The following is a 120,812-nucleotide window of genomic DNA, read 5'->3' as shown; positions in this document are numbered from 1 at the left end:
TCTTTAAAATATTTTCATTCATTAGTTGCAAAAATATTGGGGATGGGAAAAGCCTGCTTGGCTGGAGGGGGGAGGTTGGAGACAGCAGGGCATGTGGTCAAACTTCCAAGAACACATCCTACCACAATTGGCAACCCTACTCATGCCGACAGCACACATTCAGACAATAGCTCTTTTAGTGTGGTCCACAGCATCCAATTCAATGTGTAATGAGAAACCTCAAATGTTACGCATTGGATCTCAAACTAACAATCACACTAACTGGCAGTAAAATCTGTGGAATGACATTTAAAAGATGAACCGTAAAAGCTGCTGGATTGGGATTAAAAACATGTCTGGTTGACTGATATCCTCAGGGAAGGGAGCCTTCCACCTAACCCTGCTTTAGGCCTACATATGATTCCAGTCTGGTTGACCTCGTAATGTCCTCTGAATGTGCAACAATCAGTATCCAAGGAAAAGGTTCATCATCACTGTCTCGAGGCAAAATTAGGGTTGGGCAATAAAACAGCACTGTGGGTGTATCCACACCACATGAGGTTCAAGAAGGTATATCACTATCACCTTCTCATGGACAATTAGGGATGGGCAATACATGCTGGCCTAGCCAGCAATGCTCACATCCTGGGAAAGAGTAAAAAAAAGTGACCTTGCTGGCATCACTCACATCCTGACAGCATGGTGGATATCTAACAATGCGGAACTCCCTCAGTACTGCACAGTGGATACCTAACAATGTGCAACTCCCTCAGTACTGCACAGTGGATATCTAACAATGTGGAACTCCCTCAGTACTGCACGGTGGATACCTAACAATGTGCAACTTCCTCAGTACTGCACGGTGGATATCTAACAATGTGGAACTCCCTCAGTATTGCACGGTGGATATCTAACAATGTGGAACTCCCTCAGTACTGCATGGTGGATACCTAACAATGTGCAACTCCCTCAGGACCACACGGTGGATATCTAACAATATGCAACTCTCTCAGTACTGCACGGTGGATACCTAACAATGTGGAACTCCCTCAGTACTGCACAGTGGATATCTAACAATGTGCAACTCCCTCAGTACCACACGGTGGATATCTAACAATATGCAACTCTCTCAGTACTGCACGGTGGATACCTAACAATGTGGAACTCCCTCAGTACCACACGGTGGATATCTAACAATATGCAACTCTCTCAGTACTGCACGGTGGATACCTAACAATGTGGAACTCCCTCAGTACTGCATGGTGGATACCTAACAATGTGCAACTCCCTCAGGACCACACGGTGGATATCTAACAATATGCAACTCTCTCAGTACTGCACGGTGGATACCTAACAATGTGGAACTCCCTCAGTACCACATGGTGGATATCTAACAATATGCAACTCCCTCAGTACTGCACGGTGGATATCTAACAATGTGGAACTCCCTCAGTACTGCACGGTGGATATCTAACAACGTGGAACTCCCTCAGTACTGCATGGTGGATATCTAACAACATGGAACTCCCTCAGTACTGCACGGTGGCATGAGCCCATACACTCACAGAAATCATATCATTTACAATGGAACAGGGAATGTTTTAAAGCATCGCAACTTCTGAACAAGTAACCACTTCCAATCTGCATTAATTACAGTTACAAATCTCATTCATCTGGGTCTTCACTAGTCAATTGAGAACCTTCAGTGTTGTGGCTGGAATCAGCAACTATAAGATACATAAACACAAACCTCTTTACTTAATGAGAAAAATATGATTGGTTCAACTCAGCATCTACACCTGGATAGGGAGAGGGGTGCTGGAAGCCCTGTAGATGGGGCACTAAACTCAACCCCCATCTGCCTGTTTCACAAATCATCCTAAACGGAGACTTTTCATCAGAAAAGATTGGACCTTTGCCAGGAGTTTTCCATTCATCCAAATAGTGTTTGGGTCCAAAGAGTAAGAGTCTATGCTAGAGCAAATTTGTACTGGCCTGTGAGGGTGTGAGTAATCATTAAGTGTGACTGGGCAATGAAAGGCTAATCATAATAGCTATTAGGACAGATCTGCCTGGATGACCTTGAGAATACATTGCTATGTACTTCTTTAAATTCAGGATATTTATTCCAAATTCTAAAAAACATTTTAATCTTTCATTTCTTCTTAACATCAAAAGGAGTTGATGGTCCTTAAAGGTTTGAAACTTTAGTTGAAGCCATATTTAGCAGCTACAACACAAACAGGAGCTCAGCTCCATCAGTTTTCTATTTGCAAATGTAGGTCAGTTACACGATAGTGCAGAAAGCTTTTAACCCAGTTGGATTCCACTGGTGTTGATTGAAGCTGACGAATACAGATCAATGGTTCTAATCCTCACTTGAGTCATTAGAGCAACAATGTCATAGAATGTCAATGCCTCAAGTTAACAATAGGCACTGCCCTGGACATCACCCTCAAACGCCCTGGCCAGGATTTATCCTATGGGCGATTGGGCTGGGCAGGAGTGGGCGCGGAGCTGATTGTCGCCTGCGATCGGCTCCATGCCGCTATTTGATGCGGGCGGGCCAGTTAGCATAAATCGCGTCGCCCGAGATCAGTGGGAAGGGGTGGGTGGCAGTGGGAGGCCAATGGCCGCCAGGTTCAATAGCGGCCCGGTGGCCTATTCAAAAATGGTGCAGGCAGCCGTCCAAAGGCTGCCACTGATATTGGTCGGGAGCCTGATGGATAACGTTTTCGCAGAGTAGGCCGGGCAGGAGGGCAGGTTGGCAGGGCAGTCAGCCCGAGGTTTTCGGACGAGTGCCTCACTGCCCTCCTAGAGGAGGTGGCAGCACATTGCAAGATCCTGGTGCCAAGGGACAAGAGGAGGAGGCCCCACCCCCCCTTCCCCAACCTAACAAAACGCGCCTGGGAGGAGGTGGCAAAACGGGTCAGCTCCCACAATGTGGTGAGACGCATCTGGGTGCAGTGACGCAAGCGGTTTAATGACCTCTTGCAATCAGGGAGGGCGAGTACTGTGTTAGCATGGGTCAGTTAGCACAGCAGGTAGGTTGGCCCCCCGCCAGTGACACCCCCCCCCGCCCCCCCAACCCTTCTCCAAACTCAGAACTTTGTCTTTGCATTTATTCATTCACAGGATGTGGCCTACGCTGAATGGGCTGCCATTTATTGCCCATCCCTAGTTGCCCCTGAGAGGGTGATTCTGAGCTGCCTTCTATATCCGCTGCATGTGGTGCAGGAACACCCACAGTGCTGTTTGGGGGCGAGTTCCAGGATTTTGACCTACTGACATTGGAGGAACAGCAAAACATTTCCAAGTCAGGATGCTGAGTGACTTGGAGGGGAACTTCCAGGTGGCGGTGTTCCCACCTATCTGCTGCCCTTGTCCTTCTAGGTCGTAGTGTTCATGGGTTTGGAAGGACTTAGAATGTGAGTGGCAAATGTGATGGTGGCAGCATCTAGGCAAGGGGGTGAGCCCTGGCTGCTTGGAATTAGTGTTTTGTGGCTCCAGAGTCACGAATCGGATGATCCTTGTGAGGTTTTCCTCAGGTGGGGGTGGCCAGGCTGCAATGGTAATGCAGGTACAGGGTGGACTAATCAATGTTCCTCTCTCCTTTCAGGAAAAGACAGCACACAATAATACTGAGAGGCTGCAGACTGGCGGAGGGCAGCCCCACCTTCTCATCATCACCAGATGCGAGCATGAGGCACTGGAGCTGGAGAGGCACCATGTAACCAGGTCAAGTGGCCACGGTGAGGTTGGGGTGCCATTGGAAGGTAAGAGTTCCGTGCACTGAGGTCACAATGTCTGTCAGTGCAAACATTCCACTGTTGACTGTATATTGATTTCAGCATCCAACTGGGATGCCCATTGATAATGGAAGGAGGAGCGCATCTTGATCTGGGTGCCAGGCAAGCACATTAACAGTCTAACGCCTTCAACTAATCAAGTGTCCTTGTTCTTCCTTTCTGCCTCACTAGAGCACACCAGGACTCAGGAGGCAGAGGGACCGCTGCTGACCCCTGAGGGCACAGAAGACATTAATGCACCAGCTTCACACCCTCACAGGCAGGCACCAGCGCAGATACCCACGTGGGAATAAGATCATCAGCTAGTATCTCGGTGCACAGTGGTGAGGGCACTTCACACTTGCTTGAAGTGCAGGCGGAGGCAGAGAGTGCCTAGGGCGCTGGCAGTCGGATGACTGCTGGGGACCAGGAACATGCTCAGTTGGTGGCTGATGATGTGCCTCTGGAGTTGTCCCTGAGGCAGCAGATGCTGGAAGTCCAGCAGTGTGTGTGGAAGGATCTGGCGGAGATACATGAAGAAATGCGTGCCATGGTCTCCATGATGGAGGAGTCCATGGAGAGCATGAACAATGCAATGACCCTCATGGCTGAGTGCACTGCCTCCTCCATGGAGAGAGTGGCGACCCTCATGGAGAGGCTCCTCCAGGAGAACAATCAGGGCTTACTGGGGATGCGCTTGGACCTGCAAGCCCTCACAGCAGCAATGACCTCAGGTGGTCAATGTCAGTGTGGGAGATGAATTGGGCACCCAGTATCCTAGCTAGGTGCCCAATCATCAGTGTTGAGCAGGGAAGTCCAAAGTGACCTCACGTTGGTGCACAAGCTGCCTGTCATCTTTGATGGCTCCTCTCAGGGTGCTCTGGATGACAGCAGAAGCTCCTCCACCTCTCTGCCAGTGACCGTGGAATCTGATGAGGCTGTGGTGACTGGGGAGATGCCAGCTGTGCTACTGGCCGCTCCCTCCCAGTCAGGGCCAGCACAGGCTCCACGAGCCTGAGGACGCCCACCAAGGTCATCAAGGTCAACAGGACAGCAGAGTGAGCAGGCTGTCCCCGATGTTGGTGCCAGCAAGGGGTGGGAACTTAGACATAGCACTCGCAAGTGTTAAGTGTAAATTGACAGGCACAACACAGCCTTAACACTAGTGGTTCTCTTTTGCCCCACTTTAAGTTGGTGTGCTGTTCAACATCTTTTAGTGTACTTTGATTTCTGTATGCCAAGTTGCCAAACATTAAATGTTTTGGTTCTCAACAAGCCTCTGGATGCTTCATTAGTTCCGCAGATGAAGAGGAACCCATGATGTTATGAATGACTTGTTTGTCACTGAGCTTTATTGAAGGCACATAGCTATTGTTACTAATCAGACAGATGTTGCTGTCAGGTATCGAGTATGGAGCCTGCAGCCCTGGCATGTGTTGGTGGTTCATCTTTGGTAGGCTAGCTGAAGGAGTGTTGGATCAAAGCCTCCCTGGAGGTTGCCTGGTTCAGCGTCTATCCCCTCAGCGTTCTCCTGACTGTGCTCATCCTTGGACTCACTACTGGACTCATTGTCTGCAGCCAGAGCATCTGTGTCAACATCTTCTTCCTCCACAGCGGCACCCCTTTCCAGTGCCTGATTGTGGACAGCACAGCATGCAACCACTATCAGTGACACATGACCGGGGGGGTATTGGAGTGCACCCCCTGAACAGTCCAGGCATCAGAAGCACATCTTGAGAAGACCGATGGTTCTCTCTACCATGGCCCTTGTAGAGGCATGGCTCCTATTGTACTGCTGCTTTGCCTCTGTTCTTGGATGGCCGAGAGGCGTCATGAGCCACCTTTGGAGGGGATAGCCCTTATCATCCAGCAGCCATCCATCCAACCGAATGAAGAGCCTCAGCACCTGGGAGTGTCTCAGGATGTAAGCGTCATGGGAGCTGCCTGGGTACCTTGCTCAGACTTGCAGAATCAGCATCCTGTGGTCACACACTATCTGCACGTTCATGGAGTGGAAGCCTTTCCTGTTGACGAAGGCACCGGGCTCACCTGCTGGCGCCTTGATGGCCACATGTGTACAGTCTATTGCAGCCTGGATGCTGGGGAAGCCAGCAATGCCCGCAAAGCCTCTGGCTCGCTCTGCTTGGCTGGCCTCATCCAAGTGGTACTGAATGAAAGTCAATGCACACATGAACAGAACATCTGTCACCAGCTTGACACAAGTGTGGGCAGCTGATTGGGAGACTCCACAGAGATTACCCAGCGAACCCTGGAAAGAACCGGAGGCATAGAAGTTGAGGGCAACCGTGACCTTCAGCGCCTCTGGCATGGGGTGTCCACCCACACAGTTGGAGCTGATCTCAGGGCCGATCATCTGACAGATGGAGGTCACTGTCCCCCTTGAGAGACATGGCCTCCTTCGGCACCGCACCTCAGACATATTGAGGTAGCCGCATTGCCGCATGTAAACCCTGACAGCAGGATAGTGGTGTCTTCTGTGGCCTCTTCCACCTTGGATTTCCTGTTGGCCCTGCGCCCCTTGTGCCTGTGCCTGTCCTCCCACAGGTAGCTCCCCTGGAGGCTGAATATGGGTTCCTGGCCTCCTCCCCCTTCTGGCTCTCGCTTCCTCCTCAGAGGAGGAGCCTCCTGTGGAGAGCACAATCCCCATTCTCAGGGTAGAGGAAGGCTGTCTGATACCTGGATGGCCCCAGGTGTAATGACTCCTCTGGAATCCTGAACTGAAGCTTCTTATTTCTGTCAAAGCAGCTCTGAAGCAAAATGAAGTTGTCCTGTTCACACAAGCAAGTAGCAGTAAGTAATAAATTAAATTTCTAACAACTCGCACTAGTGAGCCCACTCACCCCTCTTGCCCTGCCTGTGGATGAGATTTTTAAAAATGTGGCCTACCCGCCTGTCCGTTGTGCCCGTGCAATGCACTGAAGGTCGCACGGGCCGTGAAAAATTGTCAATTGCTGCCTCAAGGGCCTTAACTGGCCCGTTAATTAATGGTGGGGGCGCCTCGGAACTCATAGCGCCCGCCTTCCGAAATATCGCAATGGCGTGCGGTGACATCGGGACACACGCCCGACATTATCGTGCGTCATTTTACGTGCCGGCGTGTCAGTCCTGCCCCCACATGCCGACTGAAAAATTCTGCCCCCTGTGTGTTATAATAACAGCCGGTGTCAATTGCTGTGCTAACTAAATCCCAGGGGCAAACTTGGCTTATGGGCCATAACCCTTTTTTTTGTATTCTGAAACTGAGAAGAAGATGTACCAATCTCAGTAGTGAGAGGCCCAGTAACACTTTTAGGATTTAAAAAAAATTAAATGTAAAAGTTTATTTTAATAAAAATAAAAGAAAATTTAAGCACACAAGATTACAGTTACACATTTAAGGTTAGTCTTACAAAACATTCCATTTAAACTCTCTAATTGGTCAAAGCCACAAGTAACGACTTTCCAGGCAACACTCCCTTATAGATGAAATCCAGTAATATTACACAAGGCAAACTGCTGTAGCTTCAATGACCTTTACCTTCTTCCACTCTGCGGTGGAATCCGCTTCAGAATAAAACTGCTTGCTGCAGCCCAAGACTTTTCTGGCTTCACTGGATGGATGATCCAAACTGCATCCTGCTCCAGCCCAGCACTCCAGCTACCTCAACAGCTTAAGTAGCTCCCGCTTCAGCTTAACAGCTATCCACAGTAACTCTAATATACCTTTTTCCCTTTCATCTTCTTTCTATTATTCTCACACCCCTTTGAAACCCAAACCCTTCCAAATATAAGATCTTTCATGTTTCCATCTTGCATTTGCTTTTGGGGTAATAAGATATCATATCCCCACTACTTGTTTATCTATGAATTCCTGCAAGATGCAAACATTTTCTTGTAACCTGTGACTCTCTTTTGATATTCAAACAAGCTTTCAACTTACCTAAAAATGCAAATGCTAGATCTAACCTATTTACTTGTATCTCGACTTAACACCTCTATCCTTTTCATGTTTTAAAACCCCCAGACAGCCCGACTCCTATCAGCCTCTTGCCCAGCTTAATTCAATCACACTCACACAGACACAACACCCAGCCTTCTTTACAGATTAACATAATATTCCCCAAAATTTTTTAAAATAACATCCATTCTCACATGTGCCATGCCATACTAAGACATACAAGTCATTCAAAAAGTGAAATAGCTGGTGTTCGACATAATTATTCTTAATATTTCCTTCCAATTTTTATATTATAAATTCTATACCTAAATTTACAATAGAAACTTTCTATGTAAACCTGTCACACTTTACTTACACCCTCAGATAAGGTGCTGCAGTGCCACCGTTGGCAGGAGGATGAAACTAATATGACAAGTTTACATTGACTGCTGAACAGGAGAAGCATAGATTTGCATCAGATTTAAACAGTGACAAACTAGTTCTGGTTTTGAGTTGACTCTGTTCAATTGAAATTGGAGGGAACTATGAATTCTAATGACATATAAGGCTTGTGGTATATTTATTGAGCATTTCAGCTGAGTATACATGTAAAGCATAAGATGGTACAAGACCTATCAACACATAGGGCAGGATTTTCGGGTCGTCGGGTGGGTACAATGGGCGGGCCTGGAGGCCAGCCAGCTTGAAAGGCGCACTGAGAAACTCAGCGCTTCTGGGGCGGGGGCAGAATCAGGGCGAGCGCAGAAGTCCGTGCATGCACTGGGGAGTGCATACTGAAAGCTCCCTGAAGGCAGGGAGCTGCCTCAGAGAGCTGAAGTATTTTAAACCAATGAATAAAGTGTTTTAAAATCTTGAAAAAAATGTCCACACAGCACTCACTCACCTTAACGTGTGTATTTGAAAAATTCTGCCCCAAAATTTTTATTTTTTTAAGTTTAATTACAGAAAGCTCATCCTGCCCATGGATGAGGTTTCCTAAAATGTCCAAAGGCCGCCCGGCCGATTTGCCCTCCCACCAACTGTACTGTTGGGTGGGTGGTGGAAATGCAGGTTGATTAATTGATTAATGGCATTAATATGGTGCGCTGCTGACTCCCATGCGCGCCCACCGACTGAAATATCGCGTGAGTGTGTGATGACGTTGGGGTGCTCACCTGACATCATCGCTCGCTATTTCATGTTTGGGCGTGTCGGGCATGCGCCCGCATTTCAAGCGGAAATTCCTGCCCATAGATTATATTCATATGGGAGTCATTGCCAAGACCAGCATTTACTGCTCATCTCTAGTTGCTCTTGAGAAGATGGGGTTGGACCTTCATCTTGAATGGCTGCAATCCATGTAGTGAAGGTACTTCCACAGTTAGGGAGGGAGTTCAAGGATTTTGACCCGGCAACAATGAATAATTGGTGACGTATGCCCAACTCAGGAGAGTGTGATTGGGAAGAGAGTTTGGAGATAGTAATGTTATCATGGTCCTGCTACCCCTGTCCTTTCAGGGGGAAGAAATTGTGGGTTTGGAAGGTGCTGTCAAAGGAGCATTGGCAAGTTGCTGTAGTGCATCTTGCAGATGGTACACACTGCAGCCACTGTGCTTGGTGGTGGAGGGAATGGCTGTTTAAGGTGGAGTGTCAGTTAAGCGGGCTGCTTTGTCCTGGATGGTGCCAAGTTGCTTGAGGGTTGTTGCAGCTGCTCCCATCCAGGCAAGAGGAGATTGGAATTCTTATACATGAGCAGCCAAATGCGTATTCATATGCAGTATAATGTAAATCAGAATATTAAGTATGATAGCTGCCAATGCAAAGAAATGTGCTTAAATGTGGCTTGGGGGCCATGTAACTCTTTTTAATAGGGGAGGGGGGAGCTGAATTAAAGCAACTGCACACAGAACAGAGCTTTCAAATGAATAACCTGGAATCCAGTTGGCAAATCCACATTATTCAATTGCAAAACTCTCGTGTGAGAAATCAAACCAGAGACTTAAGCTGCTTGTTGAGGTGGAAGCAAACAATCCCATGGCGTTATCTGAGTTACAGAAGGGGAGTTATTTCTCAACAAACATGTCTAAAACAAATTAACCCACACACATATACACACGCACACACTTGTACACACTGTACACAGACACATACACACACGCACATGCACACATTAATGCTGTGTGCACACTAACACAAGTGCACAAAAAACATGCCCGCTGTGGTGCCTGATCTTACACTCAATGCAGAGATGATCTGCTTAGTGAGGTTCTTGACAAATTTTGCCTTAAAAGCTTGTTTTTGCTAATCTTCCCTTGCCCAAGTTTGAGTTTTGCTCATTTATGGATCACTTATCAGTCTGCGTGATCAGCCACCAAGCAGTTGATTCTTTTGAAATGCAGAATTTAACAAATGGTAAAAAGGAATATAAATTTCACAGCTCACTGACAGCTTCAAACTGCACAGGTAAATAAATTCCAGTGAAACATTCAGTGATTTACAATGCCCTTCCCCCACTCTGAGAAAGGGCCCCTGATGTAATAATGATTGCTTTCTTCAAAGTGAAGCAGGCCAATTACTGGTTCACTCAACAACCTGTTTTAACTAGTGATGTGGAGAAGGCCTTGGAAATGCACAGCGGGTCAGTCAGGATTGTAAAGAAACAGATGTATTGATTGTTGTTCTTTGTTAGGACATTGTTTTGGTTTATTGTTAAACCTCACCATGGCCTTGACCCTCCCTGTCTCTGTAAGCTCCTCCAGCCCTACAACCCTCCATCATGCTTGCACTCTTCCAATTCTGGCCTCTTGCTCATCCCTGATTATCATTGTTCCACCATTGGTTTCTGCGCCTTTAGCTACCAAGGTCCTATGATCTGGAATTCCCTCTCTAAACCTCTGCCTCACCCTCTCCTCTTTTAAGAAGCTCCTTAAAACTTACTTCTTAACCTAACTTTTGGTCACATACCTCAGGTAGAGTTGCCAATTCTCCAGGATTGACCTGGAGTCTCCAGAATTGGAAACCAATCCCCAGGACATTACTGAGTGCAACCTTGGAGAAAAATCATCAGGACAATAAAAGAGATTTTTTTTTTGTCATTTTCTTTAGCAGGTGTTGAAATATTGAAAATGGGGGAATAAAAGGCTGATTGGCTGACAGTCAAGCTTCATCCAGCTGGGTAATGAGGCTTTTTGCTTTCCAATTGACGTAGGAAGGCAGTACATCACAAGGATGGCTGACTAATGGCTGGAGCATGGCGACCTGAGATGAAACTTCCAGGAATACATTTAATCACAGTTGGCAACCATAGTCCCTGGTCTCCTTATTTATCTCATTATTTATCTCCTGTGTCTCAATGTCGAAATTTATCGGATCCTATGAAGCACTTTGGGATGTTTTAGTCCATGCACTGTGCTGCATCGGTCCTGACAGTTGTCTCCCAAAATATGTACAAACAAGGCTGGAATGTGGACTCTGGTGTTATTGGCATCACCCTGTGATTAAGAAGCACCTTATTCTATTCCACCTTATATTTCTGAATGACCCACTGTGTGTTTTCAGCATCTTTATTTATATTTTTTAGATTTCACAGTCACTTCCTAAAAACCCAATGTAAACCGTTAATGCTTAACGGGTAATACATCCAATTTCACATTCTAGGCAGGCTGCCTGCTGGATGAATGGGCACCATGGTGTTGTGGTCACGTCTCCAACATCTATTCAGACACAACTCTCCACCAACAGTATGCTTTTGGTGAATTTACCCTCAGGTCCTCCATTTGATCATTCCTGGTTGTTTTTCACCACGATCGAATATTTCACAAATAGTTTCACGTAATAATGGCTTTGATTTTTTGAAAAAAACAGAAGACTTCCATTTATATAGCACCTTTCATGACCACGGGGCCAAAGGGAAATAAGGAAATATCAAAAAATTTGACCAAGTATTTTGGATCTGCCTTCACAGTAGAAGACACAAAAAAATCCCAAGAATGGTGGAAAGTCAAGAGGCAAAATGGAGGGAGGAACCTAAAACAATCTCGAGCACTGGAGGAAAGAAAACTAATGGGACTAAAGGCTGATAAGTCCCCTGGACCTGATGGCCTGCATCCTAGAGTCTTAAAAGAAATGGTTGCAGAGATAGTGGATGCATTGGTTGTAATCTTCCAAAGTTCCTTACATTCTGGAAAGGTCCCAGCAGATTGGAAAATGGCAAATGTAACACCCATATTCAAGAAAGGAGGGATCCAGAAAGCAGGGAACTGTAGGCCAGTTAGCTTAATATCTGTAATCGGGAGAATACTAGAGTCCATTATTACGGAGGTAGTAGCAGGATGTTTAGAAATTCATTATACAATCAAGCAGAGTCAATATGTTTTTGTAAAGGCAAATTATGTTCCACACATTTATTGGAATTCTTTGAGGATATTAAAAGCAGAATGGATAAAGGGGAACCAGTAGAAGTAGTGTATTTGGATTTCCAAAAGGCATTTGATAAAGTACCTCCTAGAAGGTTACTCACAACATAAGAACACATGGACCAGGATTTTTAGGATAGTGGAGTTTCCCTTCCCACCACCTGAGGAGTCGGCAGTGAACACATCCTCACTGATACTGGCTGTCCTGCAGCTATTTAATGCTCCACAAGCATTATTTGACTGAGATGGGCCTCCTGCCTCTCACTTAGGAGGAAGTCCTGCTTCAGAGAACTGTCAGCCAATCTTATTGGCCAGCAGCTGTCTAGTCCACAGTGTCTAAACCCCGGGAATCCAGGACCAGATAAGTGTGGGGGTCTCAGGGCAGAAAGGGTGAGGTGAGGCAGAGGTCGTTGGGGAGGTTGGTGGAGAGGCCGGTGGTGAGGGAGCACCGGCAAGGGCAACACCTTTTGGGAGTGTGCCCAATGTTGAAGGAAGGCTGTAAGGAAGGCTCCCCGGCTTTCTTGCCCAAGGCCTAAGCAGTGTCGCGTTTTGGGCATCCCCCCTGCCCTTGAACTCCTCTCACCAGCCTGAAAATTGAAGCTGGGAGGATAACGGCCCTTGAGTGTCATTTATTGGCCACTGAAGGGCCTCAAATGGGGCAAGGACAGGTAGGCTGGTCTGGGCCTCGTCCGCCCCAGCATAAAATTGTGGAGAGCTGGGGGTGGACGGGAATCCTCTGGGAAGGCCATCTGAGGAATTTACAGGCTATCTCCCTCCAACCCCACCACCCCAGCTTTCAAAAGGCATGGGGACGTAAAATTCTGCCCATAGCATATATTAGCATGGAAAGAGGATTGGCTAATGAACAGGAAACAGAGAATCAGGATAATCAGGTTGCAAACTGTAACTAGTAGCTAGTGCCACTGGGATCAGTGCTGGGGCTTCAACTATTTATGATCTATATTAGTGACTTGGATAAAGGAACTGATAAAGCAAGTTGTGAAGGTGATACAAAGAGACAGATTTTCGCAGAGTCAGGAAGACTTTGTGGACCTTTGAAAATGGCTGGTGGGTCCCAGATGTGGAAGACCTGCTCCCATTTCTGACAGATTCAATTTTTGCCAGCAAGAGGAAGGGGGCAAGATGTGATTCAAACAGGCGGGAAACCCGAACTCAGCAAGGCTATTTGAACTTAGTGCTGAGTTCAAACAGACCCCATTTTGGCTGGGCCAAGGGCCTTAACCCACAGTGGGGCAGTCACAAATTGATGGAATAGATGGAAACGCTATTGAAGGGTGGGTGAGGTCTTTTTAAGTGTTATGATCTGAAGATTTTAAATACCCCACTCTTTAAACATGAAAAAAAAATATGGAAGCTGTCAGTGAGAGTTTAAAAAAGAAATCTCCCGGCCAGACTGCTTTGAGTTAGAGACCATCTGCTGTAGGTTTGAAAAAAAAAATTACCATCTGGCCATGCAGTTTCAACAGAGGTCTTTGTTGACATTTCCCCAAAGGTTATTATTATGTCAGCATAAATGCTTGACTGAGTTTCAAAAGCTACAATTATCTCAGCAAGAGGTTCTGAGTTCACAGTTTAACTGAGTTTAAAGAGGCCATTATAGTATTAGCTATTTATGATTTGGGGTCTGAATAGAAGTGTGCTTGTTTTTGTGAGCGATTAACTACTTAAGAGGATGTAAAAGATTTGAATAGGTTTCATGTTGGGAGTTACGTTCACAATCAAGCATGTATGAGTTGTGAGCTGTATAAGATCATTAGAAGTTCATTTTGTTTCATTTCCACATGGCTCCTGAGGTCTGTCCAGAGTGGCTACTAAGTGAGTGGCTATGGAGGTGGCATAGGGGTGTGAGGAGGCATGGGTGTGGGTGGGAGATGGATTGGCATGGAGGGGCCTGGAGGGTATGAGGGGGGTTGAAGGGTGGATGGGGGCATGAGTTGGCATAGAGTGGCCAGGAATGTTATGAGGGAGCATGGGCGTGGGTGGGGCATGAGTTGGCTTGGAGAGTACATGGGGGATGGGTGAGGTTGACAGGCCAGACTGTATCCCACCCGGTCCTCCCTGGAGTGAAAATTTGGTCTAATGGAGCCCTTTAAACTGAGGCGAGTTATACGAACATATGAGCAAGGAGCAGGAGTAGGCCATTCAGACCCTCGAGCCTGCTCCGCCATTTAATGAGATCATGACTGATCTGATAGTAACCTGACATCTGCATCCCACCTACCCTTGATAACCTATCACCCCCTTGCTTACCAAGAATCTATCCACCTCTACCTTAAAAATATTCAAAGACTCCACTTCCACCACCTTTTCAGGAAGAGAGTTCCAAAGACTCACAACACTGAGTGAAAAATTTCACCTCATCTCTGTTTTAAATAGGCGACCCCTTATTTTTAAACAGTGACCCTTAGTTCTAGATTTTTTCACAAGAGGAAACATCTTCTCCACATCCACCCTGTCAAGACCCCTCAGGATCTTATATGTTTCAATCCAAGTTGGGAAATTTCCTGACTTGAGCTACCTGCCCCAGTAGCGAAAATCCATCCCAGAGTGGGCAAAAACTTGGCAGATGAAGTATGATGAGGGAAAATTTGAAGCTGTCCACTTTTGGCAGGAAGAATAGTAAAGCAGAATATTATTTAAATGGCGAGAGACTGCAGAATGCTGCAGTGCAGAGGGATGTTCTTAACAAATCACAAAGGTTAGCATGCAGGCGTAGCAAGTTATTAGGAAGGCAACTGGAATGTCGGCCTTTATTGGAAGGGGAATGGAGTATAAAAGTCAGGAAGTCTTGCTACAACTATTCAGGGCATTGGTGAGACTGCATCTGGACCACTGTGAACAGTTTCGGTCTCCTCACTTAAGGTTGGATATACTTGCATTGGAAACAGTTCAAAGAATGTTTACTAGGCTGATTCCTGGGATGAAATGGTTATTTATGTGGAAAGGTTGAGCAGGTTGGGCCTGTATCCATTGAAGATTGGAAGAATGAGAGCTGATCCTAGTGAAACATATAAGATTCTGAGAAGGGTTGACAGGTTAGAGAATATTTCCACTTGTGGGGGGATCTAGAACAAGGGGAGCAGTTTAAAAATAAGGGGCCTCTCATTTAAGATGGAGATGAGGAGGAGTTTCTTCCCTCAGAGGGTCATTAACCTTTGGTATTTTCTTCCCCCAGCGAGCAGTGGAGGCTGGGTCATTGGATATATTCAAGGGTGAGCGAGGCAGATTTTTAAAAATGTATTTGTTCACGGGATGTGGGTGTCGCTGGCTAGGCCAGCATTGATTGCCCATCCCTAATTGCCCTTGAGGGGGTGGTGGTGAGCTGACTTCTTGAACTGTTGCAGTCCATGTGTACCTACACCCACAGTGCTGTTTGGGAGGGAGTTCTAGGATTTTTACCCAGCGACAGTGAAGGAATGGCAATATATTTCGAAGTCAGGATGGTGTGTGGCTTAAAGGGGAACTTGTAGGTGGTGGAGTTTCCATGTGTCTGCTGCCCTTGTCCTTTCAGGTGGTAGAGGTCACGGGTTTGCAAGGCTCTGTCAAAGGAGCTATAAGATAAAGCAAATAATTAAGAAGGCAAATTGTATGTTGGCCTTTATTGCAAGAGGATTTGAGTATAGGAGTAAAGATGTCTTACAGCAATTATGTAGAGCTTTGGAATGTTGTTGCAGTTTTGGTCTCCTTACATAAGGAAAGATATACTTGCCATAGAAGGAGTGCAACAAAATTAATTCCTGGGATAGAGGGACTGTCCTATGAGGAAAGATTAAATAGACTGGGCCTTTATTCTCTGAAGTTTAGAAGAATGAGAGGTGATCTCATTCAAACGTACAAAATTCTTATAGGGCTCGACGGGGTAGATGCAGGAAGGATGTTTCCCCTGGCTGGGGGTCTCTAGAGCCAGGGGCCACAGTCTCAGAATAAGGGGCAATTCATTTAGAACTGAGATGAGGAGGAATTTCTTCACTCAGAGGATGGTGAATCTTTGGAATTCTCTGCCCCAGAGAGCTGTGGAGGCTCAGTCATCGAGTATGTTCAAGACTGAGATCGATAGATTTCTACATATTCGATTGGCAGGGGAATGGAAACCTGAGGGCAAATTCAGATCAGGGAGTGGGAGACAGAAAATTAGTGGGTGACTCTGAAAGGTTAAAAGGTTTACAGCACAGGAATTTGGCAATGTTAAAAAGTATTTATTTAAATGCAAGGAGCACAGTAAACAAAGCTGATGAGCTGAGGGCACAGATAGACGTGGTGGCATGATATCATTGCAATAGTGGAAACTTGGCTTAAAGAGGCACAGAAATGGCAGTTCAATATCCTGAATATAGGGTTTTCAGGCAGGATAGAGAGAGAGATAAAAAAGGTGTGAGTATAGCATTATTGGTTAAAGAATCAATTACAGCTCTGAGGAGGGATTATATTCCAAATGAATCATCAAATGAGGCCATATGGGCTGAGCTCAGGAATAAAAAGGGGCAGCTACTATAGGAGTGTACTATAGACCCCCAAGTAGTGAGAGGGAGATAGAAGAGCAAATGTGTAGGTAAACTTCTGAGTGCAACAATAATAGGGCAGAAATCTTTGGGGACTTCAACCACCCTAATATCAACTGGGATACGAATAGTGTAATAGGCACAGAGAGCACAAAATTCTTGTACTGCATTCAAGAGAACTTTTTTAGCCAGTATGTAACAAGCCCAATGAGAGGGAGTGCAATTGTAGATTTAGTATTAGGAAATGAAGCTGGGCAAATGAGTGAAGTAATATTGGGTAACCATTTTGGAGATAGTGACCATAATACAGTTAGATTTAATATAATTATGGAAAAGGATAAAGATCGAATAGGAGTAAAAGTTCTAAATTGGGGAAAGACAAATTTTACGAAGCTGAGAGGTGATCTGGTGAAAGTGGACTGGGTGCAGCTACTTGAAGGGAAATCAGTGACAGACCAGTGAGAGACATTCAAAAGCGAGATTCCACAGGCATAGTGTACACATGTCCCCACAAAGATAAAGGGCGGTACTGCCAAATCTAGAGCCCCCTGGTAATCTAGGAGTATACAAGATAAGATAAAACAGAAAAAGAAAGCTTATGACAGTCACAAAAACTTAATGCTGTAGAAAGCCTAGAGGAGTATAGAAAGTACAAGGGTGAAGTAAAAAAGGGAATTAGGAAAGCAAAGAGAGGATATGAAAAAATATTGGCAGGTAAAATCAAAGAAAACCCAAAGATGTTTTACCGATACTTCAAGAGCAAGAGAATAACTAAGGAAAAGGTAGAGCCGATCAGAGATGTATGTGGTAACTTGTGCTGTGCTGCTGAAGATGTGGGCTGGGTTCTGAATAAGTATTTTGTCTTTGTCCTCTCTAAGGAGAGGGATGATGCAGATATTCTAGTTAAAGAGGAGGCGTGGGAAACATTAGATACAACAAGCATAATGAGAAAGGATGTACTGGAGGGACTGACATCCTTGAAGGTGGATAAATCACTAGGGCCGGATGGATTGTATCCCAGGCTGTTAAAGGAAGCCATGGAGGAAATAGCGAGTGCTCTGAGGATCATTTTCCAATCCTCACTCAATACAGGTGAGGTATGAGAGGATTGGAAGTCTACAAATGTTGTATCATTATTTTAAAAGGGTGTGAGGGATAGGCCAAATAATTATAGGCCGGTCAGTCTGACTTTGGTGGTTGGCAAATTATTAGAATCAATTCTGATAGATAGGATAAACTGGCACTTAGAAAGGAACGGATTAATCAAGCATAGTCAACATGGTTTTGTTAGGGGAAGACTGTGTCTTACTAATTTAATCAAAATTTTTGAGGAAGTAACAAGGATTGATGAGGGTAATGCAGTCGATGTTACCTACAAGAATTTTGGTAAGGCATTTGACGAGGTCCCACAAGGCAGACTGGTCAGAAAAGTAAAAGCCCATTGGTTACAGGGGAATGTGGCGAGTTGGAATCACAATTGGCTCAGCGACAGAAAACAAGGGGTATTGGGTTGATGGCTGTTTTTGCGAATGGAAAACAGTTTTCAGTGGTTTTCCAAAAGGCTCAGTGTTGGGTCTCTTGCTGTTGGTTGTATATATTAATTATATAAACTTAAATGTGGGTGGCATGATTGGGAAATTTGCAGATGACGCAAAAATTGGCTGTGTAGTTGATAGTGAAAATGATAGCTGTTGTCTCCATAATGATATCAGTGGTTTGGGTGAGTGGGCGGAAAATTAGTAGATGGAATTCAACCCAGAGAAGTGTGAGGTAATGCATTTGGGGAAGGCATACAAAGCTAGGGAATAAGTGCACAACAAATGGGACAATATTGGGAGGGATAGAGGAACTGAGGGACCTTGGTGTGCATGTTCACAGGTCCCTGAAATAGCATGACAAGGATAAGGTTGTAAAGAAAGCATGTGGAATGTTTTCTTTTACTGGACAAGGCATAGAATACAAAAGCAGGGATGTAATGATGGAACTGTATGAAATGCTGGTTAGGCCATACCTGGAATTTTGTGTACAGTTCTGGTTGCCATATTACAGGAAGGACATAATTGCTCAGGAGCGAGTACAGAGGAAATTTACAAGAATGTTGCCAGGGCTTGAAAATTGCAGCCATGAGTAAAGATTGGATAAGCTGGGGTTGTTTTCCTTGGAATGGAGGAGGCTGAGGGTTGACCTAATTGAGGTGTACAAGATCATGAAGGGCATAGATAGAATAGACAGGGATTACCTGTTTTGCCTAGCAGAGAGGTCAATTACCAGGGGGCACAGGTTTAAGACGATTGGTAGAAAGATTAGAGGGGACATGAGGAAAAACTTCACCCAGAGGATGGTGGGTGTCTGGAATTCGCTGCCTGGTTTGCTGGTGGAGGTAGAAACTCTTTACTCATTTAAAAGGCACCTGGATCGGCACCTAAAGTGCTGTAACCTGCAAGACTACAGACCAGGCACTGAAAGGCGGGATTAAAATGGGCAGCTAGTTTTAAAAAAATTTTTCTTTTTTGGCCGGCACAGACACGATGGGCTGAATGGGCTCTTTCTGTGCTGTAACTTTGCTATGGTTCTATTAAAAACATCAAGGGATACGGGGATAGTGCAGGAAAATGGGGTTGAAGTAGAAGGTCAGCCATGATCTCAATTGAATGGCGGAGCAGACTCGAAGGGCTGAATGGCCATTCCTGCTCCTGTTTCTGATGTTCTTATATACAGCAATGTGATAATGACTAAATCACCTGCTCTTTTAGTGATGTTGTTTGAGGGATAATTATTGGCAAGGACATCAGGAGAACTCCCCTGCTTTTCTTCAAAATGGCAACTTGGGATCATTAAAGTCCACTTGAGAGGTAAGATGGAATCTTCATTTAATGTCACATCCAAAAGACAGTACCTCCAACAGTACAGTATTCCCTCAGTGCTGCACCAGGAGAGCCAGCCTGGAATAAATGCTCAAGTCTCTGGACTGCATCTGGAACCCAGGACTCTCTCATAGCTTGTGGTGGAAGTCTTACATCTGGTGACCATATGGATTTGGGCTGCCTACAAAATAAGATATGGATCGAGCAATTACTCAGTCATGGGGGTAACTCCAAAAGGTGTTAGAATTATTGAGGCAGAGTGCATGGAGGATTCTGTGGTGCTGTGCACTGGCACCACAGTTGAGCAGTGTTACTGTGGAGCTAGGTGAAAAGACCCTGTGGCGCCATTTCCAACTGGGCTGCAATTTGACTGGACTCTCAACTTTTTCAGTCCGTGGTCTTGTGCTGAATTTGCATCTTAACATCACCAAAGCTGCTGATTGCAGACAAAAAAATCTCAATGACTTTATGGTGAAAGAGACATGCCTTGAGGAACCAGCAGGCGAACTGTTAATGCATTTGAGGTTTTTACTCTCAATACTTTTCCTAGGTTCTGCAACTCAGGTAGGATGACGGTGAGGGCTTCTGAGGGACAAGGGAGTGTCCCTGATTCCTGCCGTATGCCCTGTCTGAATCCCATGCTGCATGTCAGTCACTGACCATGTATCCGCATGACAGTGAAGTCCTTGGAAGAAGTGAGGATGGAATGGATTTAATTGTAAATTGCAACTTGCATGTGTGCTCTACTCCAAATGGGAATCTAAGAGATGTAAAGAAGGATGTGTATGGTGAAGTGTGGATTCGGCACAGGTTAGCAGTAAATGCGGAACTGATTGACAGGCAACATGTAGCATTATGTAGTCTTGGGCCATCTACTGTCAGACAGTCTAAGACAGGTATTCACAACCAATTATGTACTTTTTGTGGTCACTGTTGTTATACAGGCAAACATAGCAGGAACAAGGTTCTACAAGCAGCAAGGAGATAAATTACCAGGCCATCTGGTTTTACATGTTGAGGGATTGAGGGATAAATATACCAGGCTACCAAGAGAACGCAACAATTCTTCTTCATCTTCTTGAGCTTTTACATTTAGGTGAGAAGTCAGACGAGGCCTCAATCTCATCCAAAAGGCACCACTCCTGACAGTGCAGCACTGCCTCAGTACTGTACTGAATTGTCAGCCTGATTTTATGCTCAAGTTGCTGGAGTGGGACTGGAATTCACAATCATCTGACTCAGAGGCGAGTGTGCTACGAACTGAAACAAGGCAAATTATTACAGTTCAGAACCATCTTGAAGATGGGTAATGAACCAAACCCAAAGCTCATTTCAAAGATGGTCCAAGTCAATTTTCTAAAAATTTTCAAATAGTAAATTGAATCTACTCCTTCAAAAAGTTATTTGCACAAATAATTAAATTAACTAGTGACTCACAATAACCAGTCATAATTAAAAGCAGAATTAAACAAATATTTTTCAAAAAAGTACATCTTTTTTATATATTTATCAATATCATGGTATTACAACATTAACTGAAATACACCACACTGTAAAACTGATATACCTTACAGTTCTCACTGTAAAATCTGATATACCCCACACTCCTCACTGTAAAACTCTGATATACACCTCACCCCTCACTGTAACACACTGATTTATTGCACACACTTTGCTGTAACACTCTCTGATATACTGTGCAGACTTCACTGTAACACTCTGATATACCCCGCTCCCCTCACTGTCACACTCAGATATACCCTACTCCCCTTACTAGAACACTCTCATGTACCACAAACCTCTCACTATAAACACAAATATATCCCACACTCCTCACTGTAGCACTCTCTGATATATCCCATACACATCACTGTAAAGCTTGATGAACCCCACATCCATCATTGTTACACTCTCTGATACACCCTACACTTTTTTCTGTAACATTTTCTCATTTACCTCACACCCATTCATTGTAACACATTGATATACCCCACAGCTCTCAATGTAATACCTCACAACCCTCACTATAAGAGTCAGTTATTTCTTGTGATGTCTCCTTTATCTCTCACTGTTTGGATTAGATGCAGTACTCAATGTGGACCATGATTGTACAGCTTACACGCGTCCTGCAACAGATACTCTATTATCTAAATGATACAGTTCAACACTAGTTGTCTAGTTGTTTGCTGCTCTGAAATGATTGAAAACATCCAGAGACAAGACTTGTAACCCTCTTGATCTCTTTAAACTTTGCACTTACATATTTTAGCACAATTTGTGATGTCAATATGCCATCCATTTTTCTTCCTCAGTCAGCATCTCACTGCTCTGTCTATTGGTGTATTGTACCTAACTCATTCTCTGGTGTCTTTGTGTCAACTGCACACTTGGCATCACGTCTCTGAATCCAAGTGGCTGATGTAAATTAGAAACCAGAGGGGTCCCAACACTGATTCGTGGCATGTTCATCTCAGCTCCCATTCCCTAACAAATGCTCACTGCTTCCTAACCCTCTGTCAATTTATCTGCTAATTGTAGAACTCTGTGACAGATGATGCTTCCTACTATATTTATAATTAACATATGACACATATGTTTAAAGCAGGATGTTCATTTAAACGATTGAGATTTATTTGGAAAGGCTATTATCTGAGTTTGCACTATTGTTGGGCAGTCTAACCCATGGACACATATATATGAGTAAATTGTAAGTGCGTTGCCCATGATTTTCTGTCCATTGAGAGTTGACAGAATGCACTTGTGATTTCTCAGTACATTCAACTTCCTGTGGTAATACAATCTAGAAAGAGGCCCCTATAGTATCGCTTTATGCTTTTGACATTAAAATCTCTTTTAATATGATTATATTCTTTACTAGAGTAAGTGTTAAAGTTTCAGGTTTTAATTTCTTGTCACTTGCCTGAGATTTTAAGTGGATATACTACAATCAAGTTCGTAAATCTGCCTTTACAATCAAAGTGCCTCAGTCACTAAGTGCAGACAGGCTCAATCATGGTGGCTTATTTTCAATTAGTCCTCAAATTAACGAGAATGTGTTTATGTAATTTACATTAGTTCCTATTATTGAGCCATCAGTGGAATTAGCTGGAACAATTGACTGAACATAGCTCTAGGTGTAAAGTTGATAAATGAGCGTGAAGGAGAGTGGGGTGGTTAGAATTCCCCATCCTCCACAACCTACCAGTGCATGAGTTAGCGGGTCCTAGTCAAAGAAAGGCATACATTTATATAATGCCTTTCACAAGCTCACAGTGTCCTAGAGTGCTTCACAGTCAGGGCAGTACTTTCAATGTGTAGTCGCCATTGTTAGGTAGGAAACTGCAGCCAATTTGCACACGCAAGCTCCTGCAGCAATGAAATAATGACCAGATAGTTTGTTTTTTAACAAGATTGAGCGAAGGATAACTTATAGCCAGGACACAGTGGAGAATTTCCCTGCTGTTCTTTGTATTGTCGTGGGGTCATTTACCTGACAGGGCAGGTGGGCCCTCATTCGAACATACGAGTGAGGAGCAGGAGTCGGTCATTTGGCCCTTTGAGCCTGCTCTGTCTTCAGTGAGATCACGGCTGATTTGATTGTAAACCTCAACTCCACATTCCCGTCTACCCCCAATAACCTTTTACCCCCTTGTTTATCAAGAATCTAGCTACCTCTGTCTTTAAGATATGCAAAGACACTGCTTCCACTATCTTTTAAGGAAGAGACTTCCAAAGACTCACAACCCTCTGAGAGAAAAAAATTCTCCTAATTTCTGTCCCAAATGGGCAACCCCTTATTTTCAAACCATGGCCCCTAGTACCTGATTCTCCCACAAAAGGAAACATCCTCTTCCACATCAACCCTGTCAAGACCCCTCAGGATCTTGTGCATTTCAATCAAGTCACCTCTATCTCTTCTAAACTCCAGCAGATACAAACCTAGCCTATCCACCCTTTCCTCATAAGACAACCCACCCAATAGGTGTGAGTTTAGTAAGCCTTCCCTGAACTTCTTCCAATTCATTTACATCCTTCCTTAAATAAGGAGACCGATACTGTACACAGTACTCCAGATGTGGCCTCACCAATGCCCTGTATAACTAAAGCATAACCTCCCTACTTTTGTATTTAATTCTCCTCACATTAAATGATAACATTCTATTATATTTCCTAATTACTTGCTGTACCTGCATACAAGCCTTTTGTGATTCATGCAATAGGACTCCTAGATCCCCCTGAATCTCAGAGCTCTGCAATCTCTTGCTATTTAAATAATATATTTCTTTCTTATTTTTCCTGCCAAAATGGACAACTTCATACTTTCCCACATTATTCTCCAGATCCTGCCCACTCACTTAACCTATCTATCCCTTTGTAGCCTCCTATGTCCTCTTCACAACTTACTTTCCTACCTATCTTTGTGTCATCAGCAAATTTAGCAACCATACCTTCAGTCCCTTCATCCAAGTCATTTATATAAATCGTACAAAGTTGAGGCCCCAGCACTGATCCCTGTAGCACACCACTCGTTACATCTTGCCAACCAGAAAAAGACGCATTTATGCCAACACTCTGTTTATTGTTAGCCAGCCAAAATTCTATCCATGTCAATATGTTACCCCTTACACCATGAGCTTTTATTTCCACAATAACCTTTGATCTGTCATCTTATCAAATGCGCTCTGGAAATCTAAATACAGTACATCCACCAGTTCCCCTTTATCCATTCCATATGTTACTTCTTCAAAGAACTCCAGTAAATTGGTTAAACATGATTTCTCTTTCACAAAATCATGTTGACTCGGCTTGATTATCCTGAATTTTTCCAAGTGCCCTGCTATACCGCCTTTAATAATAGCTGCTAACATTTTCCCTATGGCAGATGTTAAGCTAGCTGGCCTTAAGTTTTCTGCTTTCTGTCTCTCTCTCCCTTTTTGAATAATGGAGTTACATTCACTATTTTCCAATCTGATGGAACCTTCCCCGAGTCTAGGGAATTTTGGAAAATTAAAACCAGTGTGTCAGCTATTTCATTAGCCCCTTCTTTTAAGATCCTAGGATGAAGTCTGTTAGGACCTGGTGACTTGTCAGCCCGCAACTCCAACAATTTTCTCAGTAGCACTTCCCTGGTGATTATAATTTTTCTCGGTTCCTCAATCCCTTCCATTTCCTGATTGAAAACTATTTCTGGGATGTTTCTTATATCCTCTACAGTGAAGACCAATGCAAAGTACCAGTTCAATTCATCTGCTATCTCCTTAATTTCCATTATTAATTCCCCAGACTTTCTATATGACCAACGCTCACTTTGTTAACAAGGGGAGGTGATGGTGTTGTGGTATTGTCACTGGACTAGCAATCCAGAGACCCAGGGTAATGCCATGGATGGTGGTGGAATTTGAATTCAATAAAAATCTGGAATTAAAATGTCTAATGATGACCACGATGAAAAACCCATCTGCTTCACTAATGTCCTTTAGGGAAGGAAATCTGCCATCCTTACCTGGTCTGGCTTACTTGTGACTTCAGACCCACAGAAATGTGGTTAACTCTTAAATGCCCTCTAGCAAGCCACTCAGTTGTATCAACCTACTGCAAAGTCTCAAAAAAGGAATGAAACCGGATGGACCATCCGACATCAACCTAGCACCAACGATGACAAACTCAGCCCTGTTGACCTTGCAAAGTCCTCCTTACTAACATCTGGTGGGGCTAGTGCCAAAATTGGGAGAGCTGTCTCACAGACTAGTCAACCAATAGCCTGACATGGTCATCGTCATGGAATCATACCTTACAGATAATGTCTGAGACACCACCATCAACATCCCTGGGTATTTTCTGTCCCACCAGCAGAGGGGGTGGCACAGTGTTATACAGTTGGGAGGGAGTTGCCCTGGGAGTCCTCAACATCGACTCCGGGTCCCATGAAGCTGATTACCACATACCGCCCTCCCTCAGCTGATGAATCCGTGCTCCTCCAAGTTGAACACCACTTGGAAGAAGGACTGAGGGTGGCAAGGGCACAGGATGAACCCTGGGTGGGGGACTTCAATGCCCATCAGCAATAGTGCACTACTAAAAGACATAGCTGCTAGGCTGATTATGTGGCAGTTGGTGAGGGAACCAACTAGAGGGAAAAACATACTTGACCTCATCCTTGCCATCCTGCCTGGCACAGATGCATCTGTTTATGACAGTATTGGTAGGAGTGACCAATGCACAGTTGTTGTGGAGATGAAGTCCTGTATTCACACTGAGGATGCCCTCCATTGTATTGTGCGGCACTGTGCTAAATGGGATAGATTTCGAACAGATCTAGAAACTCAAAACTGGGCACCCATGAGGTGCTGTGGGCCATCAGCAGCAGCAGAATTGTACTCAGCCACAATTTGTAATCTTGTGGCCCGGCATATCCCGCACTCTACCCTTCCCATCAAGCTAGGGAATCAACCCTGGTTCAATGAAGAGTGAAGTTGGACATGCCAGGAGCAGCACCAGATATATCTAAAAATGAGGTGTCAACCTGGTGAAGCTATAACACAGGACTACTTGCATGCCAAACAGCATAAACAACAAGTGATAGACAGAGCCAAACGATCCTGCCATATCCAGTTCTTAATGGTGGTGGATAATTAAACAAGTCACTGGAGGAGGAGGCTCCACAAGTATTCCCATTCTTAATGATGGGGGTGCCCAGCATATTAATGCAAAAGATAAGGCTGAAGCATTTGCTACAATCTTCTGCCAGATGTGCCGAGTAGATGATCCATCTCAGCCTCCTCCGGAGATCCCCAGCATGACAGATGCCCGTCTTCAGCCAATTCAATTCACCCCATGTGATATTAAGAAATGGCTGAAGGCACTGGATAATCAAAAGCTATGGGTCCTGAAAATATCCAATACAGCTACAACACTGGCATCTACCCAGCTATGTGGAAAATTGCCTAGGTATGTCCTGTACTCAAAAAGCAGGACAAATCAAACCCTGCCAATTACTGTGCCATTAGTCTACTCTCGATCATCAGTAAAGTAATGGAAGGGGCCATCAACAGTGCTATCAAGCGGAACTTGCTTAGCAATAACCTGCTCACTGATGCTCAGTTTGGGTTCTGACAGGGCCACACAGCTCCTGACCTCATTACAGCCTTGGTGCAAACATGTACAAAAGACCTGAACTCCCGAGGTGAGGTGAGAGCGGCTGCCCTTGACATCAAGGCAGCATTTGACCGAGTGTAGCATCAAGGAGCCCTAGCAAAACTGGAGTCAATGTCAGTCAGGAGGAAAACTCTCCATTGTTTGGAGTCATACCGAGCACAAAGATGGTTGTGGTTGTTGGAGGTCAGTCATCTCAGCTCCAGGACATCACTGCATGAGTTCCTCATGGTAGTGTCCTTGGCCCAACCATCTTCAGCTGCTTCATCAATGACATTCTTTCCATCATAAGGTCAGAAGGGTTAATGCTCGCTGATGATTGTACAATGTTCCACGCCATTCGTGACTCCTCAGATACTGAATCAGTCCATGTCCAAATGCAGCAAGACCTGGACAATATCCAGGCTTGGGCTGACAAGTGGCAAATAACATTCACAAGTGCCAGGTAATTGACCATCTCCAACAAGAGAGAATCTAACCATCGCTCCTTGATGTTCAATGGCATTACCAACACTGAATCCCCCACTATCAACATCCTGGGGTAGCTATTGACCAGAAGCTGAACTGGGCTAGCCATATAAATACTGTGGCTACAAGAGCAGGTCAAAGGCTAGGAATCGTGCAATGAATAACTCACCTCCTGACTCCCCAAATCCTGTCCACCATCTGAAAGGCACAAGTCAGACATGTGATGGAATACTCCCCACTTACCAGGATGAGTGCAGCTCCCACAACACTCAAGGAGCTTAATACCATCCAGGAGAAAGCAGCCTACTTGATTGGTACAGCATTCATAACCATTCACTCCTTACACCACTGATGCACAGAGCAGCAGTGTGTACCATCTATAATATGCACTGCAGGAACTCACCAAATCCCTTCAACAGCACCTTCCAAACCCACAACCACTACCATCTAGAAGGACAAGGGTAGCAAATAGAAGGGAACACCACCACTTGGAAGTTCCCCTCCAAGTCACTCACCACCCTGATTTGGAAATATATCGCCGTTCCTTCACTGCCGCTGGGTCAAAATCCTGGAACTCCCTTCCTAACAGCACCGTGGGTGTACCTACACCACATGGACTGCAGCAGTTCAAGAAGGCAGCTCACCACCTTCTCAAGGGAAATTAGGGATGGGCAATAAATGCTGACTCAGCCAGCGAAGTCCACATCCCCTTAATGAATAAAAAAACTTTTCTTTTAAAAATATTTGTAGAAACTCTTACTGTCTGTCTTTATATTTCTAGCTAGCTTTCTCTCGTACTTTAATTTTTCCTTCCTCATCAATTTTGTGGTCATTCTTTGCTGTTATTTATATTCTGTCCAATCTTCTGACCTGCCACCCATCTTTGCGCAATTATATGCTTTTTCTTTTAGTTTGATATTTCCTTTAAAATTTTTAGTTAACCATGGAGGGTGCATCCTCCCATTGGAATTTTTCTTTCTCGTTGGATTGTATCTATTCTGTGTATCCTGAAATATCCCCTTAAAGGTCTGACACTGCATCTATATGGACATATGCCTTAATTTGCCAGTTCACTTTAGCTAGCTGTACTTTCATGCCATCATAATTTCCCTTATTTAAGTTTAAAATATTGGACTTGGACCCACTCCTCTCCCTCAAACTGAATGTAAAATTCAATCATATTGTGGTCATTGCTACCTGGGGGCACTTTCACTATGAAGCCATTAGTTAATGCTATCTCATTGCACAATACCCGGTCTAGCAGAGCCTGCTCTCTAGTTGGTTCCAGAACTCCAGAATTTGCTGTTCTAAAAAACTATCCCGAAAACATTTGATGAATTCCTCCTCTAGGTTACCTTTGACCATCTGATTTTCCCAATTTATACACAGATTAAAATCGCCCATGATTATTGCCATAACTTTCTTACAAGCTCTTATTATTTCTCCCTTTATACCCCATCCCACTGTATGGTTACTGATGGGGGGGGGCCTGTATGACACTCCCACAAGTGATTTCTTGCCTTTATCATTTCTCATCCCTACTCAAACTGTTTCTACATCCTGGTTTCCTCAACTTAGGTCAGCCCTCTCCTATGTGCTAATAGCATCATTAATTAGCAAAGCCACCCCTCCACCTTTTCCTAGCTTCCTGTCCTATCCAAGTGTCTCATTCCCTTCAATAATCAGGTCCTAATCTATGTCATCCTGCAGCCATGTCCCTATAATGGCTATCAGATTGTACTTATTTATTTTCATTTGCACTCTCAGTTCATCTGTTTTGTTTCAAATGCTACATGCATTCAGATACAGAACCTTTAGTTTTGCCCTTTTATTATTTTTGTAACCTCTAGCCTTATCTGCTGAGTTACTCTTAGATTTGTACTCTCTGTCCCTTCCTGCCATGGTCTGTTTATCATTTCTCACATTGATACCTTTTTCTATTGCCTTTTCTCTACTCTTTGATTTATCACAACTTCCCAAATTTGATCCTTTTCCCCCACTATTTGGTTTAAAACCCTCTCTACTTCCCTAGTTATGTGGTTCGCTAGAACACTGGTCCCAGCACAGTTCAAGTGTCAAGCCCCCAATGGTACAGCCCCACAATCTGGAACCCATTTCTTCCACACCAGTCTTTAAGCCATATATTCATCTCCCTAATTTTATGTACACTATGCCAATTTGCATGTGGCTCAATTAATAATCCAGAGATTATTACTTTTGAGGTTCTGCTTTTTAATTTAGTGCCTAGCTCCTCATGCTCTTAATGCATTACCTCTTTCTGAGTTCTACCTAGGTCATTAGTACCTACACAGACCACGATAACTGGATCCTCCCCCTCCCACTGCAAGCTCCTCTCCAGCCCTGAACAGATGTCCCAAGCCCTGCCATGGGGCAGGCAACACAGCAGTCTGGACTCTCATTCTCTGCTGCAAAGAAAAGTGCCAATCCTTCTCACTATACCACTACATTCCTTTTTGCTTCCCTGCACTTGAATAGCTTCCTGTACCATGGCACCATGGTCAGTTTGCTCATCCCCCCTGCAGACCCCACTCTCATCCAAGCAAGCTGAGAGAACCTCAAACCTATTGGACAATTGCAAAGGCTGAGGCTCCTGCACTCCTGCACTCTGGGTCCCCTTACCTGCCTCACTTGCAGTCACGCCTTCCTGTCCCTGACCACCGACCAAACCAGAAGACCCTATTCTAAGTGGTGTGACAGCCTCCTGGTACAAAGCATTTAGTAACTTTCCCTCTCCCTGATGTGTTGCAGTGTGTGCAGCTTGGCCTCCAGTTCAATGACTCTGAGTTGAAGCTCTTTGAGCCGCAAACACTTACTTCAGAGGTGTTTGGCTTGGATCACACTTGGATCCAGGACCTTAACCACTTACTAGATACTCACCAAACAGCTAGCTCATTTCCCTGTAGTAGAGTAAGAAGCAATTCCTACAGGGTGAAAAATGTAGAAAAAGCAAAAGGAAAGGAACACCTCCTTCCCCTCCTGACCAAACTCCCTCACTCATCATACACTCAGTTCCAAAGTTGCCCTCGGTTACATCTCATTTGAAAGATGGCACTTGCTCAGTCTTGTATTGAAGTGCTAGTCTAGAATTTATGCTCAATTTTCAAATTTGAGATTTGAACTTACAGCCTTCTGACTCTGGCAATTAGTGTACGACTGAGTCATGGCAACATGAGTAATCCATGGTCTTTATTCTGAAACCTTTCAGCTGCTCAGCTCAATTGTTCTGATGTGCTTGACTGTGTACGGTTCACAGAAATAATGGCATCTTCCTCCATTGAGTCATTGAGCTCTATTTGCCATTAAAGGCCAATCACACTCTTACACACCTTTCAAATGCTTGCTGTTGTCCTAGTTTCACTGTGCCTGCAGCTGTGCCTTCAATCATCTATGCCTCAAAGCTTTGGTATTCCCTCCCTAAACCTTTGCATCTCTTCACTTCTCTCCCCTTCTTTAAGACCCACCTCTTTTAGTCACTTGGCTTAACGTCTTCTTCCTTGGCTCAGTGTCAATACTTGTCTGATTACGTTCCTGTGAAATGTCTTCCAACATTAATAGCATTATATAAATGCAAGTTACTGTTTCTGATTATTAAACAACCTTTACACCCAACGAGCTGACATTGGCTTAACCAAATGTTAAACAAAGGGCACACAGGTAATTATCAGAAAACACCCGTGCATGGGAAAACCTCACTCAACACCAACCATGTTGGAAAATCAAGAGCATGGCAAACTTGGAAAACAGTCTCCGATTGTATCAAGTAACAAGTTTGGAAAGATGATATTCCGACACATCCTTCTGTTAGGTGTTGGGAGTTCTCAGTTACAAGTTACTGCTCAAAATAATAAGGATCCCAGCAGCGAATATTGGCTGATCACAGATTTATTAAGCATACAGTAATAACCATTACTGACAATAATTAAACATACATTGTACAGCAGCACTTATGACAAAATCTTGCAAGTTTTTGTATGGGAAATTCAAAACACATTACAGTTCTTAGCTCAAAGTGTTTGGTGAAGCCTTTGAATTCCAAGGCATATGTCCCAATACCCTTTCTTTATACATTTATTCCCCAAGATGTGCTACGTGACAAACTATTCTCTGCATTTCCCAAAAACGTCCTCCTTTGTCCCTTCTCAATACTTTTAGTTCTAATGAGTTCTTTTTGTAGAACACCCTTGTTTGGTCACACTCCCTAACCCCTAACCTCTCAGAGCTTTCTCAGGCAGGTGTTTATCTTAAAGAACTCCAAACTAAGGGAGTTTTTCTGGTCTGCTCAGCATCTGTGCACTAACTATTACCAGCTAAAGTCCCCTGACTGTGATGTATTTTAATTAGCTTTACTGAGCACTGGATTTCACTGCTTCCATGATTAATAGAATATAACAAGCCTGCTTGATGATTAAACTTTCATTCTTCCAGCAGAGACTCGCTTAATAGGCAAAAGCTAAAAGTTAATATTACAAGTGATTATACCACCAAAGTATTTCATTGGCTATAAAGTGCTTTAGAATGTCCTGAGGTTGTGAAAGGTGTTATATATATTTATATGTATATGGAAGTCTTTATTTTTTACTATATAGAGAGACTTCAAGACAGTTGGGCATGGTTAATAGGAGAAATAGGAACATAGGAGCAGGAGTAGGCCATTCGGCTCATCAAGCCTACTCCGCCATTCAATTAGATTATGGCTGATCATCTACCTCAAAGTCACTTTCCCGCACTATCTCCATATCTTTTTATGTTATTAGTCTACAGAAATCTATTGATTTCTCTCTTGAACACGCTCAATGATTGGGCTTCCACAGCCTCTGGGATAAAGAATTCCAAAGATTCAGCACCCTCTGAGTGAAGAAAGTCCTCCTCATCTCAGTCTTAAATGGCCAACCCTTATTCTGAGATTATGTCCCCCTAGTTTTATACTTACCAGCCAGGGGAAACATCTTATCTACATCTATCCTGTCATGCCCTGTAAGAATAATTAATGATTAATGATTGAGCACTGAGTCCAGTGCTTTATTTGGATGCATTTTGTAGGATTTGTTTGGCCCGCTGGTGTTGGGATGGACAGGGCAGGAGATCTTTCCAAGTAGTGTCCACACCGCTGCATCTTTCTGCCTTCCCCACTGAACATTGTCCAAACCCTACCCCAAGGCCAGGACACCAGACCTGTGAAAAAGACAGGTCATTTTTTTTTAAAAAAAAGCTTTTAACTGAACCAACAAATTCTATTGTCTTACAAAGTGAGCCATCCACTTTCCTGAAGCCAGTGGTTACTCCCTATTGGGCTGATACCAGGGAGAGTGAAGGGGAGAGGAGGGCAGAGAAGTTGGGAAGGAAGAGATAGTGAAGAAGTGGGCAGGGAAGTGAGAGGAAAAGAGGGGAGAAAAGCAACAAGCTGAAGGGAGAGGTGAAGTGGAAAACTAGAGGGAGCGGAGAGAGTGGATGAAAGGGAATAGAAAGGACAGGAAGACAGGGTAAGGAAGAGGTAAAGAGAGTGCAAGTAAGAGAGAAAAGCATGAAAGGGGGAGAGAGAGAGGAGGTAAGAATTTTTCGGAATTCATTCTTGGGATATGAACATTACTGGTAAGGCCAACATTTATTGTCCATCGTGAGTTGCCCTTGAAAAGGTGGTAATTGGTTCTTGCTGAATTGCAACAATCCGTGGGGTTTAGGTACACCCACAGTGCTGTTAGATAGGGCTTTCCAGAATTTTGACCCAGGGGCACTTCTTCACAGGACTGGGTAAATAAGTCTAATTTGGGATGCTGTTCCCATCCATGTCTTTGTCCTTCTAGGTGATTTTGGGAGCAGCTCTGTTCCCTAGCCACCGAGTTCATCCCTCTTTCTGGCAACAGTCTGAGTCTAAACCACACTGTTGGCAACCTTGGTGTCATATTTGACCCTGCAATGAACTCCCGACCTCATATCCACACCAACACTGAGATTATATTGAACTCCAGAACATTGCCTGACTTCACCCTTGCCTCAGTTTAGCACTGATGAAACCCTCATTTATGACTCTGCTCTCTCCACACGTGACTATTCTAAACACTCCTGTCCGGCCACCCACATTCAAACCCCTGTATACCTGAGGTCATCCAAAACTTTGTAGCTTGTGTCCAAAATTGCATCAAAACCCATTCATCCATCACCTTTGTGCTTACTGCCCTACAGTGGGTCCTGTGAAGCAACGCCTTGGTTTTAAAATTCTCATCCTTGTTTTCAAATCCCTTCATGGCCTTGTTGCTCCCAATCTCTGTAATATCCTCTTGCCTCACTCTCTGACATGTCTACACTCTAATTCTGGCATCCTGAGCATCCCTGATTTTAATCACTTCACCACTGGTGGTCGTGTCTTCTGCTGCCAAGGCCTAAGCTCAGGAAAGCCCTCCCCCAAACCTCTCCACCTCTATTGGCCAAGCTTTTGGTCATCGGCCCTAATATCTCCTTATGTGGCTCAATGTCAAATTTTATTTATAACACTCCTGTGAAGCACATTGGGACATTTTACTACATTAAAGGCACTATATAAATCTGAGCTGTTGTCATTGAAGAAGCCTTGGTGAGTTGCTACAATGCATTCTGTAGAAGGTACACATTGAACCAATTGAACAGTCCATTAGTGGTGGAGGGAGGGGGTGTTTAAGCTGGTGGATGGGGTGTTTCTCCCTGGATGGTGTTGAACTTATTCAGTACTGTTTCAGCTGCGCTCATCTAGGCAAATGAAAGCCCTTGACCGAGTTCCCCATTATCAACATTGTGTGGCTCATCATTGACCAGAAGCTATGCTGGGCCAGCGATATTAATCACAACTGCTACAAGAGCAGGGTAGAGATTGAGTAACCTGCAGTGAGCCTCTTGCCTTAGAGCCTCCTCCACATCTAGAAGGGTGAAGTCAAGAGTGTGATGGAATACTTATCACTCATCTATATGGATGCAGCCTCAAAAATACTCAAGAAGCTCAATCCCATCCAGGACACAGTAATTTGCTTGGTCAATGCCCCAAAGTCAATATCCACACCCTCCATTGTCAATGCAATGTGGCAACAGTATGTACAATCTACAGTACTCAGATAAGTAACTCAACAAACTTACTTCAACAGCACCTCCCTCCTTTGCAACCTGTGTCATCAAGAAGGACAAAAGCAGGAATACTAGGGAAGCACCATCGCCTCCAAGTTCCCCACCAAGCCACACGCTATCCTGATTTGAACGTGTATCATTCCTTCATTGGTACTCTGGAATTCCATGCCCAAAGCCATTGGGGAAATGCCAACACCACAAAAGCTGCAGCAGTGAGAAGTTTCTCAAAACCATCTTCTCAGGACAGCTAGGGATGCTCAAGAATTGCAATTCTACTAACATTACCCACATGCCAAGAATTTTAAAAATATCATTAATGAACATGGAGCCATCAACTCAGCAATTGTACTTTCTGGGTTCACACTCTTTTGTGCTGCTCAAATACTATTGGATGGAACGTATTGTGACCTAAGTGTTATCTAAGCTCAATTGATGGGATGTGTGTCAGTGATACTGCTACCACTGGATACATATAAAGTCATTTTCTAAAAGCTTGGATCATGGTCTGTTGGCAACTTAGGCGCAACCAAAGATTGTCTTCCTCAACATACTGCCAAAATACAGTTCAAAAAACCCAAAAATGATCAGTCCTACATACAACATTACTACAAACATACAAATTAGGAGCTGGAGTATGCCATTCAACCCCTTGAGCCTGCTCCACCATTCAGTAAGATCACAGCTGATCTGATTATAACCTCAATTTCACATTCCACCTACCATCGATAACCTTTGAACATTTACAAAATTGCATTCAGTTAATCAACTGCAGATTGATTTGCAACTCCATCAACACTCAAGAAGCTCGACAGCATCCAGGACAAAGCAGCCTACTTGATTGAAACCCCATCCATCATGCCCTACATCCACTCCTTCTACTACCAATGCACACTGGCAGCAGTGTGTACCATCTACGAAATGCATTGCAGCAACTCACCAAGGCTCCTTTGACAGCACCTTCCAAACCTGCGACCCCTATCACCATGAAGGACAAGAGCAGCAGATGCATGAGAAAACCACCACCTGCAAGTTCCCCTCCAAGTCACACACCATTCTGACTTGAAACTATCTCGCCGTTCCTTCACTGTCGCTGGGTCAAAATCCCTCCAAAACAGCACTGTGGATGTTCCTAACCATATGGACTGCAGCAGTTCAAGAAGGCAGCTCACTACCACCTTCTCAAGGGCAATTAGGGATGGGCAATAAAAAATGCTGGCCTAGCCAGCAATGCTCACATCCAATGAAAGAATAAAAAAAAGATTGTGTAGTTTGTTAATGATTACATTCCAAGTGTCAATGAAGGAGCATTCAGGCTATCTGACACCCACATTGATGTAACTAAAATCCTCTTTGTGAATTCACTCAATACCCCAAGTTCGAACGTGGCAGCAGTAATGAATTCAGGGAATATTTAACTGGTACAATTTATTACACATAGATCCAATTTAGTCTTTAGCCCAAATACTGGCAGCCCAATGCTTGCAACAATATCCATTCTAATCGGTGCTTACCTGGAACTCTTCACGGTCGAAGTGCAGCATTTGAAAAGGATTCATGATCCCAACAGTTAGTGTGACTATTGGTTGACGCTCGCCGCACTAAGATGGGAGGTGATGGTTGGGTGGCTATCAAATAGCTTGGTGCATGTTTGGCAAATAGTACTTGGATGTTGAGCTAATATGGGTAGACATTGGGCTAGAATATTCAATGATTCTTGTATAAAATAGACCCAAAGGACATAGCACAAAAAGATAACCCGCTGACCTTGTGGACAAGTTAATGAGTGCAGATGGAATGAATGCTATAAACCCTGGCATGGAGAGCGGATATGGAATTAACCACTGATCCAAACTCATTGGATTTATTGGTGGTTGACGGCCTCCTTTCCATGAAGACCATCTGTAGTGCAATGGAATACAATGCCTTTGTGCTGTTCATTCTCTGCATAGGCATAAAATACTGAGTGAGGTTTAGTGCTGTTAAACAAGGGCGAGCAAAGGTTTGAAGATAAAGCTACAGATTAATGGGGGTGTAAGGGTTCTAACTCCCTCTAGCTGTTCTTCAGACGTCAGTTACAGACCCACATCTATGCCAAAATGCACAGCGCCAAATGAAACATCCCAGAGCCTTGCCTATACTGCTCATGAGCGCCGCCTGAGAAAAAAGGCACCCCCTGCGTTTAATGTCTCTTATGCTGCACAGCTGACATCTAGACCTCAGCAGAGCAGGGAAAATGAACCGCTCCATGGTCCCACTAATACAGCTCAAATGAATTGTAGCACCCTTGTGCAATCACCCCTAATAGGCATTTCACATTGGCGCATGACTCAATGAATTAAACATTGACACACAGAGTACAATACTTGTTTTTCAGCGGGGTTCGCTGTGCTTCAAAAAACTGCAGATCACTTGGCCTTTTTAATTTCTAAAGTGGGTTCGATATTTTAAAATGTCTGCCAGTGAATGAATCACTTGTTCAAGTATATTGCCAAACATTCAGCGTTTAAGATCTTCATCAAATATTGCATTAATAATATGTTGTTTACATGTTGGATGAATGATTCATCATGATCCTTTTCTAATTGGATCATGAGATTGGAGGATTGATCATTAGGGGTGGGTGGCTTGGGTGTTGTTACCATTGTCCGGTGTTCCCAATATGCCATTGAACTTCATAGCTCCCTCACAACATTTAAGAAATTAAATATTTAGATGCGCACTTGAAAAACCATAGCACACAGGGCTATGGACCAAGTGCTTGAAAATGAGATTAGAATAGATAAGCGCTTGATGGCCGGCATGGACACAATGGGCCGAAGGACCTGTTCCTGTGCTGTATGACTCTATGACTCAATAGACTCTATAAATAAGGCCTTCCTCCTACAATCTACAAAACCCAAACTTGGCGTCATCTTATCGTAACCTTCTCTTCTTCCCCTGATCGTGAACCTTGGTCATGTCCTTCACTCTGGCTCCTTCATCTGGTTCTCAAGTAAATCATAAATCTCCTGGTTCAGGACATTATAGCCACAATGGGCACCTCATTCTTTGTTAATACTTCAGGAGATAAACTGTTCAGCTTTAGGTTTTATGCAAAGAAAGATACACCATTCAATCAGTGGCGTGATTGTTGAAATGTCACTAATAGGCTCCAAGCTATACATTGAATGTCTAGTACACTGCACTACAGAGACTACCCTGATCTTATATGTTGCCAGATCTTTGTAAAGACTCCGGTTTATTAGCACTGCTAACTTGAACGGGGGTGACAGTTTTAATGGCAATTCCAGCAACTTTGCTATTACTGGTTTGAGAGAGAGGGTTGCTGGTTCCCATGTAGGCTTATTTCATACATGGGATTGAAACTGGCTTCTGAAGACTGGCTGCTGCCAGGGCTGCTGGTATGAGTAATTACGATGCTGGGGATCTGGGCTGCCTTCATCAATGCAACATCTACTTTCCTTGGTCCAACACCATCCAGATTTCCGGCCACCTGAATCAACAATGAGTCAAGCGAGAGAATTTGATCAATGTTTCATTGCAAGTCAGTTAATAATCCAAGTCAAACCTTAGACTATGTTCTGCTCTGAAGAACTTCTGTAAATTCTTCATTTGATCCCCATTCCTTACATGACTAGTTAGGATTAGAAGGTGCAATAGATGTTAGTTAAAGGGGCAATGTCATCTGATAGAAGGCCTTCTCAAACCAGTTAGGACAGCCTAAACATTTATTCCCCCCACTACTGGCATACCATGGATGCAGTGTATATTACCTAAAGGTTGCATTGCACAAATCCACCAAGACTTCTTCGGTAGACCCTCCACCATGCAACATAAGAATATAAGAAATAGGAGCAGGAGTTGACCATACAGTTCCTCAAGTCTGCTCCGCCATCCAATATGATCATGGCTGATCTTCTTCCCCAACAACACTTTCCTACCCACTCCTCATACCTCTTTGATTCCCTGAGAGGCCAAAGATCTGTCTATCTCAGCCTTAAATATACTTAGTGATGGAGCATCCACAACCCTCTGTGTTAGAGAATTTCAAAGATTCACAACCCTCTAAAGCGAAATTTTTTTCCCCACCTCAGCCTTAAATGATCGACCCCTTATCCTGAGAATGTGTCCCTGTGATCTAGATTTCCGAACCTTCCAGTATCTACCCAGTTGAGCCCGTCAGACCACCTGGAAGGACAAGGACAGCAGGTGTATGGGAACACCCTCACACAGAAGTCCCCTTCAAGTCACACACAATAATGACTCAGACATTTATTATTACTCCTTCATCACTGCGGGGTCGAAATGTTGGAACCCTCGTCTAAACAACATTGTTTCCCCATACAGACTTCAGTGATTCAAGAAGGTGTCCCATTATCACCTTCTCAACGGCAGGTAAGGATGGGCAATAAATGCCAATGATGCCCAGATCCCAAGACTGAAGTTTTAAAAAATGACATTTTTCAAATTGCAAGACCCACGCAACTATGGTGATGTTTTACTAATTATATTCAAAGTTAAATGTTTTATTTCCGTGCAACGTTTAACTGATATAGAAATCTCAAAGTGATCACCAATAATGCACATCAAATTGAACGTAGTTATCAAAGCAACTGACCCAAGCAATAAAGCTGCCTGTAATCTCCAAACTACCATTGTAATAGGTCTTGAATACAATATTTGGACAATGACATACACTAAATATATAAAAAAAAGCTACAAGCAGTCTGGTTCAGGTTAATGTTATTGCTGGGGATTTGCCAAATTACAGTGTATTTCACCCAATAGTTTGTGCATTGCAATATGCTCTGTACTGTAAGTCCTGCATCACTGATACAGAGGCCTCTACATCTCAACATGCGCTGATTGAGTGGTCCGTATAGATCCTGTAAATGGGTTAAGTCCTGTGTTAAAACAATGGACAGAGGACTGTCACCCAAATATGTTATGTATTTGTTTGTGAATATCCCTAACACTAGTTTCTGGACCACTGACTCACCATTAGTATACATTACACCTCACTGTTGGAAATAGTGTAGAATTATCGCCTATGGTTTTCTTATGAATAATCAATTAGTAAAGCTCCCACAAATTCCATGACACCAGCTATTGATGATTCAAAATACTATTTTAGCAACATCATCCCATGTTAATATGTTGCGATTTAAAAGTTCCAAGCTAATAGACATAAGAATAAAAAGCACAGTTGTAAAACGTTTTCACACAGAATCACAGTGCAGAAGAGGCCCTTCGGCCCATCGTATCTGTACCAACATGTGAGAAACACCAGACGTACCTACCTAATCCCATTTACCAGTGCTTGGCCCATAGCCTTGAATGGTATGACATGTCAATTGCTCATCCAGGTACTTTTTAAAGGATGTGAGGCAACCCGCCTCCACCTCCCTCCCAGGCAGTGCATTCCAGACTGTCACCACCCTCTGGGTAAAAAAGTTTTTCCTCACATCCCCCCTAAACCTCTTTCTCCTCACCTTGAACTTATGCCCCCTTGTGACTGACCCTTCAACTAAGGGGAACAGCTGCTCTCTATCCACCCTGTCCATGCTCCTCATAATTTTGTACACCTTGGTCAGGTCACTCCTCAGTCTTCTCTGCTCCAACGAAAACAACCCAAGTCTATCCAACCTCTCTTCATAACTTAAATGTTTCATCCCAGGCAACATTCTGGTTAATCTCCTCTGCACCCCCTCCAGTGCAATCACATCCTTCCTATAATGTGGCAACCAGAACTGCACACAGTACTCCAGCTGTGGCCTCACCAAGGTTCTATACAACTCCAACATGACCTCCCTACTTTTGTAATCTTAGATTCAACATCATCAATGTTATGTGTTAGAGGGATGTTGAAAGAAGCCAGACTGTGCAGAACAGTAATGTCAACTGAGCTACCATATTGAGGTGTTACAGGGTGTGTATCCATGATGTAGATTGCAACAGCAATGCTTTTCTCATTGTCTCTTGTCTTCCCCTCCATTGGAGACCTTCTCTTTTGTTCTCTTTCCTACCCTCACAGGGAGTAGAGCCCATGTAAAACCCCTCAGAGAGTATGCACCAGAGAACATCTGGCATGAAATGCAGATGTCAATTGTAAATTTAACCTGTAATTTTAAGTATAGTGAGGCACCCTCTGTACTGTACTGAAAGAAAGTGTATTGGACTTTATAAAATGACAGATTTGAAATGCACCTATACTGGTACATAAGTCAGGATGGTGAATGGCTTGGAGGGAACTTGCAGGTGATGATGTTCCCATGCATTTGCTGCCCTTACCCTTCTAGGCGGTAGAGGACGCAGGTCTGTAAGGTGCTGTTGAGGGAGCCTTGGTGAGTTGCTGCATTGCATATTGTAGATGGTACACACTGTTACTATTGTGCGTTGGTGGCGGAGGAAGTTAAGGATTGTGGACAGGGTGCCAATCAAGCAGGCTGTGTGTGTGCATGTGTGTGTGTCTGTGCATGTGTCTGTGTGTCTCTGTCTGTGCGTGTGTGTGTATCTGTGTGTCTATGTCTGTGTGTGTGTGTGTTCGTGACTGAGTCCCGACAATGCAGATGTGTTGATAATGTAATCTCACAATACAGGTGTGTCGGCTTTTTGGATGCAACAGTCAAAGATAATGATGCATAATTAAATCATTGAAGACTGTAGCTCGTTAAGACTTTTTGACCAATCTTGGACAAGGCAACCAAGATACCCATCTTCCAATTAAGCAGTTTACAGCCTTCCGGACTTAACATTGAGTTCAACAACTTCAGATCATGAACTCTCTCCTCCATCCTCAGCCCTTTTTTTCAAATATTTATTTTTAAATTTTTATATATACATTTTTTTCCCACCTATTTCTATTATTATTTTTAAAATTTATTTCCATCCATTGTTTTGTCCCCACCTTTTAGCTTATTTTGACCCTTGCTCCCATACCATCCCCTCCCCTACCACAACCCCACTAGGGCCATCTGTCATTGGCTCATCTTGCTTTCTACTCTTAATATCACGATTAGCACCTCCTTTAGCCAGTATCACCACCACTAACACCCCTTCGACCTTTTGTTTATGATGTCTTTTGCAATCTCTCCTTTTCCTCCACCTATCGCTGGCCTTCGATCCAGCTTCATCTGTCCCACCCACCTTATACAGTATATATTTCACTACGTTTCTACTTCTCTTTAGTTCTGAAGAAAAGTCAACTGGACTCGAAACGTTAACTCTTTCTCTCCACAGATGCTGTCAGATCTGCTGAGTTTTTCCAGCAATTTTTTTTTGTTTCAGATTTCCAGCATCCGTAGTATTTTGCTTTTAGCCAAGATACTGCAGTCTGATTGAGCAACAGGGTTCCCTCCCCTTCAAAACATTCTAGAACATGTTTGTTATTAACAATACATACAGACCTAGCTTCAGTCTTTACTTAATGGAATAGGTTGGTATATACCTTTGGAGAGACTCTCCCATCACCTGTTGGATTCACTTCAACCATTGAGATATTGGTCATATCAGATGATGTCTGAAACTAAAGAAATGCAGATTGCTGAAATTAGCAAATGCTGGGATCATGAACGTTAAGAGATTTCTGATCTTTCGAGGCTTTGTTGCAAATCATTCAATGATCCAAATGAAACCATAAAGCTTGTTTTCCTCCAAGAAACCTCTATAATTCCTTCTTCAGATGATATGCAGTACCTTTAAGTATAGTCAAGGTCCTACCTCATAAATTTAACTTACGTTAGCGATAGCTCATTCTGGGCTGTGTGATCCAGCCTAACCATCACTTTTGTTTTCCCTCTCGAGCTTCTAGTGGCACTGAGCAACTGAAAGGAGTGATCTGGCAATTTATTCTGAGATCTTTATTGCACATGTTCCAAAATAGCAGAACAAAAGCCTGATAGCAGTGAGCTGGGGTTTCGATTAAGGTGCAAAAGCTTTCCCCTTATACCTTTATTCCTTTTTTCCAGTAATTTGCATGGCAATAAAAGACTCTCCCACTTACTTCTCAGGATGGCTTTCCAGTTCTTCTTGAAGAGGTCGAATGGTGCATCATGGTCCCAGGAACTTCTCTGTACTTGTGAAACTCCAACGAATTCTACCTAAACAGTCTGGCATGACTGACTGACTGACTTCCTTACCATAACTCTGGCAACAAATGCCTTGGGAAACAGGAGGACTTAGGTTTTTAGCAGGGTCAGAGGGCTTTGATATGATCCTTTTAGATCAATGCCAGAGTTATGGTAAGGAACTGGCAGAACTCTTGAGAAATGTCAAAGTCTACACAGAGCTTTTGGCATAAAGCCAAAGGCCAAGTGTAATTTCCAGAATTGCAAGTTGTGATGGTCATCTGTTCTCATTTCAGGCAGTATTTACATTTCTTCGCTTTTCATTGAGCTACTGAATTTCCACAAGATGTCCCTTTGCAGGTCTCATTCTTTGGGTGTAATTTAGTCTTTGGGCAATAGCGTAAAATAGGCTTTATAGGATCACCCAATGTACACTGCCCCTGAACATTGAGACAGATGTAAATGTTGATGAGCTGATCTGATATTGCCTATTTTGCACGATTATCCAGAATTTCAATTGCCCACTTTATTATACAGCTCAGTGGGGGTGAAATTGGTCTCCGTACTCTGTGTAAAACCAGCTTGTAACCAATCAGCAGCTGGCTTTTCACTCTGCCAGCTTTTCTTTTATTCATTTATGAGATGTGGGCTTCGTTGGCTGGGCCAGCATTCATTATGCACCCCTAATTGCCTTTGAGATCACGGGGGTGAGCTGGCTTCTTGATCCGCTGTAGTCTATGTGGTGTAGGTACACCCACAGTTCTGTTAGGGAGGGAGTTCCAGGATTTTGACCCAGCGACAATGAAGGAATGGTGATATATTTCCAAGTCAGGATGGTGAGTGGCTTGAAGGGCAACTTACAGATGGTGGTGTTCCCATGCATTGGCAGCCCTTGTCCTTCTAAATGATAGTGGTCGTTTTGAAGGTTGCGTCGAAAGAGGCTTGCTGAGTTGCTGCAGTGCACCTTGTAGATGATACATACTGCTGCCATTGTGCGTTGGTGTTGGAGGGAGTCAATGTTTGTGAATGGAGTGCCAATAAAGTGGGCTTAGTGTGTGTGTGTGTGTCTGTGTATCTGTGTGGGTCTGTGTGCATCTGTATGTGTGTGTGTGTATGTTTGTGCATGTGTGTTTGTGTGTGCCTGTATGTGTGCATATGCATGCGTGTGTATGTGCATCTCTGTGTGTGCCTGTGTCTGTGTGTGCGTGTGTGTTTGCGACTGAGTCCCGACAGTGCATATGTGTTGATAATGTACAAATCTCAGGAAGTGTGTCGCCTTTTTGGTTGCAACAAAGATAATGATGTGTGATTAAATTATTAAAAGACTGCAGCTATTAAGACTTTATGTCCTATCTTGGACAAGACCACCCAAGATACTGCAGTCTGATTGAACAACAAGATTTTCTCCCCTTCAAAACATTCTAGAACATATTTGTTATTAACAATACATACAGACCTAGCTTCAGTCTTTACTTAATGGAATAGGTTGGTATATACCTTTGGAGAGACTCTCCCATTACCTCTTGGACTCACTTCAACCATTGAGATATTGGTCATGTCGGATGATGTCTGAAACTAAAGTAATGCAAATTGTTGAAATTAGCAAATGCTGGGATCATGAACATTAAGAGATTTCTGGTCTTTCGAGGCTTTGTTGCAAATCATTCAATGATCCAAATGAAATCAGAAGCTTGTTTTCCTCCAAGAAACCATCTTCAGAAGCTATGCAGTACCTTTCTTTAGGTATTGTCAAGGTCTTATCTCATAAATTTAACTTGGTTAGCGATAGCTCCTTCTGGGCTGTGTGACCCAGCCTAACCCTTACTTTTGTTTTCCCTTTCGAGCTTTTAGTGGCACTGAGCAACTGAAAGGAGTGATCTGACAATTTATTCTGAGATCTTTATTGCACATGTTCCAAAATAGCAGAATAAAAGCCTGATAGCAGTGAGTTGGGTTTCGTTTAAGGTGCAAAAGCTTTCCCCTTACACCTTTATTCCTTTTTTCCAGTAATTTGCATGGCAATAAAAGACTCTCCCACTTACTTCTCAGGATGGCTTTCCAGTTCTTCTTGAAGAGGTCGAATGGTGCATTATGGTCCTAGGAACTTCTCTGTACTTGCGAAGCTTCAACGAATTCTATCTAAACAGTCTGGCTTGACTGACTGACTGACTTCCTTACCATAACTCTGGCAACAGATGCCTTGGGAAACAGGAGGACTTAGGTTTTTAGCAGGGTCAGAGGGCTTTGACATGATCCTTTTAGATCCAAGCCGGAGTTATGGTAAGGAACTGGCAGAACTCTTGAGAAATGTCAAAGTCTACACAGAGCTTTTGGCATAAACCCAAAAGGCCAAGTGTAATTTCCAACATTGCAAGTTGTGATAGTCATCAGTTCTCACTTCAGGCAGTATTTAAGTTTCTTCCGCTATTCATTGAGCTACTGAGTTTCCACAAGATGTCCCTTTGCAGGTCTCATTCTTTGGGTGGAATTTAGTCTTCGGTCAATAGCGTAAAATAGGCTTTATAGGAGCAGCCTATTGTACACTGCTCCTGAACATTGTGACAGATGTAGATGTTGATGAGTTGATCTGATATTGCCTATTTTACATGATTTTTCAAAGTTTCAATTGCTCACTTTATTATGCAGCTCAGTGGGGGTGAAATTGGTCTCCGTCCTCTGTGCAAAACCAGCTTGTAGCCAATCAGCAGCTGGTTTTTCACTCTGCCAGCTTTTCTTTTATTCATTTATGGGATATGGGCTTCGCTGGCAGGGCCAGCGTTCATTACGCACCCCTAATTGCCCTTGAGAAGGTGGTGGTGAGCTGCCTTCTTGAACCTCTGCAGTCCATGTAGTGTAGGTACACCCACAATACTGTTAGGGAGGGAGTTCCAGGATTTTGACCCAGCGACAGTAAAGGAACGGTGATATATTTCCAAGTCAGGATGATGAGTGACTTGGAGGGGAACTTCCAAGTGGTAGTGTTCCCACGCATCTGCTGTTCTTGTCCATCTAAATGGTAGTGGTTGTGGGTTTTGAAGGTGCTGTCGAAAGAGGCTTGCTGAGTTACTGCAGGGCATCTTGTAGATGGTACACACTGCTGCCACTGTGCGTTGGTGGTGGAGGGAGCGGATGTTTGTGGATGGGTTGCCAATCAAGCGGGAGGTGTATGTGTGTGTGCGTGTGTGCATATCTGCGTCTGTGTGTATCTGTTAATGTGCCTGTATATGTGTGTGTGTGTTTGTGTGTGTCAGCGCCTGTGTGTGCATGTGTCTGTGTATGTGCCTGTAAATGTGTGCATGCATGCGTGTGTGTTTATGTGTGTGTGTGTCTCTGTCTGTGCGTGTGTGTGTGTGCGCACGCTTGCAACTGAGTCCCGACAGCGCACATGTATTGATAATGTAGAAAACCCATGATACAGGTTACACACAGGAAGTGCGTTGGCTTTTTGGATGCAACAGTCAAAGATAATGATTTGTGATTAAATTAATGAAGACTGTAGCTAGTAATACTTTTTGTCCAATCTCAGACAAGAAGACCCAAGATACTGCAGTCTGATTGAGCAACAGGATTCTCTCCCCTTCTGAACATTCTAGAACATGTTTGTTATTAACAATACATACAGACCTAGCTTCAGTCTTTACTTAATGGAATAGATTGGTATATACCTTTGGAGAGACTCTCCCATCACCTCTAGGACTCACTTCAACCATTGAGATATTGGTCATGTCGGATGATGTCTGAAACTAAAGTAATGCAGATTGTTGAAATTAGCAAATGCTGGGATCATGAACTTTAAGAGATATCTGTTCTTTCGAGGCTTTGTTACAAATCAATCAATGATCCAAATGAAATCATAAAGCTTGCTTTCCTCCAAGAAACCTCAATGATTCTGTCTTCAGAAGCTATGCAGTATCTTTCTTTAGGTATAGTCAAGGTCCTAGCTCATAAATTTAACTTATGTTAGCGATAGCCCCTTCTGTGACCCAGCCTAACCTTTAATTTTGTTTTCTCTATTGAGCTTCTAGTGGCACTGAGCAGCTGAAAGGAGTGATCTGGCAATTTATCCTGAGACTTTTATTGCACATGTTCCAAAATAGCAGACCAAAAGCCTGATAGCAGTGAGCTGGGGTCCGGCTTGACATAACTGACAACAGATGCTTTGGGAATCAGATCTTAGAGGTTTTTAGCAGGGTCAGAGGGCTTTGACATGGACCTCTCAGATCTCAGCCAGAGCTACGGTAAGGAACTGGCAGAACTCTTGAGAAATGTCAAAGTCTACACAGAGCTTTTGGCATAAACCCAAATGGCCAAGTGTAATTTCCAACATTGCAAGTTGTGATAGTAATCAGTTCTCACTTCAGGCAGTATTTAAGTTTCTTGCGCTATTCATTGAGCTACTGAATTTCCACAAGAGGTCCCTTTGCAGGTCTCATTCTTTGGGTGTAATTTAGTCTTTGGTCAATAGTGTAAAATTGGCTTTATAGGATCAGCCCATTGTACACTGCTCCTGAACATTGTGACAGATGTAGATGTTGATGAACTGATCTGATTTCACCTGTTTTACACGATTGTTCAAAGTTTTAATTGCTCACTTTATTATACAGCTCAGTGGGGGTGAAATTGGTCTCTGTACTCTGTGGAAAACCAGCTTGTAACCAATCAGCAGCTGGTTTTTCACTCTGCCAGCTTTTCTTTTATTCATTTATGGGATGTGGGTGTTGGTGGAGAGGCCAGCATTTATTGCCCATCCCTAATTGCCCTTGAGAACATGGTGGTGAGCTGCTTTCTTGAACCTCTGTAGTCCATGTCATGTAGTTACACCTACAGCACTGGCAGGGAGGGAGTTCCAGGATTTTGACCCAGTGACACTGAAGGAACGATGATATATTTCCCAGTCAGGATGGTGAGTGACTTGGAGGGGAACTTCCAGGTGGACCCCGTATCTGCTGCCCTTGTCCTTCTAGATGGTAGTGGTCATGGGTTTGGAAAGTGATGTCTAAGAAGCCTTAGTGAGTTGCTGCAATGCATGTTGGAGATGGTACACACTGCTGCTACTGTGCGTCGGTGGTGGAGTGAGTGAACGTTTGTAGATGGCGTGCCAATCAAGCGGGCTGCTTTGTCCTGGACGGTGTCAAGCTTCTTGAGTGTTGTTGGAGGTGAACTCATGCAGGCAAGTGGGGAGTATGCCATCACACTCCTGACTTATGCCTTGTAGATGGTGGACAGGCTTTGGGGAGTCAGGAGGTGAGTTACTCATGGCAGGATTCCTAGCCTCTTACCTGTTCTTGTATCCACACTATGCTTTGTTAGTGTTTTCTATGGGCTTGTAAAATATTTGCAAGATTTTTAATTCTAAACCAAGTATAATTGGCAGGAGGAAGGGGACGTGAGCCTTCAAAAAGAGTTTGAGTCATCATTGTCATTCTGTAAACTCGAGTGGAAAGCAGATCAGGCCTGCGGAAAAATCCACTGCTGATTTGCCATGAGACTGTCTCCTGTCACTGACGTAGATCAACTTTAACTGGTGAGTCAAATATTCCATGCAAGGCATTTCCCCAAAGACCCCATAGTTCATGTCATTATCCTTAGTTGTTGCCACTTATAATGAGTCCTTACCTTCTCGAAGATGCCCGGGTCATTACTTTTCAACTTTGGTTTCTCTTTGGTGTCACTTTGCTCGATTGTGTCTTTGCTGAACTCACAGGAAACTGCTCTGCTGACAGGTCTGGAGTTTATACTGGAAGTATCAACCTTGTTGTCAGTCCAGCCCTGGAACAGGAATGCAGTCAAAATATTGAAACAATAAGTATTCTCTTCACTGCCACTTAATGCTACAGGCTGCAAAACTGGCACTTTATTTATTGAATGTGGACATCACCAGCTTGGCTGACTGCCAAGCATCTCAATAAATGCTTGGCCAGCATCTATTACCCATCCCTAATTGCCCTTGTTCAGAGGGCATTTAAGAGTCAACCACATTGCTGTGGGTCTGGAGTCACATGTAGGCCAGACCAGGTAATAGCAGATTTCCTTCCCTAATAAGATGGGTTTTTATGACAATGGTTTCATGGTCATCATTAGACTATTTAATTATGCAGGTTTTTATTGGATCTAAATTTCACAATCTGCCGTAGGGGGATTTGAACCTGGGTCCCCAGAACATTACCCTGGTCTGCTACTAGTCCAGTGACAATAACACTATGCCACCACCTCCCTTGGAAGTCCTGAAGGGATAAAATGGTACAGTTTGCACTGCTGGTCACCTCTGATGCTGGGAAGGGTGAATGTGCCCTGATACACCAGTTGTGTCAGGGGTGGTCGGATGATGATGTTAATCAGCTGGCTGATTAATTTTAAGCATGCCTTTCAAACCCAGACTCCATTGGTCCGGTGAATACCTCTGCTAATCAATCAGAGCCAAACATGCCTCCCGCTGCACAAGGAATTCCCCACAAGTGTCATTTAAAGATCAGCTTTTACTTCTGCTGTGGGGAAGTCAATGGCTTGTTTTTGGAGGTCTGTTGGTGAGCAGAGAAGACAGATGATTTGATCACCTGAGTCTCTAAGATGCTGCTGTAACTGTTGTTAGGGTTTTCAAAGAGTACTCACACCTCCATTCACCCAGGAGCAAAGCCTCAGGTCACTCTGATTCAACCAAGCGGGCTGGTCACTGAACTGTATCATCCCCTAACAGGGCCTGGAGCTTCGCAACCAAGGCAAGGACAACACTATCAGTGCCCATAATGGTCACAGTCGCACTATGTGACCTAATCAAGGAGGGAGCAGGTGACATATCCAGCATTTCCCGGTGCACCATCCCTCGCTGCATTCCAGGAAGTGATGGCGATCAGGTATGTGAAGGGATGCGATCTCATCCTTTTCTTTCTCAGCAGAGAGGAGCAGGAACGTGACTTTGCCAGGATGGCAGGATTCCCAATGGAGCAGAAACCAATGACTGCATGCACATGGCTCTGCACATGCCCCCGCTCCCCCCCTCAACACCCATTCCCCCCACGTCCACAACCTTGTCAACAGGGTGAGGTACAGGAACCACAACGGCCACCACTCCATAATGTGCAGTTGGTTAGCAACCATGAACAGACCATAATGTCGGTGAATGCTCATTATCTTGGCAGCAGCCATTATGTCTCTTCATACTGAGGCGGGCAGCCGTTTCCACCACCTTGGAGTCTCTAAGTAGAACCAGAGGGCGGTGCTTGCAGATGAGGGATCGCCCTTCTACACCTAGTTGGCCAGCCACCTCTTTGCCATGCGAGGTCAATGGAACTTTATGAAGCAGGCCATCAGCATGCTAAGGCAATGCTTCTGATGCATGGACTGCTCGGGAGAAGAGCCCTCCTAGTACGTGCTGTGTGGTGTCCTCTGCAACATCATCATTATGGGGGTGCAAGAGGCACTTCAGGAGGGAGGGGAAGATGAGGAGAATGAGGAGGTATGGAGGATACATTGCTCTGGACAACTTATCTGACATTGATTGCTCAGGCTCTGCTTTCCATTGGAGAACACTCTTCCAGCACTCTGGCCACTCCCCAACGTGCCATCCATTTGGGACACCTCATCACAGCTTCTATTTGGCCAAGATTCTACAATAAAAACCACTAACAAGAAGCTTACCATAATATTTTTATCCAAGAGCGCAAACAAAAAATGTACTATTCACCTTTGTGCGTTCTCTGTGTGTCAGTCGTGTGGGTGCCTTCTCCTGTCCAAGCCATATTACTGCCTTATATGGCCCAGAGCTGCTCGAGGGTGCCCTGTAAAGCCATGTGCAACCTCCCACACTGAAAGTCAGCAGCTTCCCACTGGCAATTCTGCAGCCACTGGGAGGCAACAGCAAGGGCACTGGCAGAGTGGCAGTCATGGGAGCATAAATATAGGTTCCTGCTCCATGGAGTCACTGTCACTCCCGTGGTAGTGCATCTCAGTAATTCTAGTAATCTGGCGGAGGAAAGATTGCTGAATTGCTCCTTTGAACACTGCGATCTGCAGCCATGATGGCAACAGTCTGAGTGAGCATGGATCTCATGACCTCCCTCTGAGCTTCCACCATAGCTCTCAGACGTGATGGCTTCTGCCTGTGCTGCAACAGAAACTGCAACATCAGCCACCACACTGCATCGTGCCTGGGTTTAAAAATGTTCGCATGGTGTTGGCTACCGCTCCCACCCTAGAAAGAATGGACTCCAAGCTCTGTGAGGTGCCTTGAGCCACATTGTCAAAGAGCATGGAGGAGTCCAGCTTCAATTAAAGGAGACTGCGTGGCAGGCCAGCCATACATGTCAATCTGCATGTTCTTCAGCATTCTCCTATATGCCACCTCATCAAACCCTAGCCTGCATCCCCTATTGCAGAACTCACCTGTGACCTCTCCTCTGGGGAGCTAACACACAAGCCACCCTCTTCCCTCTGGCCTGGCTTCAACCCACTTGGCCCACTGACTCACCACCTGCTGATCCTGTCTCTATACCAGCCTCCTAAACTCAGGAAGTAGTGCCAGTATCTCAGCTGGTGGCGGCGGGCATCCGATCAAGTGACGAGGCTTCATCAGCGCTGCGATGCTTCTCTCTCTGTCTCTCTCTTCCTCCTGAGGCTGTGGCTGGGCAGGTGGTGGTTCTTGGGTATCTGAAATCAGAAGGGCAGGGTTAGAGTGAGGGAAGGGAATGGGGTGGAAAGAAAGTTGCCCATGGTCACACCACCTGCAGTCTGCACATTATGCCAAAGGGCAGAATAAGGGTGAGCTGGGAGTTGAGAAGGGGCATAAAGCAGGTACATACCATCATCCCCAATGCCCTCAGTGATGCTGGAGGCAAAGAGCTCTGTCGCAGTAGAACCCAGGAAACAGAGCACCACTTCCTCCACAGGGCTCAGGGGATACCTGTCCCCTGCTGCTTCTGCTCTGCTTCCTTCCATTTCAGCCACCTTCTCCTGCAAGAGACAGGGAAGAATGTCAATGATTGTATTGCACTGAGTTTGAGTGATGTGCCTGTCATGGAGGCAGGTGGAGTGTGGCAGTGAGAGATGGGTGCGAGGCTGGCAAGATTGGAAGGTGCGTGAGGGTGAGGTGGAGTATCAGGATGTTTGACATGAGTACTGAGTGCTAGGGACTGCTGATGGGTGAGTGATGGAGTTATAGTACATTGGGCAGCATGAGAGATTGGTGGTGTGATGGATAGCAGATGTCCTCGGAAAATTCATTCAGTGACCTTGTCCAATGAGGTCATTGAACTTTTTCCCGCACTGCAGCCAGGTTCTTGGTGCTAGAATCCTCCCTGGCCGTTTTCATCCATTCCCTTTGGAGGGTATCCCTTGATGGCTTCCTGGGCCAATTTGAAAACATGGCCTCTCTCCTTTTCTCCACTTCCATGACCAAGTTCTCCAGCTGTACATCTGTGAACCTGGCTGCCCTCTCTCTGCCCTGGAGGTGTACTTTGTTTGTTTCTAATTGCAGACAATTGTGGTACCAGCAGTCAGAAACAGCTTCTTTTCTATCAGTGCAGCTCCCCTTTAAGAGGGACAGGCTGCCTTTAAGAGTTGGAGGCTAGGCTGGAACATGTGCTTGCCTCATGCACCGTAAGCCCCTGTTGAGTACTCAGCGAGCCAGCAGCATGGACGCCACTTAGTTGCACATTATGATCAGGAAAATGAGGAGGCAGCACAAAGTTTGTGAGCTGTCTGCCTCAATGGGAACAGGTCACAAATTGCAAATACAGGCCCAGGTCACTTTTTAGCACTCAATGTTTTGGAAGTTACTTATTTAAGATGAGCAAACAGGAGCAAAAAAGACAATCATCACTGTGCTCAATTCTACTCATGTCATCGAGCGAAAACAGCCAGTGAAAGTTAGATGCTTTCCCAGAGGGCGAAAGAAGGATAAATCATTTACAACATCAACACTTTCCAATTGTGTAGCAACTCTAATGCAAAAAGAATCCCAAGGCACTTCACAGAATTAACGTAAGGACAACAGTTGCTGAGTTATTTGCGGAGATCAGGAGGAACGGCAAAACTTTTGGGCAAAGGCACAGATTTTGAAGAGGCTGTTTAAAGAAGAGGTACAGAGGTGAAGAAGTTTAAGCAGGGGATCGCAGAGGGTAAGATCAAGGGGGCTGATGGCCTTAATTTAAAGGTGATTGAAAGGAGACCACTCAGTAGGCCAGGGGTCAGGTGAGCAGAGCATTTGGCAGAGAGCAAGATTACAGCACTGAAGGAAATTACAGAGATAAGGTGAAGTGAGGCAAAAGCAGGATTTAACAATAAGGATGTTAAGCTTAGCATGTCGGAGAATGGAAGCTAATGTAATTCAGTGAGGCTAGGGGAGTGGGACAGAGTGCATGGAGCAGAGTTGGAGGCAGTAGAAAGTGGAGGTTAGATGGTCAGGAAAGAAAACATGGAATAGTCGAGTGGAGGTGATGAAGGGATGTGTGAAGGCTTCGGTAACACACAAGGTGAAACAGGGCAGTGGTGCGTGGAAATGGTCTCTGTGGTGGAGAGAATATGGCGTCTAAAAATCAGCTGCAGGGCAGACAGGATACCGAGATCATGAACAATGTGGTTCAGTTGGAAATGATGACTGGAGAAGATGGCATGGAATCAATGGCAAAGGAACAGAGTTTGCGCTTGGGATCAGAAACAATAGTTTTGCTCTTCCCAATGTTGAGATGGAAGAAGTTATGCCCTTATCCAGGTCAGGATAAAATGGTAAAATTGGTACTATGATAGATTTTTATTATTAGAGAATTTTCCCATTGGTGAGCGGGGGTGGGGACCGCTCGCCGACGTGTAAGATGATACGGAATGACGTCGGGTGGAACTCCCGATGTCATCCCACATCATTTGCATTTTCAGGTCGGTAGGGGCGCAGCTGAGCCAGCTGTGTGCCCGCCGACCTGTCAACGGCCTACTGAGGCCATTCAAAAAGCAATTAAAGCAATTACTGGACCTACCCATCCAACCTGAAGGTCAGCGGGCAGGTCGGGAGTGCTGGCAGCCACCTGAGAAAGCATGAAACCTCATCCATGGGCGGGATGAGGTTTCATGACTGAATGAAAAAATTAAGATTAACTTTTACTTAAAGTTATGTCTATGTCCCAACTCATATGACATTGTCACATGAGGGGACATGGATGGTAAATGAAATTTTTGAAAGAATAACTTTTTCACTTTGGGAACCGATCTCCCTGAGGTAGCACTTAGTCTGTTAGCTAGGAGCACACTTCCGTGTTTGCCATTCCTCCCTCCCCCGCCCGCACAGGGAGCGCACAGCGCTTCCGTGCGGACGTCATGCTGTGCGGGCCTTAATTGGCCCGCCCATGAAAATTGGCGGTATCGGATGGCCGCCCGCCCACGCCCGCTACCACATCTCCCCCAACGGGGAGAAAATTTTGCCCATAGTGAAACAATGGGAATTTGCATTCAAAGAGGAAAATATGTTTAAAGGAGAGAAGGTTGTGTGTAAGGGAAGGCATTCTAAGATCTAAGAAGTGTGAAAAGCCTCTAGCCTCTAAGCCTCAAACTGCTGTCTGTGAGAATTGAAGTGAAGAAAACTCACTTTGAATTCGACTGTTCAGGGTACCGTGTTACTTTGCCTGAGTTTAAAATATATGTGTTTTATTGTTGCCTTAATGGAGGTGTAACTGGGAGTTAGATTAACTAGGGGAGCTAGGAATTATTATGGTAGTAATTTGTAAACCTATCTGTGTGCTTAAAATCATTTTTACTACTTAATAAAAGTTTAATCTAGTTTTGTAAGAATCCTATAAGACTTATTGGTCTTATTACTACTGAATTTAAAGCCCACATTTCGAAATATATACAAATTGCAAAACGGTTGTGGCAGTTGTTTCAATCCTTTGGGATTTGAGTAGTTCAGTATTTACCATTGGCTGTGCCATAACAGACAGAGGGTCATAGGAGCGTAAATCCAATCTCTGCAATGTGTAGCTGTGCACTCAGAGTGCTGAAGATGAAAATCCCCTGTATATAAACCAACATTGTTGTGAATTATTTTTGAAAGATAACTTCTGCTGGCTGCATTCTTCAAAGCATTCCTTTGTGCAAGGAAGAAAGACAATGGGATGCTTTTACAATGTGTGTTGTAGTTTATAACTGTTGAAAACAAGCTGATTGTATAGATACATGTGATAGGCAACCAATGCGGGCCACTGACATTTAACATGTTGGCAAAGGATAGCTGTTGGTCATGCCCCACATGTGACACACACAGGCTTCAAATCATAAGAAATCCATTTAAGGAAACAACAGTTTTCTTGCAAGCCAAAGTAAGGAGTGTTTAACCTGGCTTGTAACTATTTCTTTCTGCTGCTGTCAAACATTCCCGACATGAATTTGCGCACATTGCTTGGCAAAGTGCTTTACTTGGATGCACTTTACTTTTACTTAAAAAGAGGCTATTTTCAAGGAGCTGCTTTGAGGCTGCATTAATGAACTGCACGTTGTATAACTCACTGGCTGTTTCCCCTTTGTCCTACAATTTCCGGATTACTGTGAATGTTCTGTATTGCAGCGACTGTGTTGTTGGGAAGGTTAACTGTCTCTGCAAATGCTATGAAAAGATGCTGGCTGTTCAAAATTCTCCCATACAACCTCACTAAACATCAAGTACTATATTTGATGAATTTTGCTTTACCATCTAACCCATATCTGACAGTCAATAACAATGGAAAGTTCTCTTATCAGGATCAGATTCTTTTTTTCCCCAGACTCTAATTCCTCCATTGAGGAACTCAGTATATTTCAGTGAATGCAGTTTATCTCCTTGCTGTTTCTAAGGAAGTGTAAAAACATTTTGGGTGGATTTTAATTTTACTCCATAGTGTAAAACAAGGGATAACCAATTGACAGCTCATTTTACACCTGGATTTTTATTTCTTTCATTTATTTAGTGACATACTTTCAAATTCCTTTTGCTTGCAAAGAGTGCATACGTTCAAGCCTTGCACCTTTTTTGAATTACCGGGGCTTGGGGAGCCTATTGTTTCCCATTACTTTCTCCATAGCAATGCCTCAGCCAATCAGAGTTGACTTGCCAACCAATCAGCATCCTATTCTCCTGTAGTATAAATTGTTGTGATAGTTTGAAATTTGGTATTCTTGCATTTTTCCTGATGAGTGCAAGATGAAAAGCTTTGGCAACATGTTTCTCTATTCAGCATATTCAAGTTCTGTATCACCAAGTGACTATTTTTATTTTTGTTGCTTTCATTCATAAAGTGTATTTTACAATCCCAATATTGTTGAGGGCATCGGGGAGCAACACCCTGCTCTTTTTCGAAATAGTGCCAAGGGATTTTTTGCATCCACCTAAGAGACCAAATAAGGCCTCAATTTATTGTGTCACCAGGAAGACAGTACATCCAGCAATGCAGCACTCATTCATTGAGGTGTCAGCCTAGATTACTGGCTCAACTGTCTCTAGTAGGACTTGAACTCATGACCTTTTGACTCAGAGCCTGATGAGTCCAATGCTATAAATTATCCAGATGCACAACACCCAGTACTAATTGCGTTGAAGAAGTTCAATTCACTTCTTTCTGTGGGGTAGGATATTAAAGGATATAGAGTTAAGGCAGGTAAATGAAGTTAAGGCACAGGTTAACCATGATCTACATGAATGGTGGAGGAGGCAGCCTGTTCCTATGACTCTCAAAAGCTGGTGTCAGTTAAGCAATGTTTGCTTACCGACTCACTATCTGAAACAGACATGCGACTCTTGGGCCGGCGATTATAACTTGAGTTCGAGATTTGGCTGGTCATGGTGGATTGCCTGGTGGAAAAGTAACTGCTCGCTAACTTGTAATCCTTATGAGACAGTCGAAGTAAACATCTGAGGAAAGGAATGTACTTCCCAATTGCTGCTCTGAAAGTAAAGAACAATAAGGTTAGCAAGCCTAATTGAATTGGAATTGAAAATTGAGAACTAACTTATTGAATCAAAACCTTCTGAACCATTTAATTTTGCTTGTATAATCCTAATTTCTTTTTGAAAATGCTCTGGAAAGACTAGCATTTAGTGCCCATCCTCATTGCCCAGACAATGGTGTAGGGATGCCTTCTTAAACTCCTACAGTCCTCCTGGTTATTCTTTGTAACGGCTTTGATGCAACTATGTGGTTTCCTAGGGGCACATCAGAGGGCGGTGAAGAGTCAATAACATTGGTGTGGTGGTTGGAGCTGTATATAGGCCAGGCCAGGTAAGGATCATGCATTTCCATACCTAAAGGACATTGGTGGACAAATTTTCCACTGAGTTTAGCCTATTTTCTTTAACCTGAATTTAACTTTTCAAACTTCCATGGTGGGATTTGAACTCACAGTTAACCAATTACCAGCTCAGGATTACTTTCCCAGGGACGTAACCAGTATACTACTATACCCATTGGGTCAGCACAATTATCCCTACCCAGATTACAAGACATAATTTGAAACAAAAACATATAAAAACAGAAAATGCTGGAAAAACTCAACAGGTCTGGCAGCATCTGTGGAGAGAGAAATAGAGGTCGGGATTTTCCAATCCTGCCTGTGTGAGACCAGAAATCCCCACCCGAAGTCAACAGGCCTTTGGCTGGTCCATCAAATTTTCCGTCCCCTGGCTTGAGTAATAGTTTTCAGTCCGTATGACTCTTCTTCAGGAATCAAAATGGTAACTGTTTCTCCATTTTTCTAGCATTTTCTGTTTTTTTAAATCAGATTTTCAGCCTCCGTGGTGTTTTGCTTGCATTTTAAAAAAAGTACCTGTACTTGGGATGAGTGATAGCGTAGACGATTGGATTGTAAATGGCCGAAGCCTTAGCAATCACAGCTGGAACAGAGTTCATGTAAGGTGTCAGGATATTAGCATACCTATAAAAACAGAGAGCAGTCAAGTGCCAGTTCGACATTGGCGGGGAGCTGAAATCGCTTCAGATGGATACTCAAGCTGGAGTGTAAATACATCCCCGGAGTTCCAGCAGCTAGCAGGAATAAAAAACAACAGTAAATGTACATACCCAGCAAAAGCAGTGAGGGCCACTGTGGAATATGGGGACCAGGAGATGATGTAAAGCAGGATGACTATCAAAGCAATTTTGGCCATTTTCCACTCATTCGATATCCTCTGAAATCGTCTCCGGGATTCCTTGTTGGTGTTTCCTCCAATTTTCTGTACATCCCTTTTCAAAATAAGGGTTTGTTTTGTTTGAGCCAAATTTCACAAAGATCCAAAAATGAGAACATTCATATAATTACAAGAGGGTAGATGTCATGCATCCGCAATGTACCAAACACTGGTTAGACCACACCTGGACTCCAATGAGCAGTTCCAACTGTACCTCAAGAAGGATGTACTGGCCATTAAGGGTGTGCAGCACAGATGAACTGGAATAACACCAGCACTCTAAGGATTACATGACCAGGACAGATTAAACAAACAGGGTTGTATTCCCTGGAACTTAGAGACGATTGGATCATAGTTTTCAAGATATTAAAGGGAAAGGTAAGGTAGATTGGGAGAAATGGGACAAATGTTAAGTGTGACCTGCATTAGGTTTAAAGGTCATGAACAAATACAGAAAATAATCAAAAAGGCTAGTGGAATGCTCAGATTTATATTTAGAAGACTAGAATACTAGGGATAGAAGTCATGCTTTGACTTAACTCCCACATAGCCATTGTGGGAGTGCAGCGCAGATTTACCAGACTGATACCTGGACTCCAAGGGTTGAAATGTGAGGAGGCATTACACAAACTCGGGATGTGTTCCCTGGAATTTAGATGGTTAAAGGGTGATTTGATCAAAGTTTTCAAGATATTAAGGGGAACAGATAGGGTGAACGGATAGAAACTACTTTTGTTGGCTGGGGAGTCTAGGACTATGTGGAATAGCCCAAAGATTTGAGTTGGACATTTCAGGAGTGAAATTAGGAAACACTTCTACACAATAAGGCAGTAGAGGTTTGGAATTCTCTTCCACAAATGACAATTGGTGCTAGGTAGATTGTTAATTTGAAATCTGAGATGGATAGATTTTTGTTACCAAATGTTGCTATGTAGAACTAGGTCACACATCAGCCACGATCTCATTGAATGATAGAACAGGTACGAGGGGCTAAATGGCTTACTCTTATTGCTATGAGGACTCATTCATGGGTTGAAGAAATGTGATATGTGAATCAGACCATTTCTGAAGTGCATATAGAAAGTCATTATGGACATTACAAGGTAAATTTTTCCAGGTTCTATACCATTAACCATCCAAAATCAGGAGCGCCATGACCTGGGCCTCTAATAAATGTTCTGCTAAGTGCTCCAGCAGCAGAGTCATATATGAAGACTAATGAAGAAGGAGATCATGAAATCTTTGCACCATATTTGCAGGCGATACCGATCTAGACTTCACACTGTCACACGAACCCCCAAGTGAGGTGGAAGTTCAGCACGATAACTTGAAGTAGAAATCAGTACAAATGAATGGTCTAGACAATCCACACTGAACATTACTGAATTCTTTCTAAAGAAAAGGAGCACAAAGATCTGGGCTTTGGAAATTGAGTAGCTAATGAGTCAGAAGTGAAGGTAATGAGGCTTACAGAGTATTGGAATTCAATTAATAAGGCAGAAGTGAATGCGAGGAGTTGTTAAAGATTGACAGAGCAGGAGAAAATTAGAGGTTAGACTTGTATTTGTTATGAATAAAATGATTGTGTTTTTTAGTCAATCAGAAATTAGAAGGAGTAGCACTCAACGATCTAAATATCGGATACCACCCAAGTCAATATCACAATGTCTGGTCCAACTCTCCCTGTAAACTTCCTGCTGCATTTAACTAAAATGATGATGGGATGGTGGTGGTGGGGTGGTGGTGGTGGGGGTGGGGTGGTGGTGGTGAGGGTGGGGTAGTGGCATTGTCAGTGGACTAGTGTCACAAAGACACCAAGGTAATGCTCTGGGAACCCAGACTTGAATCCCACCACAGCAGATGATGGAATTTGAGTTCAGAACAAATCTGGAATTAAATGTCTAATGATGACCATGAGCCAGCCATCCCTAGGGGGTGCAGGACCTGGGGCAAATCACATGGTGTGGACACTCCGTAACATTTTTAGACAAGTTTCCTCTGGCGGCTAGGCCCCTGAGCGTGTGTGTGGAAAGCAGCACCAACAGCACCCCAGCTACTGAGCACTTGGGTACAAGCGCGTATGGCACTATTGACTGTGATACCGTGTCACACGTAAAACTACACCTTGCTTCCAAGGCTGAACATAATTGTTGGCTCTCCTTTTGTTACGGAGAAATCCATGATCTCTCTGGGATTCCGTTAGAACATTTTTCCTAACACGCCCCGCATCCCAACTGGAGAAAACTTTAAGGCCAGAATTTTCCAGCCCCTCAAGCCGGCGGGATCTTCCACTGATGTGAACGCAGATTTCAATGGCTTGTTGGCCCTGCCTGGGGGAACCTACATATCCCCCATTCTACCATTACCATCAAGGCAGGTGATCAACCCTGGTCTAATAAAGAGTGCAGGAGGGAATGCCAGGGGCAACACCAGGCATACCTAAAAATCAGGTGTCAACCTGGTGAAGCTACAACACAGGATTGCTTGCATGCCAAACAGCACAAGCAGCAAGCGACAGTCAGGGCTACGAGATTTCACAACCAACGGATCAGATCCAAGTTCTTGCAGTCCTGCCACATCCAGTTGCGAATGGTGGTGAACAATTAAACAACTCACTGGAGGAGGAGGCTCCACAAATATCCCCATCCTCAATGGTGGAGGAGACCGGCACATCAGTGCAAAAGATAAGGCTGAAGCATTTGCAACAATCTTCAACCAGAAGAGCCGAGTGGGGATCCATCTCGGCCTCCTCCAGAGTTCCCCAGCATCACAGATGTCAGTCTTCAGCCAATTCGATTCACTCTACGTGATATCAAGAAATGGCTGAAGGCACTGGATGCTGCAAAGGCTCTGGGCCCTAACAATATTGCAGCAATAGTACTGAAGAGTTGTGCTCCAGAACCTGCCGTGCCCCTAGCCAAGCTGTTCCAGTACAGCAAGAAGACTGGCATCTACCCATCAATGTGGAAAATTACCTAGGTATATCCTGTACATAAAGTGTAGGACAAATCCAACATGGCCAATTATCACCCCATGGCCAGGATTTCCCGGTCAGCGTGAGGGGGGAGCGGGGCGGGTGCAGGGCCCACTCGCCGATGCGTATAATGAAGCAGGATGACATCGGGCGAAACTCCCGATGTCACCAAGCCCCATCTCAATTTTAAGGTCGGCAGGGGCTCAGCCGAATCAACTGTGCACCTGCCAACCTGTCAATGGCCTAAGGTTGGTGGGCAGGCCGGGAGCCATGGCGGGCATTGGAAAAAGTATGAAACCTCATCCACGGGCGGGGTGAGGTTCTATGTATGTTTATAAATTTTTAATAGAAGTGAAACTGAAAGTGATGGACACGTTCCAACTCATGTGACAGTCACATGAGGGGACATGTCAGGGAAATTTTTTTTTCTGTTTTCAATATTTTTTAATGAGTAGCCAATCTCCGAGGCAGCACTTAGCCTCAGGGTGATGAGAGTGCACTCTTGGCTCAGGGATTCCACCCCCCGCCCACACAGGGAGCGCATAGTGCTTTCTTGCAGACGTCACACTGGGTGGGCCTTAATTGGCCCGCCTACGTAAAATGGCTGCACGCCCCCGATCGGGTTTGCGCTGATCGGAGGTGCACCTCCATGCGTCCACTCTTGAACTCCCCCCCCCGATGGGGGGAAAGTCCTGCCCCATCAGTCTACTCTCGACAGTGCTATCAAGCGGCACTTGCTTAGCAATAACCTGCTCACTGACACTCAGTTTGGGTTCTGCCAGGATCATTCTGCTCCTGACCCCATTACAGCCTTGATTCAAACACAGGACAAAAAAGCTGAACTCCAGGGGTGAGGTGAGAGTGACTGCCCTTGACGTTGAGGCAGCATTTGACTGAGTGTGGCATCAAGGAGCCCTAGCAAAACTGGAGTCAACGGGAATCAGGGAGGAAAACTCTCTGCTGGTTAGAGTCATACCTAGCACAAAGGAAGATGGTTGTGATTGTTGGAGATCAATCACCTCAGTTTCAGGACATCACTGCAGGAGTTCCTCAGGGTAGTGTCCTAGGCCCAACCATCTTCAGTTGCTTCATCAATTACCTTCCTTCCATCATAAGTCAGAAGTGGGGATGTTCACTGATGACTGCACAATGTTCAGCACCATTTGTGACTCCTCTACTACTGAAGCAGTGCTTGTCCAAATGCAGCAAGACCTGGACAATATCCAAGCTTGGCCTGACAAGTGGCAAGTAACACTTGTGCTACACAAGTGCCAGGCAATGACCATCTCCAACAAGAGAGAATCCAACCATTGCCCCTTGACATTCAATGGCATTACCATCACTGAATCCCCCACTATCAACACCCTGGGGGGTTACTATTGACCAGAAACTGAAATGGACAAGCCATATAAATACTGTGGCTACAAGAGCAGGTCAGAGCGAGGAATCCTGTGGGAAGTAACTCATCTCTTGACTCCCCAAAGCCTATCCACCACCTACAAGGCATAAGTCAGGAGTGTAATGGAATACTCCCCGCTTGCCTGGATGAGTGAAGCTCTAACAACACTCAAGAAGCTTGACACTGTTCAGAACAAAGCAGCCCACTTGATTGGAACCCCATCCACAAACATTCACTCCCTCCACCACTGACACAGCAGTATCATCTACAAGATGCACTGCAAGAACTCACCAAGGCTCCTTAGACAACACCTTCCAATACCATCTAGAAGGACAAGGGCAGCAGATACACGGGAACACAACCATCTGCAAGTTCCCCTCCAAGCTACTCACTATCCTGACTTGGAAATATATCGCTGTTTCTTTACTGTCACTGGGCCAAAATCCTGGAACTCACTGCGTAACAGCACTGTGGGTGTAGCTACACCACATGGACTGCAGGCAATTGAAGAAGGCAGCTCACTACCACCTTCTCAAGGGCAATTAGTGATGGACAATAAATACTGGCCCAGCGAGAGACACCCACATCTCATGAATGAATTAAAAAAAATAAAAACTGACAATGACAGATAAAGAAGGAGGGCAGAACTACAAGGCACGCGGGGGGGGGGGGGGGGGGGGGGGGGGGGGGGCGGTGGAATGCTTTGCTTTATTCCTCGACACAGTTTTCTGTACCCCAACCCCACAACCTTATGGACTGCATTTTACTCTCCCCCACAGTGGGCATGAAGCCAGGAAGTGGGGTCTGGTAAAATCCAGTGGGTTGCCTTCCCGCTGCCCACTGAGCCCTCAACTGTCTGAAGTATTAGGAGATTTGCTCTTGGGCCTAATGAGGCTTTTAAGTGGTCAAATAATGGTCTCTTCCCATCCACTGAACATATTTTAGCCATGGGTGGGGAAGGCAGCTTTAGCTCACTTGGGATCCACCCTCACCTGTAGTCAACCCCGTGCCGAGGCCGCTGACCCCAGACTGACCAGTCAGTCCAGGCTCCCCCAATTTGGGGACAGCTTGTAGTCCCAGCAGTGGCTACGATTCTGCTTGAGCTCCTCGAGCACACATTGCCAGGACTTCCTCCAGAGAAAGGCATGGAAGTTTGTCCTTAACGCAATTAACGCTGCTCCTAATGTTAAGTTGCTGTGGGGCAGCCATTGGGACTTTGGTGGCCTCCCCCCTGCTTCAACATATTACCCCGGGGCAGGTAGGGACTACATCTCCCTGTAAAATTCAGCCCAATGTGTCTCATCTGTCCCTACCACAGGAGATAAGCTGATTTTTAAACATCACTCAAGAAGGCACTCTTCCCCTTATAACAACCAAGAATTTCCACTGGGTTGAGCTTTTTCTCAGTGTAACTTGCCCCAAATCAGCAAACCTGCACAAAAGATGGTGGAATTTTTAGCGCAAATTATGTGCAGCGCAAATCAAAGATTCCGCAATGATTTAAAAGTCACTGTGCTGGATGGTGGCCCCGCCCACAGCACTGGCCACACCCCCATATTGAATTAATGACCACGGGGAGTACCATTAAATGCGCCCATTTATTGTCCTTTGTGGAGGCGACAAAAGTGCAGCTTCTTTTTACCAAGAGAGACGCTAATAGGAATGTTTTAAATGCATTTGAATAAATACATATATTTCAAATTTACTCAGAAACTGACTGCCGTACACGAGTGTACTTAGTGAATGATTCTGTACAGTTTTGGTAAAGTCATTTACAGCTCCTTAAAATTGGATTACTCACAAGGTTGTAGACCAGACACTGACTTAGAGTGCTTATTTTCTTTGTTCTAAATGCATTTTCAGCTGCCTTCATAAAACTGCACCAAGTTGCCACTCTGAAATATATCAAGGTATTTTCAAAAAACATTTCTATTCTAAAGCATTGCCCGATTATGCTGGTTCCCAGCAGATTTTACGTTCGACGAGGTGTAAATGAGTTTCAGCGGAAACCCGTGAGAAGGAAGGTCTCTGAAAACTACAAGAATTTTAGGCAAAATTTGTACCTGGATCACTGATTGCGGCCAAAGTGGAAACTTCAGGGCAGGGTCTGCAGATCTCAGTCCTGTTTTCTAAAGGCCTTCCTCACTCCTTCTTAAATTTAAGTCTAGAGTCCTATTGTGGCAAAAATTATATTCTTTGTTTAGGTTTTGGTTTGGTGGCTGTCCCTTTAACTCCAGTCATTATGCATCTGAGCAAGTTCAGCATTTTGAACCGACAAATCTATCCCAAGACAATGTTGCAAGTTTCGTTTGTTATAGGCTTGGGGGAGATTACAACATGATTCGATGTTGAACAATGTTATGTGACTGGTTCAGTTTGACTGAACATCCCTCATTAAATTTGAGCAGTCAGATAGTCAAAAGCCAGAAGGTCCCGTAACACTTTAACAAAGAGACTGACTGTACTGTTTAAATTGGGATAGCATAGAGAAAGCACTCAAATGAGTTTGAGTCTGAAATTCAGAAAGTTAAGTTAACAGGTGAGTTACAGGTTGAGCTGCAATAAGTTTGAAAATTGCTTCAACGATTTGAAAGTCAATTTATCACAGGAGATGCTCAGTTACAAAAAGTTAGTGCAGTAATTATGGTTTTATTTAGTGTGTGATGTACCTCTATGAATAATATTTGTTAAGGAAGATTACATGATCTGAAGTAACCAGTGGGAGAATAGCACGGGCTTTCTCAGCAGTGTAGAGATGCTGCTGAGTACATTGTAAATAAATTTAATGTTTCCACCCAAGAAGTGTCTGCTGACCAACTCTATCATCAATAGTAGCAACTTAGCTACCCTTACAACAAACTGGCGACGAGGATAAAACAGAATTGAACAGAAGAAATCCAGTTAGAAAGAAATCGGCACTGTACCTCACCCAGTGATTGTAAGTAGCAAGCTCTATTAGAATTGAAGAAGTTATCCTCTCTCAAAATGTCACAATTTGGGAGAATTGATCCTTTTGAACCAGCCACAGATGATTGGTCGCATTTCATAGAACGTTTCACATTCTTTTTTCAAGCGAACGGGGGGAAGCGAAGAGGTGAGTGGTCCTCTTGTGGGAGCAAAAACTACAGTCTGATTTGAAGTTTGACGGCACCCAGTGCCCCAGATTCAAAGAATTTCAATGAATTGGTGGACCTCACGAAGGGTCATTTTCAACCCAAGTCCTCAGTGACAATGCAGAAGTTAATTGGTGAAATAGAGTCTCGGGTGAGACAATTGCATGCTACGTGGCAAATTTGAAGCAGCTAATGAAACACTGTGAGTTCAGTACGACTCTGAATGATGTGCTCAGAGATTGTTTAGTGTGTGGTGCAAAAGGAGACACTATTCGGAAAAGATTATCCAAAGTGAATCCAGATTTCATGGAGGCATTAGAGATACCGTTGGCCATGGAAAGCGCAGTAAGAGATTCAAAAGCCATACAGGGTGCGCAAAATGGTGCCATCCTTCAAATCGAGTGGAAAACCCCAGCTGAAAAGGGCGCAAAAATGCAAGACTCTGCTGAGAAGCAGGAAACAGCCCCTGCTAGCCGAAGGATAAAGAAAAATAACTTAGCAGCAAAATCAAAGATAATTTTAATAGCGGTGGAAACAAGCAATCTTTTTGCAATTGGCAAAAAATCGAATGCTATTATTTTCACAGAAGAGGATATATCGTGAGGCAGTGCAAGGAAATATTCAAGAAGCCCAATTAAATCTACAATGTAGAAGAGCCTGAAACAACAAATTCAGACATTTATTCATTGTTTAATCTTAAAGTTGGAAAGACAGAACCAAGATTTGTCACAGTGAATGTAAGTGGCAAACCTGTTAGAAAGCAAGTGGACATGTGTGCTTCCACTACAGTAATTGGGGAGCACATCTTCAGGTATTTGAATAATGGTGAACATCAATTAAGTTTAGAAGAAACAGCCGCCAAACTAAGAAACATATACGGGTGAAGACATTCAAGTAAAAGGTGTAAGCAGAGTAACTATCCATTATGGAAGCCAATCAGCAAAGCTACCAATGTTGGTATTGAAAGGCAGAAGACCAAGCCTTCTAGGGTAAAATTGGCTAAGGGAAATCAACCTTGATTGGCCACTGAGATTCCAAAAGGAAGGTGGAAGCGTTCCTGTTTTAAGAAAGGAGTGTGTAAGGACTCAAGCTGAAACAGCAGAAGGAACACAAAGAGACCCTGCTTGATGACAGAGCTCGAGGCGAGGTGAGCAACGTTCACAGGGAAAAAGAAAACCTGTCAAAAGACCTTCACACAATACAAGATTCCCTCAAGCCAGAGTTCGTACGTCTGGAAAAGTATGAAGAGAAACAGAAAGAATTCAGCACTTCACTGAACAAACTGAAGAATGAGTTGGCAGAGAAGACACAACAATGCTCAATTTTCCAGGAGGCAGCAAACAAATACAAAAAAGAGACAGAAGAGCTGAAGAGTCAGTTAAATGAAGCCAAAGAGGCTTTGGAAGCAAAAGTCACAAAATTTTCCAAGAAGCAGACAGATAATGAAATTTTGGGACACTCAGCCAATGAGCTCAGACAAGTTGAGCTTGCATCTGAGAGAAGTCCAGCCAATAGGTTACGGATCAAGAACACTCACCACAGCGGAAAAGGGATACTCGCAGATAGAAAAAGGCTTGTCCATTACTTTTGGTGTCAAGAAATTTCACAAGTGCATCCGTGGCTGCCATTTTACAATCATTTCAAAACACAAAGCATTGCTAGGATTGTTTAGTGAGGACAAGGCTATACCACCCATAGCCTCAACAAGAATATAATGATGGGCTTTAATTCGAATGCACTTTCGTACATAGACCTGGCAATCAAATTGCAAACACCGATGCCCTTAGTCGTTTGCCTTTACAAGAAAATGATTAGCATGTCCCAGTTCCATAGGAACTTGTTTTACTGTTAAATTTCTTAGATTCCTCGCCGGTATTTGCTCGACAGATCAGAGACTGGACAAGTCGGGACCCAGTCCTATCTCAAGTATGAGAACAAGTGCTACATGGTTGATCACGGGAGCCCGTATCTGATGAAATGAAACTGTACTTCAACAGAGGACATGAAATAACCAGCGAGGATGGTATCTTATTGTGGGGAGCATGAGTGATAGTTCCTCCAAAGGGAAGAGAACCACTTTTAATTGAACTACACAGTGCCCATCCAGGAATTTCCCGAATGAAGCCCATAGCACGCAGCTATCTATGGTGGCCTGGGATAGATAGCAAAATAGAGAGTTTATTAAAGCACTGTGTGCAATGTCAGCAACTGCAAAAGTTGCCAGTGACAGGTCTATTACACCCATTGGAGTCATCAGGTAGACTCTGGGTGCCGTTACACATTGACTACGTTGGACCTTTCCTGGAAAGAATGTCTCTGCTCATTGTCAATGCCCATTCGAAATGGTTGGATGTACATGAGGTGAAGTCACCAAAGTTGGCCACTACAGTTGAGAAGCTATGGCAGAGTTTTGCCATTCATGGACTACCAGAAGTAGTCATTTCCATAAATAAGTGCTGGGTTTCAATGATTTATCAGCCTCAACGTATCACTCATGTAAAAACTGCACCGTAGCACTCTTCCTCAAACATACTGAAGGAAATTAAAGAAATTAGCATAGAAAGGGAGGAGGTTCTAGGTGGTCTGACAGGCTTAGAGGTAGATAAATCTCCAGGCCCAGATGAAATGTATCCCAGGTTATTGAATGAGGCAAGGGTGGAGATAGCAGGGGTGCTGGCAATAATTTTCAATACCTCCCTGGCCACAGGAGAGATGCCAGAGGACTGGAGGACAGCCAATGTGGTACCGTTATTCAAGAAGGGAGGAAGGGATAAACCAGGGGACTACAGGCCAGTCAGTCTAACCTCAGTGGTGGGGAAACTATTGAAAGCAATTCTGAGGGACAGAATTAATCTACACTTGGAGAGACAGGGATTAATCAAGGACAGCCAGCATGGTTTTGTTAAGGGGAGGTCATGTCTGACCAATTTGGTTGAATTTTTCAAAGAGGTGACCAGGTTTGTAGATGAGGGCAATGCATTTGATGTAGTCTACTTGGACTTCAGCAAAGCTTTTCATAAGGTCCCGCATGGGAGACTGATAATGAAGGTAAGGGCCCATGGGATCCTAGGCAATTTGGCTAATTGGATCCAGAATTGGCTGAGTGGCAGGAAGTAGAGGGTGACGGTCGAGGGGTGTTTTTGTGACTGGATGCCTGTGTCCAGTGGGGTTCCACAGGGATCGGTGTTGGACCCTCTGCAGTTTGGGGTATATATAAACAATTTAGACTTGAATGTAGGAGAGTTAATCAGTAAGTTCGTGGATGACACGAAAATTGGTGGGGCGATAATAGTGAGGAGGATAGCCTTAGATTACAGGAGGATATTGACAAGCTGGTCAGATGAGCTGACCAGTGGCAAATGGAATTTAATCTAGATAAGTGTGAGTTGATGCACTGGGGCAGGAAAAACAAGGCATCGGAATACTGATGAATGATAGGATCCTGGAAAGTACCAAGGATTAGAGGGACCTTGGTGTGCATGTCCACCGGTCCCTTAAGGTAGCGGGACAGGTAGGTAAGGTGGTTAAGAAGGCATATGGGATACTTGCCTTTATTAGGCATAGAATATAAGAGCAGGGAGGTTATGCTGGAACTGTATAAAACCCTGGTTAGGCCACAGCTAGAGTAGTGCGTGCAGTTCTGGAATTCACATTATAGGAAGGATGTGATTGCACTAGAGAGAGTGCAGAAGAGATTTACCAGGATGTTGCCTGGGCTGGAGAATTTTAGTTATGAGGAGAGATTGGGTGGACTGGGGTTATCTTCCCTGGAGCAGAGGAGATTGAGGGGGACATGATTGAGGTGCATAATATTATGATGGGCATAGATAGGGTAACCAGGGAGGAACTTTTCCCCTCGGCGGAGGGATCAATAACTAGGGGCATAGATTTAAGATAAGGGGCAGGAGGTTTAGAGAAGATGTGAGGAAGAATTTTTTCACCCAGAGGGTGGTGGGAATCTGGAACTCACTGCCTGAAAGGGTGGCAGAGGCAGAAACCCTCATAACATTTAAGAAGTATTTGGATGTGCACTTGCAATGCCATGGTATACAAGGCTATGGGCCTAGTGCTGGAAAATGAGATTAGAATAGTTAGGTACTTGTTTGACTGGTGCAGACTCGATGGGCCGAAGGGCCTTTTTCTGTGCTGTAGACCTCTATGAATTTATGACTATGAGACTGGCCAAATGTGTGGTTAAAATGTTCAAGGTAGGCATGGAGAAGCTAAATGGTGATTCTTTCTTTCTCATTAGAGGACTACCCCTCACACAACAACAGGTGTCACACTTGCGGAGTTATTGTTGAAACGCTGTCTCAGGATGAGATTGAGCTTATTAATGCCGAATTTAGAGGGGAAGGTGGAAAGGGTCTGGGAAACCAGAAAACCAGACACGACAGGCATAGTCGCAAGAGGAAATTTACCGTGGGAGAGCCGATATACGTGAAAAACTTCGAGGAAGGACCAGAGTGGTTACCGGGTGAAATAAGTGACTAGACCTCTATCTTACAACGTGGAGGTGGAAGGCTGGATCATTCCTGTTGAGGATACTCAACCCAATTGACGTGTCTGATGTTCCTGTAAGAGTTGAGGATACAGAACTGCAAGTGCCCACCGAAGCACCTGATGTTCAGGCAACCTCCGGAAAAGGAGGCTCCTAATAAAGAATCTGAAGTTGTGGAGCTGTGACATTCCACACGTACCAGGAAACCACCTGAAAGACTGAACTTGTAAATTCCTTACCTGGTGTGAATATTATGTTGTCTTGATAAATTTGTACTTGTAAATATAATATGTATAGCTGAGTTAAAGGGGGAGGAATGTAGTAATTATGGTTTTATTTAGTGTGTAATGTACCTTTAAGAATAATACTTGTTAAGGAAGATCACATGATATGTAGTAACCAATAGGAGAGTAACACAGGCTACCTCAGCAGTCAGTATACAGATAGAGTTGGAGTTGAAAGCATGGGTGTAGTTGCTGCTGAGTACATTGTAAATAAACTTAATGGGCAGAATTTTACGACAGTGGGATTTTACATTCCCGCTGTCATCAATGGGGTTTACAATGGCTTGCCGCATTTTATGGCCCCGTCCCCGCCAAAATAGGGCCGTAAAATTCTGCCCAATGTTTCCACCCAAGAGGTGTCTGCCGATCAATTCTATCATCAATAGTAGCAACTAGGCCACCCTTACAACAGTTAGTTAATGTTGCTGGAAGCTTAAAGTTTCTGTTTAATCAAAGTTAGGGATGGAGGGATCTGGGTGTCCTTGTAAATGAAGCAGGAAAGTTAACATGCAGATACAGAAAGCAATTAGGAAGGCAAATAGAAACATGGGAACAGGAGTAGGCCATGTGGCCCATCGAGCCTGCTCTGCCATTCAGTTTGATCGTGGCTGATCAATTACCCCAATGTCACTTTCCTGCACTATCCTCAAAAGGAATGCTGCACTCTGCAAGGGGAATGGAGCATAAAAGTAGGGAAGTCTTGCTACAAGATATTGCTGAGGCCAAACCTAGAGTATGCCTACAGTTTTGGTCCCCTTATTTAAGGAGAGATATACTTGCATTGGAGGCATTTCAGAGAAGGTTCACTCGACTGATTCCTGGAATGAAGGGGTTTTCTTATGAAAAAAGGTTGAGCAGATTGGGCCTATACTTACTGAAGTTTAGAAGGATGAGAGGTGATCTTATTGAAACACAAGATTCTAAGGGGACTTGAAAGGGTAGATGCTGGGAGGATGTTCCCCCTCATGGGGCAATCTAGAACAAGTGGCATAATTTCAAAATCAGAGGTCTCCTATTTAGATCGAAGATGAGGGGGAATGTATTCTCTCTGAGGAGCATGGCTCGTTGGAATTCTCCATTCAACAAAGCAGTGGAGACTGGGTCACTGAATATATTCAAGGCTGAGTTCGACAGATCTTTGATTGACAAGGGAGTCAAGGGTTATGGGGTCAGACAGGAAAGTGGAGTTAAGGCCACAATTAGATCAGCCAGAATCATATTTGAATGGCGAAGCAGGCTTGAGAGGCCGAGTGGCCTACTTCTGCTCCTATTTCTTATATCCCACTTATGCTTTTAGACACAGTCACAAATTAGCCTGGCAAATCTTAAATCCAGCTGTGAATTGATCTAATGGAATTTGGAAGCATTGTTTGTAATGAGGACTGGAGGGTTATATTCCAGAGAGAACACAGAGAGTACAGATTCCCAAAAATAAATCCTGAAGCTGCTAAACAGTGAAATGAAAAAAATAGCACCTTGCATTACATTAAATACTCTCCCAACATGGATTCAAAATATATTAAGAAACTGGTCATTATGAGGCATGCAGGCCTGACCTGTTGGTGGACAGAATGGCCCGGAAGATGAAGACATAACAGTAGATGATGATTCCCAAAGGAATGAAGAAGACAAAGCAGAAGAGAAGCATGGTGTAAGCCCGGACAGATGAGGTGAATGTTGTGTAGTCCCAGGTACAGGAGGTCATCAATCCTTCAGGCACATAGGCACCTAGATACAGCAAGTAAAAACAACATTGTAGATGCTGTGAGTGATCTGATTTTCAGGCAATTTCCTTTATTCATTCTTGGCTTTGAATGTCACTGGCTGGGCCAGCATTTGTTGCCCATCCCTAACTGTCCTTGAGAAGGTGGTGGTGAGCTGTCGCTTGAACCGCTGCAGTTCATGTGGTGTAGGTACACCCACTGTGCTGTTAGGGGGGCAGTTCCAGGATTTTGACCCAACGACAGTGAAGGGACATCATTATCGTTACAAGTCAGGAAAGTGTGTCACTTGGAGGGGAACTCAGGTGGTGGTGTTCCCGTGTGTCTACTGCCCTTGTCCTTCTAAATGGAACTATTGAACTGATGGAGCTACCATCTTGAGGAATTAACTGACCATCATTTACTGCTGAGGATAACAGAGAAAGAATGCCTGCTTGAATAATGTAAAAGAGGACGCTTGGCAATACTACCCCAACAAAAGTGAGTTCCCTCAGGAGAAAGGATGATAATTGGAGTAAAATAACATGTATTTATATTAAAATTACATTTCAAATGTGTGGTGTAAATAGAACATTATTGAACAATGATAAGTAATATTGACAGTGATTCTTATATCCAGGCTAAATGGCAAAGCAGTTTTGCTTACTTGTGTTTGCTCATCTGTCTATCCTTCTGTCTGCCTGCCTGTCTGTCTATCTGTCTACCTAGACATCTGTCTGTCTGCCTGCCTGTCTTTCTGTCTGCCTATCAGTATGTCTGCCTGCCCATCTGCACGTCTGCTTGCCTGCCCGCCCGTCTGTCTACCGATCTATCTATAAAAATACCTCGACATTCTAGGTGTCACATGTCATCTTATGCAAATTTTTGTATTGCACTTAATGCTGGAATCACCCAACTAAAAAAGCCATGATTCTGTCCTGTAGCCAAACCACACTTTAACAGCAGACTAATATGTTATTTTGCATGGTACAATGTTTGTGTCCATTTAGCATGGGAGGCCAAGGTGGGGTGGATAGAAGAATTGACCCTCACACTGCAGGTTGGATCCTAATCCAAAGGAGAAGGGTTATTGCTCTAAGTTTCAAAATTTCACTCGTGTGAAGGCTGTGATACTCAGACCAGGTTCAGAATTTTTTGCTCTGGGTCCTACGTGTGTTTTCCTCCTTTATTACTGGTATAAATATCTGATATCAAACATTTCGATGCTTTGGTGTACAATATATCCAAAACTTTGAAATTGCTCCTACTCTCTGCTCCTCCCCCACATATATTTTTAATTGTATTAAACGGATTGACGAATATTTATGACTGAGGCTGTTACACCGACCTGTAGATATGCAATGTGGCTTTGTTTTTCCCTGTCTTCACACACTTTTGCTTTGGAAGGATAGTGTAGAGTACCGGAAAGATTCACATGCTGACTAACAACATAAACATGGCCATCGTCAAATGCTGAAGCACCAGTAGAACCCTGAGCCTGCGAGCTTAGAGTCAGGAGTGCTGCTAACTGAGCCGCAGGACCTTCGACAACATGAGTGATCCATTAAATGGTGTTATTACTGAAGGTCAGTTTAGCAGGTGATCTACCTGCACTTACAACCAGAATTGACCTCAATTAACAGTATCAAAATGCCCTCTGAATAAGATCGCAGTCATGTGATTCCAGCACAGGCATGATGGACTGAATAACCACCTTCTGTGTTGTATGGTCCTTTGTATTTATTGAAAAACACAATCCCACACGGTCTTTCTAAAAGAGGGTGACTGCCCTGCAGCTCGTCAATCAGTGACAAGGAACACTATGGCCAGGATTTAATGGCCCTGCCGCAGCATGTCTCCCCTCAGCGGATGCGGTGCGGCATTTAAATCTCCATTTAATTCAGTGGGGCCGTGATATCCCGCTGGGGGTGGGGGGGCGGGGCTGTAAAATCCTGGCCTTTATGCATTTTACACTTGGCTTGACCTTAAATGCTCAGCCGGATGTGCCATCAATGAATAATTGTCCATTCCGGGTTCACTGAGGCACAATCTATAATTATTCTCCAACAAAGTGTTCTGCCAAAACCATATGTCAGCTGACCGGTGGTGGCCTCACTTAGGTTTGATAAATACAGTGTTATTTTTCTTTCATTTTTACAGGAACTCTTTTTAGATGCCTGCATTTCATAATAATCACTGGGTAATTGTGCTTAGTTGAAGACCAAGGGCGAGACCAGGCTTGGATGCACTGACCTCCTAGGGGAGGTAATGCCATGGTGGTATTGTCACTGGGCTAGTATTCTAGCGACACAGGGGACCTGGGTTTGAAATTTGAATCCAATAAAAATCTGGAATTAAAAGCCTAATGATGACCATGAAACCATTGCCAATTGTAAAAACCCATCTGGCTCACTAATGTCTTTTAGGGGAGGAAATCTGGTGTCCTTGTCTGGCCTACATTGACCCTTAAATGCCCTCTGAGCAAGGGCAATTAGGGATGGGCAATAAATGCTGTATAAACCAGTGATGTCCACATCCCATGAACAAGTAAAAAAAAACTCTATGCCCTTGTTCATCCCTCTGTCCCACACCTTATGCTCTTGCACTGTTCCCTGACCTACACCCTACCCCATTTGGGGCTTGCAAGAACTGGTGACACTCTTTGTGGCTCCCCACTGTCATACAGGATATTTTCATAACTGATGTCATAAGGAATAGGAGCAAGAGTAGGTCATTTGGCCCGTTAAGCCTCCTCTGCCATTCAATAAGATCATGGCTGATCTGATCGTGGCCTTAGATCCACTTTCCTCCCTGCCCCCATAACCCCTAACTCCCTTGCTGATCAAAAATCTGTCTAACTCAGCCTTGAATATATTCAATGACCCAGCCTCCTCTACTGTCTGTGCAAGAGAATTCCAAAGACTAACAACCCACGGAGAGAAGAAATTCCTCTTCTCCTCCCTCATTTTTAAACTGTGCCCCTTAGTCCTAGATTCCCCCGTAAGGAGAAACATCCTCTTGGCTTCTACACTGTCAAAGTGCCTCAACCCCTGACCCCCCCACCCTGGAATTGTCTATGTTTCAATAGGGTCACCTCTCACTCTTCTAAACTCCAATGATTACAGGCACGACTTGCTCAATCTCTCCTCATAAAACATTTTTTCATCCCAGGAATCAACTAGAGACCGTTCTCTGAACTTCTTCCACTGTATGTATATCCATTTTAAGTAAGGACCAAAACTGTACATCAATTTCCCCTTATTAATTTATTGAGTAGCAGTCTGGGAGCAGCTATTTCAAATGGAGCTCCCCTTACATGGAGCTCAATTATCAGAGTCAGGAACCTGATGCTTGGATAATTTTCCAGGTCCCAATCCCATAACACAACTGCATTGTTCACGTTCCTCTATCTTGAACTGCATATGTCCTAATTGGGCCGGAGATGAGCTTTGCCCCCAGTTAGCAGCACTGGGTGTAACCAGGACGCGACAGCTGCCTGCAGGGTGTGAGCGGCAGAGGCAGATAGCAGCCATGATGGGGCCTGCCACTACCTCACAGAGGAGAAGAGGCAGTAACTCGGTGGGCCAGCAGCCTCAAAGAGCACAAAACTGGCCAAACAGAAGGTAAAGCACACGGTCCGGCACAAGATCCCCCAGCTCCTGAAATTTTTCAACCTAAAAAAACCTTTAACTTCAGCCCGCTTTGAATCTAACAGCTGTGCACAATCTACACTGTACAGGTTCAGTGGTATCAAATTTGTAAATTGTACCCTTGTCCTTCCCGTCTTACTAACCAGCTCCTCAAGTAGCTTAATGGGCCGCTAACTGAAGGCGAGAGGGATCCCCATTGCCCAAACTGCCCTCACTTTGAAAATTGCACCGTGTTCCGGAGACAGTAGGATCCATTGCCGCGCTCAGGGAATGCGATTTTCAAATCACGCCCCCACGCCTTCCTGGCCCCACCAGAAAATAAAAATCCCAGCCTTGTAGTCAAAAAGTTTCCTTGGGCCAGAAACTTACCTGTGTCAGGCAGGTCAGGGGGTGGGGGGGGGGGGGGGGGGGGGGGGGGGGGGGGCACGGAGCCAATCACCACCTGCGATCGGCTGCACGCCGCCATTTTATGTGGATGGGCCAAATAAGGCCCACCCAGTGTGACACATGGTTGGCGGTGCTACCTGTGTGGGCGAGGGGTCGGGGGGTGGGGGGGTGGGGGGGCGGGGTGGGGGGGGATGTTGGGGGGGTGTGGAAGAGGGAGAGTCGGGGCCTGCACTCTTTCGTGCCTGCATGTGAAAGAGTGCAGTAATCTCCCTGCTGCACAGAGCAGCCTCGGAGATTAATTTGCTAATGGAAATCTTCAATAAAGGATCTGAAAAATAATTTAAACATAAGCTGGGGCATGTTTGTACAGTTAGCAAAATTTATTTAATTATTTAATTAAACCTTCAGGAAACCTCATCCCGCCCGTGGATGAGGTTTCCTGAAAAACGCGAAGGCTGCTTGGGCTCTTCGCCTGCCCGTCAACCTTAAGGTTGGACGAGCAGCTTTGGTAACAACCTTAGTTGGCTTTTTAATGGCCTCAACAGGCCGTTGACAGCTTGGTGGGCGGGCAGCCGCCTCCAGCACATGCCCACTGAACGAAATATCGTATTGACATTGGGGCGCACGCCCGACGCCATCGCGCATTATTTTGCTCGTCAGCATGTTGGGCCCGCCCCCACATGCCAACAGCAGTATTCAGGCCTTGGAGTTGTCCCCTAACCTCTCATGACCCCTTCCCTGAACTGCCTTCGGTGAGGCAGCAACAGCACCGAGGATACTTCTGGCCACAATCTTCTCCAGTGACATCATGAAAAAGAAAAGGTGACCTCAACCACGGTATTCTGTTCAACTTGCCACAGGCGCGGAAGCTCTCTACTAACTGACGGCTCCTGTACAGCCTCTAACCAGCAATTATAAAATATAGGCGATCCAAAAAGATTCAAACACCAGCTCTTTGTATCATTTAGATCATGTGGCAATTCAGTAGAATATAACTACTGTTTAAAAAAGATCACGTCCTCTCCTCCTGTTTCACCCTTTCCTCTTCGTCTATCTCCACAGAGCAGAGGTTAAGAGGAGCTTTGAAGAACAATCCGGTTAGTCCCACACACCCAATCTTTCCCCAAATTTCTGCAATTTTTTTCTCCTTCCAACATTTATCCAATTCCCTTTGGAGAGGAGTTTTGAAATAAGCCTCTTTTGATCATGAAGGGTTTACAGAAAGTAAACGACGATAAGCTTTTTCCAATCTTTGAAGGATCAATTATGAGGGGGCTTGGATTTCAACTGTTTGGCAAAAGAAGCAAAAGCAACATGAGGAAAATGTTTTTTTATGCAATGAGTGGTTAGGATTTGGGACGCAGTGCCTGATAGGGTGCTGAAAACAGGTTGAATAGGAAATTGGATGAATACTGGGAGGAGAAATAATTGGGAAGATATGGGGAAAGAGCGAGGGAGTGCGACTGACTGGGTTACTCTTCAAAAGAGCTGGGGCAGCCTAAACAGCCTCTTTCAGTGCTGTACTCTTCTATGATTCAACGATTACTGCCAGAAATGCCCTCCACCAAAGGGTTGGCTCAGCTGAGCTACAGACTTTTCCAACAGGGCTGCTATTAAGTAAGAGGAGCAGCACTTCAGGTGGGAACAATCACTTGAACCTTTATTCCCTCCCTCCTTCCCTTAACCTATCAGTTCAGAACCTCACAATTCTCTGTAACTTGGAAACCGGCTCCATAAGTGACCAAATGCATCTTAGAGTAGGGTGAACTTCTGAGTTCAAACACAGGGGTCATTTGCATGTACAAAGTTGGGCAATGGGCCCCTCACATCAAACTACTTGAGCACAGCAGAGGAACTGGAGGCTGATGGGCTGTTCTTGTAAATAAAGAGTTCTATTTGAAGTGAGGCTAACCCATGATCAAAGGCACAGAGAGAGTTGAAACTCACCCAACGAGGCTGTAGGATTTGAATACTGCAGAAAGTGCATTTGAGGTTTTGCAATGGCTGGCTTGTCATTCACAGCTGTCAGGATTTCCAAAATAGGGACACTATAGGCAGCTCCTTATGCTCATTCCCTCATAACTAGTGATCTGCACATAATTGCACTTTATAGCAGGGTAACCAGATCTTTGGAGTCATTTGTTTGCAACCACCGACTTGAAGACGACTTAGGAACAGGGACTAAAGCCCATTCAGCCCTTCAAGCCTGATCTGTCATCTCAAATGGATCATTGGCCTCAACTCCATCTGCTCACCTTTGCTCCTCGATTCGCTTACCCAACAAAAATCTATCTCAGTCTTGAAAGCTCCGGTTACTCCAGCAGCTACAGCACTGTGGGGGAGAGAGTTTAAGTTTCCACCACCTCTCCTGATTTTGATTTTGAATGGCATGACTCTAATTTTAAGAGGATGCCCCTTTGCTCGCCATTCCCCCACCAGAGAAAATGGTGCCTCTGCAACTACTTGATCAAATCCTTTGAACATTTTAAACACATTGATCAGGTCACCCTCCACCCCCACAACCCCCCCCACCCCCCTCAATCTCCCATATTCCAGGGTAACGTGAGTCAAGTTCATATGACCTGTCTTTGTAATTTAACCCTCTAAGCCCTCATTGTAAGCTAGTGTCAGAAGTGGGACTTTCATGTCAGGATCACTGAATAAGGATCTATGGAGGGGCCCACAATCGAATTTTCTCCTCCCCAATTTCAGGGCCCCTGAGGCTAAGTGCAGCGTTTCCACAAACCTCCCAGTTGTGTTTATTTATAAGGCGTTCCTGCCTTTTGCCCCTTCTCAACTCTCAGCCCACCCTCATCCAGTTATCTGGCATGAGAGGTAGGCTGCTGATGGACCTCTTGCTTCCCATCCCATCCTCCCTTCCCTCACCCCAACCTTTTCCTTCTGATTTTTTGCTTTCAGAAAACCAAGGACTGCCACCTGCCCAGACACTGCCCCAGGATGAGGAGAGAAAGCAACGGCATAGCACTGATGAAGAGGTCTTGTCACTTGATCTAACACTCACGGTCACCAGCTCAGGTACTGGCACTGCGCATATGGGCTAGTGTAGAGTTGGGATCAGTGTGTGATCCAGCACATGTGGGCTACAGCCAGGCCAGACGGAAAGGATACTTTGTTCCCCAGCCCCTCGGAGGCTGAGGTCACAGGTGGGTTCTGCTGCCGAGGACTCAGATTAGGACCTGGGTCGGGCAGCAAGCAGGAGAGAGCTGATGAGGAGGCACACTGTGATGCTGGGTGCATTAGCCGGCCTGTCAGGCAACCTCCTGTCACTGTCAAGGAGCATGGAGGAGGCTGGCTCCAAGGTGGCAGAGGGCAATGCACAGAGTTGAACGGTGGGTTGGGGGCTGAGCAACGTTGTGTAGATACCACATCTTAAAGGCAGGCTGCCCCATCTTAAGGGGAAGTTGCACTGAATAACAATGGTGGAATTTATATGATGGAAAAGGCAACACCCAGGCCAGAGATGGGGCTCTGGGTGATAGATGCTGCGCTAGAATCATTAATGGTGGAGCTTGGCAGGAGGAGAGACTCCATAGCCCTTTTCACAGCCACTCCCCCACCTCAATGTCTTGTTGCAGACCCAGAGGCACCATTTTACTGTAAGAGGCTTTGTGGGGACAGGTCACCTATTCCTTTGCCACCCTGTGAGGGATGTCTCTGGCAAATCCAGGACACCTGGAAAAACACCTCCAAAAACACTCCACAGTACTTTCAGACACTTAACTATAGCAGAATTTCTTAAAAATGATCTTAGCTGCAAATTGGGTGCCTGGACACTTTAACGATCACTAGTGGGCCCATTTTGCCAAGCATTGCAACACAGCCAGCAGTGTCACCAGCCCCAGCTTTACTGCCTGTTATAATAATGTGTGTAATTTGCTTCCGTTCTGTGGTTTCTTTCTACATTTTAACATGGCCAAGTATCAAAACAACTTATACAGCTAATTGATTGGCTAAACAAAGTGCCAGCTTGGCTCAGTGGTGGTATTTCCATTGGCTTGTGTGAAAAACGATGGACAGCCTATCCCACACCACTTTTTACATCCCAAACATTCCCCTATCTCCATGTCGAAAAACCAGATAAGAACGCAGGCCAAGAAAAATCTTATAAATCCCTCTCCAAGCCCCTTGGGCCAGTCAAAATAACCGAGGAGAGCAATCTTCCCTAATCAATGTTACCTATTCCTTGTACGTATGGTCTCCCCTCCAGCCAGAAACAAATTCAGTGAATCAGCGTTCACTGCACAAGCCAACAGATCCACTACTTACTGCGAAAAGAATCATGTCTTTATATCTAACCTTACATAAGTTCAGGTTGTGACCTCTCGTTCCCCCAGGCTATTTATTAGAAACAAAGGGCAGGATTTAAGGTTTTGAGTTTGGACCTCGATGTTGGGGTCAAATGAGGGGTCACGACCCCACACTGTGTGGGGAACAGCCACCCGTCAGCGATTTTTTCTGAATTAATTAGTGGCCAGAGGGCGGACTCGCCATCCAATGAAGAGCGGTAGGCGGGCTCTCACAGCTGGAAGGCCAACAGGAAGCCCTCCAGCCCTGAAGGAACTTCAGCCTGCAGTTCAAGTAAGGGAGGGAGGGATGGAGGGTGTGCCTCCATTTTGAGGTGCTCTCCATGCAACTTTTAAAAGTTTTAAATTTAAGATTGGCATCAGCAGCCGGGCCACCATTGTGGAGGAGGAATCCCTCCACAGGGCGTTCAGTGGCCGCAGCAGTGGCCAGGCGGGTGGGGTAGGCCTCAAAGCCTGCCTGGAGCTCCGGGTGCAGCGGTCTGCTGCCTGGAGGCTGCCTCCGGGCAACTGGCTTAGTTCCTGACAGTCACTATTGTTGCATAGGCGAACTGGGGTTTTCCAGCTGACCCAATTCTCAAGGGGCCTGGAGACGGCAATTACAGCCTGTTGATAAATGAGGAGATTCCAAAGAAGGCACACAGAAAACATCACAGCTCGCAGCCTGGAGGAGGGGGAGAGGGGCAGAATCAGCCCCTCACAATTGGCCCTAATAGGCTATTAACTCCCCTAATTTGCCACCCATCACTTCTGAGGGGCAAAAATTCTATCTTAACTATCTACACAGCCACAACTAAGTCAGAACTTTGCTGGTTCAAGCCCAACTCCAGAGCTTAACCGTGTAATCTAGGCTGATATCTTAGTGCAGTGCTGAGGGAGTGCTACATTGTTAAAGGTATTGTCTTTAGATGAAATGTTAAACTGACAGCCTCTTTGCTTGTTCAGATATAAAAACCTATCCAAGAAAGATCTGGGAGCTCTTCTGTGCCCTGGTCAACATCTAGCTTTTAGCTATCACCATTTAACAGATTAATTAGTCATTTATCTTATACTGTGTTGCGAATGTCTAGTTCATGGTTCACGTGATTTGGAATACAACTTTTAGTTTTAGGAATTAAAGTTTTGACTGTGGAGAATGGGGGCATCTGGTTGGGAAACTGATGAGCAACTCCAGGTGAACGCAATCCGAACAAGCTTGAAGTTTATGACACTTAAGAAATTGGGGTCATGTTGACTTAAGAGGTTAGCAATTAGAAGGGTAAGATCATAAAGCAGAGGTGGGCTTACTTAACTAAAGAACTGAAGACATGATAAAAGCAAAATACTACAGATGCTGGAAACCCGAAATAAAAACTGAAAATGCCAGTAAAACTCAGCTGGTCTGGCAGCGTCTGTGGAGAGACAAACAGAGTTAACGCTTTGAGTCCATATGGCTTTTAGCTTTGAGGAAGTCATATGTACTCGAAACGTTAACTCTGTTTCTCTCTCCACAGACGCTGCCAGACTAGCTGAGTTTTACTGGCATTTTCAGTCTTTATTAATTGGAGACATGACGTCAGCAATCCTTGTATTTAGAGAAGTCCAGAGAGATGATTTTGTTTTATGAGATAGAGCTAAATTAGTTTTAAAGCATTCAGAAAACCTTAAGGGTTGTGAAATAAATTTCTTCCTTCAAATCAAAAAAAGAATTATAAATAACCTTAACCTAAAGGTCTGTTTGATGACATCCCAGAGCATGCCAGGATGTCATGGAGATGAGTGGAGTTTAGGGAGATTCTCTGATTTCAGTTTATTTGGGTGTTTGCTGAGAGAGTTTTTTACTTGTAGTTTGGATTTTGTGTGTTGTGAGCTCACTGAAAGAACATAGCCAAAGTAAATGACAGTTAGTTAGGCCTGCACTATAAGCAGAGAAAAAACTAACTTCATAATTTGCTGCGTGGAATGCAGGTAAGGCTTAATCTTGGTTTTGTGAAGGGAGAGAAGTTGGAAGATTGCCTAGTTTGAAGCTAGTGGAAAAATCAACAGTGGTCCTCACAGACTTTTGTGGCAAAAGAAAGCAATCAGCAGATTAGCGTGGAAGTATTGAGAAGCAACCAGGACAAGGGACTGAGGCATCCACAGTCAAGAGGTAGTAAATGAAAGTCTTACCTTTAAGAATAGCTGGAGCTGAGGAGAATTAAATGATGCATCCAGAGGAGTGTGGCATACTCTTGGGCAGTCCCAACAGAAATATATAACTCAAAGATATCATAAAGTATAAGGGAATTCTTGGGGGAACTACGAAGTAAAACGGAGTGCATGATATACATAGCTATAAGTTAATAGTGCTTGTTTTGTCTGAGTCTTTGATACACAAGATGTTTGTTTTTGTTTAAAAAAGTGAAATCTTGTGGCATAGTTCTAGTGGTTAAAATGGGGTGTGGGGTGGGAGACGTGGTGGTGGTGAGATGGTGGCATAGTATTGTCACTGGGCTGGTAACCCAGAGGCCCAGGATAATACTCAGGGGGTATAGGTTCAAATCCAATTATGGCAGCTGGTAGAATTTAAATCTAATTAATAATTCGAGATTTGAAAGCTAGTCTCAGTAATGGTGACCATGAAACTATCATTGATTGTCGTAAAAACCCACCTGGTTCACTAATGTCCTTTAGGGAAGGAAATCTGGCGTCCTTACCTGGTCTGGCCTACTTGTGACTCCAGACCCACAGCAATGAGATTGATTCTTAACTGCCCTCTGAAATGGCCTAACAAGTCACTCAGTTCAAGGGCAATTAGGGATGGACATCAAATGCTGGCCTTGCCAATGACACCCACATCCCATGGAAGATTTTTTTAAAAATGAGGCATTTGGATTGTAACACTGTTCATGGAACCTTGCTGTGCAGAAAATGGTTATTGTCCTCGCCTAGACGACAACTGTGACTATCTTTCAAAATGATTCATTTACCATGAAAAACTTTGGGATAACTGGGGAAATCACAGGTACTATGTAATGCAAGTTTTTCTCTTTAACCCTGCAACCTGCAGTGAAACTCTGACAGGGAGATGGTCAGTCCAACAGTGATCAAGATTACAAACCTGACCAAAGTTTATTTACACTCCACAATCTGATAAGTGCACTTGCCATTTGTATTGATGTGAATTGAGCTTCTGACAGATTAACCTGTTGACACACTGAGGGAACTTTTACAACAGCGCTCAGGGCGCATTACCAATACTCGCCTCAGGCTGAATCAGTACCTTCAGGAGAGGAAGACCGCACAATTTAGGAATTGGGTTGTACTGATGGTCAGGGAGATAGACAGGTGGAGAGCGAGAGTGAGAGAGAAAGGCATACAGACAGGCGTACCTACACGCAGGGAGAGGCAGAAAGAGAAACACAGAGAGACGGAGAGGTAGAGTAGGGAACTCTTTGGCACCGCTTACCCCAGGAACGGAGGCGGACAGAACGCAAAGATTACGAGGCTGGCTGGTGTGCAAGTTTCCCGATCCCGTTCCTAGCATGAGCCATTTAGGGGTGTTGTGTTTTCTAACTGTGGCCTGGCTGCTTTTTGTATTTTTTAATTGGTTCTTTACAAAGGTTGGTGAGAGGGTGCCTTCATGTTGAAGAGCCCCTTCAGTTACTGAGCCAATGCTTTGACTGGCTGCTTCTCTGAAACTAGGAGGCTTCTGATTGACCCTCCAGCTTCCAGGGCCCACCCAAAGCCCTGAATTGAACAGGGAAACTGTCTCCAGGTCAATTAAGAGAGCACCCTGGTTAAAATCCCAAAGGGTGATTGCTTCCCCCCATCCCCTGGGCGTGGGTTTGAGACCCAAAAACAGTTCCAGCTCCTGTTTCCTGCCCCCATGTGAAAATTCAGCTCAGAAAGTGGGATAATCTATCAGGTTCTGTTGGATTTAAGGAGGGTAATTTTCAACTGATCCCTGGAGTGGACAACTTGCATCGTGGGCCAGGTATCTTGTTATAGAAACTGCCCAACACTCCTGTCAGAGGGTTTCCATAATGGAAGTCTTCTCTCTAATGGTATACCCGGCACTCTGGTGCTTAGTTCAAAATGACGCCTAAGGTATCTGCCCAGTGAAGAAGCTTAACTTGCCAAATAACAAAGAGTGCATGAATGTCAGTGCATATCCTATAAAACATTCTGATATCAGCATGTCACAGAATCTCTCAGTGAGACTTACTCCACCCAAAGAAAGGAGGGAGGCTCCAGGTCAGCGAATACAGCCAGACTCCCAGCAAGATGAAGACAGCTCGCTTCTTAGACAGCATCCCGATGGAGGCCAGGGGCCGAGTGATCACAAAATATCTGTCGGCCGCAATTACAACCAGCGTGATCATCGAGGAGATTCCAAAGAGGGCACCACAGAAAGCATATAGCTCACAGGCTGCAAGGAGAGAGCAAAAGGGTAGCGTCAGCAACTGAAAAATTACCCTCTATTTAGGCATTAATGTCCATAGCGTCAGACCTGATTCACATTGGGTTAATTTAATGATGCCTATGAGTGCTTAGAATATTATAACTGTGACTGCCATCGAACATCAGTAAAGGTACCCTTAACCGAAACTCATACACAAAGTTTTTTGGGTTGGGGACGAGTGCAGGTTATGACTGACAATTACAACAGAAGCATGTGCTGGAAATGTGAGATAAAAACAGAAAACGCTGGAAACACTCAGCAGCATCTGTGGAGCGAGAACCAGCGCTAACGATTCAGGTCAATGATCTTTCATCAGTACTGGGAAAAGTAATAGGTTTTAAGCAAATGAAAGTGGGGAGGGTGGAACAAGGACAAAAGGGAAAGTGTGTGGCCAGGTGGAGGGCAGGGGAGATTAAATGACAAAACTGTTGGTGGTGCAGGGCCAAAGGGAGTGGGAAAAGGAACAAAAGATGTGCCTGGAGCAGGTGTGAATAGCGGAATGATGAACAGCTGCCATCTGAAAGCAAAAACAAGAGAAAAAGAAGAGTAAAACTAAAACATAGAAAAAAAATTGAAACAAAATGGGGCAGACTCTACAGTAAACTACTTGATTTTTGATGCAAAAAATTCTGGGGGAGTCCTAAATCAGTAATGAGATCCCCATCACCTCATAAATCAGGAGACAACAATCTAGAGATTTAGTGTAAAAATCATGAGTTGCAATTTTTTTAAACATAAGGCAAGATAGATTGACAGTTGGTTTATAAACTCATTAGAAAGAGTGAAAGGCTGGCATTTATGTAGTGTTTTTCACCACCACTGGATGTTTTGTAGTGTCTTATAGCCAATGAAATACTTCTAAACTTTTGAAATGTAGGGCAGAATTTTACATTCCCCCACCAGCAGGTTTCTAGGCAGAGATGAGGGTAAAATTTCTTGGATGGCCTTCCCACTGGATTCCCGCCTGCCCTGACCTTGCTGCAATTTTACGCTTTATTGACCACATAAGGGCTATTCCCTGCCCAGCCTCAATTTTCAGGCTGGTGGGAGGAGTTCCGGGGCAGTGGGGGGAAGCCTCAAATGTAACCAGGTTCAGGCTTTGGGCAGGAAGGGTTGGGCGAGTGGTGTAGGCAGCTCCATCAGTAACCTCCTTTTAACATCGGGCACATCCCCAAAAGGTCAGGACCCTGCAGGTCTTCCCTCCGTGCCCCCCCCCCCCCCCCCCCCCCCCCCCCCCCCCCCCCCCCCCCCCCCACCCACCCCCCCCCCACCCCCCTGCCCACAAGAAGTCTTTCCACCAGAACCCCAACTCCCCCCATCCACCCCCTTGGGTCTTACCTCCCCTACCCGCCCTGAGACCCCCAAAACTTACCTGGTCCTGGACTCCTGGGATTTGGGCTGGTGGGGGACTGCTTGCAGTCCCGATCCTGTCCACTGCAGCTTCAGGTGCTACAGGGACTAGAGAGCTGCTGGCCAGTCAGCTCTCTGAGGTGGGATTTCCTCCCGAGCGTAGAGTGAAAGTCCCAAATACAGCCAATTAACACACATTGGAATGTGAAATGGCTGCCTGGTTGGGGATGTGTTTGCCGTTGACTCCTGTGATGGCGGGGGGGGGGAGGTGGGGCTGTGGGAGAGGAGGGGAGGAGGAAAACTCTGCTAACCTAAAAATCCTGGCCATGGTCACTGTTGTAAAGAAGGCAATGCAGCAGCCAATTCATGCACAGCAAGCTCCCGCCAACAGCAATGTGATAATGACCAAATAATGTTTATTTGTAGTGTTGATTGAGGGATAAATATTGGCCAGGCCACCTGGGATAACTCCCCTGCTCTTCTTTGGAATAGTGCCACAGGATCTTTCATGTCCACCTGTGAGGGCAGACAGGACCTTGGTTTAATGTCTCATGACAGATTAGGAATTTGTTTAACTTGCAGCAGACCATATGAAGATTCACTTGGTCCTGCAGTTTGCCTCTGGTTAAAATAGCAAACCCACAGTGCAGCGCCCCAAGTAAATGATCCCTCCTCATCCTTCTCGACCTGCCTGTAGCCCTTGACAAGGCTGATCACTCCATCCTCCTCCAACGCCTCTCCACTGTCATCCAGCTGGGGTGAGACTGCTCTTGCCTGGTTTCATTCTTAGCTATCTAAAAGTATCACTTGCGTATTGCTGACAAAAGCGACGTTTTGTTGAAGCTTTTTGCCTTGCACTCATCAGGACAATGCAAGAATCGGTATGTCAGGGGAAGCAACGACTTTGCACTGTTCCCCTGACATTGGTAATCTTGTGATTGTCCTGATGAGTGTGAGCTGAAAAGTTTCAACAAAATGTCTCTTTTTGCAGTAAACTCAAGTTCTAGTACTGCCAAACGACTATTAGTATCACTTGCAGTGGTTGCTCTTCCAGCTTTTGCAAATGAGTCATTATAATCCTCTCTTACAGACCTTTTGTGATTCAGTTAGGCAGCAGGGTAAGTGGACAGCAATGCCTACATGCCTGGGAAAGGTGAATGGCATTGGACTCAGCATTAGGAGAGAAGGACAAAATAGCAGGCGAGAGATAGCACCTTAACTGAGAGAAAAAATGGGCAGCTTTCCTTTATTCATTCTCGGGATATGGGCCATGCCCATCCCAAGAAGGACTGAACAGATTGGGACTCTTCACTCTTTAAGAGAGAAGGCTTGAGGTATGACCTGATGGAGGTTTTTAAAATCATCGAGGGGCTTGATAGTTAGAAACTCACTCTTCAAAGAGCCAGCACATGCATGATGGGCTGAATGGCCTTCTTCTGTGCTGTAGGTTGCTTGGTCCCGCCTGTTGCAGGGCTGAAAATTCACACCCGAAGTCAATGGACCTTTTGCTGGTCTGTCAGATTTCCTGTCCTACTCATGACAATTCCCCTGGTGGACGGGACCAGAAAATCCCACCCTATGATTCTAAGATAATTGTAAAAGAGTCCAAAAGTCGAGGACATAGATATAAACAAGGGGAGAGATGGTGGTATAGTGGTAATGTCACTGGACCAGAGGCCCAGGCTAATGCTCTAGGGGCTGGGTTCAAATCCCATCATAGCAGCTGGTGGAATTAAAACTCAATTAATAAAATCTGGAATATAAAGCTAGTTTCAGTCATGGTGACCATGGCATCTATCATGAACTGTTGTTAAAAACCCATCTGGTTCACTAATACCATTTTGGGAGGGAAATCTGCCATCACTACCTGGTCTGGCCCATACGTGATCCCAGGCCCACAGCAATGTGATTGGCTCTGAAATGGTCGAGTAAGCCACTCGGTTCAAGGGCAATTAGGGATGGGCAACAAATGTTGGCCTGGCCATGAAAGAATCAATAAAAAAAATAAGGAGAAACTTCTTTAATCAGAGGGTGGTTAAAATGTGGAACTCATGACCACATTAGGTGGTTGCAGTGCATAACATAGATGCATTTAAGGAGAAGGTAGATAAGTACGTGAGAGAGAAAGGAAGTGAAGGATATGCTGCTGGGTTAGATGAAGCAAATGGCGGGGGTGGGGGAAGGGGAAGGGGGAGGAGGAGGAGGAGTTTGCTGTGCAAGCACCATGTGGGGCACAGACCAATTGAGCCAAATGACCTGCCTCTTGTGCTGTTAAAATTTTATACGACTCTATAGGCTGGGATTTTATAGCCGCAAATTCTCACCCCTGCCCCCTCCCAACCACTGTGCGACCATAAAATACAGTGCATGAAAGCAGGGTCCATAATACGGCATCATCATGCCAGTCCCAGACATGATGGAAGATGAGAGGGTACTGAAATCAGAAGCCATTTTTAAATCACCATTTTAACAAGCCTTTGAGTTTGCTGAAGTGTCGCTTCTACACCATTTTTCGTTGCACGCTGCATTTTATGGGCGCAGGCGGGGGAAGGCTCGGGAGTGCTTTACGGCCGGCATAACGCGGCAGCACAAGGATGGGAGAAAAGGCCTGCCACCCAGACCATGGTGGATTGAGGCAGCAGATTGTGCCGGTAAAGGTGGCATCGTCTGTATGATTTTTTTCACTTTTTAAAGCCATCAACAAAAAATAGAGACAGATTCAGAGAGCAGTGGGGGCGGGGGGCTTTAAATTTGTAGCCATGACCACCTTCCTGTTAACGGCATGGCCCCCTCTGCCAATGAAATCCCGGCGTAGACTCCCGATTGGGTGTGGAGCCCCCGCCCCCACCCCCCATAGGCCTCTAATCGGCCTCCTACCCGCCTGACAGCCGTTAACTGACCAACAGGCAGTTGATCGGACAATCTGAGATGGCCGGGGCAACAGCAAGTGGGACCACTCACTTTCTGTTTCGCCTACCTCACCCGGCTGAAAAACGCAAAGTCCTGCCCTGTGAGTGCTGTATTATCAAGAAAGCTTTTGCCTGAGATTTCTGCCCCTTTAAAATCGCTTCAAATCTCCGCTACTGGCATCACACTCAGGTTCTTCCCTCGGGGAACCAAAGAAATGATCCAAAACAAACCAAGTGTAAAATGTGTGGCCGTATCACTGGGAGCAGCAAGTGGTTGCTACCCCTGAAGTCAGAATGGCACGCAATCATATTCCAGCTCAGTGCCTGTCCCCTGCTGCTGCACTACCCAGGCATCTCAGCTCCAAGACCATGGTTGTGGTGAATCTATGGAATTCGTTGCCACAGAAGGCTGTGGAGGCCAGGTCATTGAGTGTATTTAAGACCGAGATAGATAGGTTCTTGATTGGTAAGGGGATCAAAGGTTACGGGGAGAAGGCAGGAGAATGGGGTTGAGAAACTTATCAGCCACGATTGAATGGCAGAGCAGATGAGATGGGCCAAATGGCCTAATTTCTGCTCACATGTCTTATGGTCTTATGGTGTGCAACCTCCTGGCTACCCGCTAAGGGTGTGCTGCACTGTCAGCAGTCCTGCTTCTCAGATGAGACATTAAACTCAGGCCCTGTCTGCTTATTCGGGTGGATGTAAAAAAAAAATCCCATGCTGCGATCTGTAGCAATATGTGAAGTTTTGTCAGTGCCCTGACCCCCAATTAAAACCATGGAAACAAACACAGATGAATCGGTCATTCAACTCATGCGCTGTTTGTGGAATCTTGCTGTGCACAACACCACATTTCGCAGCACAGCAATGCTTCAAAAGGAATTAATTAATTAGTTTTTCAGCTGTGAAGTGCTTTGGGAATAAGGCAAGGCACCAATGCAAATGTGATTGCTTTTGTTCGACAGGATTCCGACACAGCATCAGTTAATCCAGTGAAACAATCATTAAATCATCAAAACTCCCCGGCAGCGATTACATCCTCAAAATGAACCTGAGCTCACAGCCTGAGCCTTCACTGAGTGGGAAGGTACAATTTCGGGGATGCAGCCGAGACCTGGACAGGCACGAGAGCCACCACGACAATCTGAACAGCAAGACGAAAGAAGGAAAGATGAAATTCACCTTTCTCGCCAAAAATCCAGCGTTTGTGTAAACTTGTGGCAAAGAAGACTGGAGCCTGTGTAATCGACATGAGGAAATCACTGATGGCCAGATTTATAATGAAAGTATTGGACGGACTCCGCAGACTCTTACTTCTGTGGGAAGAGGTGGAAGGTGGGGTGGGGGTGGAGATGAGAGTTCAAGAAATATAAATGAACAGCATTTTTCAAACAAGTCTTTTTTACTTATTTTCAATTTAGCTGAAAACCGAGGAAAAGACGTCATCTTACAGCACTGAGTGCATGATTGAATTTCTTTCCACATATTTACAGCTCCAATGCTTTCTCTAATTATCACCGGCCACTTCACTCATTCTAAACTGGCCAGCCCTGCTGCCCAAAAAACTTAAGGTTTCATTTTTTTGTATTGGTACGACTGCTTTATATATCATCACAGTAGATCGGATATAAGGCACGGAAACAAGGCCATTCGGTCCATTCAGTCCATGCCAGTGTTTATGCTCCACTCGAGCCTATTCGAAGGAGAGGGAAGTTGTCCCTGGCATTCAGTAGTGGATGAGAAGACAGGAAAGTTTGTGAAAAGGAGAACAACAGGTTGTTGGGTAAGGATTTTGGCTTTAGTGTGAGCCTTTGGAAGAACCTTCTCAGATATAAAAGCAGTGCGCACCTCTGAGACAGAGGGTGTGGATTCAAGCCCCATAATCCATGCTGACACTTCCCAGCGCAGAACTGAGGAAGTAACAGACTAGAGGAGGTAGCGTCTGTCAGGTGGAATATTAAATTGAAAATTTAAAATTCAAAATCCTGGAACTCCCTCCCTAACAGCACTGTGGGTGTACCTGCACCTCATGGACTGCAGCGATTCAAGAAGGCAGATCACCACCATCTTCTCAAGGGCAATTAGGGATGGGCAGTAAATGCTGACCCGGCCAGCGATGCCCACATCCCATAAATGAATAAATTTATAAAAAAACATAGAGAAATACAGCAGCCAACTTTCACACAGCAAAGTCCCACAAACAGCAACGAATTATATGACCAGATAATCAGTTGCTTAATGGGAAAATATTGGGCAGAACACCTGGGAGAACTCCCTATTCTTCTTTGAATAGTGCCATGGGGTCCCTGAGAGGGCAGATGGGGCATCAATTTAATATTCCATCTGACAGGCACTACCTCCTCTGGTCCATTGCTTCCTCAGTACTGTGCTGGGGAGCATCAGCATGGATTATGTACTCAAGTCTCCAAATGGAGCTTGAATCCACACCCTCTGTCTCAGAGGTGCGTGCTACTTCAAAACCTGAGAAGATTGTCCCAAAGGCTCACGTGCACACAATGGTTGAAATCTTTACCTTCCCACCTCTTGTCCTCCTTTCTACAAACGTTCCTGTCTTCTCCTATTTCACTAAACAATGACAATCATTATTCCTCCTCTAAGCTTTCCTGACCTTCAGATTGGCTGAGCTTCCTCTTCCTTGCCGAAATAAAGGCGAAATACTACGGATGCTGGAAATCTGAAATTAAAAGCAGAGAATGCTGGGAAAACTCAGCAGGTCTGACAGCATCGGCGGAGAGAGAAAGACTCGAAATGTTAGCTCTGTTTCTCTCTCCACAGATGCTGTCAGACCTGCTGTGTTTTCCCAGCATTTTCTGTTTTTATTATCCTCCCTGCTGAAATTGAGATTATCCTACCTGTTATTTTAACCTGTTCTTTTGTATCCCTCAGCTTCTCCTAAACCCTATCACCATCAGTCCTTTAACACTCACAGTTGGCATCACCTAACCACTCTTTTCCAAATTACTCTGGTGCCTCACCTGTTTCTTTGAACCTTGTTGGCTTTAGAGCCCCTTCACACTTTACCTGGACCTCTCAATCTTGACATGGTCCCAGTTAGTGAGTGATGCTGGTAACCTATTTGACAGTGGCTGGCCTTCATCTGATGTACTTACCTTTTTACACACCTTCCAACGTTAGTCACTGTTCTGGAAGCAAGAATAGAGATCCTGCCTGATCCTTTTCCAAGGGCAGAATTTTGTGCTTGATGTGCAGTGGCGGGCATGGGTGCAACGAGTAAGAGACTTTTTAATAAAACTCATCTACGGGCGGGATAAGAGGGCTCAGTGGGATTGTCAATCTGGTCTGTGAGTATTTATTGCAGAAAGTTTTTTAAACTTGCCTGTGTGATCTGTAGCAGTTCAGAACGAATTCCAACAGCTTTCTGTGTACTTTGAACCTTCAGGTCAGCACTCTTCAGTCAGGAATCTTTATGCAGCTTTCCAGAGGCCTCCCCTTTAGCCTGGGTCTGGCTTCTGACATGTCCACTGGAGACAGTCCTCTGAGGAGGAAGGGAGGGGTAGAAAAAAGAGGAGGCCAGGAGTGCACAATCAGCCTCCAGGGGAGCTACCTTTGGGAGGACAGGCACAAGGGGTGCAGGGCCAAGAGGTGGACCAAGATGGAAGAGGCCACAGAAGACGCCACTATCCAGCTGCCAGGGTATACAGACGGCGAAGCAGCTACCTCAATGTGACTGAGTTGCAGTGCCGAAGGAGGCTTTGCTATCAAGGGAGACAATCAACTACATCTGTCAGATGATTGGGCCTGAGATCTCTCCTAACTGTGCAGGTGGAGACCCCATGCGGCTCTGAAGGTCACAGTTGCCCTCAGCTTCTATGCCTCTGGCTGCTTCCAGGGCTCAGTGGGTGATCTTTGCGGTGTCTCCCAATCAGCTGTCCACACTTGTGTCAAGCAGGTGACAGACGCTCTGTTCAGTCGTGCATTGACCTTCATCCACTTCCACTGCGACCAGACAAGTCAGGCTCAGTGAGCCAGAGGCTTCACGGCCATTGCAGGCTTCCCCCACATCCAGGGTGCTATAGACTGTACACATGTGGACATCAAGGCACCAGCAGGTGAGCCCAGTGCCTTCATCAACAGGAAGGGCTTCCACTCCATGAATGTGCAGTTAGTGTGTGACCACAGGATGCAGATTCTGCAAGTCTGTGCAAGGTCCCCTGGCAGCTCCCATGATGCCTACATCCTCAGACACTCCCAGATGCCGAGGGTCTTCAGTGCTCCGGCTCGGCTGGATGGATGGCTGCTGGGTGACAAGGGCTACCTCCTCAGAAGGTGGCTCATGACGCCTCTCCGCCATACAAAATCAGAAGCTGAGCAGCGGTACAATAGGAGCCAGGACTGTGGTGTAGAGAGCCATTGGTCTTCTCAAGATGCGCTTCCGATTCCTGGACCACTCAGGGGCCGCACTCCAGTACCCCCCAGATTGTGTGTCGGTGATAGTGGTTGCATGCTGCCCTCTCCACAATCTTGCTCTGGAAAGAGGGAACGCAGTGGACGATGAAGACATTGATGCAGTGGATGCGGCTGCACACGATGAGCCCAGCCCTGATTCTGAGGATGAGGAGGCACAGGGGAATGATGAGGGGCTAAACGCTGACCTGAGACTACACCAAGGAGGCAGGGACACCCAGGAGACTTTAATCCAATGAACCTTCAGCTAGCTCCACACAAATGGATCAGCAGGACCAGCCTTGCCTGGCGCTTCCATACTCAGCATTTGAGAGCTAAATCTGCCGCTTCATCAGCAACTGAGAGCTTTGGACATTAACCTCAATGTCCACTCAAACATTCATGACATGTATGTAAAACATACAAATGCAGAACAAAGGAGCCACCCTCAGCCATGGTAACACATCTGGTTTTAATTTTCACCATCATAAGGTCACACAAAGTCAAACCAAAACGTTTTTCAACCATAAACAAATAATAATTCCCTAATCTAGGGCCAACACAAAAGCACCAGTGAGAAACCCATGCCTAACATGCCTTATGTTTACATTTACGGGTGCTATGTCTTAATGCTGGCCCATTGCTCGGAGTGGGATCTGAGACCCCCTGCTGACTCTGCTGTCCTGTTGGCCTCGATGACCTTGGCGGTCATCCTGTGGCCTGTGGAGCCTGTTCTGGCCCGGCCTGGGAGGGATCTGCCAGTTCCACGGCTGGCATTTCCCCAGTCATCGCAGCCTCACCCGAAGAAGCGGTCACTGGGAGAGAGGCAGAGCAGCTGTTGCTCTAATCCGAGTGACGAGAGAGGAGCCCGCAGAGACGACAGGCAGCTGCTCTGCTGACGTGAGGTCACTTCGGACCTCCCTGCTCACCATCAATGGATGGACAATGAGCTGGGAAGCTTGAAGCCCAGACCATCTCCCACACTGGCAATGACCAGCTGTGGCCACTGGCGCTGTGAGGGCTTGCAGATCCAAGCGTAACCCCAGGAGAAGCTGCTTGTTCTTCTGGAGGCCCCTCTCCATGAGAGTCGCCACTCTCTTAATGGGGGAAGCATGTCACTCTGCCATGAGGCTCATTGCATCACTGATGCTCCGCGTGGACTCCTCCACCACGGACACCAAGCCAAACATAGTCTCATGCAACACTCCTAGATGCTCCCGCACACCCGGCCACATTTCCTGCAACTGCTGCATCATGGACGACCCCAGAGGCACATCATCAGGCAGCGACTGAGCATGTGCCTGGTCTCCTGCAGTCCTCCGACTGCTGGTGCCATCGGCACTTTCTGTCTCTGCCAGCTCCTCCACCGATTGTGAAGTGCCCTCTCCACTGTGCCCCAGGACACTAACCGATGGTGCAATGCCCATCGAGGTGCTAGTATCTGTGCTGGTGCCTGCCTGGCAGAAATGGTGTGATGCAGTTGAGACTTGAGGGCCCTCAGGTGTGAGAGGGGGCAACTGCCGGCCATGCTCTGATGATGCTGAAATGAACAACAAAGACAGTGGATCAGTTAGCGTCCACACAGTGACACACTTCATCCCTTTCCCCCTGGCTCATTATGCACTCACCCTTCCAAAACCTATGGAGATGAATATTGGTGGGGTGGCAAATAATCAGGAGGAGACCCTAACAGTACAGGGGGATACAGACGGGCTGGTCAAATGGCCTAAGAAATGCCAAATGGAATGTTATGTGGATAAGTGTGAGGTGATGCATTTGGGCAGGAGAATCAAGGTATGGGAATACATGATGAATGGTAGGACCGTGGAAAGTAAGGAGGATCAGAGGGACCTTGCTGTGCATGTTGACAGGCCTGTTGAGGTAGCGGGACAGGTACATAAGGTGTATAAGAAGGTAAATGCCATATTTGCCTTTTTAGCCGAGGAATAGAATATAGGAACAGGGGGTCATGTTGCAAGTGCAGAAAACGCTGCTTAGGCCACAGCTATAGTTCTGTGTGCAGTTGTGAAATGAGCTTCACGGGAGGGATGTGATTGGAGTGGAGAGAGTTCAGAGGTCATTGACCAGGATGCTGGCTGGGCTGGAGAGTTTGACTTATGAGGAGACATAGCATAGACTGCGGTTCTTTCTCCTGGAGCAGAGAAGATTGAGGGGTGACATTATTGAGCTTTATAACAATATATGAGGGGCATAGATAGGGTCGACAGAAAGGAACTTTTCCCCTTAGCGGAGGGATGAGTAACCTGGTGGCATTGAGGTTGACAGGTGAGGTGATGAGCAACTTTTGTACACAGTAATGTGGGACGCATTGCCTGAAAGGGTGGTGGACGCAGAAACCCTCTTAACATGTAAGAAGTATTTGGATGTGCAGTTGCGATGCCATGGCGTACAAGGCCATGGGGATAGTGGTTGGAAATGGGATAATGTGACTTTGGAAGGTGCTTGACACGCGCATCTTCGAAGGGCCGAGGGACCTTTGTCTATGATCCACACGTTTGACTCTATCAGTCTGTGACTGAGCAATGTTGCAATCAGCAAGGGCAGAGGGATATCCCATGGAAGAGCAATCATCGGTGTTATGGATGATGGGAAGACAGAGCAGACGTCACTGTTGACCTCAGATATCTGGCCGTTCCACCCCAGCCTCACCAACACCAGTAGATCTGGGCAGATGGCGCCTCTCAAGCTCCAGGGCCTCCTGCTCGAAGCGGCTTAACATCATGAGCTGGGCCTGGCCGCCTCCAATCCATGAACACTCAGACACATTGTGACATTCTTCTCCTGAAAAACAGAGAAGACCATTCATTGCAGCTAATCGCACACGGACTCTGCACGCGCACACCGCACCCCAACCTCAGTGGTCCATATCAGGCCTCCAGTGTCTCCTGTCCATGCTACTGCTGACCAGTGACACAAAGATAGTGCGCCTGCTCCCAACCCCCCCCCCAACAGCCTTCTTGGACACATTCTCTGTCCATCACTTTAGGTCTTAGCTCTCAAAGCAAGGAGGCACAACTATATGCAGCGTTGAGGGCAGCAGATGGCTGTTGCCCACGAGACCTTGAGGCTCCCCTTCCACAATCTCATCACCGTGAATGGGACATGTGTTGCAGTTCTGAATATGCGCCGAGCTGCATCTCCTGCAGGTTGCCCCCAGAGTAGTCATGTGCGACTAAGAGCAACACATGGTGCGGGGGAGAACTCATTTCATGAACTACTCAGGCTGATGTAAGCATGGGCACTATCTGCTTGCCCACCCAGCGTACCAGAAATGCCCAACATGATTCAAAGCAGTCACGACAGTAAGACTTGGGGGGGGTGGGGCCCTCAAAGGCTAAGGCTACCTGCTGGGTTAAATGCCCAATGCCAACATGGTACTCACCCTTCCAGAGCCCAACAAATCATTGAAGTGCTTACAGCACTGGATCCAGGTGCACCGCACCACATTGTGGGAGCTCACCACCTCCGCCACTTCCTCCCAGGCATGTTTGGTCATGTAGGGGCGCTTCCTCCTCCCATCCTGGGGAACCAGCACCTTCCACCGTGCTGCCACCTCCTCGAGGAGGGCAGCAAAGCAGTCATCAGAAAAGCAAGGGGCGCATTGGCCTACCCTCCAGCCTGCCCTGGTCCTCTGCCCTTCCCTCCAGCGTGCCCTGCTCAGCCGACCCCCTGCGATGTGATCTCGACGTGGCCATTGTGAGCAGCCTACAGGAGGCTGCCAGGCCCTCCTTTAAACAAACTGCCATTGGACTTGGTGGTCTGTGCACACCCGCCACAGCTCGCATGCTCCCGCTATTCACGGGAGTCGGAAATGCACTGGGTGGGCCTTAATTGGCCCGCCCGCGCCAAATGGTGGTGCAGCTCTGATTGCGGACGCCAATCGGGTCCACGCCCACCCATGGCCACTCCTGCTCTGCCCACCCGCCCACCAACCAGAAAGTTTTGGCCCAGGAATCTTACAGTACAGAAGGAGGCCATTTGGCCAATGGTGCCCATGGCAGCTCTTTGAGAGAGCTATTCAGGTACTCCCACTCTCTTTCTTTACCCCACATTGTCGTGAAATTTTATCCACTTCCAGTCTTTATCCAATTCCCTTTTGGAACTTACTCATGAATCAGCCTCCACCAGCCTTTCAGGCAATACATTCGAGATCACAACAATTCATTATGTGAAAAAAAAATTCTCCTCATCTCACCCTGGTTCTTTTACCAATTACCTTAAATTTGGGTCCTCTGGTTCCCAACGTCCTGCCAGAGGAAGCAGTTTATTTTTATTCACACTATCAAAACAATTTATGATTTTGAATGCCACCATTTAATCTCCCCTTAACCTTCTTTGTTCTAAGGAGTTGATCTCGTCTCTGCCCATAAGTGAAGTCCCTCATCCCTGGTAACATATTAGTAAACTTCCTCTGCACCCTGCCTAAGTCCTTGACATTCTGCCTAGGTGTGGTGCCCAAGATGCCAGCTGAGGCTTAATCAGTGATTCATTCCAGAGTTCTCAGACATTAAGGTCCATCATTGCACCAACCTACCCACCCCCGCCAGTCCTCATCGCAGCTCACTTTCCCACAAAGCTAGATGTGAAAGTAAGCTGAGAGGAGGTTGGAAGAAGACTGAAAAGGGACATAGACCAGCTAAATAATCGGGCAAAAAAGTGGCAGGTGGAGTATAATGTGGGAAATTATCACTTTGGTTGATGAAATGGAAAAGCAGAATATCCCTCAAAAAAAAAGCGAGAGACAAGTAAATGTTGGTATCCAGAGGGATCTGGGTGTCCTTGTGCATGACTTGCAGAAAGTTAATTTGCAGGTACGGCAAGGAATACAAAGGTAATTGGTATTTTGGCCTTTACTGCAAAGTGCATGGAGTACAAGAATAAGGCAATCTTGCTGCAATTATATAGGGTTTGGTGAGACCACTGCTGTTGTACTGTGCACTGAAGTGCCTTTATACTTCCTTCAGAGGGGTTTGGGGAGTACTGGGTGTAACAAAGGATCACTAGATGGATTCCTGGGATGAGAAGCCTGCTCTGTGAGGAGAGATTGATTAGAATAGACCATATTATCTCATGTTTGGAAGAATGAGCAGGGATCTCATTGAAATGCATAAAGTCTTTAGAGGGTTTGATAGAGTCAGGGTAAGCGGTTGGTCATTTAAGATGGAGATGAGGAGAGGTGTGATCACTCAGAGAGTTCTGAATCTTTAAAATTCACTACCCCAGGGAGATGTGGATGTTCAGGCATTGAGCATATTCACGATAGAGATCGATAGATTTGTGGGCACTAAAGGAACCAAGAATTTTGGGGATAGTGTAGGGCAGAAACTCAGCCGTGATCTTATTGAAATAAGGCCATGTGGACATAGTCTCATGTCCCTATGCTCACACTGCTTCCATGGCTCAGATCAGCTAATATGGCACAGCTAATAAGGCTTGTTTTATTTTTGAGTTTGAGCCTTTTGAAATCTGGACAGCTTTAGTATCACATCAGATGATCCGTTCACTCACTGAACTACTGCAGAAGAATTCTTGTAATAAAACTCAGCCCAATTGACATGGTAGCCTTTAATCTGCGTAATCCAGTGGACATATTGGGTGGAATTTAATGCCCTGGGCATTTAATCAGGTGGGAGGAGATGTGTGGGGATCCTGCCACCTTCCTGCCTCCACACTGACCAAGTCCATGGTGGGAAGGCCCATGGATGGCTTACCTGCCCTGCCACTAATTGAAAATTAATTGGAAAATTAATGTGCACTTAAGGGCCCTTTCCTGCTGCCTCTGGTATTAACCCAGTGGTGGGTGGGGCAGTCGCTTTGCAGGGAGCTCGACAAGCAAACCCAATTGAGGGACCCAGCATCAAGAAGGTGGCGATGGCGGGTGGGGGGGGAGCTGCTGAAAGCCACCCCTCTGCCCTTGCTGCTGACCCCCCCCACCCCTTCCCTGCAACCCCCATCACATGACCTCACTTTTGTCATGGCTCACCTGTGGCCTGGAATCCCGGCGACGAAATTAGGCCTCAGGCGGGTGTCGTACCCGCAGCAGCCTCCACCTCCCCTGTGGGGCTGCTGTTCAACAGAGCTGCTGGCCTCTGATTGGCCGGTGGCCCTCGGCGCTCTGGGCAGGGCAGGACATCTGCCCACAGGGGTCCTTGATCCCAGGGAAGACGCACCGCCACCCAGTTAAGTGCCTGAGTGGCACTTAATTTGGCAGGCCTTCCCTAAGATAGGCGATGCAGGACTCTCATTGGCTCTCCAGTTGGTGGGCAAACCCCCGTCACCTCCATTACTTTCAGAGTACATCCAGGCAATGGAGAACCTTGCCCGTGTCTAAAGCACATTGGGGAGCTTGCGAGCGCACGGCGGAGGAACATGGACTTTGGGGCAATGCGCGCATGTACCTGCAAAACGCATAGATGACCAGGAAGTTGCCCACCATGCCAGTGATGCCAACTGCTAGAATAACTGCCCCTATGGTGTAGTGGGCGTGATCCGGAACATTCACGGTGGGAAAGGTATTATAGTAATGGGCATGAGTCACCGATGCCTCCTGTAAATGGAGAAAGAGAAAAGAAGTCATGCAGACATCCCAAAAATATAGAGAGCTCAAAGTTTCAATGCAGGAGGCCTGGACAAACAGGGACACCATCTAAACATCACCGAAAAGTGTAAAGAAGGTTCTTCACTCTCAGCTGATCATTTTTATTTACCAGTTTCTATTTTTAAGATAAAAATGAAAAAAAGTTATCCTCTGTGTAGAAATAAATTTAGCATCAAAAAGCCAGCATGGCTTCTGAATTCAAGTTTTCTTTCTTGGGATGTGGTCATCGCTGACAAGGCCAGCATTTGTCGCTCATCCCGAGCTACCTTTGAACTGAGTGACTTGCTAGCTCATTTCAGAGGGCAGTTAAGAGTCAACCACATTGCTGTAGGTCTGGAGTCACATGTAGGCCAGACCAGGTAAGGACGGCAGATTTCGCTCCCTAAAGGACATTAGAGAGCCAGATGGGTTTTTACAATAATCGATGATGGTTGTCATGGTCACCATTACTGAGACCAGCTTTATATTCTTGATTTATTAATTGAATTTAATTCCAAATGTGATTTGAACCTGTGTCCCCAGAGCATAGCCTGGGCGCCGGATTACTAGGCCAGTGCCATTACCACTGCTCTACCGTCTCTCCAATTTTATTTATTTTATAGTTTTTTAAAACATTTTTTTTACTTCTAAGGTTTCTTGATATTTTAATCCTTATTTTGATCCTACTACTGAAAGGTAAGTAATACTAAATACCACAGACTACATCAGTGACTGTCTCTTCTTGATCTAACCTCTCTATTGCCTCAAGCACCAGATAAGGCCATCTTTAATTACTTTCTTGTATCTCGCTCCACTCACAACCCCTATCCCCCTCCCAGCCTGATCTCCTTCTGCAACCACCCCCTGAAAAAAACTCTTCCCAGATCCTTTGTCCCTTTCTTTGCCATGCTATATCTGCAGCTATTGGCTACTCATTCACACCCTCACCTCTACATTTGATACCCTTGTCCACAGTATAATCCTTACTCTTTCCCACATTGGTTGCTCCCACTAGTTTAGTCCCCATTTTTACTCCCTCAAGTGCAAGAGATGCAGACTTCAGCATACATGGCACACGTCTGGTTTAGCATTCATTGCCAAGTCTACCTACACTGTGAGAGATGGTAGAGAATGGTAATGTCACTGGGCTAGTAATTCAGAGGCCCAGGCTAATCCTCTGGGGACATTGGTTCAAATCCCATAATGGCAGCTGGTGGAATTTAGATTCAATTAATAAATCTAGAATATAAATCTGGTCTCAGTCATGGTCACCATCATTGACTGTTGTTAAAAAAAAACTCAACTGGTTCTTGAATCACCTTTAGGGAAGGAAATCTGCCATCCTTAACTGGTCTGGCCTACATATGACTCCAGACTCACAGCAATGTGGTTGACTGAAATGGCCTCGCCACTCAGTTCAAGGGCGATTAGGGATGGGCAACAAATGCTGGTCTTGCCAGTGATGCCCAGATCCCACGGAAGAGCAAAGGGCAAAAAAGTACTATCGGGTCTCACTCCCCTCCGGAAAAACTGCTCAACATTCGAATACCATCCACAAATGCAAAGGTAACACTCACCTTTTCTTCAACACCAGTCACCCCACCTTTCCTGTCACCATCAACAAGTGCAAGGAATGCATGGATTTCTTAGTTACTAAAATTCAAACCATCCATTCAGCTGCCTCTTCATTTCACTTCCTTCCCTTAGCCCATTGATCCAAATTCCCCCCTCTATTCTCACCCTGTACTCACATCTTTCCCTGTTTCTCTCCATTCTCATGCTTTTCCCAAACTCATCTTGTCAATGAAATCCACCTCCTGCTTCCTCGACTCTGTAACTAGTGAACTGCTGACTGCTTAACTTCCCTTGACCCCACTCTAACCGATATTGTTAATGTTCCCTCTCCTCTCATGCTGACTTCCTCCTTTTCAAATTTGCCACTATCATCCCCATCCACAAAAAAGCTCATCCTTGACTCTTCTGCCCTTGCAAGCTACCATCCCATCTGCAACCTTCCTTTCCTCTCCAAAGTCTTTGACTGTATTGTCAACTCGCAATTATTTTACCATCTTTCCAGGAAAGCTGTGTTCATTTGTGCTGCAACACTAGGGGGAGCACTTCCTGCACATGTCAGTCTCAGTGTTGGCGTCATTAAAACAAACAAGTTGGCTTGACAGAGACTAACAATACTGTGCAGTCCTTAGCCAATTGCAAGTTCTTTTATCCACTTTACTTATCATTTACCAACAATCCCCTCTGTAAAACATATTTTTGACGATTCAATGAATACTGAAGAAATATAGTCAGAGAATTTCCATAAATGTGGTTCCCAACTCTCAATGAACTTTTCTTGGTAAAAATCAATAAAATGAGTTTTTGAATAAATACTTAAGAAGAAATGTATTATCTCTTGTAGGACTCAAAACAATGAACCTGGGATTAAGAGTTCAGCTATCATCCAGCTGAGCTACCTGAGCTGTGGGGTGGGGGGTGGGGCTCTCTGCACAAAGCCTTAACAGGCCGGGGGAATAATAGCGGCCAGGATTTTACAGCTCCGCTGCAGTGTGTCACCCCTGGCGGATGCGGTGAGCCATTTAAATCTCCATTCAGTTCAGCGGGACCATAATATCCCACCGGGCGGGAAGGGCCATATTTAAATAAGCCATTTCAACACTCCAACCTGCTCTCATGCCCACATGTCCACCCTTGGCCTGCTGCAATGTTCCAGTGAAGCCCAACACAAACTGGAGGAACAGCACCTCATCTTCCGACTAGACACCCTACAGCCTTCTGGACTTAACATTGAGTTCAACAACTTCAGATCATGAACTCTCTCCTCCATCCTCACCCCTTTTTAAATCCCTTTTTTAAATATTCATTTTTGTTTTTTAATTTTTATTTTTTATCCATTTATTTTTATTTATTTTCATTTTTATTCATTGTTTTAACTCCATCTTTTATCCTATTTTCGATCTTTTTTCCCCACCACTGATCCCTCCCCCCACACCACCCCCACTAGGGGGTCTGTCCCTTGTTCATGTTGTTCTTTCCAGAGTGCTTACCCCTGTTCTGCTATATTCACATTTTGCTTTCTATCCTTAATGCCACCATCAACAACTCCTTTAGCCAGTCCCACTCCCATTAACACCCCTTTGTCTTTTCATTCATGGCATCTTTGTCAATCTCTCCTTTGCCCCCACCTAACGCTGTCCTTCTATCCAGCTTCACTTGCTCCACCCTCCTTAAACAGTATAAATTTCATCACATTTTTACCTCTCTTTAGCTCTGAAGAAGATATGGACTCGAAACGTTAACTCTGTTTCTCTCTCCACAGATGCTGTCAGACCTGCTGAGTTTTTCCAGCATTTTCTGTTTTTGTTTTAGATTTCCAGCATCGGCAGTATTTTGCTTTAATTTAAATAAACTAATTTATTTTGTTTACTTTCATGGTTTGCTTTATTATAGATTGCGAGTAGTTAAGTGGTGTTCTGGTGGAGGGAATTTGATGCCTCTGTGGTAACTCTGATATAGAAAAATTTCATCCTGCCGCTGGCTTCAGGAACAGTTATGCATGCGCCGATGGCCGCAGTGTAGGCCGAGCGCACCTGTGCAACCGTTCCTGTTGCACTTCTGGTTGGCGGCAGGAGTTACAGCGTTCCAGGGACTCCATGATTGAACCTCTCCAGTCAGATTTCTGCCCCTGCAATAACCCTTATCAAACTCATGAATGATATTTGATGTCACTGTGACCATCCTCATCCTTCTCGATACCGTCTTTTACACAGCAGATCACACCATCTTCCTCCAATGCCTCTCCTCCATTATCCAGCTGGCTGGTACTGTTGTCACCTGGCTCCCATTTTTATACACCCAGCTGTAGCCGGAGAATCGCCTGCAATGGCTTCTCTTTCTGCTCCCATAACATTACCTCTGGAATTCCCCCAAGCGCCCATCCATGGCCCCATCCGATTTCGCATCTACATTCCCCTCAGTGACACCTTTCGAAAACAACAAACGTCAGGTTCAACACCCTAGCTCTACCTTGTTGCTATTCCTCATGACCCATCCACTGCCCCAGATTTATCACACAGTCTGTATGACACCCAGTATTGGATGAGACTTTATTTCCCCCAATTAAACTTTGAGCAAGGGGAGGCAGGTGACTTTGGTCCTGCCACAAACTCCGTCCCTGGCCATCAATTTTATCTTGTTCCCTGGCCCCTGTCTGAGGCTAAACAAGACTGCTTTATATGAGCCTGAGTTGAACTTCAGACCTCATAGTGTCTTATCATCAAGATCACCTACCTCCACCTTTGTCATATTACCCCTATTCCCCTGCCTCAGCCCATCTGCTGCTGAAACCCTCACCCATACTTTTGTTATAGCAACAATATGTTGCATATATATATATAACGCATTTCATGTAGTAAATTATTCCAAGGCACTTCAGGGGAGAGTTTTCGGACAAAATCCGACACTGAGCTACGGACAGAGATATTAGGATGGGCGATGCAGATTTGAAGGAGTATCTTAAAGGGATAAGAGAGATGCAGAGAGGTCGAAGTTTAGGGAGAGAATGTCAGAGTTTAGGGCTTAGCCACATGCACCAGAGCTGGGGTTGGTGTGGGGTAAAATAGAATTTTAAAGATAGAATCCTGGAAGAGCAGGCTTGAGCAGCCGTATGGTTTACTCCTGCTCCTATTTCTTATGTTCCTAAGTTATTGAATCATAGAATCTTGGAGCACATAAGGAGTCCGTCATGGTTGTGAGCGCTCTGTGAAAGAGCTATCCAATTTAGTCTCACACCAGCGTGCATTATCCTGTAAATTAATTCTTTTCAAATATATGTTCAATTATCTTTTAAAGTCTTTCGTTGCTGGTGTCATCCTGGTAGGCTTCCTCTGTCCCCTCTCCAAGGCCTTGAGCATCTTTCCTAAAGTGTGGTGCCCAGAGTTGTAAACAATGCTCCACTTGAGGCCCACCCGGTGATTTATAAAAGTTTAGCATCCTTTATAGTTTTGTTTCGCTGCCTCTACTTACAAAGCCAAGTATTGCAAGGGCTTTCTTAACTGTCTTCTCAATGTGACCTGCCACCTTCAAGAATTTATGAATAGGCACCCCACTCAGGCACCCACTCAAAATAAAAGCCATTTAAATTATACTGCCTCACCATGTTGTTTCTCCCAAAGTTCACCACTTCATACCTGTCCACATTCAAGCATTAAACTGCATCTGCCACGTGTCTGCCGATTTCAGTAATCTATGTGTGAGATCTGACCTGGGTATTCATCCCGAAAGGGTAATACTAAACTGGCAAGCCGTTTTACACTCTGCCTGATTTTGTTTTCAACTGAGGTCAATGGGGGGAAAAAAAAAATTGGCTGTGGTGTGAAAGAGACTTTTAATCCACTCTTGCCTGGTTTGTGTCTTATGGTCTGAAGTCTGCCATCATTCCTGCTCACTACTATATTTCCACATTTTCTATCATCTGTAAACTTTGAAATTGTATCCCCTGTGTCTAGGTCCAATTAATTTATACACAGCAAGAAAAGCAATGGTCCTAATACTGACCCCTAGGGGACCTGCTACGTACCTTTTTCCAATCAGAACTCCTCTCTGCCTTCTATGCTTTAGCCAATTATATACAGTAGTGAACCATGATTTATTTAATACATTTTGTGCTTCTATTTTCTGATAGGGGCAGCTTATCTCATCAATGCTTTTGCTACCGGTAGACTTGACTATTCCAATGCTCTCCTGACCAGTTTCCCGTATACCACCCGCTGTAAATTTCAGCTCATCCAAAATGCTGCTGCCTGAATTCTAACTCACACTAAGTCCTCACTGAGCACCGTGCAGTCATTGACTTACATTGGCTCTTGGTCCAGCAACATCTCGAAATTTAAATTCTCATCATTGTGTTCAAATTCCTCCACAGTTTCACACCACTTTATCCCTGTGTGCTCCAGCCTTACAACTCTTCAAAATCTTTGCACTCCTCCAATTCCGACCTCTTGTGCATCCTGATTTCTTTTGCCCCACCATTGGTGGCTGTGCCTTCAGCTCTTCAGGCTTCAGATGCTAATGTTTCCCTCCCTCAGGTCCTCCGTCTCTGTTTTAAGGGTCTAGCACATACAGAGTGGGACTGAGTACAGTTCTGTCCATATGGTGATTTAAGAAGGCACCTGACCCAGACTCAGGGGCCAGTGTGGTGTTGAGCAGAGATGTGTAAAGACCTAATCATGGAGATAGCTCTTAGCCTGTACCCTTTACTGTACATGTGTAAATGGTTCTAGGAGTTAATAACCTGCTGAAGACTCTGATGACTTCTTTAAGAGACACAGTTCTGTAACTAACACCCTCCCAACAGCCTCCTTTAAGATTCTCCTTAAAGCCTAACTCTTTAATGAAGCTTCTGACCAGCAATACTAATATGCAGCTCAGCGCCAAATTTTGATAATGGTTCTCTGCAGCGTCTCAAGATGTTTTACTACATTTAAAGCTGTACAGATGCAAGCTGTTGTCTTTGCATGCCAGCAACAAGGACCGTGCATTGATATAGCACCTTATTACTTTCCAGGGACACTCCCATTATGCCTCACACCAGAGCAGCCAACTAGTGTACAGCAAGCTCCCTCGATGGTAAAGCATTGACCAGGACACCTGGAGAATTCCCAACATTTTAATAACACTGTGTTTTTTATTTCTACCTGAACAAGCCATTGACCATATCATCTGAAAGACATCGCTTCCAGCGTTGCATCTCTCTCAGTACTGCACTGAGCTGTCAGCCAAGGTTGTGTGCACAAGTCTTAGAACAGCTCAGAACTAAGCTTCTCTGTCAGAGACAAGAATGCTACCAACCGAACTAAATGTAGCACATAGAAATCAAACATTTCCAGAAGTTCACATGGGTGGATAAGACTGAGGGACGAGTAATCTCCATGGAAAAAAATCTATAATGGATAAATAGAGTTGATTTACAGCCCTGGGAATTTCCCAGTGAAAAGTAGAAATAACTGAAAATAAACAGCCTTGCACACTAGATTGCAATTAGCTGTCAAATAAAGAATGAAAATATAAAGGCTATAAATACACAATGAAAAGCAGATGTTAACCAGGAATAGAGGTGAGCAAATAAGGTTCAGATCCTGGAATCAAATTAGGATTGAATGTGAGAACATAAAAATGTTCGGAAGGAGGAATTACTTTTTAGGCCATTGAAGCTCATCTCTTTATTAATGAAACTTTCCCCTCAAAGTCCATCTCTCTAATACTATAACTCTCCCATTGAAGACCATCTCTCTGATACAGTAACTCTCCCATTGAAGTCCATCTCTCTAATACAGTAACTCTGCCCTCAAAGTACATCTCTCTAATACAGTAACCCTCCCCTCAAAGTACATCTCTCTAATACAGAAACTCTCCCCTCAAAGTACATCTCTCTAATACAGAAATTCTCCCTTCAAAGTCCATCTCTCTAATACAGAAATTCTCCCCTCAAAGTCCATCTCTCTAATACTGTAATTCACCCATTGGAGATAATCTCTCTAATACTGTAACTCTCTCATTGAAGTCCATCTCTCTAATACAGTAACTCTCCCCTCAAAGTCCATCTCTCTAATACAGTAACTCTCCCCTCAAAGTCCATCTCTCTAATTCTGTAACTCTCCCTTGAAGTCAGTCTTGCTCATACGGTAACTCTCCTATTGAAGATCACCTCTTTAATATTGAAATTCTCCTATTTGGAGACCATCTCTCTGAAACAGTAAATCTCCCATTGACGACCATCCCTCTAATACTATAACAGTCCCATCGATGACCATCTCTCTAATTCTGTAACTCTCCCATCAAAAACCATCTCTCTAATATAGTAACTCTCCCATCCGAGTCCATCTCTCTAATATTGGAACTCTCCCATTGAAGTCCATCTCTCTAATACAATAACTCTCCCCTCAAAGTCCATCTCTCTAATACAGTAACTCTCCCCTCAAAGTCCATCTCTCTAATTCTGTAACTCTCCCTTGAAGTCAATCTTGCTCATACAGTAACTCTCCCATTGAAGATCACCTCTTTAATATTGAAATTCTCCTATTCGGAGACCATCTCACTGAAACAGTAAATCTCCCATTGACGACCATCCCTCTAATACTATAACAGTCCCATCGATGACCATCTCTCTAATTCTGTAACTCTCCCATCAAAGACCATCTCTCTAATATAGTAACTCTCCCATCCGAGTCCATCTCTCTAATATTGGAACTCTCCCATTGAAGTCCATCTCTCTAATACAGTAACTCTCCCCTCAAAGTCCATCTCTCTAATTCTGTAACTGTCCCTTGAAGTCAATCTTGCTCATACTGTAACTCTCCCATTGAAGATCACCTCTTTAATATTGAAATTCTCCTATGCGGAGACCATCTCTCTGAAACAGTAAATCTCCCATTGACGACCATCCCTCTAATACTATAACAGTCCCATCGATGACCATCTCTCTAATTCTGTAACTCTCCCATCAAAGACCATCTCTCTAATATAGCAACTCTCCCATCCGAGTCCATCTCTCTAATACTGTAACTCTCCCATTGAAGTCCATCTCTTTTATACAGTAACTCTCCCCTCAAAATCCATCTCTCTAATATTGCAACTCTCCCATTGAAGATCATCTCTCTAATACATTAACTCTCCCATGGAAGTCCATCTCTCTAATACTGGAACTCTCCCATTGAAGTCCATCTCTCTAATACAGTAACTCTCTCCTCAAAGTCCATCTCTCTAATACAGTAACTCTCCCCTCAAAGTCCATCTCACTAATACTGTAACTCCCCCATTGGAGATCGTCTCTCTAATACTGTAACTCTCCCATTGCAGTCCATCTCACTCATATTGTTACTTTCCCATTGAAACCCATCTTTCTAATACAGTAACTCTCCCTTGAAGTCCATCTTGCTCATACTGTAACTCTCCCATTGAAACCCATCTCTCTAATATTGCAACTCTCCCATTGAAGATCATCTCTCTAATACATTAACTCTCCCATTGAAGTCCATCTCTCTAATACTGGAACTCTCCCATTGAAGTCCATCTCTCTAATACAGTAACTCTCCCCTCAAAGTCCATCTCTCTAATACAGTAACTCTCCCTTGAAGTCCATCTTGCTCATACTGTAACTCTCCCATTGAAACCCATCTCTCTAATATTGCAACTCTCCCATTGAAGATCATCTCTTTAATATTGAAATTCTCCACTCTGGAGACCATCTCTCTGATACAGTAAATCTCCCGTTGAAGACCATCCCTCTAATACTATAACAGTCCCATTGATGACTATCTCTCTAATTCTGTAACTCTCCCATTGAAGACCATCTCTCTAATACTGTAACTCTCCCATCGAAGACCATCTAATATTGTAACTCTCCCATTGAAACCCATCTAATGCTGTAACCCTCCCAGCGAAGACCATCTCTTTAATACTGTAACCCGCACCTCCGCCCTCCATGGAAGTCCACCCCTCTTACACCCTAACTCTTCTATTGTCCTGTACCCTAATTCTCCGATCAAAGCCCAATGCTCTGATAACCGAACTCTCTCATCGATGTTCATCAGTCAAAGCTCACTCTTTTATATCATTCAGCAATCGTTTCAAATGCCCCGAATATTTTGCCCGTCTGTTCCTATCTGGTCGATTATTCCACAAATGTATAATTTTGTAAATTATTTTTTTTTAAAAAACTTATTTGTAAGATCTATTTTAAGTTTGCAAGCCCCCAACTTTAAATCTGGTCATGTCTTCCTGATTTCAAACTTTAATGAGTGGATTCTTACTCGACACCTCATTGCGGTTAACATTTTATTGTCTGTAAGAAAGTGCCTGAACTCTCCGATTTGTAGACTTTATTTTGCGCTCTCTGTTAGCTGTTTTGACGGGTGTGTGTGTGTGTGATTTTTGCAGTGTTGGAACCCAGCAAACTGGGAGCCAGTTCACCTCTCGGGTTCTGAGGCGGGACCTGCCCATCTGTGGACATTGCAAACGAAATTGTGTAAATTGTAACGAAATATTGGAAAGAGTGACGGTAGCAGAAAAATCGATATGGCATTGCAATGTAAATCGCGATTAGTCGATTGCATTTCATGTGGCTGTGTTCAGGGACACCCCGGGTCGGGAATGTTTAAAAAGAGAGCGTTGCGGCACGTTAACTTGTTATGGTGAGGCGGTAGACACACAGGTCAAGAGGCGACAGAAATTAAGAGAATCATAGAGTGAAGATGGACTGAGACAGAGACTTGTAGATAAACAGGCGAAATGATACCTGGATTTAAAAAAAACCGAAAATGAAAAGTAGAAAACACAGGAATTGAACAAGTAAATTCAAATGTTCAAAACATTCAGAGGTAACAGGCGGATGAAGAGAAATGTCGGATTAAAAAGTTTGGAAAGCTGTATGAAGGAAGGTTGGTAAATGGGACGATAAAAAGGGTGGGTTCAGACATCAGGGAACGCTGCAAGTACTATCTGGCCATCTGTAAACAGAGGAGGTTAATTCAATGCTGTTTGCAGCATTTTCTGCTCTTAATTTGGGTTTCTAACATTTGCTGTTTGCTTGGAGGGAGTGAGAGAGAGAGATGGGAGAGGAAAAGGGCGCCACAAGTGCCGCAGGGATAACTACAGAAGTAAATAACACTGGGAAAAAAAGTATTAATCTATTGAAAAGCAGTGATAGCAAGTGTTAAAGGACACAAGGCGGAGAGACAAGGAGGTGATAATGACTGTCAGAAGGTGAACATTATACAGATAAATATTTTGTGAAATTGTACAGATGCACATTGCACAGGATGCGTAACAGCTGTAGATTAAAAACACGCAGGGAACCAAAAAAGAAAACGTTTAGTTACACATCACCAAATAGATGAGGAGAGGCGAGGTCTGGATTCCTACCGTGGCGTTGAGTTGGGGCAGGTCGATCACTCCAGATTCATTCGGGAAAGCCATGGATCCCTCGCTCCCGATGCAATTGGCGTCCTGTCGACAGGGAGCCAGTCAGACAGGGAGTGAACGCTGTGGGCACTCATGCTGCAGGACTTCCCTGCCTTACGTTGTACAATGCCCGAGAAAGCAACACGCGGAGGGAGGGAGGAGGGGTTCTGGCCAGTACAAAGTTTTCTGTCGGGGGAGGGGGGAACCAGTCACATTGACTCAAAGTGAAGAATTGGGCTGGGGAGTGGTCCCATTAAAGAGCCACAAGGAAAAATGTTTGGGAGCATGTGGGGGAGAATGTGTCGGACACTTGTGGGTGTGGGTGTGGGGTGGGGTGGGAACGTCAATACACAGAAAGGAAACTGCTCCTGTATTGTATTTGTAGCCCGCTTTTGGAACAAGTTGAGTATGTGAGTTGTTAAACTGCAGTGTAAGTTGTCAGGTGTTGAGAGTACCCGATCAGTAGGCAAACGGCACAGGATTCACCAGGGAGGGTGATGATGAACACAATGGTCTACACACCCTGGGTGGGTCCTGCCCACCCAGAGACACTGCTTCTACCTCAGCTCTCAGGCGGATTTCACCCCGTGCCTCTGAATATTGTGCATATGGCCTTTTTCAAAAGTCTTTGACAAAGTACCACATAATAAGAGTTGTCAGCAGAATTGAAGCCTATGGGATTAAAGGGTAGTGGTTAAGGGACAGAAAGCAGAGTGGTGGTGAATGGTTGTTTTTCAGACTGGAAGGTAGGAGAAGAGGGTGTCCTCCAGGGGCTTAGTATTTGGACCATAGATCTTTTTGATATATGTTAATGATTTGGACATGTTTTACTCTATTGCTTTCCTTTCTCGGGTTTATTTTATCAAATAAACCCACAATGAACTGTTGCTTGGTAGTTCGGAGAGAAAGTGTCACAGTGGTCTAGTAATCTAGAGGCTCAAGCTAATGTTCTGGGGCTATGAGTTTAGATATCACCAAGGCAGCTGAATTCAATTGATAAATCTGGAATATAAAGCTAGCTTCAGTAAAGGTGACCACAAAAGTATCATCAGTTGTTATAAAAACCCATCTGGCTCACTAATATCCTTTAAGGAAGGAAATCTGTCATCCTTACCGAGTCTGGCCTACATGTGACCCCAGACCCACAGCAATGTGGTTGGTTCTTCACTGCCCTCTGCACATGTCCAGCAAGCCACTCAGTCAAGGGCAATTAGGGATCTTTTTCTGGCCTCGCCCCTTCAAACCTTTCTGGGGTGCCCAATTTTCTTGGGCAGCAGCACAGCCTGGATGTTGGGCAGGACCCCTGGGCTATGGTGACTCCTCCCAGCAGTTTGTTGAGCTCCTTGTTATTGTGGATGGCGAGCTGCAGTTGGCGGAGGATGATGCGGGTCTTCTTGTCCCTGGCTGCGTTGCCGGCCAGCTCGAGAATCTCGGCCATCAGGGAATGGAGGATGGCGGTCAAGTAGACGGGGGCTCCGACCCTGACACGCTCGGCAGAGTGACCCTTGCGCAGCAGCCGGTGGATGCAGCTGACAGGGAACTGGAGGCTGGCTCTGGAGGAGCGAGTATTGGCCTTAGTGCACCCTTTGCCTCCGGTTTTACTGTGACCAGACATCTTGTTGTTGCCGCTGCTCTAAACCTTCACCAATCTTTAATGGCAACAAACGCTGGCCATGTCAGTGATGGCCACATCCCATGAAAGAATAAAAAGAACATTGAGTATTGCTGAAAAAGAGTCAAGCTGTCAACATTTTTTTCCACACATCAGGACAGATTCGCAAGAATATCAAATTTCAAAGGAAACAAGGTTATACACTGCATGAAAAAATGGGTGCTGATTGGTTGGCAAGTTGGCTCTGATTGGTTGAGATATTTCCATGGCGGATGCACCAGTGGGGTTTTGTTCCCCCATGAAATTTGGTATTCTTGCATCTGTCCTGTGGAGTGCAAGGTGAAAATTTTTAACAGCATGTCTCTTTTTATCAGCAATGTACTGAGCTGTCCTCTCTTGATCTTCCCAAGCTTCATGAATGCTGTCCTGCCCTCTCTTCACCCTCCCTCGCACTGTCAGGGGAGCCTTTGCCCTTGGAGGGAACCTTGCCTGTCCAAATACTTTCAAAGTTTGCAGATAATATGAAACTCGTAAGTGTGGTAGGTAGACAGTGAAGAGGATAGTAACAGGTTTCAGAAGAACGTTTTCAGACACATAGATAGAATTTGATGTAGAGAAGTGTGAAGTGACACATTTTGGTAGTAAGCATGAAAAGAGGCAATAGAAATTAAATTTTACAATTCTAAAGGGATCCAGGAACATAGAGATCTGGAGGTGTATATATGCATAGAAGAAACATAGAAAGGTTTATGGTACAGAAGAGTGCCATTGTGTCTGTGCCATATGGAAAAGAGCTAATGGCACTTTCCAGCTCTTGCTTTGTAGCCCTATAGGTCATGGTGCCTCAAGTGCAAATCCAAGTCTTTTTCAAATGCAGTGAGGGTTTCTGCCTCAACTATCCTCTCAGACACTTGGTCAATAACGTATCCCATAAGCCTTCTTAACCACCTTATCTACCTGGCCTGCTGCCTTCAGGGATCTGAGGACATGTGCTCTGAGGTCCCTCTGTTCCTCTACACTTCTTAGAATCCTCCTTTTATTGTGTATTCCCTTGTCTTGTTTGTCCTTCCCAAATACAAGACCTCACATTTCTTTGGATTGAATTCCATTTGTCACTTGTCTTTCCAACTGCCCTGTGCATTGATATTTCTCCGCAGTCTACAGCTTTCTTGCTCACTTTCAATCACATGCGAGGGAGGGTGAAGAGAGGGCAGAACAGCATTCATGAATCTTGGGAAGATCAAGAGGGGAAAGCTCAGTGCATTGCTGAAAAAAAGAGACATGCTGTCAAAACTTTTCACCTTGCACTCAACAGGATAGATGCAAGAATACCAAATTTCATGGGGGAACAAAACCCCACTGGTGCATCCGCCATGGAAATATCTCAACCAATTAGAGCCAACTTGCCAACGAATCAGCACCCATTTTTTCGTATTATCTGCAAACTTCTTAATCATGCCCCCTACATGTAATTCTAAATCATTAATAGAAATCACAAACAGCAAAATGACCCAGCATTGTGACGTGTGGAACCCCAATGGAAACAGCCTTCCAGTTACAAAAACACCTGTCAACCATTAACCTTTGCTTCATGCCATTGAGCCAATTTTGGATCATCCTTGCCGTTTATCCTTGGATCCCATCAGCTTTTAATGTTTTGACCTTGGCAAACCTCTTGGTAAAATCCATGTAGATTACATAAAACACATTACCCTCATTGACCCTCCTTGTTACCTTCTCAAAAAATTCAATCATGTTAATCATGACCTAAATCTGTACTGGTTGTCCTTGATTAATCCAAATATTTCTAAATGATGTTTAATACTGTTCGTCAACTTTGTTCCAGTAATTTTCCCACCACTAAGGTTAAACTGACTGGCCTGTAATTCTCTAGCCCTTTCTCCATTTTTAAACAACAGTGCAATCCTCGCTGTCCTCCAGCCCTCCCACACCTTTCTTGTAGCCAGCGAGGTTTGGAACATGATGGACAGAGCCTCTGTTTTTTCTTCCTTTCCTCTCCTTAGCAGCCCAGAGTACATTTAATCTGGGACTGGCAATTTATCCAGGACACTAAACAGCTTAATATTACCTACATTTATCCCATCCAATATTTCACATTCCTCCTCCTTAACTGCAAAGTCTGCTTCGTCCCCCTCTTTTGTGAAAACAGATGAAAGTTATCCATTAAGAACCATGCCCACATCTTGCGGCTCCACACACAAGTTACCTTTTCAATCTCTAATCCACCCTATTCTTTCCTTAGTTATTCGCTTGCTTTTTTTGTATTGATAAAACATCTTTGGGTTGTCCTTGATTTTATTTGCCAATATTTTTTCATGCCCTCTCTTTACTTTCCCAATCTCCTTATCAATTTCACTTTTGCACTTTCTATGCTACTCTAGGCTCTCTGAGATATAGAGCTCTTGGCATCTGACAGATGTCTTATTTTTTGCCTTATCCTACTCTATATGCCCTTTGACATCCATGAGTCCCACTCTTTTTCTTGGTGGGAACATATTTGTACTGAGCCGTTCTTAGCTCCTCCTTGAATGCCTCCCACTGCTCTGGCACTCATTTACCTTCAAGTAGTTGGTTCCAGTCCACTTTTACCAAATCACATCTCAGCTCAGTAAAACTGACCTCTTCCCAATTTAAAACATTTACTCTTGGTATATCTTTATCCTCTTCCATAACAACACTAAATATAACTGAATAATGATCACTAGTACCAAACTGCTCTCCCATTAATACCCCTGCCACCTGCCCAGATTGACTTCCAAAAACTAAATCCAGAACTGCCCCTTCTCTTGCTTGCTACATACTGACTAAAAGAAATTCTTCCAAATGCATTTAAGAATTTGAAACCTCATACATCTTTTACGCTAATTTTATCCCAGTTACTATTAGGGTAGTTGAAATCCCCTACAATTATTGCAAGGGGGAGGCAATGGCAAAGTGGCATAGCATTCCAGAGACCCAGAGTAATGCTCTGGGGACATGGGTTTGAATCCCACACAGCAGGTGGTGCAATTTGAATTCAATAAAATCTGATGATGATCATGAAACCATTGTCAATTGTAAAAACCCATCTGGTTCACTAATGTCCTTTAGGGAAGGAAATCTGCTGGCCTACATGTGACTCTAGACCCACAGCAATGTGGCTGGCTTTTAAAAATGCCCTCTAAATGAGGGCAATTAGGGATGGGCAATAAATGCTGGCCTAGCCTGCAATTCACACATTCAGTAAAAAATATCACTGCCCTTTCAGCAATTTGCCTACATATTTTCTCTTCTATCTCCCTCTGTTTGGATGTCTACAATTCTCAACAATGTGATTGTCCCTTTGTCGTTCCCCAGTTCAATCCATATGGCTTCATTTGATGCTTCTTCTAAGCATTATCATCTCCCTCACAGCTGTTCTTTTTCTTTATGCCAGTCTTTGAAGGTTAAAGAGTACACGGGATCCTTGGCTTTATTAATAGAAGAATACAAAAGCATGGAAGTCATGCTAAACCTTTCTAAAACACTGGTTAGGTTTCAACAGGAATATTGTGTTCAATTCTGGGCACCACACTTAAAGAAAGGGTGAAGAGAAGGTGTACTCAAATGGTACCAAGACCAAGGGACTTCAGTTATTTGGAGAGACTAGAGAAGCTGGGGATATTCTCCTTAGCGCAGAGAAGGTTGAGAGGAGATTTGTTAGAGATGTTCAAAGTTATGAATGCTTTTGATAGCGTAAGTAAGGAGAAAGCATTTCCAGTGGCAGAACGGTTGGTAACCAAGGGATATCAGGGTTAAGGTGATTGGCAAAAGAACCAGAGGTGACATGAGGAAACATTTTTTTTACACAAAGTGTTGTTGTGATTTGGAATGCACTGCCTGAAGGGATGGTGGAACAGGCTCAATAGTAACGATCAAAAGAGAAGTTGATAGATATTTGAAGGCAAAAAATTTATAGGAACATGAGGAAAGAGCAAGGAAGTGGAATTAATTGGATAGCTCTACGAAAGAGCAGGAACAAGCATGGCCTCCTTCTGTACTATATCAATCTGTGAATCTATGCTTCTTCTCAGTTTCTGCACATCAGCAAATGTATTTAATGGCACTGAACATCTTGTACAAATGAGCATTAAAATCTATAATAGCAAATTATACTGAGCTTGTCAGAATATGACTTAATTACAGAAACAGCTTATTTTTCTATGCATCTAATGCTTTATTTTTTTGGTCTCTATCTGTCCTTTACTCTATATGTCTGTTTCTATCTGTTTAGGGAGCTGTCTAAACACACTCCCACTAATTATGAATCTACCAACTACCTTGGTTTACTTGTTTCCATGTGTTTACTTGTGTATGTATTTACCTGGGGTGTGTATATATCAGCTATGACTCAGTGATCACTCTAGGTTCAGAATTGGAAGGTTGTGAGTTCAAATGTATTCCAGATACAAGATACAGATATAATCTAGGCTGAATCGACAGTGCAGTACTGAGAGAGAGCTTCACTCTTTAAAGTGCCAGATCCACCACACTTACTCAATTTGTGTCCATGTGACTAGTTCTTACCCCTCCCATTAATCTGAGGCCCAATCTGCCCTCACAAGTTATTGGTCCCCATGGCATGATTGTGAAGGAGGTCAGGGAGCCTAGTGTTCTGACCATTTTTGAACCCTCAATTAATGTTACAAAAACATGTGATCTGGGGCATTATTGCATTATTTTGTGCAAGCACTTGTAGTGGCTACACTTCAGAAGCATTTCATTGGCTGTAAAGTGCTATGGGATGTCCTCAGGTTGCAAAAGGAGCTATATAAATGCAAGTCTTTCTTTCCCTACTCAACTGTCTGTTTTTCCCTCTTGTTTTACCATGTTCTGCTTATTAATACTTCTATCACTTACCTGATTATTGATGTATCTGTTACTGTTTCAGTTCCATCCAGATACTTTCTCTTCTGTCCAAAGCACAAATGCGGGTTTCCACAGAAGGGCCCATGTCCTCTTGGAGCCTGGCCTGGTTGGCAGGGGCATTAGGCTACTTAATAATGATAAAAGCAAAATACTGCGGATGCTGGAAATCTGAAACAAAAACAGAAAATGCTGGAAAAGCTCAGCAGGTCTGACAGCATTTGTGGAGAGAGAAAGAGAGTCAACATTTCGAGTCCAGATGATCCTTCTTCAGAGTTAATAATGAGCACAATTTCCTATTCAGCTAAAAGAATTACTTTGCAACTTGAATTAATGGCTAATGATTAATCTTCCTTGCTGCATTTCTGGTTCAAAAACAAATACTTATTCTCAATTTCACTCTCCTTCCCCTCATCAAGGCTTCACCATTCCAGCCATTGCTCCCCCTTTGTACACCTCATTGAAAGAAGACAGAGCAGCTGAACATAATACTTGGAACCCGGGGAAAGGAGCAAGGCGCTTGTGCTGTAAGACCCCCTGATTAGTTAAGGCATCTGAAGCACTACTTCAGCAACAACTTACATTTATATAACATCTTTAAAATAGTAAAAGTTCCCAAAGTGCTTTACAAGAGCGCTATCAAGCAAGATTTGAAACTGTGCAGATATTAGATTTGATTGCTTGGTCAAAGAGCTAGCTTATGGAGGTAAGAGGGGAAGAGATCAAAAGTTTTTTGGGGGAAATTTCAGAGCTTGGGTACTCAGCAGCTGAAGGCAGGGCTGCCAATGATGGAGGGTTTGAAATTGGGGGTGCACAGGGGGCCAGAATTAGATGGTATATGGACCTTGAATATTTGCGGGGTTAGAGGAGGTTACAGAGGTTAGGAGTGACAAAGCTTTGCAGGGATTTGAAAACGAGGATGAGAATTTTAAAATCAACACATTGCTCCACCGTCAATGTGGTTTAGCAAGCGCCGGGATGATGGGTAAATGGGTCTTAGTGTAAGTTAGGAATCGGACAGCAAATAAGCTTAAGCTTATGGAGGATGTAAGATTAAAGTACAACCAGTAGTGCATTATAGTCACGTCTAGAGGTAATAAAGACATGGTCGAGGGTTTCAGCAGCTGATGAGCTGAGGCAGGGACTGAGTCGGGTGATATTACAGAGGTGGAAATGGGCAGTGATTGCACAGATATGAAGTCGGAAGGCCATTTCTGAGTCCGATATGAAATCAAGGTTGTGAACAGTTTGGTTCAGCCTCAGACATTGTCAGGGAGTGGGTTGGAGCCAATGTTGTAGCCAGGGAACCACTGACATTGGTTTTTCTCCCTGCTCTTATGCCATTACCTCTGCTTGCCCCAAGGATCTATCCTCAGCCCCCTCCTATTTCTCATCTATGTGCTGCCCCTCACAAACATCATTTGAAAATGTAATGTTAGTTCCCTGTGGATAGATAAGAATAGAACCAGGCGAAAGCAGTCCCAACCAGCTGGACGCCAGTGGAGAGGTCAGGCAGTGAGCAGACAGATTGAGAAGGAAGAGGATGGATAGTTTACCATGGGCACAGTCAAGGAAGTCATTTGATGAGAGCTAGTTTGATACAGCGATAGGGGTGTAAACCTGATTGGAAGGATTCAAACATTGAGTAATAGCACTGGTTGCAGGCTAAGCTTTATTCAGCTACATTCTGCTTCTGTTTGTGATTGGTGTATGGTTGCTGTGAGCTGCAGCTGAAGAAGATTGCATTGTGCATCCTGTAGCCTATCTATAGCCTTCTCAAACTTCAAATAATCGTCTTCAAGTATGTGCATTGTGAAAACTCTCAGTGAAACAGATATTCACATGGCTTACACTCTGAGGGTAGTCACCACTCTTGGCTATGAGAACAAGAAGGCTTACAAAGAAATTTGCATTTGTACAAGACCCTTCAGAACCTCCAGGATGTTGCAAAGCACTTTACAGCCAATTATTTACCTTAGAAGTGTCATCATTGTTGCAAAGTAGGGTGTAAGATTTGGGCTGGGAGTCACAGATCACCCAAAAGAAAGTGGCAGTGCGTGTTTGGAAAGCGGGGGGGAGGAGGGCGGGGGGGAGGTGGGGCCGGTGGTAGTGGTCACTGTGTTGAGATCACAAGTGGGTTAAAGCAGTCGGTTAATATGCAACTGATAAATAGAATAAATAAACTGAATAGACAGAATAGACCTACAACTTGTATAGGTAAGAATAGTTTAACAGCCCCAGTTCAGACAAGTGGATGGGTGAAGCAAATTGATGCTGATCTCCTCAGCTGGCCGTCTCTTCTGCTCTCGATCTTCTTGAGCTAACCAGGATGTTAGGCCAAAGTCAACGTGGACCCAACTCGGAGAACTCTCCATTCTCCAAAGTAGCTTTTCCCTCCTGAGTGCCTGTTCGTATATTTCATTTCCAGGGGATTGGTAAGGGCCTTATCTTCACAAATCCCAGACCTTAGCCTACAGGGGTCACCCTTCTACTCACCTCCTCTTAGGACATAACCTCAACTTTACTTAGACAATTTGTTTAGATATCGGGCATGAGATCCACCTTATCAGATTTAGGAATGTCTATTACCAATTACTATTGACTTGTGAAACCTAATCTGCCTGAACGTACTTTACCTGTTCTATCTCCAGCAGGCCGCTGGAGAATTCCTTAAAGTGAGGGGGGGAGTGGCGGAGAGAGAGAGAGAAACCTATTGCTAAAAGCCAGAGCACCAGGATTTCTTTTGCAACCACCATTGTTTGTAATTCTATAATATTCTCAGAACTACCATTTCCTATATTGGTAAATGGCAGCCAAGTTGCCATAAGCAGAACTGCAGCAATCTGTTTTTGTGGTGTTGGTGGAGTGTTTGATATGGAAACTGAGGAGAATTACTCTGCTTGTCTTTTGGTTTAACATCTCATCTGAAAGACAACATCTCTGACAGTGCAGCACTTCCTCAGTACTGCACAGGAGCGTCAGCCCAGAATTTGTGGGACTTGAACCTATGACCCAGTGATTTGGAAGTGAGTGTGTTACCCAATGTACCAGAGCTGACACCTGTACAAACAAGATTCCCTGTAGCTCATGCGGGCCATATTGTTGGGCACAAAGGGTTGAATGTAACATGGCTACACTGATGGCCCTCTGGGCTGTGGGAGCCTGCTTGTTCTTTTGGAATAATGTTATCTACTTATGTTGCTGCTATTGGTTACAATGTTGGGCCTGTTGCATGATGTGTGTACCTGCTCGGTATATCTATGAACACCAACCAAACAGGCTCATGGTGCAGATGACCCCAGTGCAGGTTGAGGAAGAGACCCAATGTATAAAGATTGGTGCAGTGGTAACATTACGGGCATTGGGAATGCTGTACAGCATCCTGTCTTGAAGGTTTTACTGAAGGAGTTGAAACAACTTTGTCACAGCCTCCCCACTATACCTTAGCTTCCACAGGCACATCTTTTCCAGATTGCTATACCTACAACAGTAACCCAATGTGCTGCATAGTGGCAGAACCTGATGGTACTGTATGCCTATTGTTTGGTATAGATATGGCCAGCACTTTAACTGACACCATATTGTTAACCTGGAATGAGCCAGAGGCTGAAAAGAGGACAGAGACTTTGGGCGGGATTTTCCGGCCTCTCCTGCCACCAGGATCATCCGGTCCCGCCAAAAAGTCAATGGACATTTGGCTGGGCCGCCAAATCTCCCACGGCCGGTCCTGCCACGACAGGCTGGAAAATCCTGGCCAAATTTAACTTTTCACTTTGACTGTAGATATTCTTGCAGGAGATGGCAAAGCTTTGCAGCTGGCTGCTGATCAGGGACTTATGGAGGCAGTC

General features: G+C 44.8%; 2 protein-coding genes across 2 annotated transcripts; both read right to left on the bottom strand.

Annotated features, from left to right (window-relative positions):
* Positions 1 to 17,177: 17,177 nt before the first annotated feature.
* Positions 17,178 to 99,347, bottom strand: opn4a (opsin 4a (melanopsin)). The gene is made up of 13 exons (XM_041176105.1): positions 99,295 to 99,347; positions 89,633 to 89,766; positions 83,952 to 84,155; positions 71,263 to 71,434; positions 57,329 to 57,490; positions 57,075 to 57,182; positions 56,019 to 56,196; positions 47,916 to 48,068; positions 45,965 to 46,036; positions 37,587 to 37,726; positions 19,657 to 19,684; positions 17,386 to 17,538; positions 17,178 to 17,195 (listed from the first exon to the last, which is right to left on the bottom strand). The coding sequence occupies exons 1-13, from the start codon at positions 99,330 to 99,332 to the stop codon at positions 17,178 to 17,180; spliced, it is 1,560 nt and encodes a 519-aa protein (XP_041032039.1). The 5' UTR covers positions 99,333 to 99,347.
* A 12,310-nt stretch (positions 99,348 to 111,657) lies between these two features.
* LOC121270723 (histone H2A-beta, sperm-like) lies at positions 111,658 to 112,062 on the bottom strand. Its single transcript, XM_041176104.1, has one exon. It carries the CDS (start codon positions 112,060 to 112,062, stop codon positions 111,658 to 111,660), a length of 405 nt encoding a protein of 134 aa, XP_041032038.1.
* Between the last annotated feature and the right edge of the window lie 8,750 nt (positions 112,063 to 120,812).

The sequence above is a fragment of the Carcharodon carcharias genome, chromosome 28 (genome assembly GCF_017639515.1).
Source record: "Carcharodon carcharias isolate sCarCar2 chromosome 28, sCarCar2.pri, whole genome shotgun sequence".
NCBI classification, from domain to species: Eukaryota; Metazoa; Chordata; class Chondrichthyes; order Lamniformes; family Lamnidae; genus Carcharodon; species Carcharodon carcharias.
The sequence above is the reverse complement of the archived record's forward strand: the minus strand, read 5'-3'. Positions and strand labels throughout refer to the sequence as shown.

Bases quoted from the DNA above. Each gene is read 5' to 3' on its own strand.
- opn4a (XM_041176105.1), bottom strand. From the start codon at position 99,332: ATGGTGGGCAACTTCCTGGTCATCTATGCGTTTTGCAG. The intron at 84,156-89,632 runs GTGAATTTCATC...CTCTCCTTGCAG, and splicing joins CTGGATTTTTGGCGAGAAAG to CCTGTGAGCTATATGCTTTC. The intron at 19,685-37,586 runs GTATGAAATAAG...CTTATTTTGTAG, and splicing joins GAAGCCAGTTTCAATCCCAT to GCAGCCCAAATCCATATGGT.
- LOC121270723 (XM_041176104.1), bottom strand. From the start codon at position 112,062: ATGTCTGGTCACAGTAAAACCGGAGGCAAAGGGTGCACTAAGGCCAAT.